This window comes from Phyllobates terribilis, unplaced genomic scaffold (genome assembly GCF_046119375.1).
Source record: "Phyllobates terribilis strain yellow unplaced genomic scaffold, ASM4611937v1 Scaffold_1__5_contigs__length_1240528914, whole genome shotgun sequence".
Classification (NCBI taxonomy): domain Eukaryota; kingdom Metazoa; phylum Chordata; class Amphibia; order Anura; family Dendrobatidae; genus Phyllobates; species Phyllobates terribilis.
The window spans coordinates 65,787,500-65,903,834 of NW_027362761.1; the positions used below are offsets into that span (position 1 = coordinate 65,787,500).

Genomic DNA, 116,335 nt, shown 5'->3' on the forward strand with positions numbered 1-116,335 from the left:
GTCGATCGAAGTCGATCGCGGCATTGCGGGGGCAAGGGGAGGTGATCGCCGATACTCACCTCCTCTTCCGGCTTCCAGCGCAGTCTGCAAAGGCTTCCCGGGTGTTGCCATGACGACCCGATGTCGTCATGACAACATCCGGGTCACCAGAGAGCAGGAAGATTGCTTGGACATGCGCAGTGCATCTCCAAGCAATCTTCACACTGTGCACTTCTGACAGCCTTCATGGCATAGGGATGGTGCTCCATTCCTGTGCCATGCAGGCGATCAGAAAAAAAAAAGTGAAAGTCCCAGAGTGGGACAAAGTAATAAAGTGTATAAACTGTGTGAAAGTGGAAAAAAAAAAAAAAAAAAAAATGTGCAAAAATATTATAAAAAAATAAAAAAAATAATACACCAAAAATAAAAATATAATGTACCCATCAATAAATATTATTATAAAAAAAATAAAAAAAAAACAATAAAAGTACACATATTTGGTATCGCCGCGTCCGGAACAACCTGACCTATAAAACTGTCCCACTAGTTAACCCCTTCAGTGAACACGGAAAAAAAAAAAAAAAAAAAACAAGCAAAAAACAATGCTTTATCACCATACCGCCAAACAAAAAGTGGAATAACACGCGATCAAAAAGACGCATATAAATAAAAATGATACCGCTGAAAACGTCATCTCGTCCCGCAAAAAACAAGCCGCCATATAGCTCCATCAGCCGAAAAATAAAAAAGTTATAGCTCTCAGAATAAAGCGATACTAAAAAATATTTTTTTCTATAAAATAGCTTTTATTGTGTATAAGCGCCAAAACATAGAAAAATTATACAAATGTGGTACCGCTGTAAACGTACTGACCCGAAGAGTAAAGCTGCCTCATCAATTTTACCACACGCGGAACAGAATAAAAAAAAAAAAACAATTCCTGAATTGTTGGTTTTTGTTTATTCTGCCTCCCAAAAATCGGAATAGAAAGCGATCAAAAAATGTCACGTGCCTGAAAATGGCACCAATAACAACGTCAAGTCATCCCGCAAAAAACGAGCCGTCACATGACTGTCTGCCAAAATTTGGAAAAATTATAGCTCTCAAAATATGGCGATGCAAAAACTAGATTTTACAAAAAATGCGTCTTTTAGTGTGTGACAGCTGTCAGTCATAAAAACCCCATATGATTCTGGCATTGCTGTAATCACACCGACCCGAAGAATAAAGTCGTCTAATCACTTATACCGCACAAGGAACGGCGTCAAAAATAAACTCTTGAGTTAGGATTGGGCTAGGGTTAGGGCTGGGTTTGGGGCTAGGGTTGTGCTGGGGCTAGGGTTGTGCTGGGGCTAGGGTTGTGCTGGGGCTAGGGTTGTGCTGGGGCTAGGGTTGTGCTAGGGTTAGGGCTGGGGTTGGGATTTTTTTCAAAAGTAAGAAAAAAAGATGACGATATGGCGACTAGTGTTGAGAGCAAGTGCTCGCTACTTGAGTTTGCATCGGGTGCTCTGGTATGCATTTAGTATCGTGGGTATTTGAGTGACATGCTCGAGTCTCTGCCCCATATGCTTCGCGGCCAAAAAACTTTACGGGGATTGCCTGCCATGCACGAGCGATCCCCGCATGTTTTTTTTTGGGTGTCTAATAACCGTGAAACATGCGGAGCAGGGACTCGAGCATGTCACTCGAGCACACGCTGTACATGGTGCATACCTGAGTACCCGATGCAAACTCAAGTAGCGAGCACTTGCGCTCAAGAATAATGAAAACTTATTCAATATGATGACCTAATGTAAACAAATAATGTGCCGTACCTCTGGGTTCAAAATGTTCACTATACACCTTAATAAAATCTTTGAGGGGTATAGTTTCCAAAATGGGGACACTTGTGGGGGAGCTCCACTGTTTAGGCACATCACGGGCTCTCCAAACGCGACATGGTGTCCGCTAACAAATTGAATGGAAAATCGGCTCAAATTGTTAGCGGACGCCATGTTGCGTTTGGAGAGCCCCTGTGTGTCCAAACATTGGAGCTCCCCCACAAGTGACCCCATTTTGGAAACTAGACCCCCCAAGGCACCTATCTAGATGCATAGTGAGCACTTAGAACCCCCAGGTGCTTCACAAATTGATTCGTAAAAATGAAAAAGTGAAAATAAAACACTTTTTCATTTTTATGAATCAATTTGTGAAGCACCTGGGGTTCCAAGTGCTCACTATGAATCTAGATAGGTGCCTTGGGGGGTCTAGTTTCCAAAATGGGGTCACTTGTGGGGGAGCTCCAATGTTTGGGCACACAGGGACTCTCTAAATGCAACATGGTATCCGCTAACAAATTGAATGGAAAATCGGCTCAAATTGTTAGCGGACACCACATTGCGTTTGGAGAGCCCCTCTGTGCCCAAACTTTGGAGCTCCCCCACAAGTGACCCCATTTTGGAAACTAGACCCCCCAAGGCACCTTTCTAGATGCATAGTGAGCACTTGGAACCCCCAGGTGCTTCACAAATTGATTCGTAAAAATGAAAAAGTGAAAAAAAAAACACTTTTTCATTTTTATGAATCAATTTGTGAAGCACCTGGGGTTCCAAGTGCTCACTATGAATCTAGATAGGTGCCTTGGGGGGTCTAGTTTCCAAAATGGGGTCACTTGTGGGGGAGCTCCAATGTTTGAGCACACAGGGACTCTCCAAATGCAACATGATATCCGCTAACAAATTGTCGGCTCAAATTGTTAGCGGATATCATGTTGCATTTGGAGAGTCCCTGTGTGCCCAAACATTGGAGCTCCTCCACAAGTGACCCCATTTTGGAAACTAGACCCCCCAAGGCACCTATCTAGATGCATAGTGAGCACTTGGAACCCCTAGGTGCTTCACAAATTAATTCGTAAAAATGAAAAAGTGTTTTTTTTTTCACTTTTTCATTATTACGAATCAATTTGTGAAGCACCTGGGGGTTCCAAGTGCTCACTATGCATCTAGAAAGGTGCCTTGGGGGGTCTAGTTTCCAAAATGGGGTCACTTGTGGGGGAGCTCCAAAGTTTGGGCACAGAGGGGCTCTCCAAACGCAATGTGGCGTCCGCTAACAATTTGAGCCGATTTTCCATTCAATTTGTTAGCGGATACCATGTTGCATTTAGAGAGTCCCTGTGTGCCCAAACATTGGAGCTCCCCCACAAGTGACCCCATTTTGGAAACTAGACCCCCCAAGGCACCTATCTAGATGCATAGTGAGCACTTGGAACCCCTAGGTGCTTCACAAATTGATTCGTAAAAATGAAAAAGTGTTTTTTTTTTCACTTTTTCATTATTACGAATCAATTTGTGAAGCACCTGGGGGTTCCAAGTGCTCACTATGCATCTAGAAAGGTGCCTTGGGGGGTCTAGTTTCCAAAATGGGGTCACTTGTGGGGGAGCTCCAAAGTTTGGGCACAGAGAAGCTCTCCAAACGCAATGTGGTGTCCGCTAACAATTTGAGCCGATTTTCCATTCAATTTGTTAGCGGATACCATGTTGCATTTAGAGAGTCCCTGTGTGCCCAAACATTGGAGCTCTCCCACAAGTGACCCCATTTTGGAAACTAGACCCCCCAAGGCACCTATCTAGATGCATAGTGAGCAGTTGGAACCCCCAGGTGCTTCACAAATTGATTCATAAAAATGAAAAAGTGTTTTTTTTTTCACTTTTTCATTGTTACGAATCAATTTGTGAAGCACCTGGGGGTTCCAAGTGCTCACTATGCATCTAGATAGGTGCCTTGGGGGGTCTAGTTTCCAAAATGGGGTCACTTGTGGGGGAGCTCCAATGTTTGGGCACACAGCAGCTCTCCAAACGCAACATGGTGTCGCTAACAATTTGAGCCAATTTTGCGTTAAATTTGTTAGCGGACACCATGTTGCATTTAGAGAGCCGCTGTGTGCCCAAATATTGGAGCTCCCCCACAAGTGACCCCATTTTGGAAACTAGACCACCCAAGGCACCTATCTAGATGCATACTGAGCACTTGGAACCCTCAGGTGCTTCACAAATTGATTCATACAAATGAAAAAGTGTTTTTTTTTTCACTTTTTCATTGTTACGAATCAATTTGTGAAGCACCTGGGGGTTCCAAGTGCTCACTATGCATCTAGATAGGTGCCTTGGGGGGTCTAGTTTCCAAAATGGGGTCACTTGTGGGGGAGCTCCAATGTTTGGGCACACAGGGACTCTCTAAATGCAACATGGTGTCCTCTAACAAATTTAACGGAAAATCGGCTCAAATTGTTAGCGACACCATGTTGCGTTTGGAGAGCCGCTGTGTGCCCAAACATTGGAGCTCCCCCACAAGTTACCCCATTTTGGAAACTAGACCCCCCAAGGCACCTATCTAGATGCATTGTGAGCACTTGGAACACTCAGGTGCTTCACAAATTGATTCATAAAAATGAAAAAGTGTTTTTTTTTTTCACTTTTTCATTGTTACGAATCAATTTGTGAAGCACCTGGGGGTTCCAAGTGCTCACTATGCATCTAGAAAGGTGCCTTGGGGGGTCTAGTTTCCAAAATGGGGTCACTTGTGGGGGAGCTCCAAAGTTTGGGCACACATGGGCTCTCCAAACACAACATGGCGTCCGCTAATTATTCAAGCAAATTTTACAATCAAAAAGTCAAATAGCGCTCCTTCCCTTCCGAGCCCTGCCGTGCGCCCAAACAGTATTTTTTCCCCAAATATTGGGTATCTGCGTGCCCAGGGGAAATTGCACAACAAATTTTGGGGTCCATTTTTTCTTGTTACCCCTGTGAAAATAAAAAAAATTGGGTCTAAATTAACATTTTTGTGAAAAAAGTTAAATGTTCATTTTTTTCTTCCACATTCAAAAAATTCCTGTGAAGCACCTGAAGGGTTAATAAAGTTCTTGAATGTGGTTTTGAGCACCTTGAGGGGTGCAGTTTTTAGAATGGTGTCACTTTTGGGTATTTTCTGTCATAAAGACCTCTCAAAGTGACTTCAAATGTGATGTGGTCCCTAAAAAAATGGTTTTGTAAATTTTGTTGGAAAAATGAGAAATCGCTGGTCAACTTTTAACCCTTATAGCTCCCTAACAAAAAAAAATTTTGGTTCCAAAATTGTGCTGATGTAAAGTAGACATGTGGGAAATGTTATTTATTAACTCTTTTGTGTGACATATCGCTCTGATTTCAGGGCTTAAAAATTCAAATTTTGAAAATTGCAAAATTTTCAAAATTTTCGCCAAATTTCCGTTTTTTTCACAAATAAACGCAAGTGATATCGAAGAAATTTTTCCACAATCATGAAGTACAATATGTCACGAAAAAACAATCTCAGAATCAGGGGGATCCGTTGAAGCGTTCGAGAGTAATTACCTCATAAAGTGACAGTGGTCAGAATTGTAAAAATTGGCCCGGTCATTAACGTGCAAACCACCCGCGGGGCTTAAGGGGTTAAGGTTCCGTATGGTCATTGCTATGTATCATCAGGTGCTTTTTGTTGAGTGACTATTGACTCAACAGTTTGGTATAGTCAGCAAAAACTGACACTTTATTCACAATCCCATCCCCCAGGTCATTAATAAAGAGGTTAAAGAGAATTGGTCCTAGCACAGATCCTTGCGGCACCCCACTACTGACTATGTCCCATTTAGAGAATGTACCATTTATGACGAACCTTTGTTTCCTATCATTTAGCCAATTCCTTACCCTTCTACATATAGTTCCCCAAAGTCCTTGCTTCTGTAACTTTAGTATAAGGCTGCTATGTGGTACAGTATCAAATGCCTTTGCAAAGTCCAGATAAATCACATCAGCCGCATTACCAACATCCAGATTTGCACTTACCTCCTCATAAAACCCGAACATGTTGGTTAAACACGACCTATTCTTCATGAATCCGTGCTGATTATCATTTATTATATTATTCTGTGTGATATAACTCTGCAGGTCATCTCTTATGATACCCTCAAACACTTTGGACACTACTGATGTCAGACTTACTGGACGGTAGTTACCTGGATCCACCTTCTTACCTTTCTTAAAAATCGGTACCACATTGGCTATCCTCCAACCCTGTGGCACTACCCCTGTTACAAGAGAGTCTAAGAATACGTGATACAGCGGTTTATCAATTACTGAGCTCAATTCCCTCAGTATCCGTGGATGATTACCATCTGGTCCAGGGGATTTGTCAATGTTTAATTTGTTCAGATGCAGGTGTACTTCTTTTTGTGTTAAACTAGTTATATCAGGTGGTGAACTTTGATTTTTTTTTCCCTGTTGAAAGATCCCTGGAACAGACTGTTTGCTGGTGAACACGGATGAAAGGTGTCGTTTAATATCTCAGCCTTTTCTTTGTCCTCTATAATGATCTTATTATTATCGTCTTTTAAGGGGCCGATACCATCTGATTTTCTCTTTTTGGCATTGATGTATGTATAAAAATGTTTGGGATTTAATGTCCCTGGCGATTTGTTGCTCTGTAGATAATTTTGCTAGCTTGATTTATTTTTTAAATTTCTTATTTAGGTCTTTATACTCCTGAAACACTAAATTACTTACTGGTAATGTGTTTTTCCTGAACCCATGACAGCACCTACAACTAGAGAGGGGATCCGCCCTTCCAGGACAGGAAACCTACAGAATAAAAGGGTGGCGCCTCTCCACCAGTTGTTTACAGAACATGAGAGGACACTACTTAATAGTTATATATCCCATGATTTTTCCTTCTACACACCACGTGAATCAAACACCATGAAGGAAATGAAGTGATCAACTTCTACCAGTGATGGGAGGGAATATAAGGGTGCTGTCATGGGCTCAGGAAAATCACATTACCGGTAAGTAATTTAGTGTTTTTCTATTACCCATGACAGCACCTACAATGAGAGATTTACAGAGAAAAAAATTAAAAGTTAGGGTGGGACCACAGCTTGTAGAACAGTTTTCCTAAAGGAAAGGACAGCAGAAGATCCCAGATCAAGCCTATAGTGTCTATAGAAGGTGCAAGGTGAAGACTGAATCGCAATCTTACATAATGCTTGATGGGGACATCCGCTTTCTTTTTGTTCTGCCATGGATTCCTGGATTAGCACAGAAAGTAGGGTGCACAATTTCCTGACTTCTATGGAAATTGGAAGCAATCTTCGGAAGATAGGGTAGTTCCGGAACTGACCCATCTTCTAGGATCTGTATAAACAAAGGATTAACCGACAAAGCTTGAATATCACTAACTTACCATGCTGAAGTCAGGGCCACCGAAATAATAGTCTTTAATGTGAAGACCCTGAATCCATGGGTTCAAGCGAAGGCTTGTTGGAGCCGTAAGCACTGGATTCAGATCCCAGGGTGCCATTTTTGGACTGAAAATGGGCCTAGATCCAAAACTCACTTTCACATTCCTTGCTTATTCAAATGCAGGTTGGACACTGTTCCAGTAGTCTACAGCTAAAAAGGTCCACTTGCAATTCTCTTACTATTTATATGAGGTGCTGTTAAAGATAAAAGATGAGACTTCGACATCTGAATTGATTAGACATAAGTGTCTTTAGGGATCTTGGCAGAGTTCCTCCATAATGGTTTGCGTAAGATAAAGCTACTCTGTTGTATGACAAGACCTTTACATTGTGACCATACATAGATGGATGGAGCTTTCTTATATACTGCCTAAAGCTTCTTTAGGTTAGAGGAACTGGATCTTTAGAAGCAGCCCACGGGTGTGTACCCGTGACCATGCTACTACTGGAATGTAGGAGATTAGAGTTATTAACAGCAATATTGCCTTGTTCAGAGTTGTGGCCAGACTGCTTATTAATTTTGACATATAGCAGGACTCCTTATTCTACCTTGGGAGACCACAACTCTTACTCACTGCCCAGTGAGTTCTGCAGCGCTCGATGGATCTGCCCATAATCCCGAAATAGTTGTGGTAAACTATTGTCAATGCCCCTTCCTTCGATATGAGAGTTGTCCTAACTACTATAATTCTCCATAAAGCCTTAAGGCTCTTTAACATCTGAATGGAAGGGCACAAAATGAAAGCCTAAATCCTCATTTTATGCCAAGAACTATTCTCAAATTTGATGTTTCATGTGAATTGGAACCTGATTGTATACCTCCTTAAACGCCTATAGTACTATATAGCAATCTGGAATTGCAGATTTACTAGCAGGTCTTATAGAGTCCATTTCCAATGATCTAACTCAGGAATCTGTACAGCCCCTTTGGAATGTAGCAAACCTAGGTAGGCCTGGGTTAAATAACAGCTTTACAGGTCTTGATTAGGGCACCTGGAGAGCTAAGCACCAGAGCAGGCTAGGCATTCACCTTAGTCAGACTGCTGGAAAGCAGTGCAGACAGTATGTGTCTTGGAGCTAATCAGAGACACAGGCCAGACTCCACAAGTATCAGTGGTTGCCCTGGATAAATATTGTTTTGTTTGATCAAGCTGGGTTAGCTGAGCTGTATATGAGTAGTCTGGGTCTGTCCTATTTAGTCAGAGCTTGGACAAGACCAGAAATATTAATGTTTATGACTTCTGTGCAACCTGTAAAAAGCAATAAAACTGCACTCGATTGGACCAAACCCACAATGGCTGTATGAGCACTACATGATGCCTCCTACCTTTAAGAGTGAAACCCTACAAGGTTAATTATTAACCTGCAAAACTAAGGAAGCGCTCTTATGGTCACCTGCCTCCAACCGGCATTCCACCGAGCCAGCTGAGCACCAGCCAGGAATACTGCCACCCTCTGTCTCAAAACAGAGGCTAGGATATTTTTTCCCCCTGAATTCAGTAAGCTTGCCATGCACAGTTTACAATCGCTGAACTTGGTTTTGTCAGACAAACTTAGTTGTGGAACCAGTACCTTTACAAAGAGGGACTATGAGGCACAGACACCCTATAAAGCACTACAAGGCACAGGGGCACCCTGAAGCAACGAGAGGCACTATGAGGCCCCATGAGCTACTAAAAGGCACTGTGAAGCGCTATGAGGCACTATGAGGTACTAACAGGCGCTATACGGCACTATGAATGCACCATAAGGCAATATGATATCTTATGCTATGAAGCGCTATGAAAAGCCATAAGGCGCTATGAAGTGCTATGAGGCACTATAAAGTACTATGAGACGCTATACGGCACTATGATGTGCTTTGAGACACTATGATGCGTTATGAGGCACTGAAGTGCTATGAGGCACTGTGAAGCGCTATGAAGCACTGTGCTATGAGGCATTATGCTATGTGCCACGAGGCGCTATGAGGCACTATTAAGTGACATGAAGCGCTATGCCATGAGGCACTATGCTATAATGTGCCATGAGACACTATGCTATGATGTGCCATGAGGTGAGGCACTATGATGTGCTATGAAGCGCTATGCTGCTATGACGCACTATGATGTGCCATGAGGTGCTGTGAGGCACTATGATGTGCTATAAAGCGCTATGCTATGAGGCACTATGCTATGATGTGCTATGAAGCGCCATGCTATGAGGCACTAAGATGTGCTATGAGGCACCAAGTGTGCCATGAGGCGCTATGAGGTGCTATGGGGTGCCCAGAGGCGCTGTGAGGCACTATGATGTGATATAAAGCGCTATGATGTGCTCTTTGTGAAGCGCAAAGAGGCTTTATAAGGCACTGTGCTCAGAATTTTATTTAAAAGAGTAATCCATCTGAATGAAGGATAAACCTTTCCTTTGGGTGGTAAATCTCAACTGCCAGACTAGCCCCACCCGAAGGAGCCAACTGATGAGACGCAGCTCGACAGCAGACCTTCACAGAGACCATGTGCTGTATTAACACCATGTGCCGTCCTGTGGATGGAGTAAACAGACTGGAGGACAACAGTAAAAACCTCTGAGTGTTACTTTAACATTTACTGAGCAGATTGAGGCTCATTTTTGTGGTAAATTCTGAAGGTCAATCATGAGGCTCTGTGGGGCGCAGACATGTGGCTAACTTTAGCCTAGAGGTCTAAGGTCCATCTTCCGTCCTGAAGCCAAATTTAAAGCACGAGGCCCTTGGCCCAGATGGGGTCTTACAGAGCGCACACACACCCATTTTTGCGCTAACATCCTTCAGCCTTTCCTAGTAACCATAACAAGGAAAGGGCCCCATAATCAAGGTAATCATTCACGAAGATCACTCACCACCAGCTGTACGGATTCGGAAGCTGGACCAAGTCGCAGGCCAGTTCCTCTCCATCCGGCCATGCCTGAGCAAAACTGGGGTGGTCAATCCCAGGCAGGGGCGCCTCCAATAGTGCTCCAATCAAAGCTGGAGCAGCTGCCCCCAGGCAGGGGCACAGCTCAACAGGTGCTCCTATTGATGTGCAGAGCTGGAGCTGCTGACCCCAGACAGGGGCGCAGTTCCACAGCTGCTCTCTCACTGACGTGCAGAGCTGGAGCTGCCGACCCCAGACAGGGGACGCAGTTCCACAGCATCTTTTCCACTGATGCACGGAGCTGGAGCTGCCAACCCCAGGCAGGGGCGCTGCTCAGTCATATCCGGATCTTCAACAGGTAAGCCTGTCTAAGGTTCTCCCATCAAAGACCCTCCGGTACGCTCGTCATCAGGGCTGCAGGCTGGTACAAAACAGTAGCCGGAAACATGTTAGAAGACATGGATCTCTGCTACTTCTTTTTTTCACCGGCATGCGTCTTAGGGCCCGATTTCCTGGATAGTGTCCTGCGCCTGCGCACCCGGGATGCGAGGCTGCCAGGCCACCATAAGATAATGGTGCGGGTGCTGCTCGCGCCCGTCCGACAGAACAGGCCCCCTTGGACCCACCATGCGCTTGGAAACCGACCGGCCCAGGTCTGGGAGTAATCTTCTCTTCTTTCTTCTGCCGCCGTTTTAACAAGGTTCCCCCTCAAGGACAGGAAACCAACTGAGGTGGTGGAGAGGCGATGCCCTTTTATTCTGTAGGTTTCCTGTCCTGGAAGGGCGGATCCCCTCTCTCGTTGTAGGTGCTGTCATGGGTGATAGGAAAATGCTATTTCTGTATTCTCGGCCTTCAAGATTTTGAATGCCCTTTGTTTTTGTCTTATTAAACTTTGTACTGTCTTATTTATCCATAATGGTTTCTTTTTATTCCTGGACATTTTATTACCATAAGGTATAAATTTTCTACAGCATTCTAGTAGTATTTCCTTAAACATGCCCCATTTACGTTCGGTATCCCCAGTTACCATGACATCAGCTTTCCTAAAGTTCCAGGCTTTTGCATTTCCTTTTTGAAATGTTTTATTAAATATTACATTGAAACTTACCATATTATGGTCGCCGTTTCCCAAATGCTCCCGGACCTGTAGATCTGAAATTGTATCTGGTCTATTTGACAGCACCAGATTACCTCCCCTGGTTGGTTCATCTACCCGCTGAGAGAGGTAATTGTCCTGAACTGTAGATAAGAACTTGCAGCTTTTAGCACAACTGGAAGATTCTATGTCCCATTGAATATCTGGATAGTTAAAATCCCCATAACAAGGACCCTATTATTATTTGCTGCCTTTTTAATTTGTTCCAGCATTTCATTCTTAACCTGTTCAGGTATATTAGGAGTCTTGTAACAAACTCCAATTAGCAGCTTTCCATTATGGACATCACCATGTACATTTACCCAGATTGACTTTACATTGTCGCAGCTTCCCCCAATGTTGTCATTGAGCACAGGATTTAAGTTGGATGTTATGAAAATACACACCCCTCCACCTTTTTTGCCTTTCCTGTCCTTTCTAAATGTAGTGTATCCCTCTATGTTTGTCACCCAGTCATGGTTTTCATCCAGCCAGGCTTCCGTAATACCCACCACATCGTATTCTGTGACCGACATAAGAGCCTCTAGTTCAGCCATTTTGTTTGCCAGACTTCTTGCATTAGCTAGCAGACGTTTAATACCATTCGCACATTAGCTGTTCTTACTCAGCTCCCTACTTTCCTTACGTATCCCAGCCCCCCTAGATCTTCTATAACCCCTGCTGTCCCACTCTCTCTGTCTACTCTATCTATCCCCTTATAAGCACAAATACCCTCCCTCCACCCAGATCCTAGTTTAAAAGCTCCTCCAGCCGTCTGACAATTTTTTCCCCCAGCATAGCTGCACCCTCCCTATTGAGATGTACCCCGTCCCTACCGTAGAGCCTGTAGCCAACAGCGAAGTCGGCCCAGTTCTCCATGAACCCAAACCCTTTCTTCCTGCACCAATTTCTGAGCCACTTATTTATCTCCCTAAGCTCCCGCTATCTTTCTAGTGATGCACGTGGCACTGGTAGTATTTCTGAAAACACCACCTTGGAGGTCCTGGCCCTCAGCTTCTCTCCTAGTTCCCTGTAATCATTTTTAAGGACCTTCCACCTCCCTCTAACTTTGTCATTAGTACCGATGTGTACCATGACCGCTGGGTTTTCCCCAGCCCCACCCAGCAATCTGTCTACCCGATCCGCAGTATGCCAAACCCGAGCACCCGGCATACAACACACTGTTTGGCATTCACGGTCTCGGCGGCAGATGACCCTGTCTGTCCACCTAATTATAGAGTCTAATTTAGAGTCTAAATAAATAAATACTCCCAGACAGAACCCGACAAGTGGTACGGCCTTGCTCAATAAACTTGTATTGAGAGAGGCCGCGCCCCGTCTAGTGACGCAGCCGTCCAGTGAGCGTGGTCTCGCTCAATACAAGTGTATGGCGCGAAGCCGCTCCCACTAGTCGGGCTCTGGCTAGAAGTACGCATAAAGCCGGTCTGTTCAGAAACCAGCGAATCCTCACTCAGCACACCGTGCGTGCGCTGGGGGAATTCATAAGTCTGCAGTCACACAGAGTGACTGCAGACTTATCAATTTAGACCGGACAACCCCTTTAAGTTGAGGGTGCCCATAGTTTTGTCTGGCCCATTTTTGGGATTCTGTGTGAAATTATGGCCAATTTTCCTTTTTTTTTTTCCTGCTTCAATATACACAGAGGAAATAACCATGTGTATAAGAAAACATGTGTAACTGCAATAATTTTCTGGGAGAAATACTTCATTTTGTGGAACAATTTCAAGGCTGCCAACACTTTCGGCCATGACTGTAAATGGTAACAGTTGCTTTATTTTTTATTCTATAAATCAATAGTACACATGAAAATAAGCAACTGTATAATATAGATTATCATTAGAGAAATCTGCCTCGCTTTCTCCTCCGGAACTGATCATTCATTCTCAATTCATGGGTACAATCTGTATTCAGTTAATACAGACTTCATAAAGTACTGAGATAAGAGATGCCAGCTGGAGCAGACACATTTTACAGCAAGTTCTCTTGAAAAGACAGTTACAGGGGACGTGGCCTGAAGGAGCAGTGTGATGGTCGCATCCTTCTGAAGCTCTTCCTGCCTGAGAGTCTGTAATGAAGATTTAAACCAGAAAAAGAAGACCTGGAAGCAAACTTTCTTTATGGAAGCCTTCAAGAACTTCCCTGGATTACTTTGGATCATTTTTGAGCCTTTTGGATTAAACAAAAGAGGAGCCTGGTTCCTGTCAGACATCACCACTGAAGGAACGCAGTTACACAGAAGCCATCTATCCTCTCAAGTCTGACACACCTTCAAAGAGCTGTACTGATAGCCAGGACGATGCGGTGCCACCTACCCAAGACCCAATGGGTCCTCCGTCAGCTGTCTGTAAGAAGGAGCCATTACCTCAGAAGGAAAATCCTGTCACTGCAGGGGGAGCTGAAAATGATGCAAATTTAAGTAAAATTCCTTTACCTCAGCACAGCTCCACTTGCACTGAGAGTGACACAGAGCGATGTGCTAGGCTTCGCACGGGCGGCTCTGCGGTCTCTCACAAGGAGTCATCCCCTCAGTGTTTGAAGGAGTCTCCTTTTCTGGGAAATCCCCTCAAGCAGAAGCTCCATCCAGCGGCAGATCCCAGAGCACATAGTGACACAGAGGCAGTTGCCAGTCCCAAAATAAAGGAGCCTTCATATAAAAAGGCGGCTACTAAACAGGCACCTAAAAGATATGGATGCCAATAAATCCTTAATTTTACATGAAGAACCCATTATGAGAAACAAAAGGAAGAGTCTGGTTAGTGACAACAGCGATGTTAAAAGGGGCAGCAGCATCTTTTCAGCCCCAGTCAGAAGAAGGCTCACAGGACTATTCACCTAACTTAACCCCTCACAAACAACGCCCCAGACTGGATGTTAGTAGTCCACCCTTACAGACACCAAATCTAATGGATAAAGACATATCTCATGCTAATTTAGCTTGGCTTAAAGGAAATCTGACAGCATCTGAGAAATATTTATCTGAATTATTCACCTCTCCAATCCAACAATTGGACTTTAATATTAATAAAAGATTTGATAACCTGCAAATTTAATTTGAAAAAATGAACCAAAAAATAATTGCTACTGATAAGAAAGTGGAAGCTGTTTCCTTAAAACAAAACTCTGGAAAAAGACTATACCACTCTCAAAGACGAAGTAAAATTTCTAAGAGCTAAACTTACTGATCAAGAAGATCACAATACGCGAAATAACTTACAATTTAGAGGAATACCAGAGAGTGTCTTCCCTTCGGATCTTATCCCGTATATTAACCACTTTACAGCCTGTGGCGTATTAGTACGCACCAGGCTGTCACCCCCTGTTCAGCGTGGGCTCCGGCGCTGAGCCCACACTGAACCGGGCACATGTCAGCTGATTATTACAGCTGACATGTGCCCGCAACAGCCGTGGGTGGAATCGCAATCCACCCACGGCTGTTAACCAGTTAAACGCCGCTGTCAATCTCTGACAGCAGCATTGAACATCGCCGCGCCGGAAGCGCGTCACTTACCCCGCCCATCGGTGACCCCATCACGTGATCACAGGTCACTGATGGGTGGGCATGACAACCCTGGGTCTGCAGCAGACCCCAGTGGTTGTCATGTGCTGATCGCTATGAGCGCCACCTAGTGGTCGGCGCTCATAGCACAGGAGCATTTCTGCTACATAGAGGTGATCTGCTCATCACCTCTATGTAGCAGAGGCGATCAGACAAGTGCTGCTTCTAGTCTCCTATGGAGACTATAGAAGCATGCAAAAAGTGAAAAAAAAATGTTTTTAAAAATAAAAAAAAGTTTAAATCACCCCCCTTTCACCCTATTCAAAATAAAATACTAAAAAAAACAAAACAAAAAAAAAAACAAACACACACATATTTGGTATCGCCGCATTCAGTATCGCCCGATCTATCAATATAAAAAAAGAATTAATCCTATCGGTAAACGGCATAACAAGAAAAAAATTCTAAACGCCAGAATTACGTTTTTTGGTCGCTGCAACATTGCAATAAAATGCAATAATGGGCAATCAATACATCAGATCTACCCCAAAATGGTATAAAAAAAAATAAGCCCTCACCCGGCCACAGATCCCGAAAAATGGAGAAGATGCGGGTCTTGGAAAATGGCGCTTTTTTTTTTTTTTTTTTTTTTAAAGCAAACTTTGGAATTTTTTTTCACCACTTAAGTAAAAAAGAACCTATACATGTTTGGTGTCTACGAACTCGTAGTGACCTAGAGAATAATAATGGCAGGTCAGTTTTAGTATTCAGTGAACGTGGTAAAAAAAAATTTTTAAAAACATCTGTGGTATTGCACTTTTTTTGCAATTTCACCTCACTTGGAATTTTTTTCCCGTACATGATATGGTAAAAACAGTAATGTCGTTCAAAAGTACAACTCATCCTGCAAAAATTATGCCCTCACACTGCCATATTGACTAAAAAATAAAAACGCTATGGCAACAAGGGGAGCAAAAAAACAAAAATGCAAAAACGGAAAATTTCAGGGTTGCGAAGGGGTTAAGGATCTACTCCACAAAACCCTCCCGACGTCTAACAATTTGGACTTGACAATCGACAGAGCCCACCGGCTCCAGAAACCCAAGTTCCTACCAAAAGAAATCCCCAGAGAAGTCATCATAAGACTCCACTTTTTCCATACTAAAGATCATTTGCTTAATTATCTCAGGAAATACAAAAATCTGCCTTCGCTATATGAAGCCATTAAAGTGTCTGCAGACTTTTCAATCCTAAGACATAAGAACATCCCATATAAATGGGGTTTTCCTACAAAATTAATCGTTTTCAGCGACGAAAAACCAAATGTCATTCAAGATCCAGCAGAAGGCCAGAAACTTCTAAAGAAGCATAAAATTTCAGGGACAGAAAAGAAACCTACATTGGACAAGCATGAAGATGAGATGTAACTCTGGATCACAGAAATAAATGGGCTTCTAAGAAGATTGTTATACAGTACTTTTTGTTTATTATTGATTTCTTCTGACTTACTTTTATCTTATAGGTTATTTTACAGGACTCAAATGTAGAGTTGGCTGAACTTTTTCCCCCTCCTCTAAGATGAGGTCCATGGGAATTTTGTCTCATTTTTTACCAGACTGCTACCGGATCATCTGAAAAGAATCTGTGTCTGGTTGTTTTTTCTTTGTGGTTTTTGAGATGTTGCTTTACAGCGTTTTTATCCTTGTATTTGTTATATGATATTACTTGCACCATTGATTTTCTCACTTGGAGAGTGTTAATATTCATGAATAAGAATTTCTGGCTTTCCCATGCAGTCTTATTCTGTATTACAAATGGTATTAAAAATCTTATCTCTAAATGTAAAGGGACTTAATAGTCCCATTAAGAGGCACTCAGCTTGGAAAGAAGCTAAAATCTCAAAATTGTGACGTAACTGCTTTCTAAGAAACAAAACTATTAATCCACCAAAATTTTCCCATAAGAATTTCCCCTATATTTTTGGATCCTCCTTAGACAGAACAAAGGCAGGAGTGATTACAGCTATCAGAGATACTGTTTCTTTTCAATTATTAGAGGAAATTACTGATATTAACGGCCGATTCCACATTCTTATCTGTGTAATCAATACGATCACTTATACTCTAATTAATTTGTACGCTCCTAATCGTGGGCAAATCACATTTCTTAAACTAATGAAAAAAGTCCAAAAACATCAGAAAGGGGATTTAATTATTTTGGGGGATTTTAATATTATTCCTGACCAAGCAATGGACACAACAGCCACACCCAGAGGTAAAATGTTCACCTTAAAAAACTGGATCATCAAACAGCAACTATTTGATGTCTTTAGATGTCTGAATTCTTCATCTAAGGAATTTACATATTATTCCGACAGTCATCAAACTTTTTCAAGGATCGATTGGTTTTAACCAATATCACTTCTCTTCAGAGATTTAAGGACATCAACATAGGGAACATTTCATGGTCTGATCACGCACCAATAAATATTTCGATTAAATCAGTTGTTAATGGGAACAACTCTAGGAGGTTGAAATGTAACTTTTCTTCTTCGATGCCCAGCATTCAAGGAGAAAATAGAAAAAGAAATGTTTTTTTTATTTCCAGGAGAATTCTACTCAAAATATTTCCCCTTTTTCTATTTGGAACGCCCACAAGGCAGTTATTAGAGGTGTTCTTATTCAGTTAAATGCTCAATTCAAAAAACAAACTAGGGAAAATATTCATAATATCTCACAAAAAATAACAGAAGAGGAGAAAAAACAAATAAATCCCTTTGACGAAACACATTCTAAAATTTTAAGCCTAAGAGCAGAATTGAAAACTTTGCTGTTGGAGGATTATGACAAAGTAATTAATGTGATCAAACTAAACCACTACTTCTCATATAATAAAATGACTAGGCTCATGGCCAATAAAGTTAGACAACAACGCTTGAAATCTAGAGTTTTATCTATCAAAAATGCTGGCAGTTCCTATCTTCATCCTCAAGATATAGCAGAACAATTTGCATTATTCTACTCCTCTCTATACAATCTAAAGGATGACTCTTCTACTCCACAACCCAACTGTAATGAAATTAACCAATTCCTCACTAATATTAGTCTTCCCCAACTCAATTTAGAACAAATGAATCAGCTAAACTCTCATTTTACCACAGATGAAATAAGTTCAACAATCCAAAAATTAAAGGAAAATAAGTCACCTAGCCCAGATGGCTTACCTAATCTACACTGCTCAAAAAATTAAAGGGAACACTCAAATAACACATCCCAGATCTGAATGAATGAAATATTCTCATTGAATACTTTGTTCTGTACAAAGTTGAATGTGCTAACAACAAAATCACACAAAAATCATCAATGGAAATCAAATTTATTAATCAATGGAGGCCTGGATTTGGAGTCAACCCCAAAATTAAAGTGGAAAAACACACTACAGGCTGATCCAACTTTGTTGTAATGTCCTTAAAACAAGTCAAAATGAGGCTCAGTATTGTGTATGACCTCCCTACAATGCCTGGGCATGCTCCTGATGAGGTTGCAGATTGTCTCCTGTAGGATCTCCTCCCAGACCTGGACTAAAGCATCCACCAACTCCTGGACAGTCTGTGGTGCAACGTGACGTTGGTGGATGGAGCGAGACATGATGTCCCAGATGTGCTCAATCGGATTTAGGTCTGGGGAACGGGCGGGCCAGTCCATAGCTTCAATGCCTTTATCTTGCAGGAACTGCTGACACACTCCAGCCACATGAGGTCTGGCATTGTCCTGCATTAGGAGGGACCAAGGGCCAACCGCACCAGCATATGGTCTCACAAGGGGTCTGAGGATCTCATCTCGGTACCTAATGGCAGTCAGGCTACCTCTGGCGAGCACATGGAGGGCTGTGCGGCCCTCCAAAGAAATGCCACCCCACACCATTACTGACCCACTGCCAAACCGGTCATGCTGAAGGATGTTGCAGGCAGCAGAACGCTCTCCACGGCGTCTCCAGACTGTCACGTCTTATCACATGTGCTCAGTGTGAACCTGCTTTCATCTGTGAAGAGCACAGGGCACCAGTGGCGACTTTGCCATTCCTGGTGTTCGGTGGCAAATGCCAAGTGTCCTGCATGGTGTTGGGCTGTGAGCACAACCCCCATCTGTGGACGTTGGGCCCTCATACCACCCTCATGGAGTGGGTTTATAACCGTTTGTGCAGACACATGCACATTTGTGGCCTGCTGAAGGTCATTTTGCAGGGCTCTGGCAGTGCTCCTCCTGTTCCTCCTTGCACAAAGGCGGAGGTAGTGGTCCTGCTGCTGGGTTGTTGCCTTCCTACGGCACGCTCCATGTCTCCTGGTGTACTGGCCTGTCTCCTGGTAGTGCCTCCAGCCTCTGGATACTACGCTGACAGACACCGCAAACCTTATTGCCACAGCTCCGATTGATGTGCCATCCTGGATGAGCTTCACTACCTGAGCAACTTCTGTGGGCTGTAGAGTCCGTCTCATGCTACCACGAGTGTGAAAGCACAACCAACATTCAAAAGTGACCAAAACATCAGCCAGAAAGCATTGGTACTGAGATGTGGTCTGTGGTCCCCACCTGCAGAACCATTCCTTGATTGAGTGTGTCTTGATAATTGCCAATAATTTCCATCTATTGTCTATTCCATTTGCAAAACAGCATGTGAAATTGATTGTCAATCAGTGTTGATTCCTAAGTGGACAGTTCGATTTCACAGAAGTTTGATTTACTTGGAGTTATTTTCTGTTGTTTAAGTGTTCCCTTTATTTTTTTTGAGCAGTGTATAATATAACCGGCCAAGCGTCACTCTGTCTGAAGCCTCTATAGACTGCGCATGCGCGATGCGCAGTCTGGCTCCAAACAGAAGGCATGGGGCTGTTATAGGTAAGAGGAGTGTATGGCGCCGGAGATCGCGGTATGCATAGACACTGAACGCATACCGCGATCTCCGTACTTGCATACTTACCTGACCGGGAGGAGCATTGCCGCGGCGCCTCTCTTCTGGCCGGAGACCGGGGGCAGAGTGAAGGCGTCGGAATCGGCGCATGCACATAGCGCTATCCGGCGCCATTTGTAGTGTGTCTTCAGCAAAATGGCGCCGGACAGCGCGGTGCTCCGGAGCCGCACTCCTCCCCCAGCCTCCGGCAGAACAGGACACAGCAGCGCTGGAGCACAGGGAAGAAAGGTGAGTATAAGTGTTTATTTTTTTTTATATGTGTGCAGAGGCGTACCATGCATACCAGGATTGGGGGGTTGAGGGCCCACACATACCAGGATTGGGGGGTTGAGGGCCCACACATACCAGGATTGGGGGGTTGAGGGCCCACACATACCAGGATTGGGGGGTTGAGGGCCCACACATACCAGGATTGGGGGGTTGAGGGCCCACACATACCAGGATTGGGGGGTTGAGGGCCCACACGTACCAGGATTGGGGGGTTGAGGGCCCACACGTACCAGGATTGGGGGTTGAGGGCCCACACATACCAGGATTGAGGGGTGAGGGGGGGCGGCCCACGCGTACCAGGATTGAGGGGTGAGGGGGGGGCCACGCGCACCAGGATTGGGGGTGAGGGCAGCACATAATAGGATAGGGGAGCAGGATTGGGGAACACAAATACCAGGATGGGGGCAGCACATACCAGCATGTGGTATGCTACATGCATAAATGCAGGGGCATTTATGCATATAGCATTTATGCATACTTTATCGAAGTGCCATAATTTATCAAAGTGTCGGCAGTTAGACATGGCAGTTGGACAGGGTAGGAGACAGGTAAGACAATTAAACAAACTTGCTTCCAGTTCATCTGTTTTGCAAAAAGTATTCACCATTTGTATTTGTGCCATTTATATTCTGGCTGCTACAATCATCCACATTCACCGTTCTCCCATCAATTCTGCACACTTCATCCATATTAACCACTCACTCCTCTCTTCTCCTATGTACAGCTGTCATGCTCTCTTCACAATGTTATACCACACAGATCCATTCATTCCCACCATACAACACAGGAAACGCTCTCACAAATCACTCAACCATCTGCTCACTCTCTGTATCTTCCTTCTCTTAGTCACAGGTGATATTTCTCCTAATCCAGGACCCTCCAGTAATAATAACACTAACTCTTTCCCTGTTACATTCAGAAACCCTGCTAATCTCATCAATATTCCCTGCATATCTTCTGTCTCATTCAACTGTGCCCTTTGGAATGCGCGCTCAGCTTGTAATAAACTCTCTTACATCCATGACTTTTTCCTCTCTAATTCCCTCAACCTTCTGGCTCTCACTGAAACCTGGATCCAGCAGTCGGACACCACCGCCACTGCAGCTCTCGCCTACGGTGGCCTACATTTCTCTCATACCCCGCGACCTGACAACAGATCAGGGGGAGGTGTTGGTCTGCTTCTTTCAACAAAATATGCTTTTCAGGTTATCCCCCCAGTACCCTCCCTTATCTTCCCTTCTTTTGAGGCTCACACAGTCAGACTCTACCGGCCCTTCTCCCTGCGAGTTGCGGTTGTCTATAGCCCTCCAGGTCCCTCCCGTCAGTTCTTGGATCACTTTGCTGCCTGTCTTCCAAATTTTCTATCCTGTGACATCCCCACGATAATCATGGGAGATTTTAACATCCCAATTGGCGGTCCTCTTTCCCCATCTGCCGCTCACCTTTTATCACTAACCTCCTCCTTCGGCCTTTCACAGCTTGCTAATTCTCCTACACATGAAGACGGGAACACATTGGACCTGATCTTCTCCCGGCTTTGCTCAGTACATGACTTTACTAACTCTCCCCTTCCACTCTCTGACCATAATCTTCTTTCATTTTCTGCAAGAACTGTGACTCTACTCAAGACCCCCCCATTTTCCACACTTATAGAAATTTACGCGCCATTAACACCCAGAAATTTATGAAAAAGTTGCAATCATCATTGGCCCCAATTTCCTCCCTCTCATGTCCCGACTCTGCATTGAAGCATTATAACGAAATAATGCTATGCGCCCTGGATGAAGCAGCACCTCCTACACAAAGAACAATTCGGCATAGACGGCGACAACCCTGTCACACACCTCAAACACATCTTCTCCAGCGGTGTTCCAGGTGTGCTGAAAGGCTGTGAAGAAAATCTAATCTGCCTGAAGATTTCCTCCATTATAAATTTATGCAGAAAACATAACTCTGCGCTTCACCTCTCCAAACAAATCTACTTTAACAACCTCATCATCTCACTTTCCAATAATCCTAAACGACTCTGACACGTTTCATTCTCTCCTCAATCAAACAGCACAGGCCCCGACCACCGACCTCAGCGCTGACGATCTGGCAAATTATTTCAAACAAAAAATTGACCATATCCGACAGGAAATTTTCTCCCAATCCCCAAACGTTATGCATGCTCTCCCCCGCCACATTGCATCTTGCTCACTTTCTCACTTCGAACCAGTCACTGAAGAGGAAGTGATCAGCCTCCTTGCATCTTCTCGCCCTACCACCGGCACCAGTGACCCTATTCCCTCACATCTCCTTCAGTCCCTTGTTCCAGCTGTCACCATTCACCTAACTAAAATTTTCAACCTCTCCCTCTCATCTGGTATCTTTCCCTCTTCTTTTAAACACGCCAGCATACATCCATTACTTAAAAAAACATCCCTTGACCAGAACTGCACAGCCAACTACAGACCTGTTTCCAATCTTCCCTTTATCTCTAAACTCCTGGAACGCCTGGTCCATTCCCGTCTAATCCGCTATCTTTCAGACAACTCTCTTCTTGACCCTTTACAATCTGGTTTCCGCTCTTTACATTCTACTGAAACTGCCCTCACTAAAGTCTCGAATGATCTACTAACAGCTAAATCTAATGAGTCACTATTCCCTGCTGATTCTCCTGGATCTCTCTGCAGCATTCGACACTGTGGATCACCAGCTCCTCCTCACTATGCTCCACTCTATAAGCCTCAAGGACACTGTTCTCTCCTGGTTCTCCTCCTATCTCTCTGACCGCTCCTTCTCTGTGTCTTTCGCGGGCTCCTCCTCCTCTCTCCTTCCCCTTACTGTCGGGGTTCCTCAAGGATCAGTCCTAGCCCCCCTTCTTTTCTCCTTATACACCGCTCCCATTGGACAAACTATCAGCAGATTGGGTTTTCAGTACCATCTCTATGCTGATGACACCCAATTATACACCTCTGCTCCGGACATCACCCCTGCATTACTACAAAAGACCAGTGATTGTCTTTCTGCTGTGTCTAACACTATGTCCTCCCCCTGCCTAAAACTGAATCTGTCAAAAACTGAACTACTCGTATTTCCTCCCTCCACTAACCTACCTGTGCCCGATATTGCCATTTCCGTTTGTGGCTCAACCATTACTCCCCAGCAACAAGCCCGCTGTCTTGGGGTCATTTTTGACTCAGATCTTTCCTTCACTCCTCACATCAAATCACTCGCTTGTTCATGTCATCTACACCTCAAAAACATCTCAAGAATCAGGACTTTTCTCACCTTTGACTCGGCAAAAACCCTTACCGTAGCTCTTATTCATTCCCGTCTGGACTACTGCAACTCTCTACTGATCGGGCTCCCTCTTACTAAACTCTCCCCTCTCCAATCCGTCCTTAACGCAGCAGCCAGGATCATATTCCTCGCCAACCGCTACACCGATGCCTCTTCCATGTACCAGTCATTGCATTGGTTACCCATCCAATAGAGTTCAATTTAAACTTATCACGCTTACCCATAAAGCGCTCCATGCTTCAGTACCCCCCCTACATCTCCTCCCTCGTCTCAGTCTACCACCCTACACGTGCCCTCCGTTCTGCCAGTGACTTAAAACTAAAATCCTCCATAATCCGAACTTCCCACTCCCGTCTCCAAGATTTCTCACGTGCTGGGCCAATTCTTTGGAATGCACTACCCAGGACAATTCGATTAATTCCAAATACCCACAGTTTCAAGCAGACCCTAAAAACCCATTTCTGTAGACTGGAGTATCGCCTCCACACACTATCTGTCCGTCCCAGTTGTCCGTCCCAGTTTTCCCCCATATTAAAATCTTCTTCAATTTGAGGTTCATACCAATCAAGCACATAATAGCCTCGGTCAGGACTGCACACATACTGGCAGGCGACCAGTCCATGCACTATTTATCCTATTTAGTATATTAAGGCTGCATTATACAATACATGTACATTCTACCTTTTGTGTCTCCCCCATGTCCTCAGACTGTAAGCTTGAGAGCAGGGCCCTCACTCCTTTCGATATGCTTATTCTGTATTGTCTGTATAAGTCCCCCCTAAAATTTGTAAAGTGCTGCGGAATATGTTGGCGCTATAAAAATAAACATTATTATTATTATTATTATGGGAGACCATATACCAATAAAAATGCTTACCACCCGGGCGTAGAATGGGCTCAATAGCTAGTGAATATTATAAACATATTTAGTCAACATCTCTCTTTTTCATTAACTTCCATGTTCAACCATGCAGTCAACAAGACTTCTTTTCCCAAAGAATCTCTCCAAGTAACTATAGTAGTGATTCCCAAACAAGGCAGCGATCCCTCAGAAGTACCGAGCTATAGGCCTATCTCATTGCTAAATTCAGATTTAAAGATCTATGCTAAAGCGATTGCCCAGAGACTGCTCAAAGTTCTACCGGGACTTCTACATTCGGACCAGGTTGGCTTTGTTAAGGGAAGGCAGGCTTCGGGTGGAACGAGAAGAATTTAGAATTTGTTATCATCCATAGAGGAGAGGAGATCCCCCTCAATTCTATTATCACTGGATGCCGAAAAGGCATTTGACCGTATAAACTGGAACGACACGTTTGCCACCCTTGAAAAATTTGGATGTAAAAGGCAAATTCTAAGAGCTATTTCTGCTTTATACTCCTTCCTTTCAGCAAAAGTCTCTGTTAATAATCATTTTTCTAATTACTTCTCCATATCCAATGGTACTCGCCAGGGGTACTCTTCACCTTGATAATGGAACCTTTTGCTGAATCTATTAAGTGTAATCATTTAATAAGGGGTATTGTTGCAAATTCAAGACAGCAAAAAATAGGGCTCTTTGCAGATGATACACCAATTACAATTTCAGATCCCATAAATTCATTACGAGCAGTATCCTCAGTGATTGAGTCCTTTTCCTTGGTTTCTCATTATAAAGTAAATATAAAGAAATCAAAAATACTGTTCTTTTTCATAGATTCCAGCCTAAGGAAATCCCTAAAAAAATTATTTCCTTACTCCTGGGAGAAATTTAGTATTCCTTATTTGGGGATAAAAAATACTAATGCAAGCTACAAAATCTTAGATGAAAATCTACGTAATATTCAGAAATCCATACAAGATAACCTTGACAACTTTGATAAATCCGATACGTCTTGGTTAGACAGGATTGTTCTTTTTAAGATGATGATATTTCCTAAACTTCAATATATTTCGTACTATCCCTATCCAAATCCCTGACCATCGGATTAATAAACTGAATAAACAATTATCCAATTTTATATGGCAATCTAAACCCACTAGGATCACAAAGCTTTCACTGTTTAAACATAAGAAAAATGGTGGAATCGGCCTGCCAAATATCTATGCCTACCATGCTTCTAATATCATTCTTCAAAGTAGATACTGGTTCCTTGAGTCCGACATATCGGCCTGGATGGAACTTGAAAAAGCTTCTAATAACAATTCCTCTTTATCATCGATAGTATCCCATTTATTGGATCCATCTCTTCCTTTACCTAATCACTCTTTGATTAAAATTTACTCTCACTTTGGAAAAAGCTATATATTATCTCAAAAACTAATAAATGTAACATTAATCCCAACAAACTTCCTATCTCAATTTTTCATACAGCTCTATCAAATTTTCCATGTAAAAAATGGGAAAAATTTGGAATTCTAGACTGTTCTTCACTTATAACGGAGCCAAAATCAGACTCCATTGTAAACTTTCAGTCATTAAAAACCCTATACAATCTTCCTGATGAAGAATTCTATAATTTTCTAGACTTAAGTACTGTTTATTAGAAATAAATTCTCTTTACCTTTGACCCTTTCAAGAGAACTTGTTACTCTTTTAGAGAATCCTATGAATAACTCAATTTGGAATATGAAGAATATCTACTCAATTTTTAATTCTGATGTCTCATTTGAAAAACTGAATTATATGAGATGGGAAAAAGATCTAAATAATCATTTCCTCCCAGATAAATGGAAAAAAGCGGTGGAACTAGCATACAAGTCTTCTATTAGCGCAAACCTACATGAAAATTATTTTAAAAATTTTATCTAGGTGGTTCTACACTCCTGCTAGACTTAAAAACGTATTTCCTGATCAATCTGATTTGTGCTGGAGGAATTGTGGTCAAAGAGGCAATCTTCTTCACATATTCTGGGAATGTTCAAACCTTTCGATACTTAGGAGAGATGTCTCTTTACTATTGAATAAAATCAATGAGTCTCCTGTAAAAATTTCTCCCCAATTGGTTCTCCTTTTTCTGGAAGCAGATGACCTCCCTCAAAAAATTAGACAAGTTTCTGTACATATTTTTTTCTGTTAGAAAAACTTGTATTGTGTCAAAATCTATGGATATTCCCTCTATTTCCAACATAATTGATATTATGTTCTCCCATAAGGCCTTTGAAATCTCCTTAGCTTTAAGGAATAACTCTCTACCTAAATATAATTCCAAATGGTCCTCTTGGGACACAATTTTTCCTCCAAGCAAGAAAAGCCTCTTTATATGATGTTTTATTACTTTGCAGGAATTCTTTTAATCTATACTTCATTCTATGTTGTTTTTGCACTTGGTATGTTAACGTTGAGGTGCAATTATGTTAAGATGATCTTCACTTCCTTCTTTTTTTTTTTTCCCCCTCTCTTCTTCTCTACTCTTCCTCCCTACCCTATTTTCTCTTTTCCTTTATTTGGTTGCCTTTCCTTTCCCTGCATCCCCTATACTTTAAAATTCTTTTTATTAGGAGATTTTTAAAGAAAAGACAGTTACACTTTAACCCCTTCACGACCTATGATGTACAGGTACGTCATAGGTCATGTTTGATGCGTGCTCTGGCGTTGAGCCCACATCTTTTCTGGCACATGACAGCTGATCTGATCATCTGTCATGTGCCCTTAACAGCCACGGGTGGAATCTCTGACAACGGCATTTAACTTGCACTTACAGAAAACGTGTAACAAACCCCGCCCATCAGCACCCGTCACATTATTGGGGGGAGCCGATGGGTTGGCATGACAACCGAGGGTCTGCAGAAGACCCCTATGCTTGTCACTGCATATCTCCTAAGGGGACTATTGAAGCAAGTAAAAAAAAGTTTAAAAATATAAAAAATAAAAACATAAAAAGTTCAAATCACCCACCTTTTGCCCCATTCAAAATAAAAACAATAAGAAATACACATTTGGTATTGCTGCGTTCAGAAACACCAGATATATCAAAATATAAACTAAATTAATCAGATCGGTAAACGCCAGAATTACATTTTTTTGGTTGTCCCAACATTGCACTGAAAAGCAATAAGGCGATCAAAACATTGTCTACCCCAAATTGGTATCAATAAAAACGTCAGCTTGGAATGCAAAATATGAGCCCTCCCCCAGGCCCAGATCACAAAAAAATGGAGATGCTACGGGTCTCGGAAAATGGCGTTTTAAATTTTTTTTCACCACTTTAATAAATAAAGAACCTATACATGTTTGGTATCTGCAAACTCGTAATGACCTGGAGAATCATAATGGCAGGTCAATTTTAGCATTTAGTGAACAAAGTAAAAAAAAAATTGTGGAATTGCACTTTTTTTGCAATTTTGCCACACTTGGATTCCCCTCCCCCCCCCCCCCATTTTTCAGTACATTATATGGTAAAATCAATGGTGACGTTTTTTGCGGGACGAGTTGTACTTTTGAACAAGCTCTCACACGGCCATACTGACAGAAAAAGAAAGAAATAAAAAGTTACGGCTCTAGGAAGAAGGGGAGAAAAAAGGAAAATACAAAATCCCAAGGTCGTGAAAGGGTTAAGACAATTCTTTATTTTATTAGGATTATGGTTTTATAAATGTATATGTTTTTTAAGCTCCTCTCACTACACGTCTGGGTGTATCAATTTAGCGAATGGTGGAAACACAAGAACCAGGGAGAAGGACGAGCCCGCCCACACGGTGTGCGACTCCACAGTGATACCATTATATGCGCATGGCAGTGTCAGTGTAGTATCGGCGTCTCTGCCCCCTGACAGGCAGAGACGCCGTCCCTCTTACCACCGCGCTCCCCGCCCGGCATCCTCTGGTGCTCCTGCTTCTGCCGGCGCGCGCAGATTCCCGGGCACTGTGCTTAGGGCGCGTGTGCGTGCTCCCCCTCCCTCTTAAGGGGGCCGTGCGCGCCGTCCTAAGGAGTCCCCGGCCAATGGCCGGAGGACCTCTCATATAAAAGGCACCTCCTCCAAAATGGAGGTGCCCGTGCAAGGTTGTAGCTGTGTGTGTAAAACTCTGCTTCAGCCCTCAGGTCCAGTCCGACAGTCTGTCTACAGTCCAGTCCGCCAGTCTGTCTATGGGCCCTGACCGCCACCTGCTTACCTGGAAGCACCTGCCTGTTACCTGCCGTGCCTACCTGTCAGCCTACCTGGAGGCTCCTGCTTGTTACCTGCCAAGTCTGCCAGTCCGTCTACTCAGATCACCCGTCAGCCTGCCTGTCGTGCTCATCTGCTGTACCGGTCAGTCCCTGCCTTCTGACCCGTGGGAGTCACCTGCTCTCATACAAGGTCGGTCCCAGAGTAGCACCTGGTCCCTCTGCTCGGTCCTTCCCTGGTCACAGAGTCGATTGAGCCGCCGTACGACCTTGGTCAGTCCGAATTGATACCTAGTTACGCCCCTCTGGTCCCTCCTTGCACAGCAGCACAGAGGTTCCACCACCCGGATCCGTAACAGTCAGCATGCATGCGCAGACACACAGGCAGAGTTCAGGCAGCGCTCACTTGTCCAGAGCCGGTAAAGTCCCCAAAATGTGAAAAAAGTTCGCTAGATATTGCTGCTACACAACACAACTGAATGTGGTCACATTGCAATCCTGAGGGTACTACCACAAGACAGTCGGAAAAAAAAATCAGACGCATTTTGACTTTTTGCAGTGCCCTCATGGCTACAGTGACCATGCATTTACTTGTATTGCACTATGATGTAGCAGCGACATTTGTCGAACTTTGATCGCATGACAAGTATAGTGCCCAAAATCGCTGTCTAGCACTAGCCTAAATGTGAGAGCAACTAATGCACACTTTGGTTTTACAGATTGACAAATATATAGGGACATGAATTTTCTTTATTTTAACAACATCTTTACCCCCTGCTACATCAGAGACACTAAAAAAAAAAAAATCTATTTTCTAAATCTGTAGAATTTTAATTTGCTTGTACTTCATAGAGGATAAAAAAGGATATATATATAACTAATATATGCTATTAAAATAATAGTGTGAAAAGTGCCTTGAAAAAAAAAATCAGTTACATGAGTTATGGCCTATGAAAAGTAAATAGATTAATAAAAATATTGAAATATGATTGTTGGATCTGATCATCTGTTCTACAAAACCATTATTCCTAATTTGATCACTGTGAAACTGAATGTCAGATGGAATACTCTACTAATATACTAGACAGAATACACTTTCTTGTTCCCATTTTAGCAAAAATACAGGCCAGTGTATTAATAACTGCAAATGAGAGGAACCAGTAAGTGAAGGTATTAGACAGATATTTTTTTCCTTCGCATTGATAAAAACACTAATACAAAATAAAAAGCTTTCAAATATATTTTATTATTATTTAAAAAAGTCATAAACATTTCATTTTTTTTTTTTTTGCACAGACTTCAAAAACATTAACAAAAAGTCCTAATTAGTTGTTCCCTTTGATGTACTTCAATTAAGGCCCCAGTGTAAACTTAATTTTCCCTCCGTATCCTGGCTCCTTGTGCAGAGATACAACACTTAGCAGGTTTTACAGCTTCGATCTCTGGGGAAATAAAAATAACATTGAAGAGAAACTACTTCATGCCACCAATACAGCTCATGCGAACATTAGGATCCTCCTATGAGAAAGAAGAAAAGAAAAATTGGACTGTACACAAAATCTTTAGTACTAACAGTTGAAGGCATGTTAAAAAAAAAACAAAAAAAACTATAGAAACCATTTAAATTATTTGGAAAAAGTGGGAAGCCGTGTTGGGGTGAATTCACAAGTGGCAGATTTGTTTGAAAGTTTTGCCACTGTCCTATTCACCTGAATAGGGCGCCTACAGAAATCCATGTGCTTGCCACAAAACAATCCTATTCGGGTTAATGGAACAGATTTTCAAACTATAAATTTGCCATTTGAGACTATCCCCTTATGGTGACATTGACTTGCACGCAGCAGGTTCACAAATGTTGACGTAGTTTTCACTTAGTGTTTAGAAAATGGAAAGCTCCTTCAGGAGTGGTGGAGACAGTTTTCAGAAGCCTGTTCATGCCTCTTCTCGACTCCGTTCAAACAGCTGCTGTTGAAATATTCCATGAGAAATCTCCATGTACACTGTAGTCGCAGAAATAGGGGGAGGACATGAAAATGAGGGAGAATAAAAGTGGGTGTTTTTGCATTGTAACATAAGTTTAAGTCAACGTCTTTAGCTCGTTAGTCACATATCACAAAGATTTGACCAATGTGAGATTTAGTAGGTTCAAGCTTAGTGCAAGACGGTCCTCGGTCTCTATCAGCTTCTTCATTTGGGTTCTGGTTTGTCTTGCAGCAGTGGTATAATGGACTCCCATGCTGTAAGGCACTTAGGAAAGAGAATTAATGAAAGTGTGTTAACAAAAGACAACAGCATTGAAGGGGTTATCTCACAAACCAAATTGGTTCAGTTAAAGAGGACCTTTCACCAACTTTTGTCATGGTGAACTGGACACCGAATATAATTGGCGTTGCAGAGCAGAATCATTTTTTTTTTACTTTGCGTCTCCGTTGCAGAGATATTAGCAAGGTGTTTTGCACCTAAACAGTTTTTATTTTTTTAAGTCAAAGTGGACATTACCACAGAGATTTCACTGAGGGCATGTAGTCATTCCTTTTCGGACACTGACCAATCATAATCAGGCAGTAACACTGGGGAAAGAAGAACATGCCCCTTAAATATCTTAGAACAGATTCAGTGTGAGACATGTACTGCTAAACTTTCTGCTCGCCTCCCTGCAGAGAGATGACATATACTTGAGCTCAGCAGATCTGAGTGTGATAAACTGACAGCATTTGGCACTCATCTCTGGCTGTCAGTGTGGGGGGAGGAGTATCATTACAAATACTTCCAGTATCTATCCTCTGAAATTCAATAGAACTTTACTGCCGGGACCATATATACATTAAGAATACCAAAAAAGAAAACCAGAACAAAAAGATCAAGGCATACAATGTAACAAAATTAAAAAACCTTTAATGAATACATGGGTGGCACTGCAAAGACAGGCACTCACACTAAATATACACAAGTTATAATAAAAATTGTAATCACAGTTTGAGTCTCATGGACATGGAATAAAGTGCATAGTGGTAAGAGATCTGCACATCAACATCTATTTGATGCCCTTGTCGAAGGCTTACGCCGAAACGCGCGTCGGGGTAGATACCATACATGTCTCCTGGGAACGTAAGATGTGAGATCTTTGACTGCTACTTATTTCCTGAATGTATTCATTAAAATGTTTTTTTAAATTTTGTTACATTGTATACCTTGATCTCTTTTCGGTCGTGTTTTCTTCTTTGGTATTCTTGGTGATTTTTCCCGAATAGGTCCTGTCCAGTGAATAATATGTATGTATGTATGTATGTATGTATGTATGTATGTATGTACACGATAATTTATATGACAAGTCCTATACATTGTTTCACATCTTTCCAAGTATCTTATCCCATATACACATTAGTATTGCCAAAGCAAGTATAGTGCAGCCAACTCTATTGCTGGAGAGAAAAGATGAGAGCCGTTAATCACACTCCGGTCTGCAGTACTTCGACACATGTAATCACTCTGCAGTGAGGAAAGCAAGCTGTTATGTTAGGTTTTTAAGATATTGTAGGGGGGGGGGCTCGTTTTTTCACCCTTGTATGCGGATGTCTACGTATGATTGGCAGAGCTGGCAGCACTTTTAGAGAGGATATAGTAGAAGTGTTTGTAATAAGACTCAACTTCTGCAGTATTGCCCCATACCCCACAATGACTGCCAGAAATGAGAGATGAAAGCTGTTAGTTAATCACACTCAGGTCTGCTATACTCCAGGAAGTCATCACTTTGCAGTAAGGAAAGCAGACTGTTTGTCAATACATGTCTCACGCTGAGCCTGACCTATACTATTGTGAGGACACGCTCATCTATCCCCAGGGTGTTGCTCCCTGCTTATGAAAGAGGAAGAAGTACTCCCCCCAGTGAAATCTCTCTGGTAATGCGAATTGGACTAAAAAATGAACTGATTAAATACCAAAAAATTTTGATTGTTAAATTTCTCTCTGACCAGTTATTTTCTAGTCTTTCTTGTAAGTGCACTAAAGGAGTGATTTAAAATGTAGAAGTACAAACATAAAATCAGTTGCTAGTAGGTCAAAATGTTTCCAATGCAGTAATTCCCAACAATACTACCTTAGGGGGAACACTTGGCTAAGCAGACAACTAACCTCTAATGATTATTTCCCACCAATAACCACTTAATAATATGAGCGACAGCGTCACTTTGTGCAGAATGCTCCTGCAAATAACCAGGAATAACTTGTGATACCTTAATGTGAAGATTCATATTTGCATACCACTGCTGACCTACTGCAGGCGCAATCTCACATGTAATAAACGGCTAAACAATTTAAATTAGACATGTAGTTGTTCTACCTTTTCATAGAACTGAATGTTCTTGTCAGTCATTCCCATTAGCAGCTGGCGGAAATCTTGTCTCTTGTTATTTTGCCACCTTTCCATGTCAGCCTTTAAATCTGCGTTAAAGCATTCTACCTTGTCCTGGCACTTTTCTACCTCAGTTGGCACCTGACATCATAAAAGGGAAAAAGAAAATAATAAAACAAAAAAAAAATTAAGTAATTAAAAGACACAAACAAAGTAGTTTCTGGAAAAAATAGTATTAACACAGGTTATGGGCAAACAATCGCTTGTACACTACTGATAGCCATCAGGGTAGATCTTAAAAGGGAATTGTCACTAGGTTTTTGCTACTCCATCCGTGAACAGCATAATGTAGGGGCAGAAACCCCGATTCCATCAATGTGTCGCTTACTGGGCTGCTTGCTGTCATTTTGATAAAATCCCGGTTTTATCGGCTGCAGATCTACCAGTTATTTGAATGTTGAGCTCTGCATAACTCCGCCCACACCACTGATAGGCAGAAAGCTGTATAGTGTACACAGAAATCAGCCAATCAGTGGTGGGGGTGGGGTTATACAGAGCTCTTCAATATGCTTGACTACATGATAGTAGGTTAACTAGTCCTCTATTAATAATCTCCTGCTTGTTAAATCAGGGATTATATAAAAACTAGACTAAGCAGTCGAATAAATGATATATCGCTGGAAACAGAGTCTCTGTCGCTACATCATACTGCTCTCAGATTAGGTGGTAAAAACCTGGTGACAGAATTGCTTTAAACCCTTACTGTCGCAGCTAGTCTTCAACTTCCTGACCAAACCCCATTTTTTCAAATCTGACATGTGTCACTTTATGTGGTATTAACTATGGAATGCTTCTTCATATCTCAGTGATTCAGAGATTGATTTTTTTTTTTGCTTAACACAATGTACTTTGGTAATGGTCAATTTAGGTAAATGTGTTTGTTTTGCAGTTACTTATGAAAATAGCAAATTTTTCAAAATGTGTCAAATTTTAGATATTTTACAACTTTGCGATTTTATGCCCTTAAACCAGTCACACCACTGCTGCGTTTGAGTGAACGTACTTTGAAAAGCCGATCTGGTACTAGGATTCTCAGCTGACTAGTCCAATGCACTCCCTGGAGTAGAGAGACAAGTCTGAGCCAGTCCCTGGCGAGCGTTTCATAGTAAAAACATACCTGGCTGCAATCGGGCAGCCAGGGTCAGATTCAAGCTGCTTATGGTTCAGGCAGTATGGATCTGATGACTGGTTACCTTTAAAAATCCTTGTAAGAATTGGGGTATAATTAAGATTTCAAGATGAGCAGCTCAAGCTCAGGATGTAAAAACTTTCAAAAAGGATTATACAGCCAGTCTGATGAATGTATTATACAGATAGTCTTACAAGGAGTTTTAAAAGAAGTATAAAAAAAAGTCTCAACAAGTCTAGATCTATTTCATAATGTGTGCGATTTGTATTGTGGAATCATGGATTAACAGATCCACTTCAAACATAAAACTGACAGGCTGTTTTTTTGCCACCTTAACATATGAGCGAAGTAAAAAAATCATTCTTTTTAATGTCAAGAGTTAAATGAGCTAGTAAAAGCAGAAATAAAAAAAAAACAACTCACTCCTGTTTTCTCTTCTCGTTTCAAAGCTGCAGCTTCTAGTTTGGCTTCATATTCTGCTTGTACTTGATCCCTTTTCTTCAGAACATTCTAGAAATACAAGACATCTCATTTTTCACAGTGGTCAGATCTTAAGGTGTTGTAAATGTAACTGTCAAAAAAAAAATCCTGGAAACTCAGATGTTGATCTCAGTTATAGCCAGATTGGCCCCAGATGTGCATAATCAGGTAGGATCCATAAAGTAATAGGTGTTTCTATTCCATACCTTATAGCTGGAACATTGTCAAAGTGGGAGTGCTGCTATGTTCTTAAAAAGATATGCAAATCCCTCTGTCTGATAAATTAGGCCTTAAAGACCAGTAAAAAATAAATAAAATATAGATTATACATATACACACACCCTGGCTACACGGAGCTTACTTTAGACGGAGATACATTATGTTACATGACATGGATACACAGAACAGTATGCAGCAAGCCCCCACACCCACTCCAGTGATCGCTACAGACAGTTATGTCTACACAGATTGCAGGCCAATTTAGTGGAGTCCAGGACACTAACCAGACAATTTTTTTTTTCTGCGAGAGATTGAGAATTAGAGCAAAGGGAATCTGTCACCAGGTTTCTGCCATGTAATGTGAGAACAGTATGATTTAGGGCCATCAGCCTGATTATAGTGAAATCTGCACTATAATATGGCGCTCCTTCCATTCTGAGCTTTCCACTGTGCCTGTAAAGTAGTTCCCGATTACATGTAGGGTATTGGCACACTCAGGAGAAAATGAATGGTACAATTTTTTATGCAATTTCTCCTATTATCCCTTTTGAAAACTAAAAACTTGAGACCAAAGCAACATTTCAGTGGAAAAAAAAAATGGTAATTTTCCATTTACTCAGCCCAATGTTATACCATTTTGTGAATCGCCTTAAGGTTAAAAATGCTTACTACACCCCTAGATGAATTCCTCAAGACGTGTAGTTTCCAAAATGGGATCACTTGTGGGGGGGTTTCCACTGTTTAGGCACATCAGGGGCTCTGAAAATGCAGCATGGCGTCCGCTATCTATTCCAGACAATTTTGTTCTCCAACAATCAAATGGTGCTCCTTCCCTTCCGAGACCTGCTGTGCGCCCAAACAGTAGTTTCCACCCCATATGGGGTATCTGTGCACTCGGGAGAAATTGCACAACAAATTGTACAGTCTATTTTCTCCTGTTACACTTGTGAAAATGAAAAATTTGGGGCAAAACCAACATTTTGTGGGAAAAATGTATTATTTCATTTTCTAGGCTCAACATTATCAAATTCTGTGAAGCACCTGTGGATTCAAGGTGCTCATCACATCTCTAGATAACTTCCTTGAGGGGGTCTAGTTTCCAAAATGGGGTCACTTGTGCAGGGGGGGGGGGGGGGGTGTTCCATTGTTTAGGCACATCAGGGGCTCTGAAAAAACGCGACATGGCATCCACTATGTATTCCAGTCAATTCTGCGCTCTAAGAGTCAAATGGTGCTCCTTCCCTTCCAAGCCTTGCCATGTGCCCAAGCTGTAGTTTTCTGCATACTTAGGAGAAATTGCACAACACATTTCATGGCACATTTTCGCCTTGGGAAAAGGTAACATTTGAGGCTAAACCAACAATTTTTGTGGGAAAGTTAACATTTTCATATTTTCCCTTCACATTGCTTTAAATTCCTGTGAAGCATCTGAAGAGTTAATAAACCTATTGAATGTGGTTTTGAGCACATAGGAATCTCAGGCACGTCAAATGTGATTTGGTCCCGGAAAAAAAAAAAAAATTGTTGGAAAATTGCTGATCAATTTTTAACCCTTCTAACAAAAGAAAAAAAAATTATGGTTCAAAAAAAAGATTGATGTATTTTTTCACAAATAAAACAAAATATAGGACTAAGTTTACCACGAACATAAAGTACAATGTGTCATGGAAAAAAAAAAGCAAACAGTCTCAGAATCACAGATCCCTTGAGACGTTCCAGAGTTATTACCACATAAAGTGACACTGATCAGAATTGTAAAATTTGGCCTGGTTAGGAAGGTGAACACAGCCTTGGGGTTGAGGGTGCTAAACGGCACACAACTGAAGTCAGGGTCTCAGCCCCTATATCATGCTGTTCTCAGATAACGTAGCAAAAAGCTGCTGATAGTTGCACTTTAATAAAGCCTTTTCAGACCAAGTCATTAAAGAGGTTTTCCCCTATTTTTACATTGATAGCCTATCCTTAGAGAGGCCATCAATGTCTGACTGGCCAGGGTCCGACACCTAGCACCCTTGCCGATCAGATGGTGGCAGCAGCTGTGACTGGAAGTACCACTGATCCCAAGAACCTGGGACGCTGAAAAGTCCTGTCTGAATGGAGCAGAAGTCAACCATGCGCATCTCTGCTCCTTTTATTCTCAATAGGAGCCTAGAGATCGTTGTGGTAGTGGATAACTTCTCATCTCAGTATGAACCCTTTAACCCAAACTGTAATATTAATCACTTGTATGCAGATTCCCTCATGGTCTCATCTTGTGAAACTCTTACAGATATCATATTTGTAAGTTCAGACTTCAGTTGAGACATACATACATTATAGCGCAGTTTACAGTCAGCGAGTCTCACCTTCATAGACTCAGAGTAGAGGACATACTCTCGTAGTACTGGCAGGAAGTCCTCCGTCATGACTTCTGTTAGCTCCTCCAGGGCTGTGCTGCAGTTTCCAATGCAGGCAGACACTCCCTCCAGGGGCTCCTGCAGCTCCCCTTCTAGAGCACTCCATGTAGAATGGACTGGGCCATACTCTCGAAGCTCCACCAAGTACTCTAATATAGAGCAGTAAGTCAATCAGTGGCTAGTATGATCATTATTGTACTCCAAGACTTAATAGAATATTAAGGTAAAAGACAGAAAGCAGTGCTAGTGTTAGAACAGTAACAATACCAATTATACTGGGTGTTAATTGACAAGGCTGGTTACTTTACATGAAATGTCTGAGCAGTCAGTGCTTACATTTTGCAGCAAAAATAAATCCAGTCATACAAGCAAAGAATATTACAAAATTTAAAGGACGAAAGTTGTACACTTATGCAGTCGCTCAAACATTGCATATTGTAGGTCCCACTATTGCTGAATTTGTCTAAGTAATGTGATTACAAATCTTTCTTCAGGTATCTTTCCCTCCTCATTTAAACATGCCATCATAACCCCTTTACTTAAAAAGCCATCCCTCGAACAGAACTGCACTGCTAACTACAGACCTGTCTCTAACTTTCCTTTCATCTCTAAACTCCTGGAACGCTTGGTCCACTCCTGTCTAATCCGCTTTGTCTCAGATAACTCTTTTCGACCCTCTACAATCTGGTTTCCGCTCTTTACACTCTACTGAAACTGCCCTCACTAAAGTCTCTAATGATCTACTAACTGCTAAATCCAAAGGTCACTGCTCCCTGCTGATTCTCCTGGATCTCTCTGCCACATTTGACACTGTGGATCATCAGCTCCTCCTCACTATGCTCCGATCTATCGGGCTCAAGGAAACCGTTCTCTCCTGGGTCTCCTCCTATCTCTCTGACAGCTCCTTCACTGTATCTTTTGCCGGCTCCTCTTCCTCTCCTCGTCCCCTTACTATCGGAGTTCCACAGGGCTCAGTCCTAGGCCCCCTCCTCTTCTCTCTATACCCTGCCCCTATTGGACAAACAATAAGCAGATTTGGGTTCCAGTATCATCTCTATGCTGACGACACCCAATTATAGACTTCTTCCCTTGACATCACCCCTACCCTAATACAAAATACCAAGGATTGTCTGTCTGCTGTCTCTAACATCATGCCCTCCCTCTGTCTATAAACTGAATCTCTCCAAAATTGAACTTCTTGTGTATCTCCCCTCTACTAACCTAACTCTACCTAACATCGAAATTACCTTGGAGGGTTCAACCATAACCCCCAAGCAGCACGCCCGCTGCCTTGGGGTCATGTTCGACACTAACCTTTTCTTTACTCCCTATGTGATCACTCACTTGCTCTTGTCACCTGCATCTTAAAAACATCTCGAGAATCCGACCTTTTCTCACCTTTGAAACTGCTAAAACTCTTACTGTCGCCCTTATTCATTCTCATCTGGACTACTGCAACTCTCTTCTGATCGGTCTCCCTCTTACCAAACTTGATCCTCTCTAATCCGTCCTGAATGCGGCAGCCAGGGTTGTATTTCTGTCCAGCCGCTTCACTGATGCCTCCATCTTGTGCCAGTCATTACACTGGTTGCCCATTCGCTACAGGGTCCAACATAAACTCATTACGCTCACCCACAAAGCTCTCCACAGTTCTGCACAGCCTTATATCTCCTCTCTCATCTCTGTCTATCGCCCTACACGTGCCCTCCATTCTACAAATGACCTACGACTAAGATCCCCCATAATCCGAACCTCGAACCACGCACCTCCGTCTCCAAGACTTCTCTCGTGCTGCGCCAGTTCTCTGGAATGCACTACCCCAGACGATCAGACTGATCCCTAGCCACCACGTCTTCAAGCTCGCTTTAAAAACCTCTCTCTTTAAACAAGCCTACCACCTCAACTACTCCATAAACTAACGTTTCCCTCTCCTCTCCATCTAAATATTATTCAGAATCTGCTCCCTACTATTCATCCATCTCCACACCCTCCATGCACATGATAACTGCACTTTAACATACAGGCTGATGACCGGATCATGCAGCTTTATATGAAAATCCTTATTTATTATAATTGCCAGACCTGAAATAACAAGCACTTTTCACCTACTGTGTCCCCCCTATTCCCTTGTAGAATGTAAGCTTGCGAGCAGGGACCTCACTCCTAATGTAACTGCTTAAACGGTCTTAAATTGTATTGAACTTATTGTCTGTACATGTCCCCGCTTAATTGTAAAGTGCTGCGGAATATGTTGGCACTATATAAATAAAAATTATTATTATTATTATTTGTTGTCAGTGAACTTTCTATTCATTGGCAGCAAGACCTTCAGTGATAAAGAATTGAAAAATATTCTAAAAGCTGCCTAAACTTACTATACAGTAAGCTTTAGTCATATTAAAAAAATAAAAATAAAATGTAGGTCATTTAAAAATATCAGAAAAAAACATACCTACTTCCTCCTTGATAATGCGCTGTGCTATCCTATCAATGGTTCCAAGTTTCAGTGCAAATGTGTCCAAGTACTCGGTCATTGCTGAAAATTCCAGTGGTCGATTTCTTAGTTTGTAACCACTTGTCACATATCGCACAGAGTCCCCCATCTTGGAAAGCAAAGTGACACCCTGCTTTTTGTGGCTGTTCAGGTCCTAGGATCCAAAAATAACAGCATTTATTAAAAGGACTTCCCTTCAAACAATAAAATGGTACATCAGTCTCAGTCAAGTAATTCAAAACAAAATTTAAAGGGGGTATCTATTGCCAAAACCATTATAAAACAGCTGTATATATTGTAAAACAATAACAAAAAAACAAAAACAAAAACAGTACTTCCTTCCCAAGTGATCCAATGCAAAAGCTCCAGCGATCCTTCCGGACTTGTTTAAAGTGGTCAGCATGTTGTAGCCAATCAGTAGCTGTAGTTACCATATGCTGTACTACTGGAATCACCACTCAGCGATGGGAGCCATAATGCCCATATGATCGCTGCTAATTGACTGCAGTGGACACATACTGACTGCATGTACAGCACGGTGGCTCAATGGTTAGCACTGTTGCTTTGCAGCGCTGGGGGTCTAGATTCAAATCCCACCAAGGACAACATCTTCAAGGAGTCTGTATGTTCTCCCCGTGTTTGTGTGGGTTTCCTCCTCAATTCTGACCAGTGTCCCTTTACGAAGTAAAAACTCTGGAACACTTCAACGGATCCTAGCGATTCTGAGATTGTTTTTTCGTGACATATTGGGCTTCATGTTAGTATTAAATTTAGGTCGATAATATTTGCGTTTATTTGTGAAAAAATCAAAAATATGGGAAAAATTTTGAACATTTTGCAATTTTCAAATTTGGAATTTTTATTCTGCTAAACTAGAGAGTGATGTGACACAAAATAGTTAATAAATAACATTTCCCACATATCTACTTTACATCAGCACAATTTTTGAAAAAAAAAAAATTTTGGGTAGAAAGTTTGAAGGGTTCAAAGTTCATCAGCAAATTTTCTTTTTTCCAGCAAAATTTGCAAAGCCATTTTTTTTAGTGACCACATCACATTTGAAGTCCCTTTGAGGGGTGTACATGACAGAAAACACCCAAAAGTGACACCATTCCAAAAACTGCACCCCTCAAGCTACTCAAAACTACATTCAAGAAGATTATTAACCCTTCAGGTGCATCACAGGAACTAAAGCCACATGGAAGAAAAAAATGAACATTTTTATTTTTCTAACAAAAATTTTCTTTTAGCCTAAATTTTTTAATTTTCACATGGGTAACAGGATAAAATGCATCCTAAAATTTGTTGGTCAATTTCTCCTGAGTACACGGATACCTCATATGTGGTCATAAACCACTGTTTGGGCACACGGCAGGGCTCAGAAGGGAAGGAGCGCCATTTTACTTTTTGAATGGAAAATTAGCTCCAAAAGTCAAATTGCGCTCCTTCTCTTCTGAGCCCTGCCATGCGCCCAAACAGTGGTTTATGACCACATATGAGGTATCAGTGTACTCAGGAGAAATTGACCAACACATTTTAGGATGCATTTTATCCTGTTACCCATGTGAAAATTAAAAAATTTAGGCTAAAAGAAAATTTGTGTGAAAAAAAAAAAGTACTTTTTTGTTTTCACAGATCATTTTGTGAAGCACCTGGGGGTTCCAAGTGCTCACTATGCATCTAGATAGGTGCCTTGGGGGGTCTAGTTTCCAAAATGGGTTCACTTGTGGGGGAGCTCCACTTTTTAGGCACATTAGGGGCTCTCCAAACGCAACATGGTGTCCGCTAACAATTTGAGCCGATTTTCCATTCAATTTGTTTGCGGACACCATGTCCCGTTTGGAGAGCCGCTGTGTGCCCAAACATTGGAGCTCACCTACAAGTGACCCCATTTTGGAAACTAGACCCCCCAAGGCACCTATCTAGATGCATAGTGAGCACTTGGAACCCCCAGATCCTTCACAAATTAATCCGTAAAAATCAAAAAAGTGTTGTTTTTTTTTCCACTTTTTCATTTTTATGAATCAATTTGTGAAGCACCTGGGGGTTCCAAGTGCTCACTATGCATCTAGATAGGTGCCTTGGGGGGTCTAGTTTCCAAAATGGGGTCACTTGTGGGGGAGCTCCAATGTTTGGGCACACAGCGGCTCTCCAAAAGCAACATGGTGTCCGCTAACAAATTGTCGACTCAAATTGTTAGAAGACACCATGTTGCGTTTGGAGAGCCGCTGTGTGCCCAAACATTGGAGCTCCCCCACAAGTGACCCCATTTTGGAAACTAGACCCCCCAAGGCACTTACCTAGATGCATAGTGAGCACTTGGGACCCCCAGGTCCTTAGGAAATTAATCCGTAAAAATAAAAAAGTGTTTTTTTTTCACTTTTTCATTTTTATCAATCAATTTGTGAAGCACCTGGGGGTTCCAAGTGATCACTATGCATCTATATAGGTGCCTTGGGGGGTCTAGTTTCCAAAATGGGGTCACTTGTTGGTGAGCTCCAATGTTTGGGCACACAGGGACTCTCCAAACGCAAAGGGTTCCAATTTGTTAGCGGACACCATTGTGTAGTGCATGTCAGGTTGGTGTGCGGTGTGGTATATTGTAGTGCATACACCACACACACACACACACCAACCTGACATAGCCTCCTCAGCTGAGTACGCCCTAGACTGGGATGAGCGGGACTGGCAGGACATTTTGTGTGCTTTGTGCGTGTGTAAAAAAAAAAAAAAAAAAAAAAAAAAAAATATCAAAACTTTATTATAGTGTGAGTGTACGTGTGTGTGCTTGGTGTAACCTTCTGCAGTCACGTGTGGGGGCGGTCAGGCGTAGGGGCCGGTCAGGCGTAGGGGGCGGGTCAGGCGTAGCGGGCGGGTCAGGCGTAGGGGGCGGGTCAGACGTAGGGGGCGGGTCAGACGTAGGAGGGGGCTGAGGAGATGGAGGAGCCAGAAGCAGCAGCAAGGGGGGTGATCACTGGGGCAGGAGCCGGCAGCATCGGGGGGTGATTACTGGGGCAGAAAGGGGAGCAGGAGCTGGCAGGAGCAGGGGGCTGATTACTGGGTTTTCGGGGGGGGTGAACACTGGGGGAGGGGGTGATTATTAGAGATGAGCGTTGTTCTACTCGAACTGTTCGCCAATCTCAAATTCGAGCTGTTTTGGGCGGTGTTCGAGCCGTTCGGCGAACACGAACAATTTGAGAAAAATTCGGCTGTTCGAGGTTATGTTCGATAACTGTTCGTGCACCAAAATCATAACTGGATTTTTTCTCAGTAATGATGAAAATTAATGTTAATACGCAGTTTGAGTGTACAGCGGGGTGGGGGGAGGGGCAGGGGATGGATCTCTTCAGGAACAATGAAGATCTCCATTTTTTTTTCTCTTTCCCGCATTTGCAGTGGGGAGGTGCAATCTGTCAGCCTATCAGCAGCGCACACACGGAGCGAAGTGCTTTTTTTCACACAAGCAAGGGCATGTGTCATTGGCAGTGTATGTCACATGTCCTTGCCCTATAAGACCAAGCCATTTTCCCCGTCGCCACCATTTTCTCACTGCTGCAGCTGCGTGTTAGACGGCACCGCTGTTGCTGTGTGCGCTATACCTTGTTAATTTCAAGCCAATTTTCGCACAAATATACAGATAGCTTGGGAGTAGGGAATAGTTGTGATTGCAGTCCTTTTAAGGACTAGGTTACAGCATTTCCTACGACTTTTATCAGGGAGGTCTGTGCTCTTAAATAGATAGATTGTGGGAGTAAAGACTAATTGTAATTGGAGTCCTTTTCAGGACTAGGTTACATGAGTTCCTATCAGTTTTTGCCAGGCAGGTCTGTGCCAGTGCTGTGCAAGTTTTTTTCACAGCATTTGGCTGAATCTAGCAAAGCTAATCCTTTTTGGCCTATTGCAGAGTGTGTTAGTCAGTGGAGTAGCCTATCTGTGTTGCAAGATATAACACCTGTGTATAGAATACCAATTTTTTTACTGCACCTAGTGAAGTAAAATCTTTTGGGCATAGCATCATTCTATTAGTCCATCTATACTGACCTCCATCAGGTTGCAAACTGAATATAATTTTTTTCTGCATCTAGCTCTGAAAAAATATTTGGGCTTCTAGCAGTGTGTGGGACTTGGTCTATTAGTCCATCTATACTGACCTCCATCAGGTTGCAAATTAAAAATAATTTTTTTCTTCACTTAGCTCTGAAAAAATATTTGGGCTTCTAGCAGTGTGTGGGACTTGTTCTATTAGTCCTTCTATACTGACCTCCAGCAGGTTGCAAATTGAATATCATTTTTTTCTGCATCTAGCTCTGAAAAAATATTTGGGCTTCTAGCAGTGTGTGGGACTTGGTCTATTAGTCCATCTATACTGACCTCCATCAGGTTGCAAATTCAAAATAATTTTTTTCTGCATCTAACCCAGCCAATAGTTTTGGCCTAATACCACAGTTTGGCCACTCAGCTCTGCTCGGTTACCATCCATTGTTTTTTTGTGCAAACAACTCCAGAGTTGTGAATTAGTTAACCACCAAAATGAGTGGAAAAAGGCCTGCTGCTGGTGGAAAGGGGAATAGGCGTGTTGGGAAGGGGAAAAAAGGTTGTGTCCGTGGGGTAGGTGTTAAAGCAACAGTAACATCTGCAGAAGAAAGACCATCTTCCAGCCAAACTAAAATGTCTACTTCTTTTAGCGGACAATGTGATAAGATCCCTTTCTTACGGCCACGCCAATCGCTACAAATTCCAGATGAGGCACAAAAACAGCAGGTGCTTCAACGGATATCAAGTGCTCCTTTAAGTGGGCTCTCCTCCACATCAACTTCAACATCACAAATACTCCAGTCCTCAAAGGTGTCACCCCAATCGCACTTGCTTCCTCACAGCTCCCAAATCTCCAGCTGCTCGTCTGAGTATGAGGTAGAACAGATGGTTGAGTCTGCAGAGCTGTTTACTCATACTATAGCCTGGGAATCAGAGGTCGACTCCAGCGCTTCTGTGAATCCAGACGAGGAAATGATCTGCACTGATGCCCAGAATCTTTATGAGTCGGATCCAGGACCAGACGCAGAAGGTTCTGACCATAATGTAGACCCTCATTCCCAAACTGTAACTCCTGTTGGTGGAGACAATGAGGAAGACGATGATAAGACTCAAATACCTGATTGGAGCGACAACTTTAGTTTTTTGTCAGGGCAGGAACAGGTTGGCTCTGAGGACGACGGGTGTGATAACGCACAGGGTGATGATGATGAGGTCGGAGATCCCACTTACTGTCAACCCACAGTCAGCCAAGAGATGAGGTCAGCAGAGGAGGTGGAGGAAGATGCTAGTGACGACGAGGTCAGGTTGCGCCTTCCTGGACAGAGACGTAGTACTGGAAGCACGTCAACAACTGCATCCTCAAACAAACTCTGCCTCTCACCACAAGTCGTGGTGGCTCTTCAGGTCGCATGGGTGCTAAGCCTTGCATAGCCTGGGCATTTTTTCAGATCGATAAAGATGACCCAACTCGTGTTATCTGTAACATTTGTCAGCAAAAGCTAAGTAGAGGCCAAAAAATACATAGTTTGAGTACTTCATGCATGAACCGGCACATGGACATGAAGCATAAGTTGCAGTGGGAAGCTCAGTGTGCTACAATGCGGCCTAGCCGGCCGGGCCAATCACCGTCTGCCATATCTTGTGCATCCGCGGCCTCTTCATCCTCTGTGACTGGGGGGACAGCAGTCACACCTGTTTTGGGGCGCAGACCTGCCACCTCTTTACCCGCAACAGCCAGCGTGATTGGCAGGTCATCATTTTCTTTGGAGGTGGTAACACCAGCTGGTGTTGAGCGCTGTCCGACATAGATAGCACCACCTTTGGATCAAGGCAACCTAACATGTCCGCCTGCATCTTCCTCACAGACCGGCAGTTTGCCGGGGACACCCTTATCAACCCCGTCTAAGCACAATAGCCAGCCCTCGGTCCCTCAGATGTGGACAAGTAAAAGACCATTTCCTCCTAGCCATGAGAAAGCTAAGAGGTTGAATTTCACCATCTGCAAGCTCTTGGCTACAGAAATGCTGCCTTTCCGCCTGGTGGACACAGAGGATTTTCGAGACCTTATGTCCGTCGCAGTGCCCCAGTACCAGATGCCCAGTCGGCACTACTTCTCAAAGAAAGGTGTGCCTGCGCTCCACCAGCATGTCGCACACAACATCACCGCTTCTTTGAGAAACTCTGTGTGTGACAGGGTGCATTTCACCACAGACACTTGGACGAGTAGGCATGGACAGGGGCGTTACATGTCGCTGACTGGGCACTGGGTAACTATGGTGACAGCAGGACAAGGGGCTGCTGTCCAAGTCTTGCCGTCCCCACGAGTTGTGCGTCAATCCTCTTTATGTCAAAGTTCCTCCACTGCTTCTGCCTCCTCAACCTCCTCTCGGTCTTCCACCTGCACCCAAAGCCTGTCTGGTCATGCCACAAGCTTTCTAACTGCGCAGAAGGGATCCTGCACACCTCCTTACTATGCTGGCAGTAGGGCTCAACGTCATCAGGCGGTTTTTACATTGAAATGTCTGGGAAATGTGAGTCACACAGCTGAGGAGTTGTGGTCAGCTCTGGAGAACCAATTTCATGAATGGTTGTCTCCACTGGACCTGAAACCAGGGAAGGCCGTGTGCGACAATGCTGCAAACCTGGGTGCGGCCCTTCGCCGGGGCAATGTCACACACGTGCCTTGTATGGCTCACGTGTTGAACCTGGTTGTCCAGCAATTTTTAGCCCACTATCCCAGACTAGATGGCCTTCTGCAGAGAGCACGGTCGCTGTGTGCTCACTTCCGCCGTTCGCATCCCGCAGCTCAGCGACTTACATCTCTACAGAAGTCGTTGGGCCTGCCACTTCACCGGCTAAAATGCGATGTGCCTACCCGGTGGAATTCAACTCTGCACATGTTGCAGCGACTGTGGCAGCACCGACAAGCCCTGGTGCAATACGTTCTGACGTATAGCCTGGGCCAACGAGATTCAGAGGTGGGGCAAATCACGCTGGAGGAGTGGTCTCAGATCAGGGACCTATGCACCCTTCTGCACAGTTTTGAAATGGCGACGAAGATGTTTAGTGCTGACAATGCCATTATCAGCATGACTATTCCGGTGATTTAAATGCTGGAGCACATGTTAAACAGAATTCGGAGTCAGGTGGTGGCACAAGAGGAGGTGGAGGAAGTAGAAGAGGAGGAGTTGTATGCGGAAGGGCTAACATCTGCAAGGTCCAGACGGTCGGCAGCACCAAGGCGGCAGGCATGTGAGGGTGGGGGAGATGGTTTTACCAGGGCGCATGGTAGCAGCCAAACTAGTGAGGAAGGTGCAGGAGCCCAGGAAGAAGTGGAGGACGAACTGATGGAAGACTCATCAGATGAGGGAGACCTTGATCACATTTCTGTTGTGCGAGGTTGGGGGGAGAGGACAGAGGAAGGAAGCATGATTGTTACCTCGCCACCAACACAACAGGGACTTGGTGCTCCTGGATGCGCAACACACATGAGTGCCTTCTTGCTGCACTACCTGCAACATGACCCTCGAATTGTGAGAATTAGAAATAATCCTGACTACTGGGTTGCCACACTGTTAGATCCCCGGTACAAAAGTAAATTTGCAGAAATTATTCCTGCCATAGAAAGGGATGCACGCATGCAGGAGTATCAGCAGAGACTGTTGCAGAATCTTACATGTGCTTTTCCACAAAATACCAGTGGTGCACGTAGTGAATCTCACAGTTCCAACTTGCCAACCGTGGGACCGTCAAGTGTTCAGCACTCAAACCGTAACAGAACCACAGTATCTGCTGGTAACATCAATTTTGCGGAATCATTTCACCACTTTTTTAGCCCATCCTTTGCAAGGCCACAGGAGACAAGAAGTCTGACACATAGTCAACGCCTAGAGACGATGGTACAGGAGTATCTCCAAGTAAACATTGAAGCCACGACTGTGTCACTGGACCCTTGCTCTTTTTGGGCTTCCAATCTGGATAAATGGCCGGAGCTAGCCACTTACGCCTTGGAGATCTTGTCATGCCCCGCAGCCAGCGTTCTGTCTGAACGTGTGTTCAGCGCTGCTGGTGGTGTGCTGACAGATAAGCGCACGCGGCTCTCCACTGATAATGTAGACAGACTCACGTTCATAAAGATGAACAAATCATGGATCCGAAACGACTTTTCTACCCCTGTGTCATCCTGGGGAGAGTAAAAGCTTGATGATTGGTTAAAATCACCCTACCAACCGTTTTAAGCTTTCAAATTACTAATCATGTTTATCTGTATCTTGACTGGAAAATAATTTGGGCTTTGTAGCAGTGTGCAGCACTGATCCTATTAGGCCATCTATACTAAAGCTTCACCAGATTTAAAATTAAAAATAATTTTTAGCTGCATCTAGCCCGGAAAATAATTTTGGGGCTCCGAGATGCGCAAGGCACATAAGTGCCTTCTTGCTGCACTACCTGCAGCATGACCCTCATATTGTCAGAATTCGAAGTAATCATGACTACTGGGTTGCCACACTCTTAGATCCCCCAAACTTTTCGATCAACCTTTTCATTTTAATAAAGACCAAAAAAATGGTCATTTTTGAAATTATAAGCATTAGCAGGTTGTTAGAAACTGAAATCAAACAGTTTTCAACTCAAAACTTTATTCTAGGTGATGTTACATTTTCACATAGGACCCCTTGTTCGAAAGGAGCTTCTGAACTCTCTCGTCCATTGAATTTGTCAGGTTTTGGATGGTTTCTGCTTCAATTGTTTTGCATGAGGACAGAATACCCTGCCAGAGCTGTTGCTTAGATGTGAACTGCCTCCCGCCATCATAGACACTCCTTTTAATGATGCTCCAAAGGTTCTGAATGGGGTAGAGGTCAGGGGAGCATGGGGGTCACACCATAAGTTTGTCCCCTTTTATGCCCATATCAGCCAGAGATGCAGATGTTTTATGTGCAGCATGAGATGGTGCATTATCATGCAGAAAAATGATCTTGCTGTGAAATACACGGTTCTTCTTCTTGAACCATGGCAGGAAGTGCTGTTTGAGAAAATCCACATACATTATGGAGTTCATCTTTAGCGCCTTCAGGGATCCTAAAGGGGCCGACAATCTCTCTCCCCATGATTCCAGCCCAAAACATTACTCCACCTCCTCCTTGTTGGCGCTGTAGCCGTGTTTGCGTGGGGTGTCCATCAACCAGCCATCCTCCACTCCATCCATCTGGACCATCGAGCGCTGCACGGCACTCATCCGTGAACAAAACAGTTTTGAAATCAGTCTTCATGTAATGTTTGGCCCACTGGAGCCGTTTCTGCTTGTGTGAAGTGGATAGAGGAGGTCGACAGGATGGCGCATGCACAGCTGCAAACCTCTGAAGGACCCTGCATCTTGTTGTTCGGGGGACGTTGGAGGCACAAGCAGCTTCAAAAACTTGTCTGCTGCTATGACAAGGCTTTTTTGCCGCTGCTCTTTCAACCTGACGTAATTGCCTGTAGGAAAGAGTCCTCAATTTGCCCTTATCAGCACGCACACGTGTGTACTGTGAATCAGCTACATACTTATTGATTGCCAAGACACTTCATCCTGATCATCGCACAATGTTGATTGTAGTCATGCCTTGACCTAAACACTCCACAATTTGTTGCTTCTCAGCAGCCGACACATCCTTTTTCTTTCCCATTTTGGCAGAAAATGTAGGCTGCTTAATAATGTGAGAGAGCCTTCTTAAGTAGTCTTGCCTTTCATTGGACACACCTGCCAAACTAATTAGCACAGGTGTCTGCAATTGCTTACAGTGATATAAAGAGCCCTGACACACATCACCATCAATGAGTTTAACTGACAAACAAACAAATTCTTCCCTTATCACTCCTAAACACTTTTTGTATAATAATTTGGAACGCAGTGTACATGTGCTTTTCCACAAAACACCAGTGGTTCACGTAGTGAATCTTACAGTTCTAACTTGCCAACCGTGGTCTGTATGGAGTTGTTCAATAAAGGGCCCAAAATTAAGATAACATAGATGGGAGAGGTCTCTATGAATAGGAATTCCTAAGTATTTGATACCCTGTGAGGGCCAGGCAAAGGGAAAGTTGGACTGGATGGAATCCTATATGGATTTGGGGAGGGAGACATCGAGGGCCTCAGACTTCGCTGCATTGATTTTAAAATTTTACCATGTAACAAAGTGATCTATTTCAGCCATAACAGCATGGATGGATATATGTGATTGAGTGATATATACTAGGACATCATCAGCAAATAGAGAGCACTTGTACTCGGTGCCTCCCACCTCAATCCACCTAATATTGGGGTTATGGCGAATTGATGAGAGCAGGTGCTCCGTCACTAGGATGTATAAGAGAGGGGACAGAGGACATCACTGCCTTGTCCCATTGGTGATTGTGAAAGGTGATGAAAATGTTCTGACGCACCCCCTGGGCCTTGGGACACCCGGAGCCGGACCCTTTTTGGTGGATGCTGGTGGTTGTAGTCTTCGTGGCGGCGACCCAGTTCCGTGGCTCAGGGCGGTCAAACCAGTGGCGGAACTATTTATGTGGTTTTGATGTTTAAATGTCCGACTACGCCACCCGTGGATTGCGGTCAGAGTGAACCGCCGCTACAGGGCAGACCACTGAGGCTGGTGTTGTGGGTGCAGCAGAGCGTAGCATAACTCCCCACGGGAGGAGTATAGCCTCAGGGCAGTGTATGCGGAGGATGGGGGTGATGGTGCAGGGCAGCAGCAGTAACGACACGGAGTCAGTGATGCAGTTCAGGGCCTTTACTCACAGTTCTTATTATCCAGACCACGTCTGCAGGTAACGGCTGCCCACGTCGTACTGTGCTCACCAGGTGAGGGGCTCAGACAACTCCCAGATAACTTTGGAGCACTTCACAGGACCCCCTTTGTGTGTCCTTTGTCTGGCCTTTCTTACCAACACTTCTGTCCGGCTGCCTCGGGCCTCCTCTTGGTAAACTTGGCGCCAGTTTCCCTGACCCTATGTGGTGCCTTCCTAGCGGGTGTAGCGAGGGGCTGCGCCACATAAAATGTCAGAGCCTCCGGTTTCTAGCTGAGGGTCGTTTCCTGCCTCCACTAGTTCGGGGACCGGTCTCCCCCTTTGGCCTGACCCCTCCACGCAGGTGGATTCGGGCGTGCGGTGGCGACTCGCCCGTCCGCACCCCTGGGATCCCTTCATTCCTCGTTCCTGGAGCCTTCTCCGCTCCTCTTCCTTCCTTCTCCCTCTTCCAGGCCTGGGCCTCTGTTACTAGGCCCGCCTCCGGAGCAGAGCTCATGCAGAGCCCCTGCTCCCTGCCACTTCTGCTCAGACTTCTCTGCACTGAACTAAGATGGTGCCCACCTTTTATACTCTCTTCTCAATGCACCCAGGAACTGCTTCCTCCCTGCTCCTGCACTACAGGGTTCCCCTTCCTCAGTGTTCCCTCCCCCCACTCCAGCCAGGGACAGGGACTGTCGTGCCCATCTCAGGGGCATATTGGTCGCCCTGCCCCACGGCAATGTGGTGTAATGCATGCAGGTGTCGGGTCCTGATCCACACTCCATCCTTACCTGAGAGTGAGATATCACACCTCTGGGTGAGGTGCAATACGTCTGTAGCAACCGAGCCCTCAGGGTGCTACAGTTCCATTTATCTTCAGCCTAGGTGACGTATTGCGATACAGGGCCGTGATTTTGGCTATAAAAGGGTCCCCTAGACCCCTACCCCAAGCTTTTTAAGAGAATCATATATGGCGTGCCAGGAGACTCTATGGAATGCTTTCTCAGCATCCAACGAGAGTATCTAATTACAAATTTTTAACTGCATCTAGCCCAGGAAATACTTTGTGCCTAGTAGCAGTGTCTGCTAGTCAGCGGATTATCACGGCTGTTAAGCAAGCTACACCACCTGTAGTTTAGACACTTAATTTTTTCAAAGGAAATGCTTCGGGACCATGGGATACTTAGTGAAGAGCATCAGGAGGCACCCCAAGGCATAGGGGCTGGGACTGGCAGTAGGATGCCTTGCGGTGGACAGCCGAGCTCGATCCTTATAAAAGCTTTTTAACTGCAGCAGCTTTAGTGGACGCTACTGGAGCTGGAATTACCGCGGCTGCTGGCATGAGACTTGCCCTCCAATAGATCCTTGTAAATGGATTTAAAGTGTATTCATTCAAATTAGAGAGACAATTTAAATTAAAAAGCTTAGAGCTGCCTCCACCACAGGGGGGCTCGCTCGACCCACCAGCGGACAGGCACCAGTATTGGGAGAGGGGGGCTGGCCATCAGGGTTCACCGCGGCTCTGGCACAAACCCGGCGACACGGAGGTGGCACGGGCAGTAGCGGACTGGCCGTGTCGGCTTCTCACTTTTTGGATTTTAGAAGGGCATGACATGCCTATATCTGTGTCTCCCCCTCCTTTTACTCCTCCACCTCTTTTATTTTCGCATGACTATATGTACTTGTCACTTTTCCATGTGTTAGTTATGTCTTCTGAGCAGTTTGTCAGCTTTTGGACACCTTTGAAGGTGTTTTCTATGTGTTTCTATGTGTTTTTGTTTGCCTGCCATTGGTTTTAACGGTGTTCGAAGGTGTTCGACGAACAGTTCGGCGAACAGTTCGGCGAACACACGGGTGTTCGACGAACCGAACCGAACTCGAACACTACGGGGGTGGCTCAACACTAGTGATTATTGGGAGGTGGGGGGTGATATCACTGGGACTGGGGGATGGTGGGTTTGATCACAGGAGCAGGGCATTTACGCTGAGCCTGCTGCTGCTGTGATCACAGTCCACCGGCTGTCAGAAGGAGAGCAGCAGCCGGTGGATGAAGACGTGGGAGAGGGAGCGGAGGTCGGGGTGCAGGTATGAAAGTGGAGGGGGGGGTGGAGAGGGGGGCGGGGGTCGGGGGGAGTGGCGGCAATACTTACCGCTGATCAGCGGTGGTGGCGGCAGACGCGATCCACAGGGTCCACAGTAGGGGGTCCACAGCAGGGGGTCCACAACAGACGATCTAGGGTTGGGAAGGTGCTGGGAGGTTTCAGCCATCCCTCCATATCTGAGGGCTAGTATCCATGTGACGCTAGCCCCCCAATCAGATCTGGGGGGAGGGGGGGAACAGAGGTGACACTCCCCCCAGCCAATGGCTGATGCTGTAAGCATCAGGCAATGCCCAGATTTAAATATTACACCAATTTTCATTGGTGAAATATTTAATTCATACCGATTGGCAGTTTCACTAAAAGTGAAAATGAAACAGCCAATCGGAGGGGTCCCAGGCACGGGGGGGTTAATCCACCCCCCGGGGGGTCGACTTCAGGATGTCCAGTTGCAGTAGCAACTGTGACACCTGAGCGACCCCGCTCGCAGGCGCTGCAGAGGCTCTTTCCCTCCATGTCACAGACGCTGTGACATGGGTCGGGAACGAACTGTTTTCCATGTCACAAACGGTGTGACACGGGTTGGGAAGGGGTTAAATTGCAAGTTGGGATAACTGATTCTTGCTTGCCAGGGCTGGTACGCTCCTGATTGATAGCTCTGGTTGCAATTCTGCCCAAAACTGTGGATCTGGCCAGCCTTAGTGCCCCTGCATTCATATAGCAGCCTCAGCGTGCAGACAGCTGTAGAGCAGCACTTACAAGCTCTTTTCTATAGAGCTTGTAAGCATTGTGTTCTATGCTTTGTAGACTGGCCACCACTAGATAGACTGCACCTGTAAACAATAAAACTAAAAATCCTTACAGGGGCAGTACCCTGAAACACAGTGTCTGCAAATTGAGTTTCTGGGTCTGGCTTATATCCTAAGTCATGTGATAAGGCTCATTAAAGGGTCACTATTGACTTTTAGGATTGCTACTTCCTGTAGGTAGTACTAGAGTTCTGGTCCTCTTCTTCTCTGAAGAGACAATTTGCACTCTTGAGAATGGAGATAATTTTTACTAACAAATAAATTGTAAAGTTGCTCGTTTTTACAAGCAATTGGCCATTTTAACCATTAATATTATTATGTTGCCAAAACCCCCTTTAAAAACATTATTTCCCACCTTAGCCCAGGACTCTGATTATTTTTACAAGACTCAATTTCATCCTCTGTTTTATGTCAGATTGGCTGTAGCATTAACTTGCAATGCATGCTCAAGTACATCGATTAGTGGCTTGATCAAAGAATGACTTCTACCTTTATGGATCTCCCAAAATCATGTGTATGCAATTTTTCATAATAGACCAATTGCAGACACAGTCATTTGCATCAATGGGAGCCTTTAAAGCTTTCATAAGTACAGGTGCATCTCACAAAAATAGAATATCATCAAAAAGTTACATTTATTTCAGTTCAATACAAAAAGTGAAACTCATTATATAGAGTCATTACAAACAGATAGATCTACAGCACAGACCAAAAGTTTGGACACACCTTCTCATTTAAAGATTTTTCGGTATTTTCATGACTATGAAAATTGTACATTCACACTGAAGGCATCAAAACTATGAATTAACACATGTGGAATTATATACTTAGCAAAAAAGTGTGAAACAACTGAAAATATGTCTTATATTCTAGGTTCTTCAAAGTAGCCACCTTTTGCTTTGATGACTTGTTTGGACACTCTTGTCATTCTCTTGATGAGCTTCAAGAGGTAGTCATCGGAAATGGTCTTCCAACAATCTTGAAGGAGTTCCCAGAGATGCTTAGCACTTGTTGGCCCTTTTGCCTTCATTCTGCGGTCCAGCTCACCCCAAACCATCTCGATTGGGTTCAGGTCTGATGACTAGGGAGGCCAGGTCATCTGGCGTAGCACCCCATCATTCTCCTTCTTGGTCAAATAGCCCTTACACAGCCTGGAGGTGTGTTTGGGGTCATTGTCCTGTTGAAAAATAAATGATGGTCCAACTAAACGCAAACCGGATGGAATAGCATGCCGCTGCCAGATGCTGTGGTAGCCATGCTGGTTCAGTATGCCTTCAATTTTGAATAAATCCCCAACAGTGTAACCAGCAAAGCACCCCCACACCATCACACCTCCTCCTCCATGCTTCACGGTGGGAACCAGGCATGTATAGTCCATCCGTTCACCTTTTCTGCGTCGCACAAAGACACGGTGGTTGGAACCAAAGATCTCAAATTTGGACTCCTCAGACCAAAGCACAGATTTCCACTGGTCTAATGTCCATTCCTTGTGTTCTTTAGCCCAAACAAGTCTCTTCTGCTTGTTGCCTGTCCTTAGCAGTGGTTTCCTAGCAGCTATTTTACCATGAAGGCCTGCTGCACAAAGTCTCCTCTTAACAGTTGTTGTAGAGAGGAGTCTGCTGCTAGAACTCTGTGTGACATTGACCTGGTCCCTAATCTGAGCTGCTGTTAACCTGCGATTTCTGAGGCTGGTGACTCGCATAAGCTTATCCTCAGAAGCAGAGGTGACTCTTGGTCTTCCTTTCCTGGGGCGGTCCTCATGTGAGCCAGTTTCTTTCTAGCGCTTGATGGTTTTTGCAACTGCACTTGGGGACACATTCAAAGTTTGCCCAATTTTTCGGACTGACTGACCTTCATTTCTTAAAGTAATGATGGCCACTAGTTTTTCTTTACTTAGAATTTGTATTATGGCAAAAAAAACGCAGCTAACAGTCTATTCAGTAGGACTATCAGCTGTGTATCCACCTGACTTCTGCACAACACAACTGATGGTCCCAACCCCATTTATAAGGCAAGAAATCCCACTAATTAAACCAGACAGGGCACACCTGTGAAGTGAAAACCATTTCCGGTGACTACATCTTGAAGCTCATGGAGAGAATGCCAAGAGTGTGCAAAGCAGTCATCAAAGCAAAAGGTGGCTACTTTGAAGAACCTAGAATATAAGACATATTTTCAGTTGTTTCACACTTTTTTGTTAAGTATATAATTCCACATGTGTTAATTCATAGTTTTGATGCCTTCAGTGTGAATGTACAATTTTCATAGTCATGAAAATACAGAAAAATCTTTAAATGAGAAGGTGTGTCCAAACTTTTGGTCTGTACTGTAGTTCAAGTGTTTATTTCTAATTAATGTTGATGATTATGGCTTACAGCCAATGAAAACACAAAAGTCATTATCTCAGTTAACTTAAAAATAACAAAAAAGACCTGCAAACGCTTCCTAAGAGTTGAAAAAGGTCCCTTAATCTGTTTCAGTAGGCTCCACAATCATGGGGAAGACTGCTGACTTGACAGATGTCCAGAAGGCAGTCATTGACACACTCCACAAGGTCCCAGAGTTCCAATTTTCATTTGGAAATCAAGGTCAGAGTCTGTAGGAAGAGTGGGGAGGCACACAATCCAAGCTGCTTGAGGTCTAGTGTGAAGTTTCCACAATCAGTGATGGTTTGGGGAGCCATGTCATCTGCTGGTGTAGGTCCACTGTGTTTTATCAAGACCAAAGTCAGCGCAGCCGTCTACCAGGAAATTTTAGAGCACTTCATGCTTCCCTCTGCTGACAAGCTTTTTGGAGATGGAAATTCATTCTCCAGCAAGACTTGGCACCTGTCCACACTGCCAAAAGTACCAATAGCTGGTTTAAAAACAACAGCATCACTGTGCTTGATTGACCAGCAAACTCGCCTGACCTTAACCCCATAGAGAATCTATGGGGTATTGTCAAGGGGAAGATGAGAGACACCAGACCCAACAATGCAGACGAGCTGAAGGCTGCTATCAAAGCAACCTGGACTTCCATAACATCTCAGCAGTGCCACAGGCTGATCGCCTCCATGCCACGCCACATTGATGCAGCAATTGATGCAAAAGGAGCTCCGACTAAGTATTGAGTGCTTTTACTGAACATACATTTCAGTAGGCCAACATTTCGGATTTTAAAAACATTTTTTCAAGCTGTTGTTATAAAGTATTCTAAATTTACTGAGATAATGGCTTTTGTGTTTTCATTGGCTGTAAGCCATAATCATCAACATTAAGGCTATGAGCCCACGATGCAGAAATGCTCCGGATTTTTCCTGAGCGTTTCTGCATCTCCCTGGCAGAAAAAACGCATGCGGATAGTACATGTGGATTGTACATGCGTTTTTCCTGCCAGGGACAAGCGGATGTGAAGCGTTCTTCACATGCATTTCCGCATGCGGGTTGGATTTATATAGTGTGACCGAAAGAATGGTAAAAAATAAATCTATACTTACCTTCTGATGGCCCCCGGAGTCCTTGCCTCTGCTTGCCGGCAGCTCGCGGTAGATTTAAGGACCTGCCGACGTCAGAGATCGCGTGACCCGTCAAATGACTAAATGAAATCACTGCAGGTCCTTGAGTCCACCGCAAGCTGCTGGCAAGCCAGGACGCATCGGATAAAGACACCGGGGGCCATCAGAAGGCAAGTATAATATTTATTTTTTATTTTATTCTTTTTTTTTTTTTACAGGTCCTATGGTACCCGGGTCCGGAGGAGAGTCTCATCTTATCCAAACCCGGGTACCATCCGCACACTGAAACGCATGGAATCCGCATTTACAGATGCAGTGATGCGGATTACATGCGCTCCAATGCAAGTCAATGGCGGCAAAAATTACGCGTTTACACAAAATAATTGGTAGTGCTGCGGATTTTTCCGCAATGATAATCCGCAGCATGTGCACAGCACATGCGGATTATCATTGGGGAACATAGCAGACCTTCTACCAAGGGTTAGATATGCTAAATAAACTGATAGGCGGGGATTTCTTGGCATCCACCGGACGCCAAGCATGTGAAAACAGATTTTATATACATACATACATACACATTTACTTTTCTATATCCTGTATGCCCATATTAACCGGTTCCCGACCGCCCACTGTACATAAACGTCGGCGCTTGCTGGGCTCTGTGCAGCGCCGACGTTTAAAAACGGTGGGTGGTCCCACAGCGCTCAGGACCCCCAGGGTCCTGCTAGCGCTGCGGTACCGGTTCAGAGCGATAGCTCTGACATGTGGCATCATGGGGACCTGATAGGAACAGCTTAACATCATGGGGACCTGATCCAATCTTCTAGATGCCGCGATCCATAGCGATCACGGCATTTAAAAGATAGTGACAGCCGGTGGTCGGCGATCGGGACCCCCCACATACCTCAGCAGCAGCGGGGATCCCGATGCTGTGACCTCTGACATCATCGAGACCTGATTGGCTCAGGTCTCGATGATGTCAGCGTCACACCAGCCAATCAGAGATCACCAGGGAAGTTTGTTTTAGCAACAAACTTTCCCAGGCGATCTGGCTGATAAATACACTGTTTCTCCTCCGATCTCAGTGAGAGAGCAGAGGAGAAACACTGTGACAAGAGCTGTGTCAGCCTTGCCACTGGGAAAGTGGAAAAAAAAAAAAATCAAAAAGAAAGTAAGGTTAGGGTCAGTCCGATCAGCCCGGTCCCGTCCGTTCAGTCAAAAAATATAAAAATAAAATGGCCCGTCAGACTTATACCGCAGAAGAGGTGTATGCCCTGCTGTGTTCTGACACTGATGACAGCGCAATCTCAGATGGAGATATGGATTTTGAGGGCTTTAGTAGCGGCGACACTGAGAGCTCAGAAATGAGCAGTGATTCTGGTCCATCCTCAAGCCCAAGGACCAGTACAGCAATAGGGGCAAATAGCGCTACTGGAGAAACGTCTCCAAATCAGGGAACACTGCCCAGTACAAGCGCTGTCCCTGCTACTAGTGATTTGGCACACGCCAGTGTACAAGGGGTTTTGCCACATGATCTAGCATTTCCCAGATGGAGGGCTTCGGATTCGGCTGCTCCATTCAGCCCTGATTTCAACGCCATTCCTGGTATAAATGTGGAGGTGGAAAATTTTGGACCAATTCATTTTTTTAATTTGTTTTTTACAGACAGCTTGCCAGAGCATATTGTCGTGCAAACAAATTTATATGCATCCCAATTCATAAGCCAGAATCCCCGATCTTACTATGCTAGGGCAAATTTATGGACACCAACTAATGTCCCGGAAATAAAAAAAAAATTTAGGACTTACATTTGCCATGGGGCTTGTTAAAAAACAGAGCTTTCGATCCTACTGGTCCAACCACCCTGTTCAAGCCACCCCTATGTTTTCAGTCGTTCTGCCTAGGACCCGTTATGAAATGCTCATGCGGTTTTGGCATTTTAACGACAATAGTCAATGCCTGCCCAGAAATGCCCCAGAACATGACAGGTTATATAAAATTAGACCCATCATTGAAAATTTGTCAGAAAAATTCTTAAGGCTCTACACCCCAACACAAAATATTTCTATAGATGAGTCCCTTGTAAAATTCAAAGGAAGACTGCACCTCAAGCAATTTATCCCATCTAAAAGGGCAAGGTTTGGAATAAAGATCTATAAAATGTGCGAAAGTTCAACCGGATAGACATCCGCTTTTCGCATATACGAGGGGAAAGATAGCCAACTAAACCCACCAGGATGCCCTACTTATCTGGGGACATCTGGAAAAATTGTTTGGGAGCGGATAAGTCCATTTTTTCAAAAAGGCTACAATCTATATGTGGACAATTATTACACCAACATACCCCTATTTAAAAGTCTGGTTGAACACAACATGGGGGCTTGTGGGACCATCCGTAAAAACCGTCAGGGGTTTCCACAACCATTGGTCAACCAAAAGTTCCAAAAGGGGCAGTCAGGGGCTGTACACAACGGAAAGCGGCTTGCCCTGAAGTATAGGGATAAGAGGGATATTTTTGTCCTCAGCTCGATCCACACAGATGCCACAAGGGCCATTGTAGAACTAGGATCCACCACTCCGAAGCAAAAACCTGTGTCAGTCATTGACTACAACAAACACATGGGGGGTGTGGACCTTGCAGACCAGGTTCTACAGCCATACCAGGTATCAAGAAAGTCCTATACCTGGTATAAAAAGTTGGTTATTTATTTGTTTCAGGTGGCCGCATACAATTCTTTTGTGTTGTACAAAAAAGCAGGAAATTCAGATCCTTTTCTTGATTATCAAGAAAAGGTAATTGAAAATCTTGTCTTTCAAAGTGTTAGCCCCGCTCATCCATTAGAATCTGAGGATGTGAAAAGACTCACTGAGCGACATTTTATTGCACTTATCCCAACAACGGAAACAAGAAGGAACCCCCAGAAAAGATGTCATGTATGTACTAAGAGAGGAATGAGGCGTGATACCCGCTACTACTGCCCAAAATGCCCATCATTGCCAGCCTTATGCGTCACTGACTGCTTTAAAATCTTCCACACAGAACCACGTTTTTAAACTGTAAAAATGTATCCCAATTTGTCATTCAAACATTTGGTTCATTTAGTGAATGACACATTCGAGTAGAGCTCACTTAATTTCCAGGGGGGGGGTTCTCCAGAATCTAAACCTTCCATTGCGTGCTTGTTTCTGGAAATCATCCATTGAGTTAAAATGGTCACTAAACCCATAGATGAATTCCCAGAGGGGTGTCATTTCCAAACTGGGGTCACTTCAGGGGGGGATTCCTCTGTTTAGGCACCTCAGGGGCTCTCCAAATGCAACATGGCGTCCGCTATCGATTCCAGTCAAATTTCCATTCCAAAAGTCAATGGCGCTCCTTACCTTCCAAGCCATGCCGTGCGCCCAAACAGTGGCATTGCACCACATATGGGGTATGAGCGTGCTCAGGAGAAACTGAACAACACATTTTGGGGTCCATTTTTTCTGGCTGCCCTTGTGAAAATTAAAAATTTGAGGTTAAAGTAGCAGTTTTGTGAAAAAAGTTAAATGTTCATTGTTTTCTTCCACATTCCAAAAATTCCTGTGAAGCACCTGAAGGGTTAATAAACTTCTTGAATGTGGTTTTGAGCACCTTGAGGGGTGCAGCTTTTAGAATGGGGTCACTTTTGGGTATTTTCTGTCATAAAGGCCCCTCAAAGTCTCTTCAAATAAGATGTGGTCCCTAAAAAAATGTTTTTGTAAATTTTGTTGTAAAAATGAGAAATCGCTGGTCAACTTTTAACCCTTATAGCTTCCTAACAAAAAAAAATTTTGGTTCCAAAATTGTGCTGATGTAAAGTAGACATGTGGGAAATGTTATTTATTAACTATTTTGTGTGACATATCTCTCTGATTTAAGGGCATGAAAATTCAAAGTTTGAAAATTGCAAAATTTTCAAAATTTTCGCCAAATTTCTGATTTTTTCACAAATAAACGCAAGTGATATCGAAGAAATTTTACCCCAATCATGAAGTACAATAGGTCACGAAAAAACAATCTCAGAATCAGGGGGATCCGTTGAAGCGTTCCAGAGTAATTACCTCATAAAGTGACAGTGGTCAGAATTGAAAAAATTGGCCAGGTCATGAAGGCAAAAACAGGCTCTGGTGCGCAGTGGTTAAAGGTCTCATATCTACCAGGGGGTGACAGATTCCCTTTAATGCCACAAACAAAAAAAATTCTAATTAGATAATTAGTTATCACATAAAGGGAGATCATTCTACATATTTAGTGGTATTTTATATCAAAAAGGAAACAGTAAGGAAAATTAGGTTAATAAAATGATGATTTCAACTGAAACTTGTGAATACACCATTGAATGATTTTCACAACTAACAATATGTCATTAGGCTAACCTTAGAAGTAAGAAACACATTGAAGTGTTCATTGAAGGAGAGTACTGGATGGTCTGCAATCCTCTTGAGAAACTTGTCCAACGCCCTTCTTCTGGTTTCCACAAACTCTTCTGAAAACCGATCTACAACACCTTTAACAACAAATTTCTCTGGAAGAGGCTGAAATGAAGAACAAACCACATTTTCAGTTTACAAGAAACCGCTTTATGAACCACCATACAATTCAGCCTTAAAGGGAACCTGACAGGTCCCCCATGCCCTCCAACCCACCAGCATTAGACTATTCGTTGCTAAATACTCTGCCTAAAGGCTTTATCATCTTAGTTTCATATGCTAAAACAACGCCCCATTGAGTAGTCAGCCCTCTCAGCTTGTTATCCCGCCCCTGTGGGTGATGGCATGATTTGCTAGAGCCAGGGTCATTGCCAGCTCTCTACAAAACTCACACATGCGTGCGACTTTCTTCACCCACATCACTGCTCCTCCCAAGCTGGGTGTATGCTTCTCGGCATCAGAGGCACACACTGTGCATGTCCAAAAGAGTCACCAAGTCAACCCCTCTCCCCCCCCCCAAAAAAAAAAAAAAAAAACCTTTTAGAAAGTTTTTAGTAAAATATTGCTAGAAATCGTTTCAGATGTAAACAATGCCAACTAAGTAGACCAAAATGATAATCTTTGTTAATAAAAGTTTTTGGTTCCTTGAGGGGTATTCCCATCTTCGACACTTTTGGGTAATCCAAAGCATTTGCTATAAATGTCTGATAGATAACACCATAGACCAGTGGTGGCAAACCTGTGGCATGTGTACCAGAGCCCTCTCGGTGGGCACACGTGCCAATGCCCCAGCTCTCCAATGGCATAACGATAGCGGTCGCAGGGGGTGCGACCGCATCCGTACTGGAGGCAGGCCCATCAAAGCCAATTTCACAGGGATATACGTCCGGGGACACACATTCAGGTGACATGTATTGCGGCGCAGAGACCTGACCGGTCCCTGCGCTGCAATACACGCTGCTGGCCAATAAGAGGAAGGCAGCTGACGTCGGCTTGCCAGTGACACATGGTACATGGCAGTGACTTCATGCGCTGACCAGACTGGCACGCCAAAGTCAGCTGACTGCTTCTTTTTCTTTTTAAAATGTGCTAGAAAAGAATGGAAGGGGACCAGCATGGGGGACATTATACCAGCATGGAGACAAAAACCTCAGTATTCAGGTTAATTTGCGATGTTGATGCTTCATGATAAACAAGTGGGTTTTGGGTAGCAGTTTGGTCTCTAAAAAGGTTTTCCATCACTACCCTAGATACTGTAAATGAAGACGTAATCACGCATGCACAGCTCTCTTTAGTCACTTCAATGGAAGCGTTGCTCAACCGCTTTTGAATCAGTTATCCATAGCAGCCACAGAACCACGGCCCCTCTGTTTTAGGGATAGGCAAGGATCCCAGAGGTGAACCATCATCTAGCAGAAAAATTCAATAGACATGCCATAAGCATCCAAGTGGGGAATACCACTTAGTGCGCAACTTTATTTGTTAAGTGATAACCATTTCTACAGCCCCCTAGGAACCTCTTATCCAACACTGACAGATGGGAGAGGATATCAGATTTGGCACAAACAAGCAAGTTTGGCTTCTGGATCGATGTTGGGAGCTGCAGAACAGCTAGCTATGTGAATGGGTTATACAATCTTTACAGCAATAAAATGGAAGGCGATTTTAATTAAAACAATTTAGGAAGCAAAATCAGTGCTAAAGTATCCATAGCTTTTAAATCTATTCCAAAATACACACATATACAGTTAAAAAGTTACTTATTTGATAAATTATATTTTTGATTTTCAAATAACCATTGTGGAAACTTCACATTTACCTAAAAACCAAAACAGGATATTTAAAATATCTTAGAATATTTTAAGATGTAGAACATGTTTCCAGTGTTAGAGCTTATACCTCACTCTGGTAATATTACATCTTTGTGCTTGAACTATAGATTTAGTGTCATGACTGTTTCAGATTCCATCCTGCAAGATCATGAAAATCTTTCCTTGGCACCAAATATTCAGCTCCTGAACAGTGGTGGTATACAGTCATGGGCATAAGCTGTCATGCTACTAAGTAAAGATGCTGTCCAGTACATTTATATAAATGGCCTACCCTTAGGATAGGTCATCAATATCATATCAGTGCGGGTTCAAGAATACCACTGATCAGCTTGTCCGCAGTGGCTGGGTGTGATCAGTTGCAGAGCTGTACAGCATAGCTCTTGTCAACTGTATAGTGGCAACAGCTGGATACTGCACATCTGCCCCTATTCAAAATAGGAATGGATCCGCAATTCCCCGCTGCAGCACCTATACAATTGACGAATCTAAGCTTTGCAGCACCGCAACTGATCATATCCAGCCACCGCCGGCACCAGTAACAGCTAATCGGTGGTGGTGTCAAGAGCTGCACCCCCAACAATTGGACATTGATGACCTATCCGGAGAATAGGCCATTAATATAAAAGTGCAGTAGTCTGCTACATTAAAGATTTAAATACTTCCGTATCTCATTCAGGCATCAGTACAATACTACCTACGGGAATGAAGTGAGTAGGCTGGGTTTCTTCAAGTTTATTCCGTATCCAATCAAAATCCTGGTACCTTCGACGTATGGAATACTCAGGAAGATCAAATTCTGATCTTGTAGTCTGTTAAAGGAAATGAGGAGTAAAAAAAATAAATGGAATGCTGTGTGGTTTCCTTTTGAGCAATTTAATGGCCCATTATCATAATTGCATTTCTAGTTAGGAAGTTCTATTCTTATCTCACTAATGTCCCAAAACAAACCAAAAAAAAAAAAAAAACCTAGATGTTTTTCCATTTTTTGTAATGAGAAGGATTTCATTCTCCCATAGTGGATGCCGACTAATTGCTTGTGCTTTTTCAAATGAGTCACCACATAATAGTTATGGTAAAAAAATAAAAAATTCTCTCTGTTTCACAAGCTTGGTGAGGAGGTATGCAAGCAGCTAGTAGAAAATCAGACAAGGAGGTCTCCTAGCGGCATGCAACATGGTAGGTCACTCTACCCAGGTATGCAAGCAGCTAGTAGAAAATCAGACAAGGAGGTCTTCTAGCTGCATGCAACATGGTCCATCACTCTACCCAGGTATGCAAGCAGCTAGTAGAAAATCAGACAAGGAGGTCTTCTAGCTGCATGCAACATGGTCCATCACTCTACCCAGGTATGCAAGCAGCTAGTAGAAAATCAGACAAGGAGGTCTTCTAGCTGCATGCAACATGGTCCATCACTCTACCCAGGTATGCAAGCAGCTAGTAGAAAATCAGACAAGGAGGTCTTCTAGCTGCATGCAACATGGTCCATCACTCTACCCAGGTATGCAAGCAGCTAGTAGAAAATCAGACAAGGAGGTCTCCTAGAGGCATGCAACATGGTAGGTCACTCTACCCAGGTATGCAAGCAGCTAGTAGAAAATCAGACAAGGAGGTCTTCTAGCTGCATGCAACATGGTCCATCACTCTACCCATGTATGCGAGCAGCTAGTAGAAAATCAGACAAAGAGGTCTCCTAGCTGCATGCAACATGGTCCATCACTCTACCCAGGTATGCAAGCAGCTAGTAGAAAATCAGACAAGGAGGTCTTCTAGCTGCATGCAACATGGTAAGTCACTCTACGCAAACACAACATTCATAATGCTTGACAGCTACAAATTTATCACTTTTCACTAATAAAAAATACTTAAAGTGGTTGTCCAAGCATGGAACAAAAGTCTGCAGTCACTGACTCAAGAGCGCACCGCATGCTGTCATGAGATTCCCCAGTATTTCCACAGTATACTTGTGATCAAATGCTGACTAGACTTGTTTGGCTTGTTTCTCTTGATATAGGCGAATTGAGGGAATCCCAATGAAACTAGTCAGCAGGTGAGCTTGAGTATGCAAATCACATACATGCGATCACGTGATTGCTCGCACTGGGAATGTGGGTGAATCTTAACAGTGAAGGCTTTTGTCACAAGCCTGGACAACCCCTTTAACATATGAAGTGTTTTGATCAGATTTTAGATTGTGTAAAGATTGTTGCATCTGAGGCTAGCTTTTAAGTAGTACATGCCTTAAACATAGGAGCGGAGCAGTAGTGGTAGGAATCTCATGAATATTGTGATTAATTTTGTAGTAGGTTTGAGGTTTTGAGAATCCCATTAATTACATGGGTTTGAATACGACTTATGCTGTACTCAGGAGTGCAGTCAGCCCTTAAAGGATTACTCCCATCTAGTGCATTTATGGTGTGTCACAGGATATGCCATAAACGTACAGTAGATGGGTCTCACCAATAGGACCTGCATTTGTCCCGAGAACAAGGCCCTGACTCACATCTCAGTCAGTGCAGAGGTGGTCGGAACACCCAATCCTTTGTATGGGAATTCTGACCACTGCTGGCATGAGACATGTTCCTGTTTTCCATATAGATGCAGGTCCCATTTGGAGGACTTGCATCTACTATACAGTTATGGTGTGTCCCGTGACATGCCATAAAGGTACGAGGTAGAAATACCATTTTAAGATTTCTTTCATTTGTATCTTTTTATACATAAATGAACCAAGTGTCACATTCTTAATTCTACAGCAGAAACAATGACTGCGCTTACTGTCATGGAGCGACTCAATCCCAAATAATTTTAGCAGAAGACAGCTTTCGGTAGGTCTCTGTCATGTTGCATGGTCAGTGGAACATCAAGCAAATAATTCGCTCTTAAAAAGGTAGTTGATCTTCACAACCTCCTTAAAAGGGGTTGTCCAGTCTTAAACTATTCTAGAGTGACTGCAGACTTGTAGTTTAAGACTGGACAACTCCTTTAAAGGTTATATTTTTACCATAAGTATAAGGTGATGGGGGAGGGAAGAAAAAGCAATATACCATATTACTACTTGGGTAAAAGGAAGTTATTACAGTATAACATTGACTTCTACTACAAATTCACAATTCTTAAACAGGGAAAACAGATCTTTCGTTTTCAGTATCCATGTAAAATGTGAGATTCTTTGTTAGGAATGCATAGAAGAGAGATACATAATAATAGCATACTTAGAGACTTAACTTGGTCATAACCCGGTACGTTATATAGGTTTCCATAGTGCACACATGTTTCTTTGGGTCGTCAACTGTAACGAATAGGTCCCTTGTCTCGCCGTCCATGTCATCATCTAGTTGCAGCCTGTTAAGTAGTGACGATGAAGAAGCTGGGCTTGATGTGTCCGCAGGGGTACCATTTGGCAAACTAAGGTCCTACAGCAGAAATTAAACAATGTAAAATAAATCAGGACATACTTTGTAAGTGCATGCTTATTTAGAACAAATGACACAGATCTAGTTAGTCGTTGTAAATACCATGGACACGGTGAGGAGTAATGTACAAAGAGCTGACAAATTAGTTATAAGCAGGGTCACATGTTATGAGGAAAGATCTTGTCTGAGGCAGCAGTCTGCAGTGTCTCTAAGGCTGTGTGCCCACGATGCGTTTAAGCAGAAACGCTTAAAAAACGCATGGTAGAAGGCCTGCCATGTCCCCCAATGACAATCCGCATGTGCTGTGCACATGCTGCGGAAATTTCCGCTGCGGATTATCATTGCGGAAAAAAACGCAGCACTACCAATTATTTTGCGGAAGTGCTGCGTTTTCGCCACCATTGACATGCATTAGAACGCATGGATTACGCATCACTGCATATGTAGATCCGCATTCTACGCGTTTCAATGTGCGGATGGTACCCAGGTCTAGAGGAGAGGAGACTCTCCTCTGGACCCGGGTACCATAGAACCTGTAAAAAAAAAAAAAAAAAGAATAAAATAAAAAATAAATGTTATATTTACCTTCTGACGGCCCCCGGTCTCCTCGTCTTCGCTTGCCGGCAGATCGCGGTGGACTGAAGGACCTGCGCTGACGTCATAGTCATGTGACGGCAGGTCCTTCAGTGCAGTAGTGTACCGCGATCTGCCGGCAGCCAGGACAGAGCAAAGCAAGACTGCGCGGGCCATCGGAAGGTAAGTATAGATTTATTTTTTTACCATTCTTTCGGTCACACTATATAAATCCATGCCGGTTGACCAAGTTGATAAGCACTTTCCTAGTGATGCTAAAATCGTTTGGAAAGCGCTTGACAACCCGCATGCGGAAATGCATGTGAAGAACGCTTCACATCCGCTTGTCCCTGGCAGGAAAAACGCTTGTACAATCCGCATGTACAATCCGCATGCGTTTTTTCTACCAGGGAGATGCAGAAACGCTCAGGAAAAAATCCGGAGTATTTCTGCATCGTGGGCACATAGCCATAGGGTCTGGTAACACGGACAGGCCAATGGCACTAAACAATCGCCAATTTGTAAACCTTTAGGCTACGATGCAGAAATGCTGCATATTTTTTCCGCTTCTCCCTGGCAGGAAAAACGCATGCGGATTTTATGTGCGTTTTTCCTGCCAGGTAGAAGCGTTTGGCAAGCGTTTTTGCATGCATTTCTGCATGCGGGTTGACAAGCGCTTTCCAAGCGATTTTAGCATCACTTGGAAAAGTGCTTGACAACTTGGTCACAATATATAAATCCATGCAACCGGCATGGATTTATGTAATGTGACCAAGTAATAGTTTAAAAAAAAAAAAAGAAGAATGGTAAAACAATAAAGATTATACTTACCTTCCGATGTCCCCCGGTCTTTTCTCCGCTGCGTCCGGAAAGGACTAAATGACGTCATGGAAGGTCCTTTTACACCACCGCAACCCATACAACAGACCGGACGCATCGCTGAGGAGACCAGGGGCCATCAGAAGGTGAGTATAATCTTTATTTTTTTTATTTTAAATTGCTTTTTTAACAGGTTCTATGGTACCCGGGACTGGAGGAGCGTCTCCTCTTCTCCAAACCAGGGTACCAGCCGCACATTGAACTGCATGATATCCGCTTGTGCAAATTTGCTCATAAGGATATTATGCGGTTCAATGCAAGTCAATGGCGGCAATTACGCTGCGTGTCCGCAAAATTAATGGACATGCTGCGGATTTTTCCGCAATGATAATCCGCAGCGGAAATTTCTGCAGCATGTGCACAGCACATGCGGATTATCATTGGGGACCATGGGCCACGTATTACTAAGCGTTTTCGCTGGGAAAATTCCGCGGCAAAAACGCTTAAAAAAAAACACATAGTGGGCACGCAGCCTTACCATTCAGCAGTTTATTTTATAGGCTGTTTACATAGGCAGACTGCACTAAGCGATGTTCACTAAAAGTAGAATTGATCACTCAGTGCACATAAGCTGCCATAGTTTTCGGCAGTGCTATGTCTGTTTGTACAGGATGATGCACTGGCGAGAACGATGATCTTTTGCACTGCAAAACAGATAATTTCACCCAACGAACGAGCGTTTCGATAATTCAACACATGATCGGCAGTTTGTTTACATTGAAAGATTACCATGAAACAAGAGTTCTTAAGAATACTCGTTCACACTAATCTTTCAGTAAATGCAGCATAAGAAGGAGGCATGCTCAAAGTCTGCCCTCCCTACTACACTGCCCTCAGGCTTTTTTTTTTATATCCATTGCCACAAAGCCCGACACTTGCGCCGCCATCACCTGACTGCATAAGGTTGTCCTGAATTGGGGAATCACCTGTTCCCCGAGTACTGCTGGCCACTAGTGAGAAGGGAGAAATTTCAACTTGCCCGTCCTCTTCAAGACAACTGCTTGCTCGACCCCCTTATAGACCTGCCCCTTGGATCAGATGGTGAGCTATCGAATCTTAGCGCTCCAGGAATGGAAGGAGAAGAGAGAAGTGGAAAGGACACGTGCAGCCAACATTAGATAGAGATAGATTGGGCTGCAAAAAATGGTGCAGGAATGAACAGAAGACCTGCAGGTGCAGAAGAGGTGCGGAAAATGGGGCATTGAACCAGAAGCACTACACCTGTGGAATGAACTGCACTATAGACCACGTTAAAAGCCTGCACTATATAACAGGTGGATGTTACTTTTGTGGCTGGTACTATGTGGCTTGAGCTGTGCCATGGTTTTGTTCAACACCACCAACATGATAGTACCATCCAGAAAAGTAGCACTGCTAAATAACGGGCACTATTCATAGAGGAAAATGTCTAAAAGCAGAGCCAGATTTGGCGTGACCACCCTATCAATTCTTCTAGATACACATTTCTACAGTTTTTGATAGAAATCAGCAGTTAACCACAGATCTTCTGTGTTTGTAGGCTTGTGCAAATCATTCTGTCTATTTATGCAATCCCACACAGATGATAATGTGAAGATCATGGGGGCCATATCATAACTTCCAAGTCTTCTTATTCTTCTTTACATTGAAGATAGTTCTTAATGACATTGGCTGTATGTTTGAGGTTGCTGCCCTACTGTAAAATACATATGGAAGAAATCAGAAGCCTCCCCGATGGTATTGCACAATGGATATGCATCTGTCTGTGTTTCTCAGCATTGAGGACACAATACACTTTAGTCAAATCACACTTTGTTATAGGTTTGTCTGACAAGTGCTGAAAGAAAAGAAAAGCTCGCATACAGAAAACACAAAAGGGCAAGAACTACTCACTAAGATAAAGGTGTGCTATTGAAAAGCCACCAGGGAAAAGTCCCAATGCAAGTTCCATGTCAATCATTTCAAGTATGGTGGGAAAAATATAGCGGAGAGGGGGTGAGCAAAGGAAAACCAAGAACATCGAAGGGGAATTTAAGAGGGGAGAGGAGTAGTCAGACTAAGGATTCATACAGACTAGTGTATAAATCAGGGTGCTATCCAATTTTTGATTGGATAGCACACTGTGCCCTGTTATTCAAGGGCTGTTCAGAGAAACTATTTTTCTATGCTTTATTCACAGCTGTCATTTTATATTTGTGCACGCAGTTTATTCACTCCTGGTATATATTTATGTATGCCTTTGATACACTGGTGGCATACATAATATAGGAATGTCCAAATTTGAAGTAGAAAAATTACATTTTTTAGATTTCTGTTGATTTTTTACTATTTTTTTTATATAGACTGTATCCTTTTTGCCTCATGCTGCAGAAAAGCTAAAATCGACCTAGGTTATATGAAGCAATTGTGGCTCTACGACTAAAAAGTGCTTAAATTACGGTATCTAAGTGTTGTTAATGTTTCCATGCAAAATTAATTATGTTCCTAACAAGGCAGTAGTACCTTAGCAATGCACAGGGAAAAAGCTCTTTTTTCTGCCTACTGCTGCCAATCAGCCTTGTAATTAACAGAGAGCACAGACTTGCTGAACTTATTGGCACATTTATTTATAGATCTGCTGCACTCAAGTGGGTGACATATTGTTTCCTTCCCAGCAGCTTTTATGTTTGCATATAAGCATAGTCACAAGTATACAGCAGAAAAAGCAGCCATTCATAACAGCATCTACAGATAATAAAGAGCACACACAGGCGTGCCGCAGTTACTGCTGGATTAAGGACGCCATATACTGTAGTAGCATGCATTTTCAATGTCATGTCTGAGGTAGCACTGAAACACATAGCAATAAAAAAAACAACAAAAAAACAAAAACAATTGTGTTAACCATTATACCAAAAATCTATTTTGGGAACAAAAAAGTACTGAACACATCAGACAAACTGTAATGAGGTCTTATAGGGGTTGTGAGAAGTCTGCAGTTGATAAAATGTAACCGCAGACTGTCGAATCTTGACAGTGCGAGATGTGCACACTATCACGATATCCTGTATTCTGCATGTGGGTGGGGTGGATGGTCTGGTGATAGACTAGACTCACCCAGCTTCTCTCACTAGAAGAGAACTGAGAGAAGCTGCATGTAACTAGCGAACACATGATCTCATGTATGCAAAATGCATACATGTATGTGGATATCTGACCGCCCACCTGCACAGGGAAAGAGTGACTGTGTGCATTGCACACAGTCATGATTCAGGAGTCACATATAGGGAAAGTCTGTAAGTCACTGTGACCGGACAAGTCCTTGAATAGTAATAGTTAATACCAAGTAACAGTAAGTAAAGGCCCCAGATATTGATCCAGGCCCCCCACCATACACATTCTGCCAAGCTTCAGTAAGAAGAGTCCGCTTATTTCTAGGAAGAACAAAAGATTGAAATTCCACAGGCTTTATACTCCCACTCCACCCCACTCTTCTGTACTCTCCCCCAAAAAGGTGATATAGAGTAGTTCTCAATATACATCGACAGTTTAAATGAAATTGCTGGGTTTAAATGACTTTGATCTAAAGTGTATGAAGATTATTTACTCTTTAGAGGTATACCATTAGGTGGCCATCCACCTTAAGAAGAAATTGGTGGATTGTAGTCTGGCTTTACAATGTGGAAGACCTACAATTCATAAATATCAGATTGGTCCAGTGCCTCCACTAATCAGCTGCTTTTACTTGAATGTGTGCTGATCAAGGTTTACATCTTTCCAGCGCTAATAAAAAAAATAAAAAAAAACGGATTAGTGGAGTGCCAAATGTCAGACCTTCACCAATTTGATTTTGATGCCCTATTAGAAACAGGCAAGATTGGTGACCTAAGGCCATAAGGCCAGACTACCCCTTAAACTACTTCTGGACTGATACTAGACCATAAACATCTGGATGGTCCACACTTTACTCTGCACTGACATTCTAAAACATCAATGTAAAGTAAGCAGCTTGCATTAAATTGTGTAGCGGTGGTGGCAGAATTTGGCTGTTACACACAGCCAGACTCCTCACAGAGGAGACAAACATGATTTATTACCATGGGTTCAAGGTGCTCACCACACATCTAGATAAAAATCCTTGAGGGGTCTAGTTTTCTAAATTGTGTCGTGTGTGTGTGTGTGTATGTGTATGTATATATGTGTGTGTATATGTGTGTATATGTGTGTGTATATGTGTGTGTATATGTGTGTGTGTGTGTGTGTGTGTGTGTGTGTGTGTGTGTGTGTGTGTGTGTGTGTGTGTGTGTGTGTGTGTTCTCTCCACTGTTTAGGTGCATCAGGGGCTCTGAAAATGCGACATGGCGTCCGCTCTCGATTCCAGCCATTTTTGGATTCAAAAAGTCAAACGGTGATCCTTCCCTTTTAAGCCCTGTCATGCACCCAAACAGTAGTTTTCCCCTACATATGGGGTATCAGCGTACTCAGGAAAAATTGCACAACAAATTTTGAGTTCCAGTTTCTTCTGTTACCCTTGTAAAAATAAAAAATATGGGGATAAAGTTAAAAATTGTGAAAAAAGTAAAATGTTCATTTTTCCTTACATATTGCATTAATTCTTGTGAAGCACCTGAAGGGTTAATAAAGTTCTTGAATGTGGTTTTGAGCAGTTTGAGGGGTGCAGTTTTTAGAATGGTGTCCCTTTTTGGGTATTTTCTGTCTTATATGACCCTCAAAGTCACTTAAAATGTGATGTGGTCCCTAAAAAAAAAAAAAAAAAAATATGGTTTTGTAAATTTTGTTGGAAAAAATGAGAAATTGCTGATCAACTTTTAATCCATCTAACTTCCTAACAAAATTTTTTTTTATATATATAGTGTTTCAAAAATTATGCAGATGTAAAGTAGACATGAGGCTAATGTTATTCTATTCAGTAACTATTTTGTGTGAAATAAATAAAAAAAAAAAAAAAAATTAATACATAAATCAAACACATTTATAAAAGAAATAATGCCAGCTTGACCTAATTTCATTGGCAACAGATAGAAGATATAAAGTGATCAATGGACAACCCATACTCCCTGCAGGCACATATTACAACTCTGCTCAATGGAGCCAAGCAATAAGCACTGGGGAGAAGAAGCAGCACACAATCATTATCTATAGTGTCACTAATATATGGTTATAAGATTTAATATTTTGGAAGTGCTGCCTCCGTTTCTAATACGGGAATACATGGATGTTCAGATCACGTTTCAGCCCACAACTGGACATTTTAAGCTTTGCATCTTACACACAAGAAAAAGTTTGGTTCCAAGATCTGAAAGTCAATTTGCTGAGTAAAATAAGGTACATAAATAAAAAGTACTCAACATGTGTGCTAAAATTTGGAAAGAAACACTTAGGTGACCATGGCTGTGTGTCACGCAAGGTGTGGGAAAGACTTCGTGCAACACAAAGGGAAGAGGGAAAGGGAGAGTGGAGACCTCCTTGGCTGATCTACTATCACCCTGTCTGTCGCCCTGTTTTTCCCTGGCGTTTGGCCCTGGCTAGGGAAGGGAGGGGGAGGAGCGCTAGTCAATCCTCACTGACAACTAAAGACAACAAGGGGGCAAGGGTAGATAGCTTAGCTTTTAGTCGACTTCAGAGAGATGAACACCCGTCCTCCTAGCTCTAGAGAGGATGAAGTAATGCACTTGCTCCAAGCCTTCACAAACGGTAATGTGAGTATCGCCGGCACCTCCCTCTAGCAGACAGCAGGCATTCATACACCCAGGCCAAGGTGTTAATTAGCCAAAGGAAGGTAGCCGTTGGGTCCTAGAGAGACAGCCTCTAAGAAGGTGTCTAATGCCAAATGTAGAGATCTCTTGCAACCAACTGCACAGCGACTGTCACTTCTGACACACTCGTGACAGTACCCCCTCCTCTATGAGTGGCCTATGACTACCTTTTGAAGCTCATCAAGAGAATGCCAAAAGTGTGCAAAGCAGTCATCAAAGCAAAAGGTGGCTACTTCGAAGAACCTAGAATATAAGACATATTTTCAGTTGTTTCACACTTTTTTATTAAGTATATAATTCCACATGTGTTAATTCAGCTTTGATGCCTTCAGTGTGAATGTACAATTTTCATAGTCATGAAAATACAGAAAAATCTTTAAATGAGGTGTGTCCAAACTTTTGGTCTGTACTGTACAGGACCTGTGGAACACATTGTGGACCTTAAGGGTCTGAGGAAGTTCAAGACGAAACACTGCTGGGTTAATGACGGCGGTTATTTTATAGGGACCAATAAACCTAGGTCCCAGCTTCCAAGAAGGAACTTTCAATCTTATATTCCTGGTAGACAGCAACACAAAGTCATTCACATTCAGGTCTGGACCTGGCAAGTGTTTTCTGCCAGCCATATGCTTATACCTGTCTCTCATGACTAAATTACTCAGAACCTCCTGCCACACCGAGGAGAGCGACGAAGCAAACTGTTCCTCCTCAGGAACTCCTGAAGTTCCTCCCCCACTAAAGGTACCAAACTGTGGGTGATAACCGTATGCACCAAAGAACGGCAACCTGCCAGTGGATTCTTGATTATTAATGGCAAATTCTGCCAGCGGTAAGTAGGATGCCCAATCCTCCTGATTTTCGGAGACGAAACACCTGAGGTAGGTCTCCAAATTCTGATGGACTTTCCGCAGTGAAATCCTTCATGGCTTGTCTCTCAGGGCCAGAAAGATTATACAGTCTGGACTTCGGTAGTTTAGCTCTGGGGGTCAGGTTAATAAGACAGACAGTCATATGCATGGTGAGGAGGCAAATCCTGACACCCCCTCTCAGAAAAAACGTCCTCAAAAATCAGACAGAAAAGCGGGTAACATTTCCTTAGAGACCGTAGCAAGGAAAATATCTAAACAGTTCTCATGGCAATAATCTCCCCGGTTTGCCAATCCACCACCGGATTATGTTTAACAAACCAAGGAAGACCCAAAACAATAGGTGTGGGAAGATTGTCAAGGACATAGCAAGGGATTATTCCACAATGAACTGAGCCCACCCTCAGTTTTACATTATGTACAATTTGTGTAAATGCTTTCTGTGCAAGTGGCGCCGAGTCGATGGCGAAGATGGAAATAGGTTTAGCTAAAGTACAGCAAGCAAAACCATGAGTCTTCACAAACTCAGCATCAACCCATGCCGTCTCCGGCTCCACTGTCAAACACAGAAATTTTCTCGGCTTTGCTCTCTAGCACCATCTCTGCTGTCAGGACAAACCAGGAACTGCAGGTTGGCAACAAATGCACCCCTTACTTTTCCAACTCCAGACTACCAAGAGTTAATTGTGTCTCCATTTGTTTAGGAATTGAAGAACCCAATAAAATGTCCCTCCCCCCCCCCCCCCCACAAAAAAAAAAAAAAAAAAACACTTTTCTTGCAAATCTCAGAGGAAATGTATGATGTAAAGTCCCCCCTACTGGTTCACCGCCAGACCGCTCCCCCGGCAGAGGTACAAAACCCCGAGAAGGTGGTCTCATCTATCAAGACGTATGGCCAATGACATGGCAGCCTCCAAGGACTGATGGGTTTCATATACTACCAAGGCATCTTTCAACCTGTCAGAAAGATCCTCACAAAATTGGCTTCTAAGAGCCGCATCATTCCATTTAGAAAACATTGCCCATTTACGGAATTCAGAACTGTACGTCTCCACTGACCGATTCCCCTGCTGAAGGCGACGTAGCCTAGACTCAGCCAAGGTGACACAGTCAGGGTCACAATAGATGAGGGCAAGAGCCCCCAAAAACCCCTCCACAGACTGGAGAAAAACAGAGTCCTGCGGTAAAGAAAACGCCCACGACTGAGGATCTCCCTGCAGTAGAGAGATCACAATTCCAACCCATTGCTCCTCATTTCCGGAGCAGAAAGGACGAAGTTTAAAATACAGTTTTCAGGCCTCCTTGAATGCAAAAAACGTGTCCCTACCTCCTGAAAACCTGTCCTGTTCAGGCTGGACAGGCTTACCTGCGGAGATCCCCATATTGGTGACCTGTAGCCTCTGATGCTGCTGCTGAACCTCACAGCGGAGGTCATTCACCTCTAGAGACACTGCGCAGCGGCTTTGCAACTGTACCCATACCAAGGGAAAAAAAAAAAACCTAAAGTGTCAGCTTTTTTTTCTTCTCCTTTTCAAAATGTGCTCGGCCAGCGATAATGTCGCGCAAGGTATGGGAAAGACTTCGTGCAACACAAATGGAAGAAGGAAGACTCTAGGGAAAGGGGGAGTGGAGACCTCCTAGGTTGATCTACTATCACCCTGTCTCCACTAACGTCCCTATACTGGCTCTTTACCAATCGCCGCACGTGAACCTCGCCCTGTCTTTCCCTGGCATTTGGCCCTGGCTAGGGAAGGTAGGGGGATGAACGCTAGTCGATCCCCACTGACAACTAAAGACAACAAGGGGGCACAAACAAGGGAAGATAGCTTAGCTTTTAGTCGACTTCAGAGAGATGAACACCAGTCCTCACAGCTCCAGAGAGGATGAAGTAACGCACTTGCTCCGAGCCTTCACAAACGGTAATGTGAGCATCGCTGGCACCTCCCTCTAGCAAAAGCAGGCATTCATACACCCAGGCCAGGTCGTTAATTAGCCAGAGGAAGGTAGCTGCTGGGTCCTAGAGAGAGACAGCCTCTACGGTGTCTGTAATGCCAAACGTAGAGATCTACTGTAACCAACTGCAGGACAACTGTGTCACTTCTGACACACCCGTGACACAGTGTTCCAAATAAAGTTGACACTCAAAATATATTGGGCAGAAATAGAGAAAAGTGACACTACAAAAATAGAATTCAAGTCTCACAAAGCAGACCATGTTGACAATGCATCCCATACATTTTCTCGTCTGCTAAAAAAAGTGAACTTGTGTCCTGCAGACTTGTCATATGACAATGTTTTTTTTGCTGGACGCATCTGGGTTACAGAGGAAGTTGAAAAGAGTGAATAATAATTCTAGCAGAAAAGTGCAACGTTATGCTTATCATGGCGGAAGGATGACACTACTGACAAAATAGATGAAAAGATACAAAAGCACAATTCTGTAAAGTTAGGAATTCTAAAGAAAAGAGTTCTCCGAGCTAGCAAAATTATATGAAAAGTTACTGGATGGAATAGGCACAATACTGCAAAGAAATGTTCACGCACAATTTCTCCCTCTGTGTTCACAGGATCAGCTATTACTTTTCACTACCTCTTGTGAAGCAAATGTTTTTGCAAAATTCACCCCACTCTATCTATATAAAAAAACAAAGAAAAAAAAAAAAAAACCAAACACACACACACACACACACACACACACACACACAATCTTTAGAGTATGTGCACACGATCCGGACAGGCAGCGCTTTGGACGCTTTATGCTGCGTCCAAAGCGCTGTGTTATACGAACGCAGGGGAATCCGCATGTGTTCATTGAACTACACGGATTCACCGCATTCAATACATTGCACTGATCTAATTTCTCTTGCGGAGACTAGGAACTCCGCAAGAGAAATTGACATGCTGCGGTCTGGAAAGACGCGCCGCATGTCCGTGTCCACGGGTGATCCGCAGGTGCACGGAGACGCATAGTGGACATGGGATTTCTACAAATCCCATCCACTATGCTGTAACTTCTGGCCGCTGCAGGTTTGACGCAGCATAAGCACGCAGTGTCAAACCCGCAGAGGCTCCTGATCGTGTGCACATGCCCTTAAACACTTCTCAAATTGTCACAGAACAACATCGGATGAACCTGCCCATATCTGTCGATAATCTAACGTGTAAGTGAGCCTCCCTTCCTCATGTCGGTTAAGATAAGGTCCTGGGATGTCAGATTTAAGACTGCCAATACTTTAGTTCTCGGTGAGATAAGCTATAGTCAAAGAGGTCTGGCAGCGGTTGTCAGAAGACAGGAGCGCTCCTGTGTATGAAGGAGTTAGGAGAAATGACTGCCGGACAAATGAGAGCCATCTTTTGTGTATGCGGCATTTATGGAAACATTTTGAGGTCAATTTAAAAAAATAAAAAAAAATGAAAAAGCATCTAGTATTGATGGTCCTTCCCCCTTTCATCACCCACTGTCCATTCACCAATCTCACATATGCCTGATAAAAAGATATGGAACAAATATGGAGATAATCAACAGGGATTTATATGGTTAGGGCCAATGCACAGAGGTTTATATGGTTAAGGCATACAACACCTGCACTCCCAGACAGCAGCTGATTTTCCATAGGAAGCTAATGCTGGCCATTGTAGGGATTATGTAGCACAAGGCAAACATTCAGTTGAATGGCCATCTTTGTAGTCTCTCTTCGGGGCAACATATTTTTGTTGCTGCAAAAAGTAAATATAATACATGGCAATGGAAAAATTACATGGCATTGAACATGTTCAGTCGTATGAGTATAAATGTAATAGATATCTATCTATCCATCTCTCTATACACACACCAAAAGTTTGGACACACCTCATTTAAAGATTTTTCTGTATTTTCATGACTATGAAAATTGTACATTCACACTGAAGGCATCAAAACTATGAATTAACACATGTGGAATTATATACTTAATAAAAAAGTGTGAAACAACTGAAAATATGTCTTATATTCTAGGTTCTTCAAAGTAGCCACCTTTTGCTTTGATGACTGCTTTGCACACTCTTGGCATTCTCTTCATGAGCTTCAAGAGGTAGTCACCGGAAATGGTCTTCCAACAATCTTGAAGGAGTTCCCAGAGATGTTTAGCACTTGTTGGCCCTTTTGCCTTCACTCTGCGGTCCAGCTCACCCCAAACCATCTCGATTGGGTTCAGGTCTGGTGACTGTGGAGGCCAGGTCATCTGGCGTAGCATCCCATCACTCTCATTCTTGGTCAAAGAGCCCTTACACAGCCTGGAGGTATTTTTGGGGTCATTGTCCTGTTGAAAAATAAATGATGGTCCAACTAAACGCAAACCAGATGGAATAGCATGCCGCTGCAAGATGCTGTGGTAGCCATGCTGGTTCAGTATGTCTTCAATTTTGAATAAATCCCCAACAGTGTCACCAGCAAAGCACCATCACACCATCACACCTCCTCCTCCATGCTTCACGGTGGGAACCAGGCATGTAGAGTCCATCCGTTCACCTTTTCTGCGTAACACAAAGACAAGGTGGTTGGAACCAAAGATCTCAAATTTGGACTCCTCAGACCAAAGCACAGATTACCACTGGTCTAATGTCCATTCCTTGTGTTCTTTAGCCCAAACAAGTCTCTTCTGCTTGTTGCCTGTCCTTAGCAGTGGTTTCCTAGCAGCTATTTTACCATGAAGGCCTGCTGCACAAAGTCTCCTCTTAACAGTTGTTGAAGAGATGTGTCTGCTGCTAGAACTCTGTGTGGCATTGACCTGGTCCCTAATCTGAGCTGCTGTTAACCTGTGATTTCTGAGGCTGGTGACTCGGATAAACTTATCCTCAGAAGCAGAGGTGACTCTTGGTCTTCCTTTCCTGAGGCGGTCCTCATGTAAGCCAGTTTCTTTGTAGCGCTTGATGGTTTTTGCAACTGCACTTTGGGAAAACTTTGAAAGTGTCCCCATTTTTCGCACTGACTGACCTTCATTTCTTAAAGTAATGATGGCCATTCGTTTTTCTTTACTTAGAATTTGTATTATGGCAAGAAAAAAGCAGCTAACAGTCTATTCAGTAGGACTATCAGCTGTGTATCCACTAGACTTCTGCACAACACAACTGATGGTCCCAACCCCATTTATAAGGTAAGGAATCCCACTTATTAAACCTGACAGGGCACACCTGTGAAGTGAAAACCATTTCCGGTGACTACCTCTTGAAGCTCATCAAGAGAATGCCAAGAGTGTACAAAGCAGTCATCAAAGCAAAAGGTGGCTACTTTGAAGAACCTAGAATATAAGACATATTTTCAGTTGTTTCACACTTTTTTGTTAAGTATATAATTCCACATGTTAATTCATAGTTTTGATGCCTTCAGTGTGAATGTATAATTTCCATACTCAAGAAAATACAGAAAAATCTTTAAATGAGGTGTGTCCAAACTTTTGGTCTGTATATATATATATATATATATATATATTTTTTTTTACAGGTACTATGGTACCCAGGTCTGGAGGAAAGTCTCCTCTTCTCCAGACCTGGGTAACATCCGCACATTGTATCGCTTAATATCCGCATGTGCACATGTAGTTATGCGGATATTAAGTGATTCAATGCAAGTCAATAGCAGCAAAAAAATCCGAAAAATTAATGGACATGCTGCGGATTTTTCCACAATGATAATCTGCAGCGGAAAATGCGGATTATTATTGGGGACCATGGGGCATGTATTACTAAGCGTTTTCGCTGCAGAAATTCCGCGGCAAAAAAGCTTGAAAACGCATTGTGGGCACGCAGCCTTAAATAATCCTCACATGGTGCGGAACAATTATTAGAGCATTCTAAAATGGCCACAGCAAACAGACGCTCTATACGTAAACTAGGCTCTGGGTTCCTGATAAACAGATTTATCATACAATCCATAGGCTGCATCTTTCTGCATTAAGCAAGGGCAATAGTAGGGCTTGTAAAAACCCATAAGCAAAAACAGAGGATGGGCAATGCAATGCTCATAATCTAGAGAGAGGCTCCCAAACCCCCAGAGACAAAAGTTCAAATTCATCATTTGTGGGGGAAGTTTAGGTCATGTTTTGTTTTTGTTTAGTTTTTGTCTTGTGCTATTTGTTGCCATTTTTTTTTTTTTTTTTTTTGCACCAAATTGTTCAATAGAGGGCAAGAGGGTCCTAAATTTTGGGCAAAGCCAATAATGGGCTTTATATTTGGCTTCACCATTTTTGCGACCTTGTAATGCACAAAGTGGCACTTCACGAATAAAACAAAAATTGTGCCCAAAATATCTAGGGTACATAAAATTATTCCAGGTTGGGACTGGAGTGCATTTGCAACAAATTGTGACTTTTCAAAAAGTCACAGATGATAAATCAGCCAAAAACCAAACAGGAGTGAAATAAATAAAAATAAATAAATACAAAAAAAACATAGGCGAATGCACACAATAGACTTTGAAAAAAGTGCAATGGAAAGATAAATATGTTGCAAATAAAATAAAAAATAAATAATAAAATATAATGGTATAATATGTATATACACACACGTACAACATCTGCAAGGAGTTTGTATGTCCTCCCCGTGTTTGTTTCCTCCACGTTCTCTGGTTTTCTCTCACACTCCAAAGTCGTGTGATAATTGCATCCTACGGATTCTGACACCCCGTTACAAAAGGTTTGACCAACTTAAGGAGAGGATTTGTATCTGTTAGTACAGTTACTATTAAAGACATGAGAAATTTAGCAGCACTCAGTAAAGAAGGAGAAATTCAGTCCGTCTTATACCACTTCGAAACCCATTGCACATCTAGAATATGCGTCATTCTCACACGCTATACAAGAGACAAAATAAGAATTTCCTATACTTAGCAAAGTGATGCCAAATACACTATCAGCATTACTCATAGGCTGGAGATTATATACTGGACGATTATAGAAACAAATCATGAATTAGTGGCACTCACCATCCAGGGAAAGCCTCTGCTTAGCTTTCTTCTATTAAAAATGACACCGGCAAAAAAGGGAGCTCGAGGGATGTGTGAAGGCAGCATGAATCAGACACTAGCGGTGCCATTACAAACAGGTAGGAATTCGCTGCAGGGCTTCAGAGAAAACATACTTTGGAAAGCCGACAGGGGACTATGCGTCTCAGATGACTAGAACGTACGAGGCAAGTCACTGGCAGCATCTGCCGTCCATGTTTCCCTAGACTGACAGGTCTTTCCTGGGGTGTGTACTAAGACAGACTTAATAGTCTATGTGAATGGGATCCAGTGTTTTGGACTAGTCCGTAAAGGGGTTGTCCGGTCAAAAGTGCTAAGTCTGCAGTCACTCTGTGTGGCTGCAGACTTAAAAATCCTCCTAGTGCAGGCACTGTGCGCTGCGTGGATTCACCGGTATGAGACCCTGTAACGGAGGGTATGAGTTGTACATACCCCCGATCAGTGGGCGCGACCTCGCTCTCCATAGACTTGTATTGAGCAAGACTGCACCTTCTTGTCGGACGCGCCCACTGGCTGTCTGCATCACTAGACAGAGTGTGGCCTCGCTCCATACAAGTGAATGGAGAGAGGCGGCGCTAAATGGCCTCGGGTATGTATAACGTATACATAGCCTCTGGTCCTGGGTCTCATACCGGCGAATCTCCACAGTGCACATTGCCTGTACACAGAGTGACTGCAGACTTATCAGTTTTGACAGGACAACCCCTTTAAGGCCTCCTTCACACATCCGTATAATACTGTAAAAACTGGTGTCTGTTTTTGATCAGTGTGCTATCCGTTTTTTTCCTGTATGGCTTAAAAGAAAACAAATTCCAAAGCTTCTCCTATACTTTGCAATGTTAAACACATACGGCACATCCGTGTGTGCTGTAGGTTTTTTTCACGGACCCATAAACTTGTATTGGCCCTCGTCATAGTCATCTGTGCTGCCTGAAAGAAACGGACATGTCCATTATTAAAAGCGGACAATACAGGTCTTTTGTTTTTTTACTTGGGAGTTAACATTAGAAGCCAATACTGGAACACATTACCTATCAGGTTAATCATAAATTAGATGTCACTAAGGCCTAAGTAAAACTTTTAGGAGTTGTGAAAAAAAATAAATATAAAAAATGCTTTTTATTTGCAATATATTTCACAGTCAATGAATGGAAACTCTGCATAAAAGAGTAAAACTCCCCTGCAACACCTAGACAGTGGCATAGCTTTAATGCTGGTCTGTGAAAAGAGACTCTGAACCTGTTGGAAGTGTTGACATTTGTATGTGTTCCCTTGCAGGATTCTTTTTCGTAAGGAAATTTTGGCTTCATGCATATTGCCCATATTATTATTACAGGTAATGTCAGCTTTAATGCAGCAGCATACAGCACTTAGCTCATTAATTTGTCCGAACCTTTTCCAACACAGGGGCATAAGGAAAAAAGTGGTGTTCTGACCAAAAGGTAATATTTTCATTATTTAGCTGTTGTAAATGCACCGATAAATCTTCCCCAAAGTCTATCAGAAACACCAAGAACTATCCATTATACAATAATTAAGCAAACAAACTTTAGCGCTGGAGATGAGCGAATCGCGAGTGGGGTTTATTCAGAAAGAAACATGTAACTACATCTAGTTTTACAGTTATACACAATCATTTTCTTTGTGGGTTTTTTTTTTGCATGATTATATGCTGAAGTGCAGAATCAATCAAGTATCAAGACTGTGGGTTCAACATAAGCACATCTAAATGGCGCTTCTATGGATGAGCTGTGGAAATAGCCTCTATTGATTAAAGGTGTCCTTGACATGCATGGTCTGCAGCAGAGAGAATGAACACGAGCATTGCAGATCCACTTCTCCAAAGTAAAAGCACAATACTTACAAGAGCAAGCAAGTTTTTTTTTTTTTTTTTGTCCTTCCCTTTTTTTCCTTTCCTTCTCTCTGGAGACATAATTTGTTTTTTTCCCGATGACAGCTATGCGAGGACGTGTTTTATGAAAGACAAGATGTCATTCATTTTACCATATAATTGTCACGAGTGTATCAGAAGTGACAGACAGTCGCCCTGCAGTAGGTTGCAGGAGATCTCTGCGTTTTGCATTGCAGACACCTTCTTAGAGGCTGTCTCTAGGACCCAGCGGCTACTTTCTTCTTGCTAATTAACACCCTGGCCTGGGTGTATAAATACCTGCTGTGTGCCAGAGGGAGGTGCCGGAGATATTCATTACTCCTTGTGAATGCTTTAGCAAGAGAAGTACTTCGGCCTCTCTGGAGCTTGAGGCCGTGTGCGCATTTGTCTGGAGTAGTCTAAAGCTAAGAAATTTCCCCGTTTGTCCTCCCTTGTTGTCTTTAGTGTTCAGTGGGGATTGACTAGTGCTCATCTCCTCCCTTCCATAGCCTTAGCTAAAACAACAGGGAAAGACCGGGCGAGGTACGCGTGCGGCGATTGGTGAAGAGCCAATATAGGTCATTAGGGGGAGACAGGGTGACACTAGACCAGCCTAGGAGGTCTCCACTCCCTCCTTTCCCTAGAGTCTGGGCTCCCTTTCCCTTTCACCAAGGCTGTGTGCCCACTAAGCATTTTTTAAGCGTTTCCACAGCGGCAATTCCGCTGCAGAAACGCTTAAAAACGCTTGGTAGAAGGTCTGCCATGTTCCCCAATGATAATCCGCATGTGCTGTGCACATGCTGCGGAAATTTCCGCTACGGATTATCATTGCGGAAAAATCCGCAGCACTACCAATTATTTTACGTAATCGCGGTGTTTTCGCCGCCATTGAATTGCTTAATATCCACATGACATGTGCACATGCGGATATTAAGCGATTCAATGTGCGGATGGTACCCGGGTCTGGAGAAGAAGAGACTCTCATCCAGACCTGGGTACCATAGTACCTGTAAAAAATAAAAAAAAAATTAAAAATTAACAAATACATTGTATTCACCTTCTGATGGCCCCTGGTCTCCATAGTAACATAGTTTTTAAGGTTGAAGGAAGACTAAGTCCATCAAGTTCAACCCATAGCCTAACATGTTGATCCAGAGGAAGGCAAAAAAAAAAAACAACATGTGGCAAACACTAAGCTCCACATTGGGGAAAAAAATTCCTTCCTGACTCCATACAACAATCAGACTAGTTCCCTGGATCAACGCCCTATCAAGGAATCTAGTATATATAACCTGTAATATTATACTTTTCAAGAAAGGCATCCATGCCCTTCTTAAATTTTAGTAGTGAATCCCTCATTACAACATCATGCGGCAGAGAGTTCCATAGTCTCACTGCTCTTACAGTAAAGAATCCGCGTCTGTGATTATGATTAAACCTTAATTCCTCCAGACGTAGAAGATGCACCCTTGTCCCAGTCTCAGGCCTCAGAGTAAAAAGATCAGTAGAAAGGTCTTTGTACTGTCCCCTCATATACTTGTACATAGTAATAAGATCACCCCTAAGCCTTCTTTTTTCCACACTAAATAACCCCAAGTGTAATAACCTGTCTTGGTATTGCAGACCCCCCAGTCCTCTAATAACCTTGGTCGCTCTTCTCTGCACCCGCTCTAGTTCAGCTATGTCTTTCTTATACACCGGAGATCAGAACTGTACACAGTATTCTAAGTGTGGTCGCACTAGTGACTTGTATAGAGGTAAAATTATGTTCTCCTCATGAGCATCTATGTCTCTTTTAATGCATCCCATTATTTTATTTGCCTTTGCAGCAGCAGCCTGACACTGGCCACCAAACGTGAGCTTGTCGTCCACCAATACACCCAAGTCTTTTTCAGTGACAGTTTTGCCCAGTGTTTTACAATTAAGCATAGAATTATACATTTTATTTCCTCTGCCCAAGTGCATTACCTTACATTTATCCCCATTAAAGCTCATTTGCCATTTATCAGCCCAAGCTTCTAGTTTACATAGATCCTCCTGTAATATAAAATTGTCCTCCTCTGTATTGATTACCCTGCAGAGTTTAGTGTCATCTGCAAATATTGAAATACTACTCTGTATGCCCCCTACAAGGTCATTAATAAATATGTTAAAAAGAAGCGGGCCCAATACTGACCCCTGTGGTACCCCACTGTTAACCGAGACCCAGTGATATGTCCTGGCTTCTCGACTGCTCGCGATAGTCTAAAAGGACCTCCCATGACGTAATTTAGTCATGTGACAGGTCACGCGACCGCTGACGTCGGCGGTTGCGTGACTTGTCACATGACTAAATTACGTCATGGGAGGTCCTTTTAGACCACCGCGAGCCGCCCAACACACCGGACAAGGAGAGTGGGCCATCGGAAGGGGAGTATAAATGTTTATTTTTTTACCATAACTTGGATGCATGGATTTATATATTGTGACCAAGTTGTCAAGCACTTTCCAAGTAATGCTTAAATCGCTTGGAAAGCGATTGACAACCCACATGCGGAAATGCATGTGAAAAATGCTTCACATCCGCTTGTCCCTGGCAGGAAAACGCATGTACAATCCGAATGCGTTTTTTCTGCCAGGGAGATGCAGAAACGCTCAGGAAAAATCTGGAGCATTTAAGCATCGTGGGCACTTGGCCTAAGACTTTCTGACACCTTGCGTGACAATAATGTACTGAAACTCAGGGGTAAAATATTCCAAATGCAGTGAAATGGTAAAAACTAAAGTGCAAATCTGCCATTGCTTTTATTTTTTTATCAAATTGCCCTTTTTTCCAAAACGGATTCATGGAGTCACATATGTCTTGCATTTGTGACCTAACACCTTGCATTGTTCATGCTTCTGTAATGGAAGCAAAGCTGAACTTTGGGATTCTGAAAAACGCAGCACAACCTGCTATTTGTAAGCAGCTTCTTTACTGCCAAGAGAGCAGGTATTGCCTGCAGGAAAAAAAAAAAAAAACGCTGCAAAAAACGCAATGTGTGAACACGGACACCGTCGAGTCATAGGCCAGACGGCGTCCATAGTGCGTCCCCCTGTCTCATTTTAGGGAATCATCCGCCGGGGTTCCGTCTGAATCACATATTTTCAGAGATTTACACGGAAACCCCGGTATATGCGTTTAGCGCAGGATAAATGTGGCCCGAGCCTTACTGCGATCTTTGGGAGGCAGAATGAACAAATCAACAGCAGATGAAGAATTGGTTTTATTATTTACGCAGTTCCTTGTGCGGTATAAGTGATTAGATGGCTTTGGGTCCGTGTGATTACAGCGATACCAGATTTCTATCTTTTTTTTTTTTCTGTTTGGCTACAACACACAAAAAGACGCTTTTTTTTTTTTTTTTGCAAAAAAGTTTTACCATATTTCGAGAGCTATAATTTTTTCTATATTTCTGCAGACAGTCATGCGAGTGCTTGATTTTTTGCAGGACGAGTTGACGTTTTTTATTGGTACTATTTTCGGGCACATGACATTTTTTGATCGGTTTCTATTCTAATTTGTAAAAGTGATCAGACAGCTTTATTCTTCGGGTCAGGATCTTTACAGCGATACCACATTTTGTATAATTTTTTCTTGTCGCTTTTACACAAAAAACTGTTATAGAAAAAAATAATTGTTTTTGCATCGCTATAACTTTTTTTATTTTTGCATAGATGGAGCTGTGTGGTGGCTGGTGTTTTCCGGGACAAGATGATGTTTTCAGTTATACCATTTTTATTTACATTTGACTTCTTAATCACGTTTTATTCAGCGGTATGGTGAAAAAGCAGTGTTTTGGCCACTTTTTTTTTCCCCCCCCCCAACGGTTTTACTGAAGGGGTTAACTAGTGGGATAGTTTTATAGGTACGGTAGTTACGGGCGCAATCGCATTGTGCTGATCGGCACAGGGAGGGAGCTCCCTACCTCCCTCTGCTATGCCAATCGATGTCGCTGTCACTATTGACAGCTGCATCGGAGGGGGTTTCAAGCCCGCGATCGGCACTAGCACCAATTGTGGGCGTTGCTGCAAGGTGTCAGCTCTCATAGCACTGACACTTACTTTTGATAGTCAAGTCAAGCTATACATGTAAGGCGGTTGGTTTGCAGGAACCGCAGAGCTGTACATCTACTGCGGATGTCGTGAAGGGATTAAATGACGCCATCGGTGATTTACAGCTGCATCTAAATCGTTAAAGAGAACCTGTCAGCACGATTTTGTGATGTAAAAGTAAAGCCTTGGCTGTAATGGCGCAGTAAACTGATTACATTGATATGTTTGGTGGTGAAATCCACTTTGCTCTTCTTCTTTAATCAGCATTTGAAATTTTCAGCCAATTAGATTTCGGTGCACAGGGGCCGGACTGTACATTTGGGGGAGGGGGGCAAGTCTTCTCCTCCTGTATGTGATTCCCCTGCCCCTCTGCTGCCTCTTCAGTTTGAAATCTCAGCAGTGACCTATCATTCACAGACCAAAGGCAGCCAAAATCTAATTGGCTGCAAATTTGGCTGCTCAGTGGTTAGCACTGGTGCTTTTCAGCGTTTGGGGTCCTGGGTTCAAATCCCACCAAGGACAACATGTGCAAGGAGTTTGTATGTCCTCCCAGTGTTTGCGTGGGTTTCCTCTGTGTTCTCCGGTTTCCTCCCACACTTCAAAGTTGTATTGATAGAGAGTTTAGATTGTGAGCCACAATGGGGACAGTGATGATAATGTATGTAAAGCACTGCGGAATATGATGGCGCTATATAAGCAATGTATATTATCTGTATTACAGGTCCATTATTGCAATTTCTTTACTTTAAAGGGACTCGGTCAGCATAGAATGCAAGTCCCGATGCGTCATGTTGTGGCCAATCATTTAACTACACATTGTGGGATATATAATAATAATAACTTTTATTTACATAGCGCCAACAAATTCCGCAGCACTTTACAATAAAGCGGAGACATGTGCAGACAATAGATTCAATACAAGGTAAGACAGTTTAAACAGTTACATTAGGAGTGAGGTCCCTGCTCGCAAGCTTACATTCTACAAGGGAATAGGGGGGACACAGTAGGTGAAAACTACCTGTTATTTCAGGTCAGGTAATTATAATAAATAGGGATTTTCATATAAAGCTGCATGATCCGGTCATCAGGCAGTATGTTAAAGTGTAATACTCAAGTATCGAGTGCAGTTATCGTATGCATGGAGGGTGTGGAGACAGATGAAGAGTAGGGAACAGATTCTGAATAATATTTAGAAGGAGGGAACAGGGGAAAGTTAATTTACTGAGTAGTTAAGGTGGTAGGCTTGTTTAAAGCGAGCTTGAAGACATGGGGGCTAGGCATCAGTCGGATCGCCTGGGGTAGAGCATTCCAGAGAACTGGTGCAGCACGAGAGAAGTCTTGGAGTAGGAGATGCGAGGTTTGGATTATGGGGGATGTTAGTCTTAGGTCATTTGTAGAACGGAGGACACGTGTAGGGCGATAGATAGAGATGAGAGAGGAGATATAAGGCGGTGCAGAACTGTGGAGAGCTTTGTGAGTGTGAGCGATGAGTTTATATTGGACCCTGAGGCGGATGGGCGGTAAAGGAAAGGTTAGTGTCGAACATGACCCCAAGGCAGCGGGCGTGCTGCTTGGGAGTTATGGTTGAACCCTCTAAGGTAATTTCGATGTTAGGTAGAGTTGGGTTAGTAGAGGGGAGAAACACAAGAAGTTCAGTTTTAGAGAGATTCAGTTTAAGATAAAGGGAGGACATGATGTTAGAGACAGCAGACAGACAATCCTTGGTATTTTGTATTAGGGTAGGGGTGATGTCAGGTGAAGAGGTGTATAGTTGGGTGTCATCAGCATAGAGATGATACTGGAACCCAAATCTGCTGATTATACACTGCCCCTATTGGACAAACAGAGGGAAGAGGAGGGGGACCTAGGACTGAGCCCTGCGGAACTCCGATAGTAAGGGGACGAGGAGAGGAAGAGGAGCCGGCAAAAGATACTGTGAAGGAGCGATCAGAGAGGTAGGAGGAGAACCAGGAGAGAACGGTGTCCAGATTGTAGAGGGTCGAGGAGAGAGTTATCTGAGAGATAGCGGATTAGACGGGAGTGAACCAAGCGTTCCAGGAGTTTAGAGATGAAAGGAAAGTTAGAGACAGGTCTGTAGTTAGCAGCGCAGTTCTGGTCCAGGGATGGCTTTTTAAGTAAAGGGGTTATGATGGCATGTTTAAATGAGGAGGGAAAGATACCTGAAGAAAGAGAGGTTAAATATTTTAGTCAGGTGAGTGGTGACCACTGGTGAGAGAGACTGCAGGAAATGTGAAGGAATGGGGTCACTGTTGCAGGTTGAGAAGAAATGAGGAGCATACCATAATATTTATATCATACCATTTCTTTATTCTTTAAGATTTTTGGGGTCTCTACGCATTCTGCATGGCTTATACTAATTCTATGTAGCATTGCTAGCAGTATTTACAAAAAAAAAAAAAAAAAAGTGTATTATGCTGTTATATCACCTTGGCCCATGTTCGCATCTGACTATGTGCGGTTCAGGTTGTTTCATTGATATTTGATATATTTTTAGGCTTGTAAAAAGTTGTTTTTATTTAGGTGTGTGCAACATTAGTGTATTTCTTTTTTCTCCCTCATGTCAAGAAGTCATTCTGTGCTGACAGGTTCTCTTTAAACAGCAGCAATGTGAGCTAGCTCTGGTTGTTTCTGTTACAGGTAGATGCAGGCTGAGTAACATAGCCTGCATCTGTTTTGTATTGAGAAGGCTCAGCACTTAAACCTGCTTTATACACCTCGCACATGACCTGTGACAAAAATGTACATCACAAGTCATTAATGGGTTGTTAAATTTAATCATGTGCAGACAGTTTTTTGAGGCGTTCAAAAACAAAAATTTTTCAAGATGAAATGCTCCTTTTTTGATGAAAATTTGGATTATTCTTTTCCTGAAGTGGCTTTGAACAGATTTTTAAGTGCTTTGAAAGAGTTTTCTTCCAGGTGTGTTTTTTCTTTTTCGGACAATGCCTAGTTTGGAGTGGATTCCATTAGAATCTGATTGAATGAACACACACCCCAGACTCAAACCCATGCGCATATTTATCAATGGTAAAAAAACGCTGCACATGTTGCTTATTTATTCATTGCGGATTTGAACCAAAGCGATTTTTCAAGTCTACAGCATGTCAATTTCTTCAGTGTTTTTCATCTATTTAAGTGCAACGGAAAATGATACAAGTAAAAATGCATAAAAGCATGCAAAAATGAGAATATTTTACGTAGTGTTTTTCCTGCTATCATTCAGGGTTTTGGTGCATAAAAATCTGCTGCAAATGCTCAGTGTGCGCATACCCTAAAACCCCTAGATATGAACAGCAATGAGGATTAATATTCAAATGCGTAGGAAAGGTCTTTCAAGAGTTCATGGGTGATTTTTGTGGCATTTCTTGGCGTGTAGTCGCTACAAAAAAAATAAATAAACCAATTCTCCTGCATGACAGGTTTAATTTTAATCACCAATCATTCTGGTTTGGTGACCTAAATATACTTAATTATGTTTTGCCACCTTTGTGAATTTCAGACCATGGAAAACCTCCCACTTGGCTTACGATAAGGTCTGTCTTATCATAACGGGCTAAAGAAAAAGATTTATTTCATAATAACCATGTGATTTCTTTACCTTCTCAGCACACAAAAGAAACACTATGACCATATACCACTAAATACAGCGATGGCCTGCAGCAGTCACATAGGGATAGGGCTGGGACATGTGCAGCAAGGGTAAACAAAATACCTGCAGGGAGTAGATGGGATGCAGCAATGGACTGGAAGGTAGCAAAAAGAAGAGTCAATATTATTTAAAGGGGGTTGAACACTGCTGGACAACCACTTGTTAATAGCTCCAGGGTGTTGCATAAATTAACAAAAAAAAAAATCTATACAAATATAAAACCCTTCTGGACTGGCGCAGCTCCTCACAATGTGACATGACCACTGCAGTCAATTAGAGGCCACTAATTGGCTACAGCCTTCAAAATTCCGTATGGGTAGAAGAACAGATTCGGCTTACGTTCCACTAAGTTGAATACATAAAAGATATAAAGTAGCATGTGTAACCTGTAAAGAATCCAGTGGATGGTTCCCATTTGCTCAGTAGTCTAAGGGTATGTGCACACAATAGGTCCGGGCCTGCGGCCCAGATGCTGTGGAGGAGCCGAGGGTGGATATGCAAATGAGCTTCGCTCCCCCCACCTGCGGACTTTCTTCATAGAGATTAGGTCTATGGGGAAAGCCCGCATGCAGACCAGCAAGAGAGATTGACATGCTGCGGTCTGGAAAGATGCGCTGCATGTCAGTTTCCGCAGGTGATCCGCAGGTGCACGGAGACGCATAGTGGGCATGAGATTTCTGGAAATCCCATCCGCTATGCTGTAACATCTGGCCTCTGCAGGTTTGATGCTGCACAAGTCCGGACCCCAAGGGTACGTGCACACATTTCTTTTGAAGTTGAGGCGTCCACTAAATTTTTCAAGAGGATAACAGTTTAAGAAACGCGTTTGTTTGTTTTTCTGAAGCATTTTTTTATTTTTTTAAACTTTGATTCTTTTTACCAGAATTTGTGGAATTTTTTTTAATAGTGTTTTCTTTTAACGTTTTGACAAAAAAAAAGAAAAACACCTTTCTTTTTAACAAAATTCTCAACAAGTCACCAAGGCATCTTCCGTACATCATTTGAGCCTTCCAATTGACTTCCATTAGAAGGTGTAAAGCGTTTTCAGAGCAGAAAACGCCTGAAGAATGGACACGTAACTTCATTTAACTGCTTGACCTCTTTGGAAACCTGAAGTGGTTAAAAGACACTGAAAAGTCTGAGCATATGAACAGCAAGGTGTTTTTACATAAAAATGAACATGCATTTCTATGAGCATTTATCTCTTTTTCAGGTGGGTTTCAGGGCGGAATTGGTCTGAAAAAGACATTAAGGCCACGGTCACACGTTCAGTATTTGATCAGTATTTGTAAGCCAGAACCAGGAGTGGTGATAAATACAGAAGTGGTGACGTGTTTCTATTGGCTTACAGATACCGATGTAATATACTGATCGTATGAACATTGCCTTATTGTGAGCTCATGTCCCGAGACTCCTAGGGAGACCAAGACTGCCCACTGGACTCTTCATGGTAAATGTGCACCACTTTTTAACTATTCTTTTTTCCTTTATACAACATGAGACATTTCACGGAGTAACATCTCTGAAAACGTATTCCCATCCACTAGATCACTGTCCGCAGATTGGGGATGACAGGTTCTCTATAGATGTGAGCAGCTCCTCTTTCTGTTTGACGGCTCATCTCAGAACGCATTGACTATACAATTACACATAATTCCCATGCATCTGTTGTGTATTACAAATGTATATTCATTTTTCTGTTTGGTTTCCCTGTGGAGTAGATGACAACTCCTCATACAGGTTTAGGCTTCATTGACATCTGCTTAGGGGAATAGGATTTTTTTTTTCCATTCTAGAAGCATAACATTTTTTTTTTCTGAACTGAACGAACCCTTTGACTACAATGGATTTTGTCATGTTTCAGCCTTTTAAAGGGAATGTGTCAGCCATCAGATGCCCGAACCGTGAGAGACATGCATCAGCCACTGGTTGTACAATCACCACCATGTATGTTTGTCTGAAACACTGCAGCGTTTCAGATGAAAACATACTTTAAAGCACCATTCCAGCATTTTTTTTTTAGTTCACTGCTGGAGTGGTGCGTTAAATGTAAGTCCCCTGCCCCCCCAGTCATATACATACCTGTTGCCGCAGCCTTCATCTGTTTCCAGCGACGCTCTGGTCAGTCTCAGGCAAAAAATGACCTGCTCACAGCTCCAGTGCTTCATGGAGATGCGCGAAGGTCACTTTATAATACAGGTCCATGAGAGGCTCGTTCTGGCTCTCAGACTTGTATTGAGAGCATGTGATGGAGCTTCTGACTTCAAGCTGTCAGAAGTTGCGCTCACAAGATGGCGTGTGGGTACAGGAACGGCACAAAAAAGAGTGAGGATGCCGGAGGGTGAGTATATGACAGGGGGCTGAGGCTTAGATTTTAAGCACCACTACAGCACTGAAAAAAAAACAACTGCTGGAGTGGTGCTTTAAAGCTGCCGGGGACCAAGCCACGCAGATTACTCATACAGGTGGGTCCTTGGGGGCTTCTACCCGCTCGCTGACAGTTACCGGCAAGCCTCTGCCTATGAGTGTGTGTATACTCGGATCAAAATCGCCAATGCAAGTGTATGGCTGTTTAAAAAAAAAAAAAAAAACAAAACAGCATGGTGCTCAGATGCCACGTGCAGTCCATTTTTCGCAGACTGTTTGATATGAGAGGGTAAAGAGACAATCTTTTTTTTTTTCTTTTTGACATCACAGAAAAACTGATGAAACTCTGACCAGACTGATTAATTGACGAGAAAAAAAAAAAAAAAAAAAAAAAAGTGACTGTGAATGAGGCACAACATTCAGGGTCAGAGCACAGACCAGGGTGGGGAATCTTTTTTCTGCTAAGGGCCATTTGTATATTTCTACCATCCTTCGGGGCCATACAAACTGTGTGCTAACTCTGCCCACAAAAGTACGACCTGACACTGGCGACGGATAAAAGGTCATCAAGGGCTGTAAACAGCCTATGGGCCTGAGGTTCCCCACCCCTGGGGTAGACCATGATGTCCAGACCAGCCGTGAGAGTCCCAACTCGTGTAGCTCATGAGACCCACAGCCCGTCCAGACACTGCTGTCTATAGTTGGCCTGTGAATGACAGATGTGTAAAACTTACATGAAAAAAAATATATAAGAAGCTATAATGAACTATTCTGTTTTCTGATAAAACGACAGACACCTTACAAAGCCTATTACAGTCAATAGGACCCCTGGGCATAGTTTTTGCCTGACATTTAATGGATCCATCCCCTGCAGAAACTCCATTTTTCTAATTACAGGACAGAATATCAGAATTCCAGAAGACAGATGTTATCCCAGCCAGAAACCTCTGATCGGTACCTCATCAAAATCAGCAACTTGCCCACATACAGGGGATGCCGTGATCGGTAAGGTGGGCAACAAGATCACCAGGGAGAAACAAATGGAGCATAATGTCACAGGGGGGTCAGAGAGGAAACCTGATGAACCTATTTTACTTCAATAGGCTCCTTGGGGGCTGCAGGAATGGGATCATCCATCTTATTAATAGTGTGAGGACAGACAAGGTGCGCACCGTCCCTCCATATAAAGGGGCAGTTTAGGCTCCGTTCACACTTTTTGTAGGAAGTTTTTTTCCATGGCATATAATCCCTCGTCAGCCCTGTGCATCGCTGAGGATCTCACCTTCATGTATGCAATGTAGAGGTTCTGCGATCCATTGATTACCCAGGAGCTGGGCATTTTATGGCAGTCATTCCTACACCATTCACAGTAACCATGTGCAAGGAGACCCTAAAGGAAGAGGACCCATTTATTCCCCCTAACCACAGCTCATATCTCATTAACAGCAGATTAGGTTTAGTAGACAGCAAGGACCCCAATGGCCAGATCCCCCACATTGCCATGCTCCTCTTACCTTGTCACCTATACTGCTGGGCTCAGTATGGACGAGGTCTGGGCTAGGGGTGTCACTGACCACCAGCCCACAGCCTCCTGCATCGTCTTCAGCCCCAGGAGAGCAGCTCAGAGGGTGCTTGATGTCATGTAGGGACTTCTGGCCAGACGAAGGCAAGGACTTAGGAGTACTGGAGCCGGACATGATGACTGGAGTCTGCCCTCAGCACCAGGAAGCCATTGCCACCGACACCGAAGCTAATAACAGGGTGTTCACCAGAAAGGTGGAAAAACGGGGCGGGCGGCGGAGGTTACACAATATTAATGAGGTGGAGAAGAGCTGACATCTTGCATGCAGCCCACGGGGCAGCTCAATGGCCACTCCTGCCTCAGAGCTGAGGGTCCACAGCGTGAACACTGGCATCCAGCTGTGGGGCGCCCCCTAATAATGCACGTAGTCCTGGGCGAGCACTGCACGGCCACTTCCACCTTCTCACAGACTCCTCCTTTTTCGCTTTCTCTCTCTTTTTTCTTCCATCCCGGTTTTATCACCCTCCCACTCTCCGTGACTAAGAGGAAGTTAACCCTCAGCCATGGCTCAGGAAGTGTTCTACTGCAGGAAGCGAGATCCATCCAGGGGTATACACGGCCCAGAGGGAGTCAGTGCACCCAGACGTCGGGATCAATACGCCCTGACAGACGGGGGTCATACACCCAGACATCGGGGTCAATACTCCCTGACAGACGGGGGTCATACACCCAGACATCGGGGTCAATACACCCTGACAGACGGGGGTCATACACCCAGACATCGGGGTCAATGCACCCTGACAGACGGGGATCATACACCCAGACATCGGGGTCAATACACCCTGACAGATGGGGGTCATACACCCAGACATCGGGGTCAATACACCCTGACAGACGGGGGTCATACGCCCAGACATCAGGGTCAATACACCCTGACAGACGGGGCATATACATACAGACGGGGTCAGTCAGTACACCCTGCCAGATGGGGGTCATACACCCAGACAGGCGGTCAGTCAGTACACACAGATAGGGGGTCACTCAGTCAGTACACAGACATTGGGGTTAATACACCCTGACAGACAGGATTCATACATCCAGACAGGGGGTCAGTCAGTACACCCAGACAAGGGGTCATTCAGTCAGTACACACAGACATTGGGGTCAATACACCCTGACAAACAGGGTTCATACATCCAGACAGGGGGTCAGTCAGTACACAGACAGATGGTCAGTCAGTACACCCAGACAAGGGGTCACTCAGTCAGTACACACAGACATTGGGGTCACTACACCCTGCTAGTAGGGGGTCATACACATAGACAGAGGGACAGTCAGTACACAGACATATGGGGTAATACACACAGACGAGGTAATACACCCAGGCGGGGTCACTCAGTCAGTACACCCAGACATCAGGGTCAATACACCCAGACAGACAGGGGGTCATACACAGAGTCAAGGGCTCAGGTAGAAGAATAGGTGCACCCAGCACAGAAATCCAGGGAATTTACATTACAACATTTTATTAGAAAAATAACTAAAAATTTGTGTCTATAAAAAAGCGCTGTCAGAGGCATGCACGCTGACGCGTTTTGAACAAACTGTTCTTAATCCTAGTATTGTATCTGACTGAGACAAGGGCTCAGTCAGTATAGACAGACGGGGGTCAGTCAGTACACACAAACGTGAGGATCAGTATACACAGACAGACGGGGTCAGCCAGTACACACAGACATGAGGATTGGTATACACACCCAGACAGACATGGGGATCAGTATTCACTCACAGACAGACAGGGGGGTCATTAACTCAAACAAAGTGTCAGTCAGTACACACAGATATGAGAATCAGTACACACAGACAGGGGGTCATACACCCAGACAGGGAGTCAGTCAGTATACACAGACAGATAGAGGATTAGTCAGTATACACAGGCAGACGAGAAAGGGGGTCAGACAGAAGGTCAGTCAGTATACACAGACAGACAGGGGGGACATACACCCAGAAAGACAGCGGGTCAGTCAGTACAGACCGTGGTCAGTACACACATACATAGGGATCAGTATACACTCCCAGACAGATAGGGGGGGGTCATTAACTAAGACAAAGGGTCAGTCAGTACACACAGATATAGGGATCAGTACACACAGACAGGGGGTCAATACACCCTGACAGACGGGGGTCAGTCAGTACACTCAGACAGGGGGTCACTCAGTCTGTACACCCAGACATCAGGGTCATACACCCAGACAGGGAGTCAGTCGGTATACACAGAAAGGGGGTCATACACCCAGAAAGACAGAGAGTCAGTCAGTACAAACCCAGACAGGGGGTCATACACCCAGAAAGACAGGGTGTCAGTCAGTATACACAAACATGAGGGGGGGGTCATACACTCAGACTGGAGATCAGTCAGTATATACAGACAGAAAGGGGAGACATACACCCAGAAAGACAGATGATCAGTCAGTACAGACCCAGACAGACCGGGGTCAGTACAGACATACATGGTGGTCATACACCCAGACAGACCGGGGGGCAGTCTACACACCCGGACAGATGGGTCATATACTCAGACTGGAGGTCAGTATGCCCACCCAGACAGGGGTTCAGTCAGTACACCTACACAGACGGTGTGAGTTCACAGCATAGTTACTGTTCGGCCATTGTAGCTTAAATACTGTGTTTTTTTGTGTGGAAAGTGCAATGTAACAGTTCAGTTTTCCCTATAAACTTCTATAGGAGACTTAAAAAAGCATGTAAAATCAAAATTGCATTTTAAAGTTTGGATTTGCTGCATTTGTGCACACAAAAAAAAACAACCTAAAAACACTACATCATATCAACGCCTAAAACTCATAAAGAGAAAACGCATTTTGGTGCAGATAGCTTTTTGATATTTCACATGTCACATGTAGCTAGGTTCACACATTATGTATTTAGTGCAGATTTTAAGTGTAGATTTCTCTACTGAAATGCCTCAATTTTGTACCTAAAGTCCACATATATTTTCCTCCCTTAATCATGTGTTTTTGTGTGAAATTTTTTGTTTCGGAAACACAAAATATACAGTGAAAGAATGTGAAACCTAAAATTTAGAGTGTGACTTGTGAACCTAGCCTTAGTGGTAAATTTAGGTAGATTTGTTTTGCTTTTATAAAAATTGCTGTTACGGATCCAGGTGGTGGAACCTCTGTGCTGTGATACAAGGAGGGACCAGAGGGGCGTAACTAAGTGCCTACCTGGACCGACCCTGGCCACACGGCGGCTTAGTCGACTCCGTGAACCAAGGAGGGACTGGGAAGGGGAACCAGGTGCCACTCTGGGACCGACCTTGTGTGAGAGCAGGCGACTCCCACAGGACTGATGGACGAAGCCGACAGGCACAGCAGATGAGCACGGTTGGTAGACAAGCAGGCGGGCACGGCCGATAGACATGCAGGCGGGCACGGCTGATAGACAGGCTGGCGGGCACGGCTGATAGGCAGGTGGACACAGCTGATAGACAAGCAGGCGAGCACGGCTGATAGGCAGGCTGATAAGCACTGGAACCTGAGGGCTGAGGAGAGTGTTAGCACTGTGAGGCAGTGACCGGAATCGTATACGAGGGACGTTATATATCCCCCAGAATGTGTACAGAGACCTATTAAATCCATTGGTGTGCATTGCAGTCACAGACACAGCTGCGGCTGCAATGAAGGTGAGCAATCACCTGCTCAGACTACCTGGCTAAAGCCGATTAAGTAAAACCCGGCAGGGCCTTCATTTCTTGGAGGAGGTCACAGGAGGCAGTGGGGCGGCCTCCTCCCTCCAACCCGGATTTTCCAGTGGCTCTTGCCACAGGTCCTTTAAAACTCCTTCACTAAGGTTTAGTGTTGTTCTATGTTGCAACCTGCTAGGTGTTATGATCTGCTACAGGGACTAAGGAAAGACAGGAGATCTGTCCCTACAATAGAACTAAACTAGATCCCTACGATGTAACGGGGAACCTGATCCTGCGATCAGACCCGCTAAAGTCCTCGGCTATTCTGTACGAAGACCTATAGATGTGAGGGAGGGATCCCTACAAGAACTAGGGAGTGGGCTAAGTTGGACACCTCCTAGCAGAAATAGTAGCAGTCAAAGACAAACACACAACAAAAAGCATAGAGGTCAGAAGACCTAGCAAAACTAACAGAGAACGTCAACAGAGCACCAAGCTAGCTCAAGAGTAGTAAATACAATGAAGTCCAGCAAGACCAGGAGGGCGGAGCCGGATTAAATAGGCAAAAATGGTCATGTGACCAGCAAACAAAAAAAAAACTAACAGGAGAGTTCTAACAGTACCCCCTCTTCTAAGAGGATCCTCCGGATCCCCTAGGCCCAGGCTTACCAGGAAACCTCCTGTGAAACGCTCTGACAAGTCTGGAAGCAGAAACATCATCCGCCCTCACCCATGAGTTATCCTCAGGTCCAAAACCCTTCCAAGCGACGAGATACTGCAAACTCCCTCTATACCGGCTAGAATTTAGAATGCGGGAAATTTCATATTCCCCGTCCTCCACCACCGGAGGAACAGTGGCAGAGGCGTCACCATCCGACACATCAGCTTTTTTCAACAGAGAAACATGAAACACCGGGTTAATCTTCCAGGACGTAGGAACCTCCAACCTAACAGCAGATTGGTTAACTATCTGAAGCACCTTAAAGGGCCCTACGAACTTGGGACCCAATTTTTTAGAAGGAATCCTCAATCGCAGATTCTTAGAGGACAACCAAACCATGTCACCAACAGCAAACAAAACCTCTTGCCGTTTCCTATCAAAGTACCTCTTAGATTTTTTGTTAGCCTCCTGAAGATTACCACGCACATCCGTCCAAACTCTCTCCAAATCACCGGAAAAACTCTCCTCCTCAGGCACAGCCGAAACCAATTTGGAGAATGACCCAAAAGACGGATGTCTCCCAGAACAACAAAAAAAAGGCGAACACCCAGCAGAAGAGGATGTATGGTTGTTAAGAGCAAATTCAGCAAGTGGCAGAAACTCAGACCACCCCTCTTGATTGTCTGCCACAAAACAACGCAAGAACTGCTCAACATCCTGGTTCTTCCTTTCTGTCTGGCCATTAGACTCAGGATGATATCCGGATGAAAACGACAAATGAACTCCCAACCTGTCACAAAAGGCACGCCAAAAACGAGCCACGAACTGAGGTCCCCTATCAGAAACAATGTCAGCAGGAACACCATGTAGTCTGACAATTTCCTTGACAAAGGCCTTAGCGAGTGTCTTAGCGCAAGGCAGTTTGATGAAGGGAACCAAGTGACACATCTTGCTAAAACGGTCCACGACCACCCAGATGACCGTGAAACCTTCAGAGGGGGGAAGGTCAGTAATAAAGTCCATAGCCAGATGTGTCCAAGGTGCACTAGGAACCTCCAGAGGGCAAAGCAACCCCGCAGCAGGAGCATGCGAAGACTTGGATCTAGCACACACAGTACATTGGCGCACCCACTTAATGACTTCCTTCTGCCATCCAGGCCACCAAAAACTGCGACTCACAAGTCTCTTGGTCTCAGAAATTCCTGGATGACCTGCCAACCGAGACTCATGACACTCAACAAACAAATCTCTCCTAAAGGTCCTAGGCACAAACAACCTCCCATGGGGAGTGTTAGATGGGGCATTCTCCTGAGCTTTAAGAATCTCATCCTCCAAAACGGAGTCCAAAGCAGCAATCACAACACCTTCTTGTAAAATGCTCTCCTCTTCCTCCTCAACACCGACCATGGGAGAAAAGCTGCGAGACAAAGCATCCGCTTTAACATTCTTGGTACCCGGGATGTAAGCAACGGAAAAATTAAACCGCGAGAAAAAAAGTGCCCACCTAGCCTGACGGGCATTCAAGCGCTTGGCAGCATCAAGATAGATCAGATTTTTACGATCAGTGAAAACCTGAATGGGAAATTCAGCACCTTCCAAGAGGTGACGCCAGTGTTCAAATGCGAGTTTAATCGCCAGCAATTCCCGATTACCAATATCGTAATTAAGTTCAGTCTCAGAAATTTTTTTTTTTTTTTTTTCTTTTAGGGCTGGACTTACTGTTATGATCTGCTACAGGGACTAAGGAAAGACAGGAGACCTGTCCCTACAATAGAACTAAACTAGATCCCTACGATGTAACGGGGAACCTGATCCTGCGATCAGACCCGCTAAAGTCCTCGGCTAGTCTGTACGAAGACCTATAGATGTGAGGGAGGGATCCCTACAAGAACTAGGGACTGGGCTAAGTTGGACACCTCCTAGCAGAAATAGTAGCAGTCAAAGACAAACACACAACAAAAAGCATAGAGATCAGAAGACCTAGCAAAACTAACAGAGAACGGCAACAGAGCACCAAGCTAGCTCAAGAGTAGTAAATACAATGAAGTCCAGCAAGACCAGGAGGGCGGAGCCAGATTAAATAGGCAAAAATGGTCATGTGACCAGCAAACTAAAAAAAAACCTAACAGGAGAGTTCTAACACTAGGAGCATAGCAGGATAGCTCAGCAGGACTGAGTGTGGCTGAACCACCGCCTAGGAAGGCTCTGCACCGGTCAGGCTCTGAGAGGCCCGGCGTGGCCGTTGTCCCCGGCAACCGTTGTTTATGGACTCATGTTAACCCGGCTGCGAACTGGAGGACTTTCTGTTTAACCGTGAGTTGCTGAATAAAAGCTGTTTATGTTGGACTTGCTTGGGTCACTGCCTCAGTTACTGCACGGTGTGTACACCGCCGCCTTCCAGCACACAAACAACCTTGCACAGGCACCTCCATTTTGGAGGAGGTGCCTTATACAAGGGCAGTACTCCGGCCATTGGCCTGGGACTTTTAAGAGGCAGCGCACACACCCTAAGTACACTGCCCGGGGAACTGTGCGCGCACCCCGAACAGATGCAGCAGTGGAGCCGGAAGATACCGGACCGGGACCGCGGCGGTGAGCGGATCGGCATCTCTGGCGGCAGGGGCCAGAGACGCCGACGCTACAGTACCTCCCACCCCCCCTTTACGCCCCCTCTTCTTTAGGCCCGCAATAAATTTTTCTAGAAGACGAGGAGCATGAATGTTCTCCCTGGGCTCCCAAGACCTCTCCTCAGGACCAAATCCCTTCCAATCCACAAGAAAAAAAGTCTTTCCTCTTACCCTCTTGATGGCCGAAATATTCTCTACCTCAAAGACATCTTCAGCAGAGACTGGAGCTGGAGTGGTACCTGGATCATCAGAGAAAGGATTAAGGACAACAGGCTTGAGGAGAGACACATGAAAGGAATTGTGAATCCGTAAGGAGGCAGGGAGTTTCAGCTTGTACGCCACTGGATTTATTTGGTTCAGAAGCTCGAAAGGACCGATGAACCGCGGGCCCAACTTTTATGATGGTATCTTGAGATGGACATATTTGGAGGAAAGCCAGACCTTGTCTCCCGGACGAAATAGAGGCAGATCCAGACGTCTCTTATCAGCATGCTTCTTCATTCACTCGGAGGACTGAAGAAGCGCAGATCTAGTGTCTTCCCAAATCACCGAAAAGTCACTGACGAGAGACTCCGCGGCAGGATTGTCCACTGAAGAAGAGACGGGAAACGGAATTCGGGGGTGTCGACCGTAAACCACAAAAAACGGAGACTTAGCAGAGGACTCACTCACATGGTTGTTATAAGAAAACTCGGCCAAAGGCAGAAGTTCTACCCAATCGCTATGGTGAGCGTTGACAAAGTGCCGAAGAAAACTGGTAAGGATCTGATTAATATGTTCCACCTGACCATTGGACTGAGGATGACAGGCCGAAGAAAAGTCCAAAGTGACATCCAGCAGCTTGCACGTGGCTCTCCAGAAGCGAGAAGTGAACTGAACTCCTCTGTCCGAGACAACATGGAGGGGTAAGCCGTGGAGACGAAAGATGTGACAGATGAAGTCCTTAGCCAGCACAGTGTTATGCACACGCCCGGGCTGAGCGGCGTGTGCGTGTGATTGTAGTGATTCCACTGGACCATGAACCGGAGAGTGCCTGGAGGGGCGTGACTAAGTATCTGGCCGATCCGACCAAGATGGCACGACGGCATACGACGCCAGTGCACCAGGGAGAAACCGGGCAGAGGGACCAGGTGCTACTCCAGGTCAAACTCCGGACACGGGGGTTGACCCACACAGGGATTACTGGATCAGGCTGGTTAGGCTGGCGCACAGACTGGAGGGTATAGGCAGGCACGACTGGTATGCAGGCAGGCGGGTAAAGGCAAGCGCAGCTAGAGTGCAGACAGGGAGGCACTAGCAGGTAGGAACACAGGCGGGATAGGACCCAGTACACACTGGGACTCAGGAACAATACAGGTAGAGGGGTACAGGCAAGCACAGCTAGAGTGCAGACAGGGAGGCACTAGCAGGTAGGAACACAGGCGGGATAGGACCCAGTACACACTGGGACTCAGGAACAGGCAGGTTAGGCTGGCACAGACTGGTGGATATAAGCAAACACGGCAGGTATGCAGATGGGTGGATACAGGCGAGTATGCAGGCAGGGAGGTACTGGCCGAAAGGACGGGCTGGAGCACAGAAAGGTTAAGACCCAGTACAGACTGGGTCACAGAACCGCTGATGCGGTAGACAACCACAGCAGAGAGGGAACGCCCGAAGCGGTGGGCAAGAACAGAGCAGGACGGGGCTGCAGGAGCAGCGAGCACAAGCAGGGCAGGACAGGACTGCCGGAGCAGCGGGCAGAAGCAGGACAGGACTGCCGGAGCAGCGGGCAGAAGCAGGGCAGGACAGGACTGCCGGAGCAGCGGGCAGAAGCAGGGCAGGACAGGACTGCCGGAGCAGCGGGCAGAAGCAGGGCAGGACAGGACTGCCGGAGCAGCGGGCAGAAGCAGGGCAGGACAGGACTGCCGGAGCAGCGGGCAGAAGCAGGGCAGGACAGGACTGCCGGAGCAGCGGGCAGAAGCAGGGCAGGACAGGACTGCCGGAGCAGCGGGCAGAAGCAGGGCAGGACAGGACTGCCGGAGCAGCGGGCAGAAGCAGGACAGGACTGCCGGAGCAGCGGGCAGAAGCAGGGCAGGACAGGACTGCCGGAGCAGCGGGCAGAAGCAGGGCAGGACAGGACTGCCGGAGCAGCGGGCAGAAGCAGGGCAGGACAGGACTGCCGGAGCAGCGGGCAGAAGCAGGGCAGGACAGGACTGCCGGAGCAGCGGGCAGAAGCAGGGCAGGACAGGACTGCCGGAGCAGCGGGCAGAAGCAGGGCAGGACAGGACTGCCGGAGCAGCGGGCAGAAGCAGGGCAGGACAGGACTGCCGGAGCAGTGGGCAGAAGCAGGGCAGGACAGGACTGCCGGAGAAGTGGGCAGAAGCAGGGCAGGCTAGAACCGCCGGAGCGGTAAGCAAAGGAGTCAGAGCAGACTAGAACCGCCGGAACGGTGAGCAAAGGAGTCAGAGCAGGCTAGAACCACCGGAGCGGTGAGCAAAGGAGTCAGAGCAGGCTAGGCTGAGTAGGGGGGACAGGGCTCTGTTCACACGGAACAGACAGGAAGGGAAAGGCAGAGCCAGACACCCACAGGGTACTAGCAGAGAAGTAGCGAGTGGACCACAAACTCACAAACGGGAGTACAGAGACAACAAGCAGGAGTTAGGTACGAGTTCAGACTCTGCAGAAAAAGGAAGGGAACGGACATAGAGGCAAAACAGGTAAAGGATAGGAGAGAGTTCAGACTGGAACTGAGTGTACGGAGGAGACCGACACTGCAGCGGAATACAGGAGCGGGTCTGGGAATACGGCCCCCAGAGAGGCAGGACGAACAGGCAAGGTGCGTGTTCAGACAGGACAGACAAGATACAGGAGCAGGTCTAGGTAATCGGCCCCTAGAAGGCAGGAGGAACAGGCTAGGAGCGTGTTCAGACAGGACAGACAAGATACAGGAACGGGTCTAGGTAATCGGCCCCTAGAAGGCAGGAGGAACAGGCTAGGAGCGTGTTCAGACAGGCCTGGAAATACAGCCTCCAGGATAGGCAGACAAGAGAACACAGAACGGGACCTGGCACCTTCAGAGTGCAAGCACACACTGAATGAAACACTATGCTCAGGCAGGGATAGATGGGAGCAGCTGAGCTATATACCAGGTGACAGACAGCAATAGGCTGAGGACGCACAAGGGGTGTGACCCACAGCAGGTACAAAAAGCAGGAAGTGATCGGGCGCCGCCCTTAAGCAGCAGAAACAGACACAAACAGACAGCATGGAGGGAAGCCAGAGAGACATTCTGGACAGGAGATCAAGTGCGCGCTCTTGCACAGTGGGAGATGGACCACTATGCAAGGACGCCGCCAGGTATGTTACACACAGGTGCAGACGAAAGACCAGGCAAAGGAATGAAGTGAGCCATCTTGGCGAAGTGACCACCCATATGACGGTAGAACCGGCAGATACCGGAAGATCAGTGATGATGTCCATAGCAATGTGTTGCCAAGGAGCAGAAGGCACGGGGAGAGGAAGAAGACGACCCGCTGGGAGGTGCCTAAGTATCTTGTTACAGGCACAGGAGGAACAAGCTGCGACAAAATCCGCAACATCCTTGTGCAGGGTGGGCCACCTATAATGTCGGGCAATGAGCAGAAGCGTCTTTCTCTGGCTGGCAAGACCAGCTAGTTTGGACAACTAACCCCTGAGTAAGACCCTCTTCCGATCCTGAGGCGCTACAAACGTCTTACCAGGAGGTAGATGAGACGGGTCAAGCGGAGCAACAGTCATTATTCTGGAGGGGTCAATGATGTGTAGAGGCTCCTCCTCTTGGTCGGTAGACAGGAAAGAGCGGGATAGAGCGTCAGCTTTAATATTCTTGTATGCCGGGCGGTAATGGAGAGTGAAGCTGAAACAAGCAAAGAACAAAGACCATCTGGCCTGATGCGGATTTAGTCTTTGGGCGGTCTGCAAGCAAGCGAGGTTTTTATGGTCAGTGTAGATGTCCACCGAGTGCAGAGCCCCCTCAAGCAAGTAGCGCCACTCCTCCAGCGCTAATTTGATAGCCAGCAGTTCTCAATCACCTATGGAGTAATTACGCTCGGACAGAGAAAAGAGCTTGGAGAAGAAGCCGCAGGTCCCGGACGAGGACTTCCGGGTGAGCACTGTTCCGGCCCTGGAGGAAGAGGCATCCAGGAAGAACTGTTTATTGCAATCTGGACGATGTAGCACTGGAGAGGAGAAGGCTTGTTTAAGAGAGAAAAAGGCACTTTCCGCCTCAGAAGTCTATTCCCTGGGATTTGCTCCTTTACGGGTGAGAGTAGAGATGGGAGCAGTCCGGGAGGAGAAATGAGGAATGAAGAGGCGGTAATAGTTAGCGAATCCCAGAAATCACTGAATAGCCTTCAATCCCTCAGGTCGGGGCCACTTTAAGACTGCAGACACCTTCTCGGGATCCATCCGCAGTCCGGTCTCAGAGATGATATACCCCAAAAATGGTAGGGAGGTCTGCTCAAAGAGGCATTTCTCGTACTTAGCATACAGGCGATTCTTCTGGAGCCTCAGCAGTACCTGGTGAACATTCCTCCGGTGAGAGGGCAGATCATGGGAGAACACCAAGACATCATCCAGGTACACCACCACGCAGGAATAAGAGATCTCAGAAGATGTCGTTCACTAACTCCTGGAAGATGGCTGGAGCATTACAGAGACCGAAGGGCCTCACGCGGTACTCGTAGTGACCATCCCGAGTGTTGAATGCCATCTTCCACTCGTCTCCCTGGCGAATCCGGACCAGATTGTATGCACCACGAAGATCGAGCTTAATGAAGATCTTTGCGTCTTTTAGGCGGTCAAACAGCTCCGAGATGAGAGGCAGGGGGTACTTATTTTTTATGGTAATCTGGTTTAGGCCTCTATAGTTGATACATGGACGAAGAGAGCCGTCTTTCTTTTTGACAAAGAAGAATCCTGCTCCAGCCAGAGAGATGGATTTCTGGATAAATCCCCTAGCAAGATTCTTCTATGTACTCAGACATAGCACGGGTCTCGGCCAGGTAGATTCGCCCTGGAGGAGGTGAAGCACCAGGTATTAGGTCGATGGGGCAATCATATGGCCTATGAGGTAGTAGTGTCTCTGCCTCCTTTTTATCAAAGACGTCTGCATATGACCAGTAGGGTGTCGGCAGGCCAGGTAGGTTAGCTGGAGTAGACGGAGGTCGAGCAGGACGAACTGGAACCAGACAGGACTTATGGCACTCCTGACCCCAACGGAGCACCTCACTCGAGCTCCAATTCTGGACAGGCTCATGTCTCTGTAACCAAGGCAGGCCAAGCAAGAGGGGATGAGAGAGGCCGGACAGCATGTAAAAGGAGATCCTCTCTGAATGTAGCATTCCCACCTGAAGAGTTACAGGCTCAGTGACAAATAAGATAGTCTCAGAGAGAAGCTTTCTATCTAGAGAGAAAACCGCTAAAGGATCAGCCAGACGTATGGTAGGAATCCAGATAGGCTGTCTCGAAGAAGCGGGTCTCATCACTGGTAACTGAAACGGACAGAGTCAAGGGCGGAGAGGAAGAACTTTAGCCTAGCACAACCTAGTACATTCTGCACCCCATCTTGACTGAAAAAAACAGAAATGTTGAAATTTTTGCCAATTTATTAAAAAAGAAAAACTGAAATATCACATGGTCATAAGTATTCAGACCCTTTGCTCAGTATTGAGTAGAAGCACCCTTTTGAGCTAGTACAGCCATGAGTCTTCTTGGGAATGATGAAACAAGTTTTTTCACATCTGGATTTGGGGATCCTCTGCCATTTTTCCTTGCAGATCCTCACCAGTTCCATCAGGTTGGATGGTGAACGTTGGTGGATTGCCGTTTTCAGGTTTCTCCAGAGATGCTCAATTGGGTTTAGGTCAGGGCTCTGGCTGGGCCAGTCAAGAATGGTTACAGAGTTGTTCTGAAGCCACTCCTTTGTTATTTTAGCTGTGTGCTTAGGGTCATTTTCTTGTTGGAAGGTAAACCTTCGGCCAAGTCTGAGGTCTAGAGCACTCTGGAAGAGGTTTTCATCCAGGATATCTCTGTACTTGGCCGCATTCATGTTTCCTTCTATTGCAACCAATAGTCCTGTTCCTGCAGCTGAAAAAAAAAAAAAAGCATGATGCTGCCGACACCATGTTTCACTGTTGGGATTGTATTGGGCAGGTGATGAGCAGTGCCTGGTTTTCTCCACACATACCGCTTAGAATTGTCACCAAAAAGTTCTGTCTTTGTCTCATCAGACCAGTGAATCTTATTTCTCATAGTCTGGAGTACTTCATGTGTTTTTGAGCAAACTCTTTGTGGGCTTTCATATGTCTTGCACTGAGGAGAGGCTTCCGTCGGGCCACTCTGCCATAAAGGCCCGACTGGTGGAGGGTTGCAGTGATAGTTGACTTTGTGGAACTTTCTCCCATCTCCCTACTGCATCTCTGGAGCTCAGCCACAATGATCTTGGTGTTCTTCTTTACCTCTCTCACCAAGGCTCTTCTCTCACGATTGCTCAGTTTGGCTGGAATGCCAGGTCTAGGAAGACTTTTGGTGGTCCCAAACTTCTTCCATTTAAAGATTATGGAGGCAACTGTGCTCTTAGGAACCTTGAGTAATGCAGAATTTTTTTTATAACCTTGGCCAGATCTGTGCCTTGCCACAATTCTGTCTCTGAGCTCCTTGGGCAGTTCCTTTGAGCTCATGAAGAGTCCACTTCCAATATGAAATACACTGCTCAAAAAAATAAAGGGAACACTTAAACAACAGAATATAACTCCAAGTAAATCAAACTTCTGTGAAATCAAACTGTCCACTTAGGAAGCAACACTGATTGACAATCAATTTCACATGCTGCTGTGCAAATGGAATAGACAATAGATGGAAATTATTGACAATTATTATCAAGACACACTCAGTAAAGGAGAGGTTCTGTAGGTAGGGACCACAGACCACATCTCAGTACCAATGCTTTTTGGCTGATGTTTTGGTCACTTTTGAATGTTGGTTGAGCTTTCACACTCGTGGTAGCATGAGACGGACTCTACAACCCACAGAAGTTGCTCAGGTAGTGCAGCTCATCCAGGATGGCACATCAATGTGAGCTGTGGCAAGAAGGTTTGTTGTGTCTGTCAGCGTAGTGTCCAGAGGCTGGAGGCGCTACCAGGAGACAGGCCAGTACACCAGGAGACGTGGAGGGGGCAGTAGGAGGGCAACAACCCAGCAGCAGGACCGATACCTCCACCTTTGTGCAAGGAGGAACAGGAGGAGCACTGCCAGAGCCCTGCAAAATGACCTCCAGCAGGCCACAAATGTGCATGTGTCTGCACAAAGAATTAGAAACCGACTCCATGAGGGTGGTATGAGGGCCCGATGTCCACAGATGGGGGTTGTGCTCACAGCCCAACACCGTGCAGGACGCTTGGCATTTGCCAGAGAACATCAGGATTGGCAAAGTCGGCACTGGCGCCCTGTGCTCTTCACAGATGAAAGCAGGTTCACACTGAGCACATGTGACAGACGTGACAGAGTCTGGAGACGCCGTGGAGAGCGATCTGCTGCCTGCAACATCCTTCAGAATGACCGGCTTGGCAGTGGGTCAGTAATGGTGTGGGGTGGCATTTCTTTGGAGGGAACCACAGCCCTCCATGTGCTCGCCAGAGATAGCCTGACTGCCATTAGGTACCGAGATGAGATCCTCAGACCCCTTGTGAGACCATATGCTGGTGCGGTTGGCCCTGGGTTCCTCCTAATGCAGGACAATGCCAGACCTCATGTGGCTGGAATGTGTCAGCAGTTCCTGCAAGATGAAGGCGTTGAAGCTATAGACTGGCCCACCCGTTCCCCAGACCTGAATCCGATTGAGCACATCTGGGACATCATGTCTCTCTCCATCCACCAACGTCACGTTGCACCACAGACTGTCCAGGAGTTGGCGGATGCTTTAGTTCAGGTCTGGGAGGAGATCCCACAGGAGACCATCTGCAACCTCAACAGGAGCATGTCCAGGCGTTGTAGGGAGGTCATACAGGCACGTGGAGGCCACACACAATACTGAGCCTCATTTTGACTTATTTTAAGGACATTACATCAAAGTTGGATCAGCCTGTAGTGTATTTTTCCACTTTAATTTTGGGGGTGACTCCAAATCCTGGCCTCCATTGGTTAATAAATTTGATTTCCATTGATGATTTTTGTGTGATTTTGTTGTCAGCACATTCACCTTTGTACAGAACAAAGTATTCAATGAGAATATTTCATTCATTCAGATCTAGGATGTGTTATTTGAGTGTTCCCTTTTTTTTTGAGCAGTGTATATCCTATATAATTACAATATCTGGGAAAGGGAGGACTACATTAAATACAAAATGGCAACATCTCAGTGTATAGTAGCCACTGCATGATAAATTGATCAGATAGTAAATAACAATGCATGTAATACAGCCTTGATGATACATGTGCTAGCTGCTATCAGCGTCTGAGATAGTTATGGATGTAAAAAATTATGAAAGGGGTACATTTGATATAAATAAATACGCAGATAAGTATAAATATAAAGTGACAGTGCATTCATAACTACTGGTCTGTTAGCAATAAGCTAAAACACAGTACCTAAATCTGCCTATTAGAATACATAAATAATGCCCACCTTTACATAGCAATATAAAATGTTCGATTAACATACTACTGAGCAAGGAGATATCCACAATGTGCACTTTCCGATGCGCTTTTCGCCTACTGCGGGCTTAAACGAGGGATAAAGGATAGCAGTGCATATTGGCCTTAAATATGTGCATCAGCCAATCGTCACATAGATAAAAGTTCAAGGGGTAACAAGCTACAGCTGTGTGGCAGGATAGGGTCATGCATGACCGCCGGCGCCACCCCCAGCCAAATGACGCCCTCTAATAGGAGCGCGGCCTGTGGCGGAAGTGACGCCGGTTTGTATTTCACCTTGGGACACGAAGACCGGAAATTACGTCTTTCTGCGTTCCACAGTGGAACGAAAAAGACCGGAAGCCTAGAGGGGTGCGCTTCAACATAGAGCGCCCCGGACCGCTATAAGGGTATGTCACCCTGCGTTCCACAATGGAATGCTGTAGACAGGAAGTTAACAAAGAATGTGCTCCACAAGGATCGCAAGAATTGTAGGTAAGTCCTTGCTCACAGTAAAGGCGAGTTACCTAATTGTACTGTGTTTAACTTAGTGGAGAGATAATCATAGGATCAAACATACAATTAAATTATAAAGAAAAAATGTAAAGTCAATATTAAGTAGTATAACAAAGGATGCAAAATAATGCCCATACCAACAGATGATAAATATTCAGATACATTAAAAATATACAGTACAGACCAAAAGTTTGGACACACCTTCTCATTTAAAGATTTTTCTGTATTTTCATGACTATGAAAATTGTACATTCACACTGAAGGCATCAAAACTATGAATTAACACATGTGGAATTATATACTTAACAAAAAAGTGTGAAACAACTGAAAATATGTCTTATATTCTAGGTTCTTCAAAGTAGCCACCTTTTGCTTTGATGACTGCTTTGCACACTCTTGGCATTCTCTTGATGAGCTTCAAGAGGTAGTCACCGGAAATGGTTTTCACTTCACAGGTGTGCCCTGTCAGGTTTAGTAAGTGGGATTTCTTGCCTTATAAATGGGGTTGGGACCATCAGTTGTGTTCATAGCAAAAGGGGTGAATACATATGCACATGCCAATTTTTAGTTATTTGACCCCATAAATTGAATTTATGCCTATATTTTTCTCTTGATTTCACCAACTTATGCTATTTAGTGCTGATGCATCACACACAAATTGGATTACAAAAACAGACTTCAATCCACGTTGCGTGCGAATTGTCTGCAACTTGGCTATTTTATTTACAGAAAATGAAGAGCTCTAACATAGTCGGTGCAACAGCAGGTTGAAGACAAGTTGCGCAAATATTCTTGGTTGCTTAACAGATGTCACCATCTAGCCACAGCCTTAAAGTGTCACACTGAACGATCCTACTTAATTGATGGCTATCAAGGTACAACATAGCGAAGATTCGCCATGGTTTCCTCTGATCTCTCCACACTCTTCTTCTATCTACAGTGTTAAGATGGACAATATTTAAACGTCTTGAATGAAGCCAGAATAACATTGGGTAATAATAACTACGGTAGGTCAGGCCAGTAGTTGTTCTTATATATGGTCATTCTGATAAAGATTGTACATTTAGTTATATTCACCATGTATTACATATTTTGTTGTATACAATTCGAAGAACTGAAATAAAAAGCAAGAGATCAGGCAACAGATTGCAAAGCCTTTCCGTCTTGTCATAAATGTCAAGGCAAATATTTCTGGCACATTGCTAAAAGAAAACAACATGTTGTCAAATGTTTCATGTCACAATATCTGAAGCAAGATATCTCTAAGAAACCAGAACTAAGAAATGTAAATCTCTGTGTACATACGTGTAGATGTTATTTTCAGAAACTGTCAGTAATACAAGTCACAGGAAGGAAGCTATGGAGACCAACATGTAAAAGGACAAACTATGGGAATGCAAAAATGAGTACAGAATATTCCTACAGATATATCACACCTTCTAGTCAGACTGCTTGTCAACCCCTATATGATCAAGGTCTTTGATTCCTAAATTTCCACATCCAAATTTCATCTTCATTTTTTTCAGCAGACTATGGGTTTTCATACAATACCAAAACTGGACCTGATTTTTTCATTTTTATATAGAGAAAAATGGACAAAAATATTATAAACTTTATGGCTCCTATGCATCAAAGCTTTTACGCCAAAAAAAGGCATAAAAGCGTTGCAAAGTTGTACAATTTTGGCTAAGCTCGAACCTTAGCCAAAATGTTGCAGCTTTTGGCATAAATGTGATAAAATACATACAAAAAATACTTTGTTCTACCTACATCATCACTGTAATACCTGAGAACAAAGTCCCTCAAACTTATTCTATGTATTTTGCACTGATATTTTGGCTCATAATGGGGTAATTCATCATGAGAGGAATTCTTGAAGTCATTTTTGCCTGTGTTATCAAATTTATCAAAGAGAAGCACAGAACCCTTGATAAATACAGGATGTGTGCACTCAAAGTCTTATAGACACCAGCATACCTGCATAGGTTTTAAAGCAGAAGATGCTTAAAGAAAACATTAGCTGTTTTTCCTGAAGCGTCTTCTTTGTCTATTTTCTGGTTTTTGCGGTGTCTTTTCCCAGGGCCAACTCCAGGTTTTTGTGGGTCCCGGGTGAAAGAGTCTCAGGGGGCCCCTTTAACACATACCACGATTCATCATGCACAGATACGGCAGAGAAATATAGGTATACAACACAGGGCCCAGCCAGTCCCCTCATCCTTCACATATGCAGACATGCACACACAGTACGCAGACATGCACACGCACACACACAGTACGCAGACATGCACAAACACACAGTACGCACACATGCACGCACACACAGTACACAGACATGCACACACAGTACACAGGCATGTGCACACACAGTATGCAGACATGCACGCCCATATGCACACAGTACGCAGACATGCACACAGTATGCAGACATGCACGCACACACGGTACGCAGACATGCACGCGCACAGTACGCAGACATGCACACACAATACGCAAACATGCACGCACGCACACACAGTACGCAGACATGCACAAACACATAGTACGCAGACATGCATGTATACAGTATGCAGACATGCATGCACACACGGTACGCAGACATGCACACACACGTGGTACGCAGACATGCACACACACACACAGTACTCAGACATACTAATCCTTGTCAGAGCTAGCTTTTGCTGCATGGCTAACGGAGGGAGAGGAGTTTTTATGAGGAGAGTTGGAGCAATTATTTGTGACTGTTTTCTGGTTTGTACGCATGGTAATTCCTTATCCTTCTCCATTTTTGGTTTATTCCCCTACCTTCATACCCCGGTGCCTTCCTCTGTTATATGTGAGTGAATATTTTGTGTGCCTGGAGTTTTCTGTTAACCCCTGTCTGTGTTGTCCTGTTTGTCGGGTTGGTGTACTATGGTGCACAGTAGCGCCCCCCTTCTCTGGGTGGGGGAGTGAACAGACGGAGGGCTAACTCAGGAGTTAGGGCGAGGGTGGAGGCCCTGGCATCCTCACCTTCAGAGGTATCCCGGGGAATGGGCAAGCTAGGGCGCGCCCAGTGTTAGGGACAGGGTAGGAGCCCCTGGTCCCTGGTCACCGATAGCTGTGTTGTGACATTAGCTCTGACCGCAACAGTTTCTTCTGATCCATGATGGATCCTATTTCTGCTCTGACGAGGCAATTGGAGGTGGCGGATTTACGCACGGTGGTCTCGCAGTCTCCTAATACAGCGGGTGCGGGAGTTTTGCCTCTCAAACCGTAGTGGAGCCCAAGGTCGCGTTGCCTGACAGGTATTCTGGGGGGCGGGACAAATTAGTGGTTTTCACAGAGGCCTGTAAACTGTACTTCAGACTACGTCCGGTCTCCTCAGGCCCAGAGGAGCAACGTGTGGGGATAGTAATCTCGCTCCTTCAAGGGGATCCCCAAGCATGGGGATTTTCTCTCTCGTCTGACTCACAATAGCTTCAAACGGTGGAGGTTATTTTGGGCTCTGGGCCTTATATATGATGACCCCGATCGCGTCTCCTTAGCCGAGGTCACATTGCGCCAACTTTGGCAGGGAGACCGGCCAGCAGAGGAATATTGCTCCGAGTTCAGGAGGTGGGCCACAGACACCAAGTGGAATGACCCTGCACTACGTAGTCTGTTCTGTGAGGGGCTTACGTTAAGGGTGAAGGACTCCTTGGCCCTGTATGAGACTCCTGACCCCCTTGAGACTGCTATGTCTCTAGCAATTCGAGTTGATCGCCGTCTTCGCCAGAGATATAGGGAGTCACCCCTGTGTGTGGGGGGTCCAGGTAGGTCAACGTGGAGTCACCTGAGGAACCCATGCAGGTGGGTGCGACATCTTCCCGGGAAATTGACGGTAGTCCGGCGTAAGTGGAGAGTGTGTTTCTTTTGTGGAAAAATAGGCCATTTCTTGGGTACGTGTCCTTCCCGTCCTCATAGTAAGTAACTGCCAGAAAACTAGATGGCCTGGGCTGCGGGGAGCTTAGCAACCCGGGTGTACTTATCACCTCTGTAGGTAGGATACAGTTTTTCCTGCCAGCCGTTGTTCATGTGGGGGCAGTTAAGATGGAGGTGTAAGCCTTTCTGGACAGTGGGGCGGGGTTTAATTTGATCAACTCTAGCTTCGTCCAGGCCCAAGGCCTCAGCCCATATACCCTGTCTAGACCTATACCCATAATAGCCATCGACTCTACCCCCTTGAGACAGGGGCGCTTTACTCACACAGACCGTGACTTGCGACTTCAGGAGGGGGCCCTACACACTGAAGTGTTAGACTTATGTGCTAGAGGGTCTGCCCTCACCCGTGGTACTGGGTCTCCCTTGGCTCGCTCTGCACAATCCGTGGTAGATTGGCAGACTCAGAAGGTAATAAAATTGAGTGGGTATTGCCAAGGACACTGCTTGAGTACCCAGTTGGCTAGGGTGGATACCCGGTCTGTGCCTAGTTACCTGTCAGATTTTGGGGATGTTTTCTCTGAACAGGGGTGCCAAGAACTTCCTCCCCATCGTCCCTATGATTGCGCCATAAATCTTGTGCCTGGGGCCAAGCTGCCCAAGAGCAGACTCTACAATATATCAGGTCTGGAGAGACAGGCCATGAGGGATTACATCACGGAAAGCCTGGCTAAGGGTCATATCAGATCATCCTCTTCCCCCGTTGCCGCTGGGTTTTTGTTTGTTAAAAAGAAAGATGGGGGGTTATGCCCCTGCCTGGATTTCCGTGACCTCAATGCGATCACTGTCCGTGATCCGTATCCTCTTCCTCTCATTCAAGACCTCTTTAACCAAATTGTCGGGGCTAAATGGTTCTCTAAGATGGACCTCAGTGGGGCGTATAATCTGATACGCATTAAAGAGGGGGATGAGTGGAAGACCGCATTTAATACGCCTGAAGGACACTATGAGAATCTTGTGATGCCTTTTGGGTTGATGAACGCGCCTGCCGTCTTTCAACACTTCATAAATTACATCTTTAGCCATCTGATAGGCTGGTTTGTGGTGATCTACCTGGATGACATACTAATTTATTCTTCAGACTTTGAGTCACACCAGGTACACGTCAGGCAGGTATTACATATTCTTCGAGAAATAAATTATATGTCAAACCTGAGAAGTGTATGTTCTCAGTTGAGGAGATCCCATTTCTAGGATACGTGTTGTCTTCCACGGTTTGGACATGGATCCAGCGA

At 44.2% G+C, this 116,335-nt stretch overlaps 1 protein-coding gene across 5 annotated transcripts; it reads right to left on the reverse strand.

Annotated features, from left to right (window-relative positions):
• Positions 1-29,624: 29,624 nt before the first annotated feature.
• On the reverse strand, positions 29,625-95,546 carry SNX30 (sorting nexin family member 30). 5 transcript variants are annotated; one of them, XM_073663294.1, is made up of 10 exons: positions 94,974-95,541; positions 94,742-94,849; positions 66,240-66,428; positions 63,714-63,824; positions 61,130-61,288; positions 39,486-39,681; positions 36,983-37,182; positions 34,362-34,448; positions 32,738-32,890; positions 29,625-29,840 (listed from the first exon to the last, which is right to left on the reverse strand). In XM_073663294.1, exons 1-10 carry the CDS (start codon positions 95,154-95,156, stop codon positions 29,826-29,828), a joined length of 1,401 nt encoding a protein of 466 aa, XP_073519395.1. In that variant the 5' UTR covers positions 95,157-95,541; the 3' UTR covers positions 29,625-29,825. The 5 variants fall into 5 exon arrangements, with proteins under 5 accessions (XP_073519395.1, XP_073519384.1, XP_073519405.1 ...); XM_073663283.1 differs by having other exon boundaries at positions 29,625-30,645; positions 94,974-95,540; XM_073663304.1 differs by lacking the exon at positions 34,362-34,448 and having other exon boundaries at positions 29,625-30,645; positions 94,974-95,546.
• Between the last annotated feature and the right edge of the window lie 20,789 nt (positions 95,547-116,335).

Excerpts from the sequence above, each read along its gene's own strand:
- SNX30 (XM_073663283.1), bottom strand. The coding sequence starts at position 95,156 with ATGTCCGGCTCCAGTACTCCTAAGTCCTTGCCTTCGTCTGGCCAGAAG. Across the intron at positions 94,850-94,973 it reads CCAGCAGTATAGGTGACAAG|GGTCTCCTTGCACATGGTTA; the intron begins GTAAGAGGAGCA and ends CTCTTCCTTTAG. Across the intron at positions 30,646-32,737 it reads ACATTCAGTTCTATGAAAAG|TGCCTTACAGCATGGGAGTC; the intron begins GTAGAACAACTA and ends CTCTTTCCTAAG.